Source organism: Ipomoea nil, unplaced genomic scaffold, assembly GCF_001879475.1.
Source record: "Ipomoea nil cultivar Tokyo-kokei standard unplaced genomic scaffold, Asagao_1.1 scaffold0176, whole genome shotgun sequence".
Taxonomy (NCBI): domain Eukaryota; kingdom Viridiplantae; phylum Streptophyta; class Magnoliopsida; order Solanales; family Convolvulaceae; genus Ipomoea; species Ipomoea nil.
In genome coordinates, this window is record NW_017616604.1 from 2,015,532 (window position 1) to 2,159,710 (window position 144,179).

At 39.2% G+C, this 144,179-nt stretch overlaps 5 protein-coding genes and 2 long non-coding RNA genes across 11 annotated transcripts; 1 reads left to right on the top strand and 6 right to left on the bottom strand.

Moving 5' to 3' along the window:
- Positions 1-7,563: 7,563 nt before the first annotated feature.
- On the bottom strand, positions 7,564-59,581 carry LOC109177100. Of its 3 annotated transcripts, none has more exons than XR_002053520.1 (3): positions 58,977-59,581; positions 58,609-58,722; positions 7,564-8,078 (listed from the first exon to the last, which is right to left on the bottom strand). It is a non-coding gene; the product is annotated as an uncharacterized LOC109177100 (long non-coding RNA). The 3 variants fall into 3 exon arrangements; XR_002053522.1 differs by lacking the exons at positions 58,609-58,722; positions 58,977-59,581 and adding exons at positions 55,304-55,306; positions 56,148-56,482; XR_002053521.1 differs by lacking the exons at positions 58,609-58,722; positions 58,977-59,581 and adding an exon at positions 8,637-8,780.
- Positions 17,784-18,910, bottom strand: LOC109177112. The gene is made up of 3 exons (XR_002053524.1): positions 18,846-18,910; positions 18,434-18,550; positions 17,784-18,041 (listed from the first exon to the last, which is right to left on the bottom strand). It is a non-coding gene; the product is annotated as an uncharacterized LOC109177112 (long non-coding RNA).
- A 6-nt stretch (positions 59,582-59,587) lies between the features above and the next one.
- LOC109178084 (putative disease resistance RPP13-like protein 3) lies at positions 59,588-62,468 on the bottom strand (the record flags this gene model as incomplete). The annotated part of the gene is made up of 2 exons (XM_019327607.1): positions 61,375-62,468; positions 59,588-61,338 (listed from the first exon to the last, which is right to left on the bottom strand). Coding segments are annotated over exons 1-2 (2,541 nt in total), but the record flags the coding sequence as incomplete, so codon positions are not given.
- Positions 62,469-66,675: 4,207 nt separating this feature from the next.
- On the bottom strand, positions 66,676-72,429 carry LOC109177048 (putative late blight resistance protein homolog R1A-4). Its single transcript, XM_019326388.1, has 5 exons — positions 70,878-72,429; positions 69,196-70,535; positions 68,466-68,571; positions 67,593-67,915; positions 66,676-67,230 (listed from the first exon to the last, which is right to left on the bottom strand). The coding sequence occupies exons 1-4, from the start codon at positions 72,310-72,312 to the stop codon at positions 67,680-67,682; spliced, it is 3,117 nt and encodes a 1,038-aa protein (XP_019181933.1). The 5' UTR covers positions 72,313-72,429; the 3' UTR covers positions 66,676-67,230; positions 67,593-67,679.
- Positions 72,430-89,706: 17,277 nt separating this feature from the next.
- On the bottom strand, positions 89,707-92,315 carry LOC109177059 (chitotriosidase-1-like). The gene is made up of 2 exons (XM_019326397.1): positions 91,192-92,315; positions 89,707-89,879 (listed from the first exon to the last, which is right to left on the bottom strand). Exons 1-2 carry the CDS (start codon positions 92,267-92,269, stop codon positions 89,857-89,859), a joined length of 1,101 nt encoding a protein of 366 aa, XP_019181942.1. The 5' UTR covers positions 92,270-92,315; the 3' UTR covers positions 89,707-89,856.
- A 6,938-nt stretch (positions 92,316-99,253) lies between these two features.
- On the top strand, positions 99,254-101,165 carry LOC109177070 (villin-3-like). 3 transcript variants are annotated; one of them, XM_019326405.1, is made up of 5 exons: positions 99,254-99,775; positions 99,911-99,989; positions 100,571-100,664; positions 100,758-100,886; positions 100,957-101,165. In XM_019326405.1, the coding sequence occupies exons 2-5, from the start codon at positions 99,967-99,969 to the stop codon at positions 100,966-100,968; spliced, it is 258 nt and encodes an 85-aa protein (XP_019181950.1). In that variant the 5' UTR covers positions 99,254-99,775; positions 99,911-99,966; the 3' UTR covers positions 100,969-101,165. The 3 variants fall into 3 exon arrangements, with proteins under 3 accessions (XP_019181950.1, XP_019181946.1, XP_019181947.1); XM_019326401.1 differs by having other exon boundaries at positions 101,005-101,165; XM_019326402.1 differs by having other exon boundaries at positions 99,915-99,989; positions 101,005-101,165.
- Positions 101,166-112,051: 10,886 nt separating this feature from the next.
- Positions 112,052-113,636, bottom strand: LOC109177055 (chitotriosidase-1-like). Its single transcript, XM_019326393.1, has 2 exons — positions 112,473-113,636; positions 112,052-112,208 (listed from the first exon to the last, which is right to left on the bottom strand). The coding sequence occupies exons 1-2, from the start codon at positions 113,557-113,559 to the stop codon at positions 112,186-112,188; spliced, it is 1,110 nt and encodes a 369-aa protein (XP_019181938.1). The 5' UTR covers positions 113,560-113,636; the 3' UTR covers positions 112,052-112,185.
- Positions 113,637-144,179: the final 30,543 nt, after the last annotated feature.

A 144,179-nucleotide genomic window follows, 5' to 3' on the forward strand; every position in this document is an offset into this window, starting at 1 on the left:
TGGGAAATGCGCCCTAAGAGATTGGCTTGGTTGACCCAACTCGGTCAAGACCTTGGGCGCATTAAAGAAGTAAGTGTTGAATCACCACGGGAAATTCCCTCAAGAAAGAAGAGAAGGATGAAACCTTAGCCTGGGAAGCAAGGTCTAACAAGGATCTTAAAGTCAAGCAAGCACCAACACCAAGGAAGGAGGATCATCAGCTCGTCGGCGCATCGTGATCAAAACATCTAACCAGATTATTCACTTGGGATCGAGAAACCTTAACCCATCCTAGCCGAATTCCTTTCCCTCCCTCGGAAAATCGGCCCCTTCCTTATTTCAAAACCCTTTCTACCCTTCAGACCCCATTCTCAATCCCATGTTTTAACGATTCCATACAAGTGGCAACCTCACAACCTAAGTTGCAACCTCGAAAACTTGATCCTAATTCCTGAGTTCACCGTGTCCTCAAGTTTGAAACCCACTCTCTTAGCCCTGTAAAACCAAATCGTTCCTAAAAACCCAACACACATAGGCGTGCAAGTATACAATTTCCCCGTGGAATACCTTCTCTATAGGACTACGGTTCTTCTCTTGACTCGTTAACCCTGCAATGATTTCTAAGCTTCGGGGACGAAGCTTCTCGTAAGGGGGGGAGAGTGTAACACCCCGTGTTACGGCCTTCAATCCCGGATTAATTATTAAATTAATCCCGTTAATAATAATTAAATATGATTTAATTCGGTTAGGTTTCCTTTAATTAATTAATAAAGGTCCACCATGAACCGTGGACCCTTGCCTAAATTAGAGTCCTAAGCCTATTAGGAATAAAGAAAGTAAACCCTTTACTATTCAGATTCTAATTAGGAATCCTACACCTAGTTATCTATTAGGAATAAAGGAAGTAGGCCTTTTACTATTCAGACTACGATTAGGATTCCCTTTAATTAATTAATATGGTCCACTATGGACCATGGACCCTTATCCCTAAAACCCAATCCTTAGTTCCAAAAGGAATAGAATTAGCAAGCCTATAATATTAGTTCCTAACCAGGACTCCTAAATATATAAATAGGGGACTTAAGAGGCACCTAGAACCCCCCACCACAATAAACGTTCCACCACCCCAAAGTGCTCCAAGAATCCCCTTAGAAGAAATCAAGAAAGCAAGAAAGCTTAAAGAAAGACCCTTCATAGCCAAGGAATTAATTAAGGCTAAGAGGTAACCCATGTCTCAACAAAACCTATTTTCATAGCTATGATTTCCCCTTAGGGTTTCCCCCATATTATTGTGAATGGCGAAATTACGGTAATTATTATTGATGTTGATTTGATGATTCCATGGGGAATCTTGATAATCTTGATATTGGGAGTTTCTTGATAATTATGATGTTCTTGATGATTAATTGGGATTTTTATGATTATGTGTTGTTCTTGATGATTATGATGTTCTTGATGATTAATTAGCATCCTCGATGTTTATGTGTTATTCTTACCGAATCTTGCGATTAGAAGATGAATCGCATTCTTGTTGATATAAAAATAATTAGAACCCTAGGTTATATCGTATGTTATTATTCTTGGGTTATCGGGTGGGGAAATCGCATGTTTGGGTGTTGATTATGATTAGAAAAGCATGATAGGTTATGTGCCGTTCGTTTATCGTATTTGATCCGTTAATTGTCTATGTGTTGTCGTTAATTACGTTGAAAAGTGTCTAAGCATGGTTTCGGGTTCCATAACGGTTCCCGGGACGAAAATTGGATGAAAGAGTCAGTGGGGGGTAGGTGGGGGGGTAGGGGACCCGCCACCTACCCACGGCCGAGAACACTGTTCCGGCAGCGGGCAGCAGGCGGGCGGGCAGCCGGCGGGTGGCCCACCACCCACCGGCTACCCGCTGGAAATTCCCCCCCTCGGGACCCCGGCTTCCCCGTTTGATGTTTCCCCGATCCCCGTGGTGTCCCAGCGGACCCCGTTTGTCGTGCCTATGTCTAGTTTGATATTTCGGGTACCGTTCGTAGGTTTATGAGTCTATTATGTTGCATGCTAGTTGAATTGGTATCCCGTTGGCCTAGGTGGAAGAAGTATGAACCCCTTAGGACTATTCTTAGTATGCGGTGGATCACGCATAGGTTTGTTATACGCTTTATCCCCCTTCCCAATGTGTAATGTGGGTTGCGTGTGCTTGCTATGTGTTATGTGTGCGTGTTGCCCCAATTCGGTTGCGATCGGATTGGTTATCCTGAGCTGCGGTTCAGAAGCCGGCTACAGTCAGATGGGAATTCCTGCTATAGCCGGATGACGGTATCCTGGGCTGCGGTCCAGAAGCTGGTTGTAGTCAGATGGGAATTCCTGGCTGCAATCAGGTGACATCTTTCCTGAGCTGCGGTTCAGAGGCTGGCTGTAGTCAGATGGGAATTCCTGGCTACAGTCAGATGACACACTCTCTTGGGCTGCGGTCCACTGTTTGGTTGCGATCAAACATTATGATGAGCTGCGGTTCATCGGTCGGTTGCGATCGACCTCCCCGTGTTGCGATACGGGGCATGGTGCTGTGGGGCCATGTCAGAGCTATATGCGCTGACCCGCATGTATGGGCATGCGAGTGGTCCTGTGGCACCAACAACGTGCGTTATGTGGTGATACGGACGAGTTGTGATTACGAGTGTCTTGGGGGATGTGACTTTGGGATTTATATTGGGGATTGTTCATGTTGGGTTATGATCATTGATTATGCTTTGCCTTATCTGCCTTATCTGTCGTGAACTGCATATGCTCGTTATAACTGTTGCTTGCGTCTGGCCTTATCTGTCGAGTCATTCCCGGTTTTTAAAGCTAGAGTTCGTAGGATATATTTTCATGCTCAAAATAGTTTTCGTATATCTATATATATCTCTATATGTATTGTATTTCAACGCGTTGGAGTGGGTTACCAGCATCTCTCGCTGAACAGATATATTTGGCTTTCAGGCACAGAAGATTAAGTCACTGGAGTGCGCTAGAACTTAGAAGTAGATAGTTTCCCTTTTGGCCTGCGTGCCACGTTTACGTATTTACGCTTTGAGGATATTAGTTAGTTAGCCTGTGCACTTGGGTTCTCTAGCCCAGGTGTGGCATAGCACCCCGAACGCTTGTATTTATATCTTGGGATTTAATAAGATTCTACCTTTATTATAAGTTTTAAATGTCTTGAAAATCTGGGGTGTTACAAGCTTAGTCGGCCAGAAGACAACCACTTAAAGAAATATAGTCAGATGGAGGAAAGTGGTCGACAAGTTGGCCATCCGCAAAGAAACGAACAGTAGAGGTTAGAAAATCACGAGCCGGCACAATTCTTCCAAATTGCTCCTACAATTACTATATTGGTGGCACGGAAAGGAGCCTACAGTATGTACGAGGCCATTGATGGGAAGGTGCTTGTGTCTCGTACGCGGCAAAGGGGAGAAGGTTTCATAAGAAAAGTATATAAAACCAAAGCCTTTGGATTATGGAAATTATCTATGTATCTACATGGAGAATTGGAGAGTTAAATTATGGAAGATTGGAGTGGCACGCATAACAAAAGGCAGCATGAATGATGGTAAGACGAATCAAGAGAAGTCAAGAGAAATGCATGACAATTTGTGTGGTAAGTAGAAAGTAAAAGTAAAATGGTAAAGACAAGCTATTGGCAGTTTTGTATGAGGCATAAAGGTTTGCATGTGGCCAACACTCGTCAGTAAATGTACTTAGAGCTATTGCGCAATGCAAAAACCATTTTGAGTATATTTTCGCAAGAGCAAAGATGCCAAATACAAGGTAAAGGGTGGAACATCTCCCCGAGGCCGGTGCGGTGGCTGATCCTGTGGTCGAGTCTTGCTCCCACGGTCGAAGGCAACGCGTGGATCCTGTGGTCGAGTCTTGCTCCCACGGTCGAGGGCAACGCGTGGCGAAGGATGGATATGCTGGACACGTGGTTCTGGATGGCTTCTAAACATTATTATAAAAGGTTATCTTCACAGGGATATTTAAGTCTTGATATGGGGTAAACTTACACCTGCCATTCCAGTGCATGTTTTTAGAATGGATATGCATGACACTAATGATGACGATCTCAAAGCCGGAGTTGTTTGATAAACAAGTCGACACATCTCCTGACTCTTAACGCTCAATCTTGACATACGTTGAATTCAATGCTATAGAGATTCAAAAATTCAATTGCGTAGGATTGGTAAAAGCCATGGAAGAAAATAAAGAGGCCAGGGCTCGACTCCTCTCGCCCCAACATTAATACTTTTTCTCATAAAAGCATGACTTTGAAATTCTTGCAGCTCGGTGGGCTATATTAAGGCGCTTCAAGGCACATGCACCGCACAACCCGAGGAAAACTTTTCCAAAATTTACTTGCTTATGGAATTTCTCATCTGCAATGGGCTATATAAAGGGAAGAGCTACAATCGAGAGTTACCTCGACAAAAGGACTCGAGTTAGCAAAGAAAAAAAAATAAAGGGTCCAAGCCCTTAGAAGTTTACTAGAAAAAGAAGAATCATAGCCAGGAGTCGCCTCGAGCAGGGACTCGGCGAGAGAAAAAGAAAAGAAACAAGGGCTATGACCCTTAGAAAAAGCCTACAGGGGTCGCCTCGACTGAGAGATCGACTCGGCAAGTATAGAGAGAAACGACGGGGCACTGACTCTAAACTGTTTCTGAGATAGAAAAAGCCTAATGGGTCGCCTCGATCGAGGGACTCGGCAAGAAAAGATAGGAAACAAGGGCACCGACCCTGAGACCCTCCTGCCCCAACATTAATACTTTTTCTCATAAAAGCATGACTTTGAAATTCTTGCAGCTCGGTGGGCTATATTAAGGCGCTTCAAGGCACATGCACCGCACAACCCGAGGAAAACTTTTCCAAAATTTACTTGCTTATGGAATTTCTCATCTACAAGGGGCTATATAAAGGGAAGAACTACAATCGAGAGTTACCTCGACAAAAGGACTCGAGTTAGCAAAGAAAAAAAATAAAGGGTCCAAGCCCTTAGAAGTTTACTAGAAAAAGAAGAATCATAGCCAGGAGTCGCCTCGAGCAGGGACTCGGCGAGAGAAAAAGAAAAGAAACAAGGGCTATGACCCTTAGAAAAAGCCTACAGGGGTCGCCTCGACTGAGAGATCGACTCGGCAAGTATAGAGAGAAACGACGGGGCACTGACCCTAAACTGTTTCTGAGATAGAAAAAGCCTAATGGGTCGCCTCGATCGAGGGACTCGGCAAGAAAAGATAGGAAACAAGGGCACCGACCCTTAGACGTTTCCGAGAAAAAGCCTACAGGGGTCGCTTCGACTGAGGGACTCGGCAAGAAAAGAGAGAAACGACGGGGCACTGACCCTAAACTGTTTCTGAGATAGAAAAAGCCTAATGGGTCACCTCAACCGAGGGACTCGGCAAGAAAAGATAGGAAACAATGGCCCAGACCCTTAGACGTTTCTGAGAAAAAGCCTACAAGGGTCGCCTCGACTGAGGGACTCGGCAAGAGAAGAGAAAGAAACAAAGGACACTATCCCTTAGACGTTTCTTAGAGAAAAAGAGAAAAGGAACAAGGGCCAGGACCTAAAAAACTGTACTTTTGTTTTAAGTTGTAAATTATGTTGCCAATGAACTCTGGTCTTCGGTGGAGGCGAACTATTGACTCTTTGTGCTTCATTAGATTAAGAAAGTTGATGGGGTCTGAACCCCGTGGGCTCGGGGCCCAAGGAAAAAATAGATAAAGCCCAGACGAAGAAGAGAAACCCAAGAAGAAAATGGAGCAAGCCCAAAAGAGATACGAGCCAAACCGAGAAGTCGGCTCGACCCGGAAGTCGGCGCGAGTAGGAGGTCGGTCTAAACTAGCCGTTAGCCCATTTACTACCCTATTTATCTACCCCACCATTCCTAACCTCCTAATTATTACCCAACTAAAAGCCATTAATCTCCATTTATTACTCATGAGAAACCCTTTAACACTCTTCCACACCATTCCATCACTCTTCCTTCTATTATTCTTGTTATATTATTAGAAACACAACACTTTGTATAGAGAATAGCCATACAACATGTACGATACACAATAAAATAGTGAAGCTTTACTAAAAGATGTATCCTCCAGCTAAAGGTTGTGTTGAACCTCCTTGGGCCCAAAGACCCTAAAACCATCAAAAGTAGTTATGAACAAATAGTGCATTATAACAAAATCAGTAATACTACAAAAAAACTATAATATAATTTATAATATAATTTATTAAAAGCATCTCCAAAAAAGATTTTTTTCTTGATTTTTTTTTTAAAAAAAAAATATGGAAGGGAGAGATAAAAAAAAATTAATTTGCAAGTAAGTGGATTTTTATGGGATCATCATGAGAGAAAAAAAATAAAAAAGAAAGATTGTTGTCATGCGTTACATAAAAAAGAAAGATAGTGGAATGAATTGATGAGAAAATGCATATTCCAACAAGCTAGTAAAGTGGAATTTCAAAAGATGATGTCATGTCTGCTTGGAATGGTTGACTGTTGGTCAATAAACTAAAGACAGAAAAAGCAGGGAAGGTAAAGACAAGTTTCAAGAGAAATTTGTTTGTAATCTGTAGCTACGGTATTACAATTTAGAAAGGCAATATTTATTTATTTTAAAGCAGAAAAAGAAGATAAAATTGGTAGGGATTGACCGATTGAGGCGAGAAAAGGCATGGAAAGTAAAGGGACATGTTTGGTTGGTTGAATGTCTTGGACAATATAATGGAAGAAGCTATCATTACAAAACTATTCTTTCCTCTTCTTCTTCTTTTTGTTTTGTTTTGTTTATATATATATATATATATATATATATATATATATATATATATATATATATATATAAAAGGGCTATATATAGGGTGAGGTATATAGGGTGGGGGTGGGGGGCAGCTACCCCCACGGTAGGTCTGCCTCTGAATATATTATAAATAATAATTTATTTATTTCAAATTAACATTAAATTTTATGCAATAAGTATTATATTTTTTTATTATAAGTAACAATCAACTATCATAGAATCGACTCCTCTCATGAATGTGAAATGATCATAGCTTTAATTTGATGCAGCAGCAAAAGCCTTTGGCAGTGATGTTATAGAAGAAGAGCTTATAGAAGTTAATGGATGGAGAGAATCAGAAAAAGAATTATATGGACCAATTGAAGGATTTATTGAACATATAAAAGAATTAGAGGAAGAAATTAAAGAAAATGAAAGACTAAGATATAGATTATTAACTTACTTATTTACATACAAAATGAATGACAATTACGAAGCTTCAACCAGTAAAATAAATAGGACAGAATGTAAGATGTTGATACTAGATTTGTGGTGTGCTGGTTGCATCTATCTGATATGATCTTCATGGATTAAGGGTAACCACGTCTTTAAGTGCAAGAATAATCTGAGAAAATTGAGGAGAGACACCTATTCCGCCAATACACGTTAGAATTCAAGATCTTTCAATCTAGAATTAGAGAAGGAATTCTCCTTTTGTAATGCCTCAATTGCAAACTCTTAAGCTCAAAAACACCAGATAAGCACAAATATCCAGCAAGGACATAGCACAAATAAAACAAAAGAGATAGAGAAAAACTTCTCTTAATGGAGAAATCAGAGTTGAGGTGTAAGAATCCACTCTAATCCAAGTATGTAAGCTGAGTAGATAAATTCTTTTGAAGAAAAATAATCTAATCTAAGCTAGAAAGCTATCTGAAAAATTAGGAAAAAGTTCTCTGCTCTCCCCTCCAAATTTAGATTTGAACAAAATAAACAACAGCTCAATACGCAAGATTGGGACCGTTAGCACGGGCGTGTGGGTGCCCGTGTGTACATACAGGCTATCTCACACCTGTGCAATGTATGTACCCAAGAACGGCCCCCTACACGGGAATGTCGATGCCCATGTGATGTCATCAAATAGAGACATCACTTAACTTGGCTCTTGAACACGATCCTGGCTTCTTCTTGATTATCTCATGATGCTCTCAATCATCTCAAAAAGAGCTCCTTAGTGCTGCACATCATCCAAAAATCTCCCTTTTCTTCACTTCCCTTGCCATTGAAGATAAAAACACCTAAAAGAAGAGAAATAATACTAATAAACCTTATGCAATGCAATAAATGGTGCAAGCTAAGCACAAACTTGGTTAAGGAATGGGGTAAAATGTGTACAAAAATACACATATCATTATGCATCATGAAAATAGTAGAAATTGATATTTATCAAACACCGGAGGAGCCCCACGCGCAACCCTCGCCCCATGGATGTGCTTGTCCCTCTTTGCTTCCTTAAACAGAAGTGAGAAACCCTCCACACTTACTATGAACAAATACGGTGACAATGGGTCTTCTCGTAGAAGTAACCTGCCCTGCCGCAACAACCTTTTAATTTGATTAATTTGAGAGTAGTTATTTCTGCAAAACCACTAGGAATTTCTTTCAAAGCTATCTGAGAAAGGACTAACTTTTCAAGGACTGGAAAATGATTACTAGTGGCTTCCCAATATTGTAGAGAACTCTGATATATCACCAAGAACTTTAATCGACGAAATCCTCCATCTTTGGGTTTCCATTTTCGATCCTAAACGGGGCTCGTCTATCGAATGAGAGGTACTCAAGCTTAGACAACTTACCAAAAACATCCATATCCTTCCATTTTAAATTTGTTTCACGTAAACTTAACTCCTTAAGATTTGGCCAAAAATTCTCTAGGCTTAGCATCCCCATAGAATAAATAGTTTTAAACTCCGGAAGTACGAATAGTTTTTCCACTTTATATAAATAGACAAGACTTTCAAACCAATAGGGAGGTAATCAAAGTCACTTTTTGTGTACAGCGCAAAACATGTTTGCCGTTTCTTTACATTAAATGAAATGACACTGTTTTAATGCCTGGACCACAATACATCATGGACTACAGTCCACGGTATAATTTGCCAAAATTTTCACTTTGGTCTTTCTTTCTTTTCCTGTGAAACAACACTGGACCCCTTCCTTTTTTTTTTTTTTTCTTTCTTTCTCCACCACCAACTCCACTTTCTTTCTCTTATTTCTTTCCTTTCGTTGTCTTTTTCTTTTTGCTTTTACTTTATTCTTTTCCTAATTATTTCTCCTTTTGCCACCAACTTCTTTCCATTTCCCATCTCGTGTTTATTTTCAGTCTTTAAAATCTTTAATTTTTAATTAGTATTTGTAGGTATAGTCGTTGGTGAGAAGATTTGATCAACCACACAAATTATAAACCATTTATGATCGAGCAGGTGCATCTTGCAAGGAGACCTTAGAATTGGAAGTGTTATAGAAGTTAACGTTAGGTCAGGATTTACAGCAACTACAAGCAAGGAAAGATTAGAGCTCCTAGATGATAATGAACATATCTTTAGCATGATGATTGTTGGTGGCGATCACAGGCTAAAGGTATGAATCCGTAAACATGGTGAGTGAAAATTTTGATTTGGACTTTTGATATTCAAATAGACTAGACCACATGACTGAATAAAAAAAAAAAAAAAAGTCAATAGAAATTACTTATTATAGGATGTCATTTGGGAACTTTGGGGCAATAGAAACATTTTGTTTTATAACTTTGGTGTTCATTACTTTGACTTGTATAATGCTGCCTATAATATCAACCTAATATGGCTCATAGTTTGAGTACATAATAATAAAAATTAATATTAATATAATAATAATAATAAGTAACTGTTTCAATAAAACGGTAAACATAATAATAATAATGATGATGATGTGATGTTTTTTTTTTTTTTTGAAAGTTACTGACTCTATTACATTGTAGTATCTGTTCATATACTTTCTCAACCTACTGAAACACAAAGAACCAATAACACCTCCACTGAGGCTCAAACTTATAATCTTCCAAATGGAAGTCCAACCCGGATACCATTGGACCACATAGTCCTGGTGATGTGATGTTATTCAATAACTATTTTAATTAAACAGTAAACAAGGGTGTAGGGGGCCCTTAGGGAATAAAATGGTAAACATATAAAGAATAAAAGGAAGGGGAAAAACAGGCATACACACTACTAGTAGTGGAAATCGATGACAAGACCTCAAGAATAAATTACACTATTTAAGCACATCACTCCATTTCTCCATTTAAAGACATTGATTTTGCCTTTCTCCAACATTTTTGAGAAAGGTGGAGAAATGAAATGAAAATACGATTTGAAGAAAGAAATTTAGTAAACAACTTTTCATTTTTCATTTTTCATTTTTCTACCGCTTCATTTTTCTACTTTTTGGAACATCTTCTATTTCTCCATTTTGGTAAACAACCACTCAGAATAACCGCATTTATTCCCCACCATGTGTTTAACCCCCCCACCCCCCACCCCCCCCCCACCAAAAAAAAAAAAAAAAAAAAAAATCTAAACGAAAGGCTAAATTTTATTTTTAAAATTTTCAATTTTAATAATTTTTGGTATATATAGTATTTAAAATTTATTTTCAAATTTTTTATGTGGTTATTTAAATTTATTTTTATTTAAAATCAAAATTATAAATATAAAATTGAAATTATTAATTATATAAAAATTAATAAAATAATAGATGATGTATAAGAGTTTGAATGAGTATGGCCCAAAAATGAAGAAATGGGGGAAAGATTGGAGAGAAAATATGAGAATAGATTATAAGGTGACGGGGGAGTTGGGGCCACAATTTGGGGAGAAAAGGGAATAACATTGTGATGTTGTACTTTCATTATTCAAATAATGTATTTTCTATGAATACAATGTACATTTTTAATATAATAAAAATACATTATTTGTGTACTAAATGTACATTATTTAATAATACACAAAATAATGTAATTTCCATTAATTTAAGGTAAATTCTTAATATACTAAAAGAACATTATTTGATAGTATACAAAATAATGTAATTTTAATAATCAAATGATATACTTTTTATTTGAAAAAATTAGCTGTTTAGATTAACATGTAAAATGACTTAAGGGTATACATATATTTAATAATAATAATAATAATTGTTTAATATATATATATATATATATATATATATATATATATATATATATATATATATATATATATATATATATATATAATTAAGTCAATCCAATCATATTAACTACTTGGGGGTTTATTCACAAAAAGAGTATTCAAATCACACAACAAATTGAAGTGGGAAACTACCTTGCATTGTTTAGCAATCAGCAGTTAGCTATTCAATATTAGTATATATTTAATATTTTATACCCTAATTTTTATTTGCTCTCCCTTATATCCCGTATTTGGTTTCAACCATACCTATAAAATTATTTTATTGACAATTATAATCAATCTTGACTATATTATCTTGCATTTGTAAACTTAGAATTACATATTTAAACACGCAAATTCAACATTCAATTATCTATGCATGAACAATTCTAATATAATCTTGCCATGATATACTTTAAAGTGTTTATTTTGAAAAAAAAAAACATTGGGCATTATACCAATCGCGCAATGCGCGTAAAAAACTAGTATGTGTGTGTGTGTGTGTGTGTGTGTGTGTGTGTGTGTGTGTGTGTGTGTGACTATTAAAAATGTGACTGTGTTTAGTGGATTGGACGCCTCGGTGATCGTCCCCCAGATGTAGATACACACTGTATCGAACTGGGTAAACATCATATGTGTTGATTTATTTTCTGCTTTAATCTTCCGCTTTAAACTAATCTGCTTTCCAACTGAATGAATGGTTAATTAAGTCTCTGAGTCAGTCAGTTCAGTATTCCAGTTGCTAGAAAACTAAATCGATATTCTTATACTGAGGATATGCAAAATTACATGTGGTATCAGAGCTTTTAAGCCTACATAGTGACTTGATCCTTACGGGAAGAATTTTTTTTTTTTTTTTTTTTTGCATTTTTCTCTATTTAAGAAGCTGTTTACTTGGTTGTCTGTTGGCTGTTAGACTGCTCTTTGCGTGTGTGTTCTGGCTGGTTGTCTGTTTTGATTCAGGATGGATGCAAGTATGAAACCACCAGAATTGGATGGTCACAACTATTCATTCTGGAAGGCTCGAATGGAGATTTATCTTCAAGCACGAGGCACCAGAGTTTATCGTACTGTCCTCACTAGATGGAGTCCTCCGACAGTTCAGAATGCTGATGGATCTGCTGAGGTCAAACCAATGGAGACATGGACTGAAGATGAGATGTCGTCCTCTGATCTGAATAATAAAGCATTGAATTCTATTGTAGGATCTCTACATGAATCAGTCTTTACCTTGGTTACAGGGATAAAAGAGGCAAAACGTGTATGGGAAATTCTTGAAACTAGATTTGAGGGTACCAGTGATGTCAAACAGTCAAAGCTTCAGATGGTTCTATCAGAGTTCGAAGCCCTCAGGATGAGTGAAGAAGAAACTATCTCTAACTTCCATTGTCTTGTTTAGAATTTGATGAAAAGAGCTTCAGTACTTAGTGAACCATTTACTGATGAAAGAGTTGTCAAGAAGATCCTTCGCTCTCTGCCCAAACGATTCCGAATGAAAGTGACTGCAATTCAAGAAAACACAGGCTGTGAGAAGAAGAGTGTGGGAGAGCTTATGGGTAATCTACATACTTATGAACTTCAAGTGCTGGCTGATGACGATCTTGCAGTAAGCAGAAAAAGCAAATCAGTGGCTTTTGTTGCTGAAGCTGATAGAGAATCTGACACAGATGACATAGATGATGAAGCCTTAGCTTTGTTAACAAAAAATTTCAAGAAAATACTGAAAGGTTTCAATCGAAGATGTCAATGACAACCTAACAAGACACAGTACAAAAGTAGAAACTCTTCACATCAGAAATCAGAACCGTCCTCCTTCACAAAGAATAGTCAGTCCCAGACTAGGCGAATAGGGCAATTCAGAAGTACACCTACTGACACAGTTAGAACTCTAAATCGGTTAGTGCAGTGTCGAGAGTGTGAAGGGTTTGGACATATACAATCTGAATGTGCAACATATCTCATAAGGAAGAAATCTATGTTAGTGTCTACCCTAAGTGATGATGAAGAGGAAACAATAGATGACCCGTCTGATGAAAATGTTGGAAACTTCGTAGCCTTCTTCATAGCTACAGAGGATCACTCAGAAGAAGATGAAACTGATGGAGAATCGTACATATCATCAGATGATTTTGAAGAGAGACATGTTCAGCTAGAGATGACATTTGCTAAACTGGTTGGCAGTTGCGAACAACTGGTGAAAATCAACAAGAATCTGAATGAAGATCTGAAACACAAAGATGAACTATTGAAGAAACTAAACACTTAATTAGTCACAAAAAAAAAGATCTAATTGCTCAGATAAGATCTCGAGAGGGAAAGCTGATAAAAGAACTGGAGGATCTGAAGAAAACCATCAATACGCTGGATACCACATCTACCTTAGACAAAATTCTGGATTCTGGTCGAAATCCTAATGATAAAAAGGGACTTGGATTTGAATGAGGACAGTCCTCAATGTCAGCTCCTGTGTTTATCAAAGAAGGTACATCTGGTGGTGGCTCAGTTCTCTGTCATAAACTAGGTCAATCATCAAGTTCAACTCAGTTCACTCAGAAATGAAGCATGCACACTCTGATTACTGAAGTTGAATCTAGCAGAGTCAAATTTCAGTCTCAGCACTCAAAGTTCAAGCCTAAGTTTGTTAAAGTTAGACAGTACGTACCCATCTGTCACTACTGTCTAACAAAAGGGCACACCAGACCTGAATGCTACTTCTTCTACATAGATCAGAGTAAGGAGAAATATCCGAATAAGCTAAGTCTATTACTCCTTTCACGAGGCAGGTTTGGGTCAGGAAATCAGAAGTAATCTGCTATCCCACAATTGTTCTTACCGCCTCTATGACTGAAGCAAGATGGTACTTCGACAATGGCTGCTCCAGACATATGACTGGGAATGTCAAGTATCTCATGACCGTTCAACCTAGCAGTGGATCAGTGACGTATGGGGACGGACAAAAGGGAACGATAGTTGGTAAATGTACCTTAAATGTTCCAGGATTGCCATATCTGGACGAAGTTCTCTTAGTCAGTGGCGTGAAAGCAAATCTTATTAGCATCAGTCAGCTGTGTGATCAGAATTGGAATGTGTGTTTCAACTGAGACTGCTGCAGAGTCCGTGATAAGGCAGATCAAGTGGTAATGGAAGGAACTCGCTCTTCTGACAATTGCTATGTTTTAACAAATGAAACTACCTGTCTAATATCAAAAGCAGATGAACCAAAACTGTGGCATCGGCGTTTGGGACACATAAATTTTAGAGATATGGACAAAGTGATCAAACTTGAAGCTGTTCGAGGGATACCAAAGCTCAAAATAGAACAGGAAGGAGTTTGTGGTGCATATGCTATTGGAAAACAAATCAGGGCCCCTCACAAAGTAGTAAAGATGATTACTATTGAGAGATATCTAGAACTGGTTCATATAGACCTTATGGGACCAACTCAGATTGAAAGCATTGGAGGAAAGAAATACATATTTGTGTGTGTGTACGATTTCTCCCGGTTCAGTTGGGTATATTTTCTAAGAGAAAAGTCCAAGGCGTTTAATGCCTTCAAAACTCTGTGCATCAGAATACAAAAAGAAAAGGACGAGCCCATTGTAAAAATCCAAAGGTTGAGAAGTGATCATGGAAAAGAGTTTGAGAACTCCTTATACTCAGAATTCTGTTCAGAAAATGGGATAGCTCATGAATTCTCCGCTCCACGAACAGCACAACTTTCAAAATCAGAGAAGTCACCCAACTTCTTGCATCCTCTTCTGTCCACGTGTCTGAAACCAGCAATTCTATATCTCCAAGTCCTACAAAGAGCTCCCCTGTCAGAGAAAGGCGAAAGTCCAAAAGAAAAGGAGTTCCAGAAAGAGTTGATGTGGTTGCCAGTGATGCACCTACCGAATCCACTCAACCTGAAAAGAGAAGAAGGTCGGACGATTCTAAGAAGGCTGAAAGTGACCCACTGGTCAGACAAGTGTTTAAGACTCTGAGGTCGTCTGTTAAAAATAAGGCTCCTACAGTTGTTCCTTCCACAACAACCAGAAAGATGAAAGTTACTACAAGGCGAAGGAGTGTTACTCCTGATGTACAGAATGTTTCTGACAGTCCTGATACCTCTATTTACAAGCCACAGTTTGTCTCTGCAACTGCTCAAGACAAGTGGTCTACAATGGTGAGACGAGAGCTAATAGTCCAGAGATCTGTTGATGAGGATCAATTGAATTCAGTCTATGATATTTTGCCTCTGTTGAGTGAGGGTGGCCTGCTGAAGACAGTAACATCCATTTGCCCTTTCTCAAAGTTGCTAACCTACGAGTTCTACTGCAACCTGAATGAGGAGATTGATAACCTTACTAGTACAAGGTGCCAACAAATTTTTATTAGGGGACAGTGGTATGTGTTCGGACCAGACATGATCAATGAGTACTATGGGTTGAAGACGGTTGAGGAAGAAGAAATTTCTGACTGGGATTTGGTTGCAAAGACACTCACTGGCGAACTGACTCCAGTTTGGCCAACAGATGATACTGATACCTTGTCAAGCTCAGAATTTACCTCCAAGTTTGTTATTTTGAACCGCATTGCTTTGCACAACTGATTTCCATCAGCACACTTTCATATTGTTGGAAAGCAACTAGCTGCTCTTCTGTTTAGAATCGACACCAAGATGACAGTTGATCTGGGGAGATGGATCTTCTATCATATTCTCACCATGATACATCCCAGGGAACAGAAGGTAAGACTTCCGTATCCTAATCTCATCTTTGGAATATTAACTTCACAAGGCCTGGTTCCAATGCAAAGTGAGATCATTACTCCGTCTCTGCTGTATACGATCGATGCAAATGACACTATTTACAAATATTTTACCTTGATTTTCTACGTAGTTTCCTTTTTTTCTCATCTCATTCCTAACTTATTTGTCGCTATAGATAAAGCTTTTTTAATTAATGAAACCAAGATATCTACTAGAACAGGTATTATCATTAGGCTGAATAAAGCTTAAAGCCTAAATTGGTCCACCATATAAACTAAACATCATTCTAAGGCATGATTTTATAATAATTCTAATAAGAGAATCAGCAAAAATATTACAAATGCAATTGGCCGGGGGTGGGATTTTTAGTCCCAATAAATATTCAAAATGACGTTTCAATACAGTGGACTTCTGGTCCTAAAAATAAATCCTTTTATGTTTAAATGGGTCATTTATCTTTCTCGATATATTGGACAGCAATTAATATACCAAAAGAACGAAGTATATATATATATATATATATATAAAAGGTATTTAGGACATTTTACATACCATCTCTAGTCATGTACATATTTTGTCATGTTTCAGGCATGTGATAATACATCTTTTAATTTTTTAGAAGGAAAATACTTAAATAATTATTGACTATAGAAGAAACATATTATTTTTACACTCTTCACGTTGCGATTTTTGCTTATAGCATTTCGAGAATTTAAATCCATCTAGGATTTTTTTAAAACAAGTATATATAGGCAACCCATATAAATATGTGGTGACTGTGTTATTAGCTACATATCTAATTATATTATTTGTTGCTAGTTTATTAAACAGCGCAACATAATATCATGGAAGGATATTATTTTATTATGATCATTATTGGGTCTCTATGTAAAACCCTATCAACTCGCTTTATGTTTCACCACATGTCTTTTCATGACATCTTTGGTGTATCTACTTCTTTTAGCAAGTTGAATTGTATGTCTTCATTACTTTTTCTTTTTCATCAAATAGTTTGCACGCTTCAGGCGTTATATTACTGTTGTAGCTTTTGGATCTAGATTTAAACAATATGAACAATTATAGATGCAAAATATGTTGTCAACAACTGTAATAGATTTATTTATAAATATCTTCCATGGCAATATCAACCAAATATATGTCATTTCCCAAAAAAAAATTATTTGAATTTGGTTGTTCCACTGCCCGAATATTATTTTGTGCACCTATAGTTTTATTGAGGGTTTTTGCCTTCGAGGCGAGAAAAAAAAATATTTAGGATAAAAATTTTATTTTTTAGGAGTGACGGAATTTCTATATTAGATATAGTTTTTGAAAATCCTTAAACTGATAAATTCCCTATGCTTATGGCATAAAGGAAAAACGGTAGAGATATTAGTCCTAGTTGAGATTTTAACTCTTAATATATATGAAATGGACTTTTAGTCACTCCTTGATGTTTTTAGCAGATTGTTTGTTATTTCTAAACTTCTAGTTTAGTATAAATTATTACATGGGTTTGAAGATCTTGAAATTTTCTCGGCATTCTATTAACACTACAAGAAAATTGATCATTAGTGAGAGGTAAAACCGTCACTAAAAAATCAAAAATCATCATAAAAGACTTTTAATGACAGAAAATTTACCGTCACCACCCGTCGTTATTTCTTCCGAGGTTAAAAACAAATAGTGACGGGATATGAGACCATCAATAATAAACATATAGTGATAGTGTATTTACCGTCACTAAAACGTTCTTTTTGTGATGGAAAATCCCGTCATTAATATTACTATTTATTCCTCATTATATTAGATTTTGCCCGTCACTAAAAATAATAATTTAGTGTCAAATATTATTTTTATAATATTGTATATATTGTTACTTTTAATTAAATATTAATTTTTGTAATACATTTTTTTCTCACTAATCGATATTATGTTATGTTGTAACTACAAATATTGTATTGGTAAAAATTATAATGCAATTAAAATAAACTCAATCAATATATTAAAAGACTTTATCATCACTACCAAAATGAAATGTTTCATACAAGTTTGTAAAGACTAATATAAAAACAAAGAAACTAATTATAACAAATAGTCATAGTAATGTATCTACGGGTTATTTTGCCTCAAGTCTTTTGCATTTGAACTAATTTTACCTCAAGTCTTGCAAGAACAGTGGTGCAGTCAAACAGTCAAACCCCTGCTTATCAATTATCGTATCACTTCCAGCTTCAAAATCACAAGCCTCTGTCTTTCAACTGCCAATAAAACCCCAATATGTTTTAGTATAATCTTAAGACATTGAACAGATTAAGTGGAAGGTAAAAATCTCTGGAAGACATTGAGCTTATTAAAGTCTCCAAATCCCTAGAAAAAGAAATAATGTGACATGTCACATGTTTAGAGACTGAGATATCCACTATGTTTTTTTTTTTCTTTTGAAATCCACTATGTTTAGTAGAACAAAAACAGTCATAATATTCTTCTATCTAACAAAGTATAAACAGTTCATGATATGATATGGCAAGTGTTTTTTTTATACATATTAATACTCAACATACTCAAGAACATTTCAAGAAAAGTGAGATAGAAAGAAAGAAATAGGCCAGGCAAGGCATCTAATACAAGTGAAATTTATCAGTAAACTCACCACTTCAGCAAGACTTGCACCTTCATGAAGTCCTATGCTCTTGATCTCATGCTGGGCCGCTTTAGCAAAAGGAAAAACAGCTGGATCAAGGTCCTGCCTCTCTTCTGTGATAAGACCCTGCATCAGCACCCATAGTCTCTCAAATAAACAGAAGAAAAAACAAATATCAAAAAAAAAAATGGGCAAGCATGACAAAAATGGCATACTGTCACATTCATTTTTTTATTTGCTGTCTTTGACTTTTTACTAATCTCTGATTACTTATATAATTATGTTTTACATTATGACAAAATGAAGAATATTACCTTTTGGAAGTTTAAGAAATTTCATATAGTATTCATAGTATGCAAAGAGCTCAAAGCATCAATACATTTACAGATATAGAACACATGCTATATAAGTAGATTATTACGTTCTTATCCAAAACAAAAAAGTGGGGATTCGCTGATGGCCCTGACATTCTCGAAACAGCCTGCACATGATTGCCATCACATGATCAATCGAAAAAGTCTGGTGTCTTTTAGGATTGCCATCACATGATCATTTCTGATATTCGTATGTTAGTGTCGCCTCGCATAATTTGTCATATTGACAGAAGAGGCCAAAAATCCTGCAGTAGGATTTCTAAAAAAAATATCGCATATGGACATACAAAAAATTATGGCAAAACTACAAGCTATAATAACCACTTACAGGCCGTTTGGTTGAAGGGAATTTAAATTCTCTTCCCACCTAATTTCAAAGGCTATAAAATTTCCTTGTTTGGTTGAAAGAAATTGCAATTCCATGAAATTACACTTCCCCCATTTTCATGGAATTAAAATCCCATGTCCCCCCCTCCCCGGGATTTTAATTCCTGGGATTTTAGGAAGAAAAAAAAATAGTGATGAGTCAAAATTACTCCTCTCTTTATTTAACTTAAAATTAATGTCTGCCAACAACAATGAACATTTTGGACTTTGTACTACTTATTCCCTTTCAATTCCCATGTATACCAAACATTGGAATTGAAATTCCCAGTAATTCTATTCCTGTAAACCAAACACTGAAATTTAAATTCTCACTTTATTCCCAGTAATTCATCTTCCATGGAATTGCAATTCATTTCCCACGTAATTCCTTCTCTCCAACCAAACGCCCTGTTAATGTTAAAGTACAATAGGGGAGATTAAAACATTTGCAAAAGTTGCATGTCCTTGATATATTACCATAATTTAGATAGCACATTATTACCATTAAAAAATAGTAAGTTTATGGTAATAATTATCTAAAAGTAACGGAAAATATGTATTAGGCAGTTAGTATCACCATCAAATGCAAGTTCAACAAATAGCAAATGTTCAAAATCATAATAATAAAATGAATACCTGCCAATGTGCCTTCGATATGTTGTGTTTGTAGCTCGTACCATTACCATGCAAATTAGTTGTGCTACCACAATGCAAGGCAATAGGTAAAGTCTCACGATTACCAACAACAAACGAATCATTAGCCAAGGCAACATTATTAGAATTACCACTTTTTGTAATTATCCATACCACTTCTTTGTTAATCATACACCCTTAGCCCACTACAAACTTAATAAAGACCTATTTGATCTTAGCTTGCATTCTTAGAGTTGAGCTAGTGGGAGTATGAAGGGCAAGCCTATTGGAAAAAATAGCATTAAAATGGCATAAAATGACATATTAAGTGGCTATTTTGTGGTACAATTATCAGTGGAGTCCACTTCCGATTTGGATCGGGTCAAAGTGGATTCGGGTTCTTCGTAGTGAGACGAAGAGATTGATATATTGTACGCTCAAAACGGATAATGGGTGAATGAGATATTGATTCTCAAAGTAGACCCATTGAGTTGGAAAAATGTAAGGGAAAAGTGAGCTTTGTCCCACATTGATTTGGAAAGAGGATTTCACCCCCCTTTTATACAAGAGCTTTTTTAGAGCTTGTAGAATTGTATAGCATAGAGGCTCTCTCGCGCGGGGGGGGGGGGGGGGGGGGGTTGGGGGGTGCAAATCAAATTCCAACTAGACGAGATTGAAAAAGGCTTGATTCAAGCCCGAGCTCGTGTGCGCCGGCACCTGGTGGCACGAATGTCGTCCGGAAATTGGCTGATCTCTCGTGCGCTGTCATGAGGTTACACGAGAGTTCAGTCTCGTGTGCACTGAAGCACGAACTTTCGTGCATCCCGAAAGTAACTGAGCTGAAACAGCGCAGACCATTTGTTGGTTCTGGACTGTTACAGGATTAATCTTGTATTAATTCCACCTTTTCAACTCCTATATAAGAAGAGTGTAGGAGCAGCAGGTTTACACAGAGAGATATAAGAAGAGTGTAGGAGCAGCAGGTTTACACAGAGAGAGAACAACACACACAACACAGAAAATTCTGTTTTTCCCAGCTCCAAAACTCTGCTCCTACTCCTTTCTTGCTACTGTGTTTTGCCCGTGCTCTAGTTCGCCGGGTTCGTTCGTTTGGGTGCTCAAACGTCGAACCGTTGTACGTTTTATCTTGGGAAACCTAGGCCACAACGCTCCTAGCACTTTTGGGAGGTGGCAAATAAGGTTTTAAGGAAAGAAAGGCACTCGCCTAACTCGTACATTTCTCTCTTCCTTCTTCTTCTTTCTTGTTTTGGATTATGCTTTTAAGCAAAAATCCGTTCTCCCTCTTTTGATATATTAGTTGGATTGGACTTATAATCCGAGGATTATTAGTTTCAATTTTGGTTAATATATATTGGTATATATTTTCCGTAGATATACATGTATATATAACCTTTGGATCCGTTTATATATATTTGTGTGTATATATATATATATTTCGGATAAATATCCAATAATATTTTATATACTAGTGTGTGTATATATAAATATTATTTTTGGGATATTAAATCGATTGTTGTTCATTATCTCCAACAAAGCCTATGGGATCTCATTCATGAGCCGTGTTTTGCATAATCTCAACATAGAATTTGTGCATACTTGACCCTCACGTACTTTAATAATTTTTTGTGCTTGGTTATTGACTTGAGAATGGGTCTTATGTGCCAAACTGAGATGACTTTTGAAGTTTGATGTTTTGTTGCATGTTGGTTGGTGGTATGAAAGGTTGTGCAAGAGAGAGTAGGAATAATTTGTATGCTTGACTTGTGATTTATTCCTTGGTTTTACTTGAGGACAAGCAAAAGTTTAAGTGTGGGGGAGTTTGATGTGAGCTTAATTGTACATATTTATAGTGTTGGTTTGAATATATTTGTTGGGTTTAAGTTCATTTAATTGTTACTTTCATTGCATATTCCCTTGTTTTCTCATTAGGATATGATTTTATACTTGATTTGAATGTTTTACGGTATTTGTTAGTGTTTTGGAACCATTGTAGATCAATTGCAAAAGCAAGGAAAGTTTTAGGATGAGTTTGGAGCCAAAACAAAGTCAATGTGAAGCTAAGGAGGTGGCTAAAATGCTTCAAACAGAGCCAAAGAGTGGTACTTTCAATGGATTTGATCACAAGAACAACACAAGGAAAAAGTGGAGCAAAAGACCAAAGAGTTGTAATTCCCATTGAATTTGACGACACTTGAGTATTTTGATCATCTCACTCTAAGAATGTCCGATTTAGGTGATTATTGAACCATTGGAAATAAGACTCAAAGGGCTACAACCTATGACTCAGAGAAAGACTCAACACATCGAAAATTTTCAGTGAAGTTTCATCACTTTTCAAAAGAGCAAGATTCTCGCATAGATTCACGACCGTTTGATTTTTGGACCATATATCATCTTAGGAATATCCAAATGAAGTGATTATTGAGCCATTGGAAAGAATACTCGAAGGGATATAACTCTTATAAAGACATAAAAGTCTATATCAAAAGGAAAAAGGGTCAAAATAAGCCTTCTAATCGGACCTACGTCACTGGGCAAGATTTTGGAAAGTTGTGTGGAAGTTTCCAAATCTATTCCTATTGAGCTTCAACTATAAAAAACTCATCTTTATTCAACCCTAGGGCATTATGCTCAGTTTGGAGGCAAGAAAGAAGAGAATCAAGAGCCACAAATTTTCTTGGGAAGCAAGAAGAAAGCTAGGGAGATTTGGGAGAATCGTTTGGTTTAATTCTTGTACTCTCTTGATTATTTGTAAACTCTTAATTATTACTTTGTATTGCATATTAGCTATGTGTGGCTAATTTACTTTAGAGATTCTCGGGTGAAAAGTATTTATAAACCTTTGTGCCTAGTTCTTTAATGCTTTAATATATTACTAGTATTTGTCCCGTGCAATGTACAGAAAATATGTTATAAAAATATACACTATATGAGGTTTATTCATATATAACAATTTTGTTATTTAATAATTATTATGTGTGAATTCCTATGATAAAATTATGAACATAAATATATTTACAATTAAAATAATATTTAAGGTGGGTGATTACTACAAATCTTAAACTATATTAAAAATTTAGTACATAGTATTTAATATTATAAATTTTTAAGAACTTAGTAAACTACAATAGTAATTGAATTACAATTTTAGAGTCACCAAGGATCAAAATTTTTAGACCTTTGAGATTTCTAACTCTAGATGTAGCAACATACAATTGACCTTTAAAGACCAAAATCACAATCTTAGTTACAACATTGATATTTTTTTTCTTCCAAATACTATCGAATTAAGTGTGTAATCAATAAAAGATGAGAACTAATAATTCGAGAATATAATCTTAATGTTACTAAGCCTACTTCACGTCAATTAAGTTGGAGAGTGTTGTTGGATATTATCCGATTAATCCACGAATAACGCATCTTTGTCTCCGTAGTCATCAATATGCACATCAACAATCTTAAATATTAAGCCACATAGCTATGCTATATATTAATTTCAAACTTATGGACTTTGGGGTTGCATGCATGCTTCTTAAAGCCATATGCCTTTAAGATGTGAAAATTAAATGTTGCATTTAATTTTCACAAGACTTTCACATCTTAAAGCAATATGGTCTTGTGAAAATTAAATGCAACATTCAATTTTCACAAGACCATATAGCTTTATTATATATAGGATTATTTGGGTTTTAACTTGTGTTGCAATTGTGTTTTATATTGTTGTTGCTAGTAGTTAATGGCCGTAAGTACTTGTTTCATAGCTTTCTTTGTCTCACAACGGGAGTTGGGCATAATTTAGGACACAGACAATTGCACTTAACTATTGCACCTTGGGAGAGAGCAAATATGTTATGGTGTTTAATTCTTGACTGTTGCACATCGGGAGATGGTAGTAATTAAGATTTAATTATGAATGTTTGTTCTTATATTGTTGGATGTTTATATCACGGGAGTGAATATTCACATAGGATAGAGATTACGGGAGTAACTCTTTCTACCAGTTGCATTCTCACACTTGTTAAACTCAAATTTTAATATTGTTCTTAAGATTGGCACTATGTGATTAAATACTTAAATCCATAAATCTCATTCTTTCCTTATTGTTTTCTAAAACTTGCATACTTTTTTTTATTTAGTTTTTGTCATTGCTCAATCATGTCTTTCGTTAGGATTAGCTTCATAAGAATAATTTAGTAGCTAGTGCTTAATACGCCCACTTCCCTGTGGATCGATAACCAGATACTCCATATATTATTTGTTTGAGAAATTATACTGCATTCATCGACCCTCGTTCATTTTGTAAGATTTTGTACATTTTTAAAATATTCTTTTAATTTTTGAATTTTTATGAGTTGAAAATAATTTTTTAATATATTTAGAATTATTTGTTTATATATTTTGAATTTTAAGAGTTATTATGTATTTTAGAAATTATTGTTAATATATTTCAAATTTTAGGAATTATTGTGTATTTTGGGCATTATAGATTAATATGTTTGAATTTTTGGAACTATTGTGTATTTTAGGAATTATTATTATATTTCAAATTATTGTTAATTTATTTCGAATTTTAGGAATTAATGTTAATATAGTTTGAACTTTAGAAATTATTGTGTATTTTAGACATTATAGGTTAATATATTTTGAGCCTCAGTAGGGGCGGTGTTGACTCTTTGTGCTTCAACAGATTGAGAAAGTATAGATGAACAGATACTACAATGTCATAGAGTCAGTAGCTTTAAAAAAAAGGTTAATATATTTTGATTATTGTGTGTGGTGTGTGTGTGTGTAATATATATATATATATATATATATATATATATATATATATATATATATATATATATATATATATATATATATATATATATATATATATCAAATTTTGGAAATTATTTTAAATATATTATTATAATTAGATTTGATTATTATAATTGAATGTATGATTATTTTAAATATCATTGTTGAATTTAGGATGTTTTAGTATTTTATTGATTTGTAAATTATTTTGAGATTGTTTGAAATAGTATTGCTATGAATTAATATCCATTTAGTATATTAATTTACAAATAAAATTTGTTTGATTTGGGGCTGGTTTATCAACGTCGACAACTCTTTGGTGAGGTAAGATCTTTTTCTATTTATTTTCATTCAAACTTTCAGTTTTCCCATGTGCATCCGATGATTGGCCACATCCTTTATGTTTGTTTATGTTTTCGGCTTTCCCTTGTGCATCCTGTGATTAACCACACCGTGGTCTATGTTTAAATTATTTTTGTTTATTATTATTATAGAAATTTCTTGAATTAGTGATCAATTGTGTGATTATGATTCACATGTATAGAATGTTGATGTGAATTTATAAAAATAAAAAATAAAAATAAATTATACAAACGACGTCGGTTTAAAAAAAAAAAACCACGTCGTTTGTAATTTAAAAAAATAATAATTATACATTTGACGTCGGTTTTGGGTTAAAAACCAATGTCGTATGTATAATTTAATTTGTTTAATTACAAACCGGCGTTGTTTGTTTACTTTTTAAAAAAAAAAAAATACAAATGACCTTAGTTTTTGCTAAAAATCAACATCGTTTTGTATTTTTAATTTTTTTTAAATATACGATGTTGGTTTTTAGGTAAAAACCAACATCGTATGTATTATTTAAAAATGTTAAAAAAATATACGATGTCAGTTTTTTATAACCGACGTCGTATCATTTATTTATAACGTATGCCAAAATGACATCTAAAATAACGTCTTTTGTCTCTAAAAACTAACGTTAAAAGTGTTATTTGTAGTTGATAAGAATCTAAATGTTGATAATTTCACCTTGCATTTAAGCTTATTTTCCTTGTTATTTGTTATAATTTTGTCCAAAGTGTCCTTCATTTGATCCATTTGTGTGTTTATGTGTAATTCTTGATGGTTTAGATGAATTGAATGATTTTTGGGGCGTTTCGGATGCATGTAGAGTCAATGAGAGTTAATGAGAAGGTATGAAGATGGAGGTAACACATCTTAGAGAGCCAAATTATAGTGTGTTTAGTGGTCTTGGTCATTTGGATAAACAAAGGCAAAAATGGACCAAAAGAGCAAGGTGTTGAAATTCCCGCACAAATCGTCCACTGCTCAGTATTTTGGCCACTGCATAGAAATTTCCAAATCAAGTGATTTTTATATCATTGAAAAGCTAACTTGATGGGCTACAACTTTGATGAAGACCACAAATACTAATTCAAAGATTTTGGGGTGAAAAATAGCTTAGAAGGCGAAGCAAGTGCACAGAGTTTCTGACGGCAACCAGGCTGTGAACACTGCCTGGTGGCCACTGGGGAGTGTGCCCTGCGTTTCTAGCCACGGGATCGGCCATACCCATGTCCATGCCCGTGGCTAGCCTTCTTTGCTTGTATTTAATTCCGTTTTTAGTCATTTCAACATGCTTCTCTCTTTCATTTTCTTTGATATTTTTTTTAGGTTAGATTAGACTTATATTTAGGTTCTTAAACATTTTGGAAGCTTGGATTGATGAATTTAATCTTGGATTTCAAAGATTTTATATCCATTTTCTATAGATAAGTTCTACCTCTTTTATATCTATTTTCACTTTTATATTTACTTTCTTGCTTTATTGCTTTGATCTTTATCTTGTGTTTGTTTTGGAATTCCTTGTTGATTATGAATCTTGTGTTATTTTCATTATGGTTGTGTGATTAGTTCTCCTGGGAGGGAGGTAGGGAAGTAGGTTAGGTGTTTGATGGATGATTTTGAATTGGTTAAGGAAAGTTGAGACTTGACCTTGATGTTATTGATTGTCATGATTATTTAAGTCTGGATTAGGGAGTGACAACCTAGTCTAATCAGAGCCAAATTATAGAGTGTTACTCTCTCTGGTTCGATCGAGTTTCTAGTGGGCTTTGTTCCCGGCGTTGTTTGTTATTCGTGGCCTTAGTTTTTTGCTCTGTTAACTCCTTTTCTGGTGACCGAGTGTCATTTGGATGTGTTTCTAGAGTTGGGAGCTTTTTTTGGCGAAAGGGATGCGTCCGACGTGAGTAGTTTCATCTTGTTTGACACCTGTTCGTGGTTGTTTCTTATCTGAAATGGCGCCTGGAGTTTGGATTGAGTTGGAGATGGATTTGGGTGATCCCATTCGTCTGTCCGACGAGTCTTGGTTTTTCTAGTCCTTTTGGGTGGTTTCTGGCCGTGGTATGGATGAGATGATATGATTCAAAATTCAATCAATCAGAATGGATTACAAAGAGAGAGAGAGTCTATGAGTGTTAACACATGACTCTTTTATTCTATAGGCTAGAGTTATTTGACTAAAGCATAACCACTTATACAAACTATATAATATAAACTAATAACATTTATTAATACTAACACACCCCCTCAAGCACAAGGTTGGAGGTGGCAACATTGAGCTTGTTGCGAAGTGCTTGAAAACGTGAGTAACAAGTGGGGTCTGTAGTTGTATTAAGAGCATAGAACTGCTCGCCTGTGCCCCGAGTCTTGCGTCGAGTGCGCATTATGTGCCCTCTTCTTGAGTCTGACCCGTGGTAACACGAGTTTCGGCTGGTGCTGGGGGAGCCTCTAGAGCCATAGGGCCCGACTCCTGTGCCAAAGGTAACTCCATGTTCATTGGTGTAGACTGAGTGTTGACTACTACTGGCCCGAATCCCCAAGGTGTAGTAGTAGTACTTGTTGGAAAAATAGCATTAAAATGGCATAAAATGACATGTTAAGTGGCTATTTTGTGGTACAATTATTAGTGGGGTCCACTTCCAATTTCGGTCGGGTAAAAGTGGATTCGGATTCTTCGTACTGAGACGAAGAGATTGATATATTGTACGCACAAAACGGATAACGGGTGAATGAGATATTGATTCTCAAAGTAGACCCATTTGAGTTGGGAAATGAAGGGAAAAAGTGAGCTTTTGTCCCACATTGGTTTGGAAATAGGATTTGACCCCCCTTTTCATATAAGAGCTCTTTTGGAGCTTGTAGAATTGTATAGCATAGACGCTCTCTCGCGCGGGGGGGGGGGGGGGGGGGTGCAAATCAAATTCCAACTAGAAACGAGATCGAACAGGCTTGATTCAAGCCCGAGCTCGTGTGCGCCGGCACCTGCGGGCACGAGAGGTTGTGGTGCACCGAGAGCACAACTCTCGGTGACCACGAGACGTGCACTCTCGGGTTGCACCACAACACGAGAGCTGTACTCTCGTGAGCAGCAGCGCGAGGTCGAACGTTTCCGGCTAGCCAACAGTCCATTAACTGCAGTTTTAAATTTTGAATTTAATTTAACTCTGTTAATGGGGTTGCTGTTTCAGATGTTACACAACTGGCCCGTTTGGTTCACAGATTCAATTTGGAGGGAATAGGAATGCTATTCCATAAGGAATGGAATAGGTAAGGAATAGAATAGAAATTGTATTCTGCTGTTTGGTTCAACTCTGTTAATGGGGTTGCTATTTCAGATGTTTCACAACTGGCCCGTTTGGTTCACAGATTCAATTTGGAGGGAATAGGAATGCTATTCCATAAGGAATGGAATAGGTAAGGAATAGAATAGAAATTGTATTCTGCTGTTTGGTTCGCTGAAGGAATAGACATTCGGAACTGTATTCCAATGTTTGGTTGGTTAAGGAATAGGAATAGAATATATGTATAAAAGACATAAATGCCCTTGTACAAAAAAAATAAATAATAATAATAATAATAATAACAATAAAAATAATAAATATATTCCACATCACTTTTGAAGTAACCTAATTAGTTTGTTTAATTAATTTATGATGCATTAGGCATTTAGGCGTGACTAGGTGAGTTTTGAGCTCATTAGGTCTGAAAGAGCAACTAAATTTAAAGGTTTCTTGGAGTTTTGTTCAAGATAAGAGATTATCCTTGATTCAAGGAGTCTTTCTATAACAACTTGTCAGATAATTATTTTTATCCAAGTATTATTTGTTCAACATATTTACAGACTCAATTATTATATTCATATTCATTAACAACAAGCATATATATCTTCAGCATACATCTCATCACTACAAACTACTCAAAATTTTCCTCTCTCGATGCCCAAGCAGAATCCTATAGGTTGAATGGTGAAAAATCTATTCAAATCGTTCAAACTGTCCCAAATCAAAAGCCAGCAAACCAGTACATGACTTCAATTCCGTAATCTTGATGGGGCTGGTCATTAAACACCAATGCATCAAATTGGTACATGACAGCTGTTGGTGATAATGAACCACAATCGATTTAATATCCGTAAAATAATATTTATATATATACACACGAAATATATATAAAATATTATTGGATATATATCCGAAATATATATATACACACAAATATATATAAAACGGACCCAACAGTTATATATACATGTATATCTACGAAAAAGATATACCAATATATATCAACCAAAAAGAAAATATAATCCTTAGATTATAATTCCAAAACAACAAGAAAGAACGGATTTTTGCTTAGAGCATAATCCAAAACAAGAAAGAAGGAGAAGGAAGAAAGATTCGTACGAGTTAGGCAAAGTGCCTGTCTTTCTTTAAAACCTTATTTGCCACCTCCCAAAAGTGCTAGGAGCGTTGTGGCCTAGGTTTCCTAGGATAAAACGTACAAAGGTTCGACGTTTGAGCACCCAAACGAACGATCCCGACGAACTAGAGCACGGGCAAAACACTGTAGCAAGAAAGAAGAAGTAGGAGCAAAGGTTTTGAGAAGGAAAATTGCTTATCTTTGTGTGTTGTGTACTCTCGTGTTCTTCCCACACTTGTTGTAAATCACTTGCTCCTACTACCTCTTCTTATATAGAAATTGGAGTACTAAATAGCATTTAGTAGGCATTCATGGCACGTTGGTAACATCTGAAACAGCTGGTCATTAGTGCAGGCTTAATTCAAAATTCAAAATGAATTAATACAGAGATTAATTCATAGCTCTGGTAGACCGAAGTGCTGTTCAGCCGCAGCGCACGAGAGCACCTCTCGTGCTGCTTGTTCTCTGTTCGACCAGCGTACGAGAGAGCAACACGCAACTCTCGTGTTGCTCTCTATTCGGCGGATAAGCCAGCCAATTTCCGAACGACATTCGTGCCCGTAGGTGCCGGCGCATACGAGCTCGGGCTTGAATCAAGCCTCTCTAGTTGGAATTTGATTTGCACCCCCCCCCCCCCCCCCCCCCCCGCGCGCGAGAGAGAGCCTCTATGCTATACAATTCTACAAGCTCTAAAAAAGCTCTTGTATAAAAGGGGGGTGAAATCCTCTTTCCAAATCAATGTGGGACAAAGCTCACTTTTACCTTACATTTTCCAACTCAATGGGTCTACTTTGAGAATCAATATCTCATTCACCCATTATCCGTTTTGAGCGTACAATATATCAATCTCTTCGTCTCACTACGAAGAATCCAAATCCACTTTGACCCGATCCAAATCGGAAGTGGACTCCACTGATAATTGTACCACAAAATAGCCACTTAACATGTCAATTTATGCCATTTTAATGCTATTTTTCCAACAATCCCCCACATGAATGAAAATTGATTTTCAGGGTATTTTGAAATCAGAAACAACTGTGTTTAACGGTCGATCCCTGCATAGGATAGGTAGGGATCACTATACCCTTTTAACCTTCCCTTGTGAAGACATGTTTACTCTACTGGCTGTACGGTAGAACGCGATGTCTTTGAACCGACTGCCGTTTGTGTAGACGATGACATATCTCACACAGGAACCTCCCAACCATGCTCTGTTCTCATGAGTGTGCCCATTTTGGTCGTGGGTCACCGTCCTGGTTCTGCAAGAGTTTGTGAAGAATTGTGCCCATCAATTCTCCTTTGAAGCGACCCTCACTTCTCTCTCACATAGGTGATTCTTTTCCGAGTATCCCGCATACTCACACATGTCAACCGACATTCGAATCATTAAAGCATCAACATGCTAACCTTGCGCGGGAGTCACTGTTTCTAACGAGGAGTGGTAGGGAGTCCGAGACCCCCACAGTGACACGCTCCGTTCCATAATTTAGTTGTCCCATTGAACCTAGGTGCCAGCTAAGTTGGGTATCCACTATAGAACTTTTAGTCCAAGGGCTTTAGACCCATTCCTCGTTCCAATTTCTCCACAACCATTTGCTTACCCTCGGGTTAGCTAGTTAGCGGCCGCTACGTTATCATTTGACATCACGTAGTCAATAGAGATAACCCCCGTTGTGAAAAATTGTTTAATGGTATTATATCTACGACTTATAAGTCTAGACTTACCATTCCACATTTAACTCTGTACTTTAACCAATTTTGGCTTGACTATCGCAATGCACACAAATTGGAGGTACGAGTTCACCACTAGGAACATTCTCGAAATAATGGAATAGCCATTTGGCCTACTCGCTCGCGACACGAGTGTAAGGCTCTCAGCTTTGATCCCGTCGGATCTTAGCTATCACAAATTCATTTCGAGAATTTCCGTCCAACCGACTGCACTGGCCTACGTAAAGACGTAGCCTTTAATGGACTTAGCGTCCTTTGATATCCGTGCTATACTTTCCAAGTACGGCTAGATATCCCACGTAGTGTAGTCCAAAGTCACGAGCATACCTTAAGTATCTCACAACTCTCACTATTGCCTTCTAGTGCGCAACACTAGGGTTACTCGTATGTCTACCGAGTTCGTTAACCACAAAGGCAGTATCCGGCCTAGTACAACCCATTAGATACAATTAAACTACCAATAATCTGAATGTACTTTCCACGAGAAGTACAATCTCTGTGATTATTAGCTAATTGTACGTTAGTATCTAACGTGTCCAAGCCACTTGATTATCATACTTTACAAGGATTCAATCAAACTTAATGAGATTGGCTTACCACGATACCATATGGTCTCTTCACGATTTTAATCTCGAAGATTAAATCTGCCAAACTCACACCTGTCATGTCAAATCTCAATTTTAACATGTTTCTGGTAGAATTGATCATTTGATCGTTACTACTCACGATGAGTTTATCGTGTACAAACAAACAGTGATATTACCGTCTATCGTACGCAATACGTAGACCCACTAGTCACTTTTATTTATACTAAACTCGTTGGTCATCATTGCATGATCAAAACCTCACATGCCAAACACTACGGCAATTGTTCCGAATCATACCATGACCTTACCAATTACACACTTTCTTTTCACATCGTGGAACCACAGGCCCTCAGGTCGTTCCATGTATACTAAGAAAGCGACACATCCATTTCGATGAACTTCCAAGACTCGCTAAACGACTTTGGCAAATATCACTCTAATGGATTCCATTCTCATCACAAGAGAATATATATCGAAGTAACTGTGGCATTCGCGTTGCATGTAATCTACAATTACAAGCCCGGCCATTTTACTTCGATATAGCCAACCGGTTTTATCTTCCGACTAGTGATCCATTTAGGATCCCGAGGTTTTACAACCTGGAGGAAGAACAACTAGTTCCAAGTATGATTCTCTAAGATAGAATCTACTTCACTCTCGATAGCCTCTTTCGGGTTGGTCCACCTGTAGAGGTAATGTTTCTACGTTCGTTCGAGGCTCGTTTTCTAACAACCATGTCAGAAAATCCAATTTCTTTTCTAGTAAACAAGTTAGATTGTGCGCATCACACTCTAACATGTACGTCAGAAAATATGGACCAAAGGATTTTTCAATCCTAGCTCTTTTGCTACGTCTAGCTTTGAGCTCGGGTTCTATTTCACACCCTTCAACCATAGCTACGCCGAAAGTTCCTTTCAACGTGCTAGGTCCTTTATTGATCCTTCACAAAAATACATCTTCCAAGAACGATGAATTTCTTGAATCAATCTTTCGTGTTCTTATGTACATCCAAACTCTTGGACTCGTGTACTAAGAACCAATACACACCTTTGGCAAGACACCCCCACATTTCGGGCATTAGAAGGAAACTTCCTACGTACCCACAATTCGTAAGAATTCCATGTGGGTAACCTTATTTAAAAGGTATTTACTTGTCCAAAGTATTGTCTCACCCTCATACTTTGAGGTAGACCCGAACTTATCAACGTCTTGATATTTTATGTTCGGCAACAACGCTCGATTGAGGTGAATACCGTGTCGTACGCTCGAGTACGATACCAATGCTTGCGCCGAAATCACCAATAGGTGTTTCTTTTTCACCACATCGATTGTTCGTAACCGCATTAATCCACGATTAATTTGGTTTTACTCTTTTTATTCTTTAAAGAATAAACATGTGTTAGACGCTAACACATCTCGTAGGTGTTAACAGATTAGCCCTCACGAATCCATTCGGTTTTGACCGAAAGGCCACAAACCCGAATCAGTGCTTCCGAAGTTAAAGCATGAATCAGTGCTTAGTAGTGAAGCACGAAACATGCTACACAAAGCACGAATCATTGCTGCCAAACTAACGCACCGATTCCAAAGCAATCCCTTTTGCTTTAAATTATAAACTCATAGCAACCTTCGGTTGCTTAATTTATAATTTCAGTGCTACTTAGCACTAGGATTTTCAATTAATTCCACAATTAACCAAACTTCCTTTCGTGCTAATCACATAACACTTTTTGCAATGCTAAATTTAATTAGCCACATACGAAAGGTTTAAGCCAAGTAAATTAGCATTAGAACCAATCATAATCTAGCACCTTTATTGCTTTTACCAAAGCACCAAATGCTTAAGTTTTCAACACCTAAAGGTGCAGCCACCAAGTGGCCGAAAGTGCCTAATTAAGCACTCTACCTAGTGCTTAATAGCACTGTTACAGTGTTTTAATTTACACTTCAAAGTGCCAAATTAAATTGCACTTTCCATTAGTGCTACAAAAGCACTATTCACAAAAACACAATTTGTCTCAAATTAAATATACTAGTATAATTTGGAATTTTTGATCAAGTTAATTATAACACAATTAACGAGAACAAATCAACCAAATTTTCTAACTAGTTGAATCAAACTTATATAATCGTTCTCAGAATATTAATTGAAATATTCAACACTTGAGCGGGACGCTCACGATTATATAGTTATTCCAATTTTTGACAAATTGATCCTTGAAATCCGTATCGTTCTACATGAACTAGAACCGAAGTTCGTTACGGGATTTCAACATGTAACACGCTTGTTACATTTCGTTCCGGCCGTTAAGCCGTTTTAGCATTTTCCACATAATGCTCCGTGATGCACCACGCACCCATATTGAATTATTTCATACATTTGACATTATTCTAACAAATAATTTGTATGTACCAAAATTCAACTCAATGGAACAATTATATTTTTATTCGAATAAAATATTACAAGGATACTACAGTATTTATTAAAAATAAATAAATAGGAAAAATTACATTGGAAATAAATTCCTTATTCCTATCTCGTAGTAGTACTTCAACCCGTGTGCCTTGTTCCATTTTCCAACCGTCCACTCCACGAAGGGTGGTCCATAGCCACATCGGGGGTACCTCGGTTGTGACCTCACTCGTCCAACCATCCACATGTCTTAAACATAGCGAAGTTGTCCTCAACCTTTTCACCAGGATGACGGTTCGCTCCATAGTGGCATTTTTCCTTCTTCTCGTAATCTTCTTGAAAGCTAAGCTTCCGCTTGAGTTTCTTTCGATTACGGTTGAAGTCATTGGTAACACTACCATAGTCCTCAGACCATGTAGTGATCACACCATCATAGGATCCTTCGTGGCTTTTAGCCGATCCGTTAGGTAACACAATAGGTACCAATTGTGTGCCATTTGCCACAGGTCTACCGGATCGTGAACCAAAGTTCTCCGGAGCACCATCGTGTGTTTTTGCAACTCTCATGGAAATATTATTTCCAAAGTTGCCGCCATCAACTGGCATCTCAGAATGTGCAACACAGTTGCCGTTCCTACCATTAGAATGTGCACCTCCGGCAACATTCACGGATCCAATACTCTTGGAATCCAACGATTTGTTCATTATCAAATGAAATAAGGTTTTAAGATTGTTGGTCATAATGAACCACAATCGATTTAATATCCGTAAAATAATATTTATATATATACACACGAAATATATATAAAATATTATTGGATATATATCCGAAATATATATATACACACAAATATATATAAAACGGACCCAACGGTTATATATACATGTATATCTATGAAAAAGATATACCAATATATATCAACCAAAAAGAAAATATAATCCTTAGATTATAATTCCAAAACAACAAGAAAGAACGGATTTTTGCTTAGAGCATAATCCAAAACAAGAAAGAAGGAGAAGGAAGAAAGATTCGTACGAGTTAGGCAAAGTGTCTGTCTTTCCTTAAAACCTTATTTGCCACCTCCCAACAGTGCTAGGAGCGTTGTGGCCTAGGTTTCACAGGATAAAACGTACAACGGTTCGACGTAGGAGCACCCAAACGAACGAACCCGGCGAACTAGAGCACGGGCAAAACACAGTAGCAAGAAAGAAGAAGTAGGAGCAAAGGTTTTGAGAAGGAAAATTGCTTATCTTTGTGTGTTGTGTACTCTCGTGTTCTTCCCACACTTGTTGTAAATCACTTGCTCCTACTACCTCTTCTTATATAGGAATTGGAGTACTAAATAGCATTTAGTAGGCATTCATGGCACGTTGGTAACATCTGAAACAGCTGGTCATTAGTGCAGGTTTAATTCAAAATTCAAAATGAATTAATACAGAGATTAATTCCTGTAACGGATGAATTAAATCTCCACTGTCCAGAAACAGCTCTGGTAGACCGAAGTGCTGTTCAGCCGCAGCGCACGAGAGCAACTCTTGTGCTGCATGCTTTCGGCCAGGCCGCAGCGCACGAGAGCAACTATTCAAAATGAATTAATACAGAGATTAATTCCTGTAACGGATGAATTAAATTTCCACTGTCGAGAAACAGCTCTGGTAGACCGAAGTGCTGTTCAGCCGCAGCGCACGAGAGCAACTCTCGTGCTGTATGCTTTCGGCCAGGCCGCAGCGCACGAGAGCAACTCTCGTGTTGCTTGGTCTCGGCTAGCGCACACGAGAGCACCTCTCGTGCTGCTTGTTCTCTGTTCGACCAGCGCACACGAGAGCACCTCTCGTGCTGCTTGTTCTCTGTTCGACCAGCGCACGAGAGAGCAACTCTCGTGTTGCTCTCTGCTTGTTCTCTGTTCGACCAGCGCACGAGAGAGCAACTCTCGTGTTGCTCTCTGTCTCACGAGAGCAACTCTCGTGTTTCTTGGTCTCGGCCAGCGCACACGAGAGCACCTCTCGTGCTGCTTGTTCTCTGTTCGACCAGCGCACGAGAGAGCAACTCTCGTGTTGCTCTCTGCTTGTTCTCTGTTCGACCAGCGCACGAGAGAGCAACTCTCGTGTTGCTCGGTCTCGGCCAGCGCACACGAGAGACCTCTCGTGCTGCTTGTTCTATGTTCGACCAGCGCACGAGAGAGCAAGTTGCTCTCTGTCCGGCGGCTAAGCCAGCCAATTTCCAGACGACATTCGTGCCCGTAGGTGCCGGCGCACACGAGCTCAGGCTTGAATCAAGCCTCTCCGAAGTCATCTCTAGTTGGAATTTGATTTGCACCCCCCCCCCCCCCCCCCGCACGCGAGAGAGCCTCTATGCTATACAATTCTACAAGCTCTAAAAAAGCTCTTGTATAAAAGGGGGGTGAAATCCTCTTTCCAAATCAATGTGGGACAAAGCTCACTTTTACCTTACATTTTCCAACTCAATGGGTCTACTTTGAGAATCAATATCTCATTCACCCATTATCCGTTTTGAGCGTACAATATATCAATCTCTTTGTCTCACTACGAAGAATCCGAATCCACTTTGACCCGATCCAAATCGGAAGTGGACCCCACTGATAATTGTACCACAAAATAGCCACTTAACATGTCATTTTATGCCATTTTAATGCTATTTTTCCAACAACAGCATCTTCTGCACTAAAATTTAGTCTCGGTCCAAAAGGTATTTTTTGACGTGATTCAAGCCAATCAGCTGAGAGGAAGTTAGGGACATCCGCAGAAGCACTGAAACTAGGGACGGACCTGAATGCCTTGGAGAAGAGGGACGGAGGCTGTGGGTTCGAGGAGGGCAGTAACGAGCAAGACAAGATCGTATGCTCTGACCAGAAAAGTGAAGACGGCACGATTTAACAATTTATGAGTATTATTTATTGTTGATCAATTTATTGTATCATAATTCTTTGAAAAATGATATTGTGTGAACCGATTGCTACAAATTTCTTTGATGCATTGCTAATTTAATTTGCCCAGGAACATGGATTTCTTGATTCAACAATGATGTTGTGTGTACAATTGATTGAGAGTGTTGTAATCTAAACATATTTTAAGTTTAATTAAGGGTAAAGTAGTATATTTTAAGTTTAATTAAGGGTAAAATAGTAAATAAGAAAATTAGTCTATTCCTGAGAACTCATGAATAGGTTAATACCAGGGGGGCCCCTGGTAATAGCTATTCCCCTTGCAAGGGTAATAGCTCATTCCCAGGAACATTGTTCCTGGGAATAAAAAGCATTACCAAACAAAGGAATAGGCCTATTCCCAGGAATACTATTCCATTACAGGCCTATTCCGTGAACCAAACATGCGGTAACGTGTAATTAATGCCAACTAAATGCTATTTAGTACTCCAATTCCTATATAAGAAGGGGTAGTAGGAGCAAGTGATTCACGACAACAACGAGAGGGGAAGAACACGAGAGTACATAACACACAAAGATAAGCACTTTTTCTTCTCAAAAACTCTGCTCCTACTCCTTTCTTGCTACTGTGTTTTGCCCGTGCTCTAGTTTGCCGGGTTCGCTCGTTTGGGTGCTCAAACGTCGAACCGTTGTACGTTTTATCCTGGGAAACCTAGGCCACAACGCTCCTAGCACTTTTGGGAGGTGGCAAATAAGGTTTTAAGGAAAGAAAGGCATCTCGCCTAACTCGTACATTCTTCTTTCTTCCTTCTCCTTCTTTCTTGTTTTTGGATTATGCTCTAAGCAAAAATCCGTTCTTTCTTGTTGACTTGGAGTTATAATCTGAGGATTATAAGTTCCTTTTTTGTTGATATATATTGGTATATCTTTTTCGTAGATATATACGTATATATAACCTTTGGATTCGCTCTATATATATTTGTGTGTGTGTATATATATATATATATATATATATATATATATATATATATATATATATATATATATATATTTCGGATATATATATCCAATAATATTTTTTATATATTTCGTGTGTATATATATAAATATTATTTTAAGGGATATTAAATCGATTTTGGTTCATTATCACCAACAGTACTTGAGTCAACCTGTAGAGAAGACTACATAGAAAAAGGGAAAGTAGACTCATCAAACTGGACATGACGGCAGATAAGGATCTTTCCCGTGGTTAGGTCTATGCAACGGTATCCCCTAAATGAAACGGGGTAACCTAGGAAGGCACAGGGTGCCGATCAATATTCTATCTTGTGTTGATTGTATGGCCGAAGATAAGGATAACATCGGCACCCGAACACACGAAAGAAGGTGTATGTGGGTTGTGTTTTATGTAGACGATAGTGTGGGCTTTCAAAGTGTATAGCAGAAGACGGTAGGCAATTGATTAAGTGGGTGGCTATTTCAAAGGCATAGTCACAATATTTTAGCGGGGTTGAGCTTTCAGCAATTAGTGCTAAGCCGGTTTCAACAATATGTCTATTCTGGCGCTCAACGCGCCCATTTTGTTCGTGTGTATATGCGCACGATTGTCTGTGAGTGATGCCAAGATATTAAAAAACCTTATGAAGACGGCGGTATTCACCCCCTAAATCAGATTGGATGGCTTTGATAGAACGCGAAAATCGCCGTTCTACCATTGGCCGAAACAAATCAAAGATTTTATATATATCTGATTTTAACCTTAATGGGTAAAACCAACAGTAATTGGAGTAGTCGTCTACAAATAAAACAAAGTAACGAAAACCAGAAGCACTAATAACAGGAGACGGACTCTAGATGTCCGTATATAACAAATCTAAGACATTATTGCTAGTGTTTGAAACCCTATCTAGAGGAAAACGCGCTGATTTTCCAAGTTGGCACGCGGTACACATTTGTGATGAACTAGCTTTATTTGTAACGACGAGACATCGATTGATCCTGTTGTATCCAAGCAGCATGTGCGGGGTTCGGTGCGGTGGTGGTCGCCGCGGTGGTGGAGTCGCCGGACTGCGGAGGTACAGAGACCGTAGCCGGTGGACATGGAAGCTCGCCAGTGATGTAGCCTAGTAGTCCCTGACCGCGGGGGAACGGGACTAGTTGGGTGCGCCAGAAGAGGTAGCTCCTCATTATGAGCTTCATGGAGACGAAATGGTGTGCCGCCGTGAGATTGTTGGTGGTGGCCGGAGCGGGAATGGTGGTGGTGGTCACCGTACGCTCAGAAGAATTTGTCAACATCGGTATTTTCGGGGAGAGATTAAACAAAGCAGACATATCGCTAACTAATACCATATGAGATGATAGGATTCAAAATTCAATCAATCAGAATGGATTATAGAGAGAGAGTCCTATATGAGAGTTAACACAAGACTCTCCTATTCGGCTAGCGTTATTTGACTAAAGCACAACCACTTATACAAACTATATAATATAAACTAATAACATTTATTAATACTAACAGTATGGGTGTCTGCAATTGTGGAGAACTCGGTCTCTGGTTTGGCTCGGCGTTCATGGCGTTTTTCCGGTGATGTTCTGATTGTTGAATGCTTGTGGCTGTCTCTGATCAGTTTTCCGGCGTTGACTGGGTCGCCGGCGGTTTGTTCTGATCCAGGGCCGTATTTTAAAATACAATAAACACACATTCTTACCATATCTTCATGAAACCCTTTAAATTCAATTGAAAAAATTTAATTTTTATTTCTAAACTAGCTAGGTAAAAATTAAATATTGGACCTCTAAAATTTGGGGCCCCTCTAAAATTGGGGGCCCTGTGCGGTAGCCCAGCTTGCACAGCCTAAAATCCGGCCCTGTTCTGATCATCGCCGGCATGATTACGTGGTCTCGGGAAGGAAGCTCATTAATTAGAATCATAAACACAATTAGTGATGGAAAAAATGGATACGAAAATGTCGTGCATGGGTTTTGGATACAAGAGGAAAAACGACTTCCTATTTTTTTTTCTTACAAAAAGAAATGAATAATTGTGGATTGAACAATAAGTCCGAATAATTGTTTTACGAAAAGAAATGAATAATTGTGAAATGAACACTGAAGTGTGACTTATGAAGTGCAATGTGAAATAAAATACTCCAGAGCGAAATAATAGACAAAAATATACTCCAATACGAATTATTTTGTTCCCGTGCGAAATAATATAAAAAACCACTAAAACGAAATAAAATAATTTAGCTAGCGGTTATCTCTTCTACCAGGCCAATACGATTTAACATAAAAAAAAATAAAAATAAAAAAAAAGTATTCTTACCTCGTTAAAATGTATTGAATATGAAGATTTGTAAAGATCTAATTCTTCTCTTCTCTTCCCAGATGAACCCTCTCTTCTCTTCACAGATTTTGTATATGGTCTAGGTGTGAGAGGCGGTGCTCAACCAAAACCCTTTTTACTTCAAAAATAAAGAAACCAAGCCAACCACCCATATACACTCGCACAAATAACGGGGCATTATTTGGTTGGAAGGATTGAAGGAATTAGGGGGAAATGAATTGTAATTCGGTGGAAAAAAAGAATAAGGTGGGAATAAAGTATGGATTCAAATTACGTTGTTTGGTAGGGAGAAATAGAATTATTGGAGTTGAGAAGAAAATAAGTGATATAAGACTAAAATACCCTTGTGTAATAATTTTAGTAATAACAACCAAGAGTAGCAGTGTCATTTCATATGTTTTCCCTTTTCAAATTCATTGAATTGCAATTTATGGGGTACCCATGAATTGCAATTCAACAAAAAAAAAAGAATTGCAATTCCCTCCAACCAAACAATTAATTGAGGCATCCATTGAATTGTAATTTAACTACAGCTAAATTACAATAAACTAAGTGCCTTGTAAATGTTGATAGATGGGGAAGGTTGTGTAATAAAGTAGAGTATTAAAAAAAGTTTCAAAAAAAAATATAAAAAGGAGTTTAATAAATTTTGATAGTCGGTCTTGGGGAGTGCGACCCGGCAAAAGTTACATACCCGGCAAAATCACCCCATTAATTACCTATTTGGGCGGTCGCCGTATTTGGTTTCTTCAGATATTGCGGTGACTGGTGATTAACTTTCCATTTAATTATTGCAATAGGTTATTTGAATTTCAAATCTTTACTCTTGCTGATAATTGAAGACGAAAATACGTGGTCTGCATGGAGGATTGACAAAATGGGTTACTGACTTGGACCGGGTTGACCCGATTACATGTGGGCTGACCCGTGACATGGCTCCATGGTTTATTGTTTTTCAGTCACGTTGTTTTTTTAAGTGGTCCCTGTGTTTGGTCAGGCCGAGAATATGGCAAATTATGTTGTGCATCTGTATGCACCATGCATGGTGTATATGGATGCAAAAACGACGTCGTTTTATTAAAAACGCGCGTTTCCCCTTTTAAAAAAATTCAAGTTCGATTCCCAGCAACAACATATGAACTAAAATATCAGAATCGATGAACTAAAATACCAGAATCGATGAACTAAAATACCATAATCGATGAACTAAAATTCCAGAATACTAAAAATTCCAGAATCTAATCTATGAACTAAAAATTCCAGAATGAATGAACTAAAATTCCAGAATCTATGAACTAAAATTTCAGAATCGATGAACTACAATTCCAGAATCGATGAACTATAATTCCAGAATCAATGAACTAAAATTTCATAATCTATGAACTAAAATTCCAGAATGAATGAACAACATATTGCTGTTGCTGGGAATCAAATCTGATTTTTTTTTAAGGGGAGATGCGCGTTTTTAATAAAACGACGTCGTTTTTGCATCCGTATGCACCATGCATGGTGCATACAGATGCACAGCATAACTATCCGGGGCTGGATGGCTTTTGTCCTGGGTTCAACCCTCAACATTGCTGGGGAGTTAAATTTATTCTGTGCTTCTAGGTCTTTGCTTATGACGTTGGTAGGATGGATTAACCATGGATGCAAATTATATCATGCACATAATCGATTATGCATCGCGCATCAAAACGACGTCGTTTTGTTAAATGAAAAGAAATGACAGCATTTGTTTTTCGCCATTCCGCAAAAAGTAACCCTGTTATTCAATTTCATTTTATATACACTGCGGTTTCAGTTCAACTCAAGTACAATTTCATTTCGATATAACTATAGTTTCATTCGATATTTATAGACTCAAATATGTGAAAATGTTATTTAATTTTATTTTATATACACTATAGTTTTATTAAAACACAACTATATGATCATTTTGATATAATTACAGCTTCATTGTACAATATATACTCAAATATGTGAAATGTGAAAATTAGGGGTGGTACAGTTTCAAAGATTCTTGATACTGAGAGAACCTGGCAAACTCATCAGCAGATACAGTGATCATCTTGGAAGATGCCTCAGGTGTGGATGCAACATTAGCAGTCGGGTTTCCCCGTTCCCTCAACCATTTCCTCAATCACTCTTTATGTGTCCAGGTTTATGGCAATAATGACACACAATACCGCCAGAAGTGGGCCCCTGGGAATTTCTTCCATTCCCACTGCGAGGATGACGACCAATGAGAGCACTGCTCGGTGGGATGGTAGCTTCAGGCATACTTGGTTGCGATTGCACCGATCGACTCAGACGTGGGAAAACATCGGCAAGAGAAGGGATTGCACAGCTAATAAGAATTGTTGACCTAGCCGTGTCAAACTCTGAAGGGAGACCTGCCAAAAAACTCAGAACAACCAATTGTTCACGTTGGCTTTGCTACTCTTTAATGTGAATGACATAAGCTGATTAAGTGCCTCATAAGTCTTCTTAAATTCCATAAAGTAAGCAGGTAGAGACACGGGAAAAAGACTTGCAAACATCATAAATACGAGTGATATTCCCCTTCCCAGAGTATAAGTATTCCAAATATTTCATTAACTCCTTAACGGAGGCACAATGACTAATGAACCCAATAATACCCTCATCAATGGAATTACGGATTTGTAGAAACAAACGGACATCATCCCGTACCCAAGTACCATCTTGGTCAGCCAAAGATTTGGATAGGTGGTCACTTTTATCCAAACTAGTGAGATAAAGTTTAATGACATGAATCTATTCCAAGTAATTAGAGTCATTAAGCTTACAATCCGTGATTTTAGAATTCACCGGAAAGATATCAGTTACAACCACAGACTTACTCAGCCATACTCACCAATATTTGACCCCAAACAAATCACAAATCACGCAAAAAATGGAGCTTGAAGTGTTACGAAACAACTTGACCTTAGACCCGGAGATACCGACGCGGAACTGGTCCAAACTGAGTCCAGAACTGGGACCTCTGAACTCAGGCGACCCTGGGACGACCGACCGGAAAACATTCCGGTCGCCGAAGACGCCGCACGCGCCGGCGTGTGACGGAGGTGGCGGCGGTGGCGCATGAGACCCACGCACAGGGCAGATCGGCGGCGAATTTTCCAGACGCGGTCGCCGGACGACGACAAGCAGTTCTGCACCTGCGGTGACAACAGGAGACGCCGAAAAAAAAAAAAAAAAAAAAAAAACCTATTGCCTTGGCCCTGTTACCATGTTAAACTGAGAGAATATACCTTGAAGAACTCTCTTTGTCTCACCCCCTTAAGGTTAGTCCTCCACACTTTAAATATAAGCTAGGGAGAAACTGATATGGTAATCAGTTTCCATAAACTAGAAACCTCAATCTTTAGTTTCCTAATGTGTAGGATACTTAATCTCACAGAATATTCTATAACAATACTGATAGTGTTAATTCCACGTAATGCGGTAATAATAAGAAGTCCGGTCAAGTTAAAGCAATTAAATCTTTTATTAACCGAGTGAAGGACCTAATACAATCTAAATGGCTATTCCGAGGACCAACTGACTGCAGTCGGGTAGCTCTGTAAACAGCCTATCGATCGTGTTCCAAAAGTCCCCCACAATGTAGCCACCGCGGGTATTTATAGCCGCTGGGCCGGAGACACAAGTCCGGCCGTCCGGCATGTCGCCCACGTCGCCACCACGTGTCTTCGCCCCGGGAGCCTTGCTTGGCAGCGTGTAGTGCTGCCACGTGCTTCTATCCAGCCTCCTCGCCTAAGGGTTGTCGATCGGGTAAGAGAGATGTCGGCCGGGCGTCCTACCAGTCGGGTCCGACCGGGTTCTAGTGTAGATATACGGCCTGTAGACCTGCAAAAACAACAAAAACACACGTGGCATGCCGATCGGTGTATTCCCTACCAAGAGCCCCCCCCCCCCCCCCCCCCCCAGCCCGGGTCTTTTTTTTACCGTCCGAGAAAAAGAACGGGACGGGATGGATAAGCCTCGTCAGCCGCCGCCAACCCGACCGGACAGGTGTCATTCCCTTGCCACGTGTCAGCTTCTGCCAGCGCCAGGGAGTGCAACGGTCGCCTCGGAGTCTGGAACGGTCACGTCGCGCAAGTGGGCCGTTTCCCGCCCAAATGCTCCCCTATAAATAGGCCTCCATGCGCTCCATTTGAACTTTTCCCAACCTACTCAAGCGGTCGGCATACTCAGAGCATCCCGAGCAAATTGTTCAGAACAGCAGTCGAGCAAGAAATCATCTACCAGCTCTTCTCCAAGTACTACCACTCGGTAAGCTCTTCGTTCCTTCACTCTTTCATCTTTATTTTATTTACTTTACCGCATACCGGCCGTCCACTGGCCTTAGCTAACCACGAGTGACCTGTCCCCTTAATCGGTTTAACCCTGACCTAACTCTAACTCCCGACCACACATTTAGGTCACAGAAGATGTCTAACTCCAACAATCAGAACATCTCGGGCGCGGACTACGACGACGCGGTCGAGCAGATAAGCAGCGACGAGGTCGACGTTGTCACCTTGTCACCGGAGGTCATCCGACGGCCCCCGAAGGTGCCCGAGCGACAAAGGTCGTCAAGCTCATCAAGGTCGTCCAGATCTAGTGGGTCGAGCAACTCAGACGAGTCGGGTAGCGACGACGAGGAGGTCGGCACCAGTGGTCGTTACTCCCCGGAAGGTGCTGCCCAAGGAACGAAGGCCCGCACCGCACAGGCATCAACACAAAGCGTCCGTGATACGCCCACCTGGACCATCGGGGAATATCCCCAGGCCGACGTACCGGCCGTCGATCAGGAAGCCGGATCGGGCGACAACGAGGAAGACCCGACTGAGCCAGCTAAGGAGGGCTTCGTCTTCCTCAACCGGGAGAGCGTCGAGTAGCAGGAGTGCCTGCTCACGAAGGGGGAAATAACAAGAATCGCCGCAAGGCTGAGCGACCGGGTGCAGTTCGATACGAGCCGCGCCCTAGGAAACATCATCGAGCGACATGAGGGGAAGTGGATCGGGATGCACTACGACTCGCTCCAAGCCCCAATCACCTTCCCCTTCTCGGCTCTCTTGACGGCCTTCCTCGGGTACTACCAAGTGGTGCCCGCTCAGATCTGTCCGAACGCTCATCGCATCTTGGCATGCTTCCCCCAAATCTGCGCTCGGCACGGGGTCGCATGCACTATGGAGCTGATCAACTTCATCTACCAGGTGAAGACCCTCCCGGCCAGATACGGAGCGGGGTACCTGATGATACAGTCCCGGGCAGGCATGTGCTCGATCGACAATCTGCCCGGGAACAACAGAGGGTGGAAGAACCGGATCTTCTCGGTCAAGTACGACCCGTGGATCCTCCCGGTCGAGCGGACGTGGAGTACCCACTACCGGGCACAAGTTACTCCACCCGAGACACAGATGTTCTGGGACGCCGTCTCCAAGATCTCGAGCGAAGTCCACGAATATAAGATCTTCCGCTCGAGGGAAGAGTACGAAGCGGCCCGACTGCCAGCACCGAAGTACGATGACGAGGAGAAGTACAAGCCCGAGCCGATGGGCGTAACCATCGCCCAAAGGGCGTCCGCTCGGGTCGGGCCATCCGACGATAGTCTAAACACTGACCAACCCCGACCCCTTACTTCCCCGATTGTTTTCTCCAATTATTAATTGCTTGTTTGTTTTTGCAGAAATGGCGCCAGTCGGTTTTGAAGAGGACGAAGCCCCCGAGGTCCCGATTGTCAAGATCCAGCTGGGCAAGAAGAAGTCCAGCACCGGGGGGTCGTCTGTCCAGACCCAGATCCCGGTCGCGAGGCCACTCGGGACCTCCACGACCGTCACGACCGAGGAGGGATTCTTGGTCGACACCACGGAAGCCCCGGTGTCGCAGGTGGCCGCCCGGAAGGGCAAGGAGAAAGCCCCCGAACGGGGAGTTGAGGAGGCCGGCGCTTTGAAGCGCCGGAGGAGGCAGGGCAGCCCGAGCCCCACGGTCGGGACCTTCACGGGTGACACCTCGGTCCTCCAACGGATCGGCAATCTGAAGCCGATCTAGGAGGACGTGTCGAAACTGACCCCCGCCCAGATGGCCGAAAAGATCGGCCACGAGCTGATCGTGGTAAGACCTCACTCTTTTTAGTTTCATTTTTATATGTCTTGTCGCTCGGGATTAACCCGGTCTATCTTGCAGATGTCCCGGACGGCGCTGGCTCTTCAGCAACGGGCGTCCTTGGCCAATGAGGCCGAGGCCCTAAAGAAGCTGGCCGATCAGCGAACGGCGGAAAACGCCGACCTCCAAGCCGAGCTGAAAAAGGCGAAGGAGGACTTGGACTCGGCACTGAAGGCCGCCCGGTCGGCCAAAGGGGCCCAAGAAGTAGCCGAGGCAGCGGCGAAGAAGATCCTCGGGGAAAACTCAACGCTCAAGACCCGACTGGGCGACGTCCATGAATTGATGCAACATCTTTGCAAGGACACCCAGTCAGGGACCGACCTCTTCCGGGAGATACGGAGGACCAAGGTCGGGGAAGAGCTGCTGTGGGAATTTGGGCGCTGGGCGTTCAAATCCGGGCAGCGAAGGATGCGGGAGCTAGTGCAGCGAAACATGGAGGCGGCGCTCGAGGGTGACGACCTCCAGTTAATTTTGGCTGCCCTGCCCAAGGAGATCCCCGACCCTGGGATAGCCCCGTTCAAGGACACGGCCGAGCCAAGCGCCCCGGCGAAGAAGTAGGTCCGGTCGAGTAGTTACCGACCGTTTATTTTATTTAAGGTGTAAACTTAGTCGGGAGCTCGGTCCCGAATTGTACCGAGCACATTTTTTTACTTTAATAAATTTAACTTTTTATCAAGTCTTTGTGTTCGTTCAATTTCTGCGCCTTAATTTCTTTATCTATACGTCGATCGTCCACTGCCCGACCCCCTGACCTTATAGCCCAGCCGTGCATATTCCAACATAGAGACGTAGATAATTAGTTGCCAAGGCTTTTCACTCGAGATTTTGCCCGAGCTGTTGGCCTCACTCCTTTCCCCTAGCCCCCACACTGTTGTGCGCACAAGGCACGAGTGAGTGCGATAGTGGAAGAAGTTGGACAGATCGGGTATTTCGTGTGAGCTCTGCGTACTCCGATCAGTGGCGTGACCTCAATGTCCGCCGAAGATGAGCGCGATAGCCGGTCGTTAGTAACCGCCCGGCCACATGTAGATGGCTATTAGAACCAGTTAGTTGTTAAGGCTATTAGAGCCACTTGATGGGGCACCCCTATCGGTCGGGACCGAGGGAGAGGTGTAATATGGGGTGAAACGCCCCTCCTGGTTGTTGACCCTGAACCTCGATCGGGCAAGCCACGAGCGAGCACAGTTGGCGCTGTAGATTTAGGTTAATCTATCTACCAAAAGGCATATAAAAAACCGACCGGGCCGCCGTGTGTAAACGGTCAAGCAATCACCGATCGTATATACATTAGGATTTCCAATTCGCAGACGGTTAAAATTCACAAGAATTTACAAATAACAAACGATGGACGGGTCCACTCGCAGGCGAAGCCCCCACTACATCTATTATTACAAAACATAGGCTAATGCCTAAACAAGACGAGGTTCTCTGAGTTCCAGGTACCCTCGATCTGCCTCCCGGTCGTTGTCTCCAACCGGTAAGTTCCCGGGCGTACGACGACTGCAATGATATAGGGACCTTCCAATTCTGAGCTAGCTTGCCCCCCCTCTAACGGCTGGCTCGCCTCTCGTCGTCGCAGCACGTAGTCCCCGACCTGAAAATAGCGTGGGTTGACGTAGACATCCTTCGTGCTCTTCACCAGATTCTGGTACTCGGCCTTCCGCCGAGCGGCTAACTCCCTTTTCTCCTCAACCCCATCAAGATCCACGGCCATAGAGTGTTCATTTTCCTCAGCATTGTAAGAACGCTCTCTATCGATCGGGATCCATGCCTTGATCGGGAGTTGAGCTTTAGCCCCGTAAAGTAAGGAAAATGGCGTCTCCAAAGTTGCCTCTCTCGGGGTCGTCCGATAAGTCCAGAGCACATATAGGAGCTCATCGGCACAGCTACGACCGGCGGAGTGCAACTTCTTCCTTAGTCCCTCCAAGATCGTCCGGTTGGCGTTCTTGACCTGTCCATTTCCCTGGGGAAAGGCCACCGACGATCGGATATGAGTTGTCCCGATCGTCGCAAGAAAGTTCTGGAAGTATTGGCTCACAAACTGGCGGTCGTTGTCGCTAACGAGGTGAACAGGCACACCAAACCGGGAAATGACATTTCACCATAGGAACCGGGCACATTGTTGGGAAGTGATCGTGGTTAATGGCTCGGCCTCGATCCACTTCGAGAAATAATCAATGGCGACAATAACAAACCGCCTTCGTCCGGACAGCTGAGGAAAGGGTCCCAAAATATCCACCCCCCACCTAGCGAACGGTATCACGATCGTGACCGGTTGATAAAATGTCGCCGGTCGACCGGGCATCCGTGCGTACAACTGGCAGGTCTCACACTCTCTCGCCAACTTCTCACAATCCAGCTGGAGAGATGGCCAATAATATCCGATCAGCATGATGCGCCGAGCTAGCGATCGGCCTCCTTGGTGGGACGAGCAGATGCCCGAGTGCATCTCCTTCATGACCAGATCGGCTTCAAATGCGGTCAAACATCTCATGAGCGGCCCTCCATACGACCGTATATAAAGACGACCATCTTGCACCTGGAATCTCGGGGCTCTGAGCTTGGCTTTCCGAGCACGAGCGGGGTCATCAGGCAACCGACCGTGCTGGATGTATTCCATCAGATCTGTGATCTAGTGATCTTCCGCCAGCGGCACGGGCATGACTGATGTTATCACATCTATGCTTGTTTTTATGGTTATTTTGAATCATCACAGTAATTAAGCTCTCTAATTTTGTTTATTTAATACATGTTTTCCTTGCTATTATCATTTAAGTATGGTTCGCACTTGTTTTGAATATTTTACGGTGTTTGTTAGTGTTTTTGAATCATTTTAGGTCAAAGATATGAGCAAGGGGAGTTCAAGGATGAGTTTGGAGCGATTTTGGACAAGTTCGGGGCCCAGAGGATTCGACGCGTCGAGCCTTTGGCTCGACGCGTCGAAAATTTCCAGTAGCATCAGAAAATTGAGCCAAAGAGGCTCGACGCGTCGAGAAAGTCGCGCAAGCAAATTGAAACGCTACAATTACAAAAGAAGTTTGAGTGGTGATTAAGTCATTATTCTCCAAATCATAAGGGACAACACTAAATTTCATATTGACTGGCACTGAATTCCAAGCAAAATTAAAGAGATTTGTTTCCTAACAATTAAAGGCGGCAATTTCTTTTAATTAATTATAGGAATTATAATTTGAGTCCAATTTTGTACAAGATTCCTATTTCAATTCAACTTTGTACCCACTATAAAATCCCTCCTTCCTCAACCCTAATAACGGGACCGAAAGATTTTTAGAGTTCTTTGTAGACAAGAGAGAGAGAAATCAAGAGGCTCAAGTCGTCTTTGGAAGCAAGGAGGAAGCCAGGGAGATTTGGGAGAATCGCTTGGTTAATTCTTGTACTCTTCTGATGATTTGTAATCCTTTATTCATATTTTCTATGTATAATTTAGCCATGCTCGGCTAAATTCCTTAGGGATTTTTGGGTGAATTTGTTTATGAACCTATGTGCCTAGTTCGTTAATTTCTTAATATATTTATGTTTGGTTTTATGATTTGTGTTGCAATCTTGTTTTAATCTGTTGTTGTTGGTAGTTAAAGGCCTAAATTACTAGCTTCACAGTCATGTTTGTGTCACCAATGGGAGTTGGGGCATAAATTAGGGCACACACGATTGCACCTAATGGTTGGTCCTTGGGAAAGGGGAACTTATTAGGGGAAGTTTATTCTAGATTATTGCTCATCGGGAGATGGTAGTAATTAGGAATAATTGAATGCTGATCTTTGATCTTATTGGGTGCTTAAGCCATGGGAGTGGAAATTCACTAGGAATAGAGATTACGGGAGTAATTCGATTCCACTTTGCATTCCCATACAAATCTTAATTCCAAACCAAATATTACAAACGTTAATTGGCACTAGGCGATTAAACATTGTGATCCCAAGAATCCTATTTTGCTCTATTGTCTACAAAACCTTGCTACTTATTTTATTCTGCTTGTTATTTTATATAATCAATCAACCTTCAAGTTTTGTTCGGACTAGTTTCATATGAGTAACCTAGTAGCTAGTGATTAGTACACCACCTCTCTGTGGTTCGACAACCCGAATACTCCGGGTATCATTTGTTTGCCCCAAATTACAGCAATCAATGACCGGCGCTCGGTGGATACTGTACTTCGGGATCACCAAGATCCGAGCGATTTTAGACATGTGTTCCGGGGCGTCTTGGGCCAACTTGGACAAGATATCAGCATCTGCATTGTCCAGTCGGGGAACATGTCGAACTGTATACCCCCGGAACAGGGCGAGCTTCTCCATGGCAAGGTGTCGGTAAGCCTGCAGTCGCTCACCATTCACTTCGTAATCCCCCAGGACTTGCTCGACCACAAGTGCGGAGTCGGTTTGAGCCCGGATGTAATCAGCCCCCAAATCCCGAGCACATTGCAGACCATTAACGAAGGCCTAGTACTCGGCTTCATTGTTGGTCAGATGGAACTGATACATCAGCGCGAAGTACACTTTGAAACCCTCCGGGCTCGTTACCACGACCCCTCCTCCTGCACCTTTTTTGCTGCTAGACCCATCGGTAGCCAGCGACCACCACTCCGCCTCGGGGTCCTCGACCTCCGGAAGTCGGGTGTCTCGAGCGGTGCACTCGACCAAGAAATCCGCTAAAGCTTGTCCCTTTATTGCTGGTCTCGATCGGTACTCGATCGCATATTGGGTCAGCATCAACGCCCACTTGACTAGGTAGCCAGATAAAGATGCGGTGCGGAGGATTGGCCCGATCGGCTGATCGGTCAGCACGCGAATAGCTCGACCTTGGAAGTAGGGAGCCAGTTTCTTCGCGTGATATACAAGGCATAGACGACCTTTTCTAGCCGGGAGTACCGGAGCTCGGGACCATGGAGCGCGTGTCTCACATAGTACACCGGTCGCTGGACCCTTTCCGGATCAGTTCGACACAAAACTGCGCTTACTACTCGATCGGATACGGCGAGGTACACGTCTAGCTCTTCCCCGAGCTCTGGCTTCGACAGCACAATTGGTGACATGAGGTACTCCTTCAGCTCGTCGAAAGCCGCTCGGCACTCTTCGTCCCAGATGAATCTGTTAACCTTGCGCAATACCTTGAAGAATGGTAGAGCGCCCTCGGCTAGCTTAGAGAGAAACCGGCTCAACGCTGCCAACCGGCCGGTCGACTGTTGCACCTCCCGAACAGTGGTGGGCGGTTGCATGTCCAGAATAGCCTTGACCTTGGCCGGATTGGGCTCGATCCCTCGCTTTGTCATCATATAGCCGAGGAACTTCCCCGTTTAAACCGCGAATGTGCACTTGGTCGGGTTCAATCTCAACTGATACCTCCGCATAATCTGAAAGCATTCCCGGAGGTCCCGAGTGTGGTCGGCTCGATCCCGACTCTTGACCAGCATATCATCAATATATGCTTCCATCGTTCGGCCTAGGAGATTCGCAAACAACATGTTGACCATCCTCTGGTAAGTAGCGCCGGCATTGCGGAGGCCGAACGACATCACTCGGTAGCAATACAGCCCGTCCGGGGTAACGAAGGCTGTTTTGCTCTCGTCTTCATGGTGCATCATGATCTGATGATAACCCTTGAAAGCATCCATGAAGCTCATCAGCTCGGCCCCTGCCGTCTCATCGACCATCTGGTGTATGCTAGGAAGCGGGTACGGGTCGAGCGGGCAGGCCTTGTTGAGGTCAGTGAAATCAATGCACATCCTCCATGCTGGAGGCTTGGGAACAAGAACAATATTGGCCACCCATTCAGGATAGATGACTGGTCGGATGTGCTCGATCGCGGCCATTTTCTTGACCTCCTCTCTGACAAACTCTCTTCGGTCGGAAGATAAATGGCGGGTCTTCTGAACGACCGGCTTGGCCGCAGGATCGACTGCTAACTTGTGGCAGATGACGGTCCGGTCGATCCCGGGCATATCTTCGGGCCCCCACGCGAAGATATCAGTGAACTCCCGTAGAATCGCCAACACTTCCGCTCGTAGCTCGGGGGTAAGAGCCTGGCCAATCTTAATCTTCCTGTCCGGTCGGTCCTCGGACAAGGGAACTTTCTCAATCTCCTTGAAAGGCTCGGGTTGCTCCTTCCGTTCGGCGGTAGCTTCCTTTACGATCGTGTTCACCCGGGAAGACGTGCCAGTGTCACGCTTATTCACCGCTCGGGTGTAACAGTTCCTCGCCGACTGTACATCTCCACTCACGACTCCGACCCCGTTCGGAGTGGGGAACTTCATGCACAGGTGGGGCATAGAGATGATTCCGCTGACCTGCATGATGGCCGGTCGGCCCAAGATAATGTTGTGGACGCAATGCAAATTGACCACAACAAACTCCATCTCGGTCTTCACAAACTTGGGCGAAGTGCCAATCTCGACCGGGAGTTTAATTTTTCCCTCGGGGCGGATAGTAGCTCCTGTGAATCCGGACAAAGGGACGCCAACCGAGATCAGCTCACGCTTGTCCAGCCCTAACTTCTCAAACACGTCCAAATAAAGGACATTTAACACTGCTGCCGGTGTCCACCATGACTCTGCGGACATCAGTGCCCTTAATGTCGATCGTGACCACGAGGGCCTCCATCCCGTGGTCACAACTGCTCGGCTGATCCTCGAGCGAGAAAGTTATAGGCTCCATCTTCTGCCGCTTCCCGGATTCACGGGACTTAACGACCACCACCGGGCTACTTTCCCGGGGCTAGGATGCGTCATCCAAACTGCCAAAGATGACATGGATGGTCGGTTTGGAGGTCGGTCGGCTGCTGGATGGAGGGTCGGGATCTTTGCGGTAGTCCTTGTCGTCTTTTCCCCACCGATCTGAACGATCGGAGCGATAAGAACGGCGATGGGAGCGCCTGTGATCTCTCCGGTCGGAGGCTCTCTTGGGCTCTTCTCTTTGCCCCACGCACTTGTCCAGCTTTCCCAGACCCAACAGGTCTTCCAATAGCTGGCGAAGCTGCGTGCACTCCTCCGTATCATGCCCGGCACACCGATGGAAGGCACAGTGTTTGGACTTGTCCGGTCCGTCCTGTCCGGGATGGGGAAGTTTGATGAGGTTGCAGGACTGAGCGTACTGCATGGCTTCCGCCGCTGATCGGTTCAGAGCTGTGAACTCACCAGGCCGGGAGCGAGGGCGGGATTGATCATCGCCCGACCGATGCTCCGCTCGGCCGACGGGCTTCCGGGATGAAGTCCCGACCTCCTGCGACCTCTTGACGGCATTCGCCTCACCGGCATTGGCGTAATCCGTCACCCATCGAAGGGCTTCTTCATATGTACTTGGGGGTGGAGGATGAAATCTTGGTAGAGATAGTCGGCGCGGAGGGAAATGTGGAGCATATGGATGGCGGTAAAATCGTCCATCGGTTCAACCTTCCCGACCGCGGCCTTCCACTTGACCAAGAATTCGGACAAGCTTTCCCCCTCCATCTGCTTGGCCTTCTCCAAGTACATGAAGGGCTTCCTCACAACCTTGGAAGTGACGAACTTCTAGTTAAACTTCATCGCCAGGGTAGCAAAATCGGCGATCGAGCCCGGCTGAAGGGACCTGAACCATTCCGCCGCCCGGTCGGTGAGCGTGGAATAGAAAGCCCTGCACATCACGGCATCAGATACGCCCATCATTAACAGGTTGCCGTAGTAGGTGTTGACGTGGACCTCGGGGTCTGACTGCCCATCATATCCCTTGTTGCCCGGGACCTGCAGGTCGAGCGGGTAGGGCTGAGCCATTATTTCCGCCATGAATGGTGTTCTTAGCAGGGAGGCCGATTGATCGACGAGGGCCTCACTGCGTGCTCGTTTCGGAACCGAGCAAATTTCGCCTGGAGCTCGTTGAGCATCCCCCGGGTCTCAATGAGCTCGGCCGTCTGGGCCTGGGTCGGCTCCCGGGCGCGTCGTCGGCGGTGCGACTTCGACCCACTGTGGCCAGACGATCCCTCCTGGCTCGTTTCCCGCATCGGGGCATCTGCCGAGCGCCGGCTTTGGTCTTGTGGTCCCAATCGCTGGCGCATGGCTGGACGGAGACGCTCGAACGCCGCTTCCCGATTGGCTATAACTTCGGGATTCTCGACCGGGATTTGTGCTTCCGACTGTGCCGCTGGGCCTACCGTGGTACCTTCATGGCCTCAGCACCCTGCGACCCCAACCTCGAACGAGCCGAGCGCAGGCCCTGGGACGTGGGCTGGTGCTGCGGCTCGACCGGGACAGTCGGGTATATCGGAGGAGCGGAGGCTGGAGCCGTGTGCACAGGCATGTAAGGGGGGTAGCCGGTCGGTGGTGGATAGTACGCCTGCGTACCGGGCCAATACCCGTATGGTGGATGAGGGACCGGGTACGGATACTGGCCGGGGTAAGGAAACTGCTGACCGGGAGGTGGATATCCCGGCTGAATATACTGAATTGGCTGCTGGGCGGCCGGATTGTGTACCGGTGGTTGGGGCTGTGAGAGATTCAGATCCACCGTTTGAACCTGATATTGGGTCGGTAAATGATCGGATGAGCTCGCGGCATCTGCTTGCTCGTCGTCATTGAGGTTGTACATGTAGGGATACATGGTGATAAGTAGAACCGGTGCTCGTCAATGATAGCTTTCGTGCACGGGTCCCCATGGACGGCGCCAAAATGATAGTGTTAATTCCACGTAATGCGGTAATAATAAGAAGTTCGGTCAAGTTAAAGCAATTAAATCTTTTATTAACCGAGTGAAGGACCTAATACAATCTAAATGGCTATTCCGAGGACCAACTGGCTGCAGTCGGGCAGCTCTGTAAACAGCCTATCGATCGTGTTCCAAAAGTCCCCCACACTGTAGCCACCGCGGGTATTTATAGCCGTTGAGCCGGAGACACAAGTCCGGCCGTCCGGCAAGTCGCTCACGTCTCCACCATGTGTCTTCACCCCGGGAGCCTTGCTTGGCAGCGCGTAGCACTGCCACGTGCTTCTGTCCAGCCTCCTCGCCTAAGGGCAGTCGATCGGGCAAGAGAGATGTCGGCCGGGCGTCCTACCGGTTGGGTCCGACCGGGTTCTAGTGTAGATATACGGCCTGTAGACCTGCAAAAACAACAAAAACACACGTGGCATGCCGGTCGGGGTATTCCCTACCAATTACCATTTGAATATGATTTAGAAATTAACGTCTGAAATTGATATAAATTTGGATTAAAATGATGAAAAATAAGGATTTAAAAATAGAATCTTAATTTCATTTTTTTTTTGAAGAGCGAAGGTAGATATGGAAATTTGACCTATAAGTATGAAGTATCAACAACAAATGTTTCATTTTCATACTCTTGCTTCTCATTTTGAATAAGCTTAGTAGATGATATAAGTGTGTGAACAACCAGGTAATTGATTGATTTGAGAGTAGTTATTTATGCAAAACCACTAAAAATTTCTTTCAAAGCTATGTGACCAAGGACTAGATTTTCAAAGACGGGAATATGATTACTAGTATCTTCCCAATATTGTAGAGGACTCTTATATATCTTCAAGAACTTTAATTGACAAAATCCTCCATCTTTGGGTTTCCGCTTTCAATCCTTAACTGTACATCTATCGAATGTGAGGTTCTCAAGCTTAGACTTACCAACATCCATATCCTTCCATTTTAAATTTGTTTCAGAGAATCTTAAATACTTAAGATTTGGCAAAAAATTCTCTAGGTTTAGCATCCCCATTGAATAAAGAGTTATATACTCTGAAAGTACGACATCATCAATCACTAGTGTTTCCACTTTATATAAATAGACAAGACTTTCAAACCAATTAGGAGCTTTGCATTTAATTTTATGATGAGTAGCAACTTCCAATGTCCTTAGATTTGGGATCCTCAGGAACAACTCCTTTGTACAACTCCTATAATCCAAACTTCTAATGCTCTTCAAATTATGATGAACCGATCTTGGAGGAACTAGTGTAACGATTCTATTAACATAGAGATTTCTTAATTGAGGTAATCCCCAAATACCAAGGGGTGCACATGGTGAATAATACGTAGTAATAAACATGTAGCTCCTGTAGATTCCGCGACATGAACAAAGGCAGATACTGAATATTTAAACCACAAGGAATAGATAAGTATCTCAGATACACTAGACTCACAATCTCCAAAAAACATATTATGGACATTTATCTCCATACGGATATATTTTTTTAGTTATTATGTTATATTCCATTTATACTTAAAAGTAAAAATAGAAAATTTAAATTTATTCCATTTAAATCAAACATATGTAAAAATATTTTAAATATAAGATCTAAAAATCATTCGAAATTAAACTTATGTTGATGTTGATTTTATAATGTTAATCTAAAAAAATAAATTTGAAAAAATAAGTGTGAAAGAAAAACAAAGAATTAAAACTGAAAAATTAGAAAATAGGGAACAGTTTTCTGTTAGTAAACGTCCTACTTAATTTTCCTCAAATTCAAGGAAAACATTTTTCTAAGAAAACATTTTCCAGTGAACCAAACATGTCGTGAAAGGACAGTTTCGGAGCAACACAAATAAAAACTTACTAATAGCAAACAGAATCTGAAGAACCACTGGGAAGTAATAATCCTCAACTAAGTCTCAAACGTTTATGAATGATACTCAAATGCATCCATCCACAAAAACCTATCACCATTTTCTAATCTCTTGCAATTATTCATACAACACTTATCATGTACTTAATCATGAATAGCATTTGACCTGAAACAATAACATTTTGCTTGCCCTGAAACATCATTATACTATCACTCCAGAAATTCAGAAGATGGTGTTGAACAAAACAAAAGCAAACAAAATTCACAACCTTAAGGATTCCTAAACATCTTGAATGGAAGATAAGGTAAGCTCCAAGATACCACACCACAAGTATCCTTTTCCTATGCTCAACTAAATACTTGTTAAGAAGGCACACTCTCATGAATTCGACTTAACCTGAAACACTAAAATTTACTTGCCCTCTACAAAGACCACCGAGAAGTAGCATTTATCCCTGAAACAATATTTTTTTACAATCACTCCTACAAATACTACTACTCAAACCTAGAGTAGTGTTACGATACTTCACACTATAAAACATTTGTAACCCACATCAAGCATAAAGATGGTGTTGAAAGGAACAGAATCAAACAAAACAGAACTGCAAATTCCTAACCTTAAAAGATTATTAAAATCTTGAATGGCAGATGAGGCAGCTCCATGATAACACAACACAAGTATCATTTTCCTAAGCTTAACAATTAAACACTTGTTTAACAAAGAAAAAAAAACAAGAGCCTTACCCTCCAAGCATTAGATCTAATACATGATAATTTCCTAAAACAGAGTTTGAACTTACATGAGATCGATCGAACCCAAATTGGAGATTAGATGAGAGCTTTAGTTTGATGCAGCAGCAAAAGCCTTTGGTAGTGATGTTGTAGAATAAGAGCTAATTTTGCAGATCAGAAAACATATTGTGAAGTCAACGCTTTATTACTGAGATTTTAGCAACTGATCGGAAGTGGCTATTTCGCCAGCTTGGCGTGGCTCAAAAGGTGCATGGTATGTTTATATAGGATTTTGGTAATGGTCATCAAATAGAGACATCACTTATCTTGGCTCTTGAACGCGACCCTTCTTCTTGATTATCCAATGATGCTCTCAATCATCTAAAAAAGGACTCCTTAATTAGTGCTGCAAATCATCTAAAAATCTCCATTTTCTTCACTTCCCTTGCCATTGAAGATAATATCACCTAAAAGGAGAGAAATAATACTAATAAGCCTTACGCAATGCAATAAATGGTGCAAATTAAGCACAAAATTGGTTAAAGAATGGGGTAAAATGTGTACAAAAATGCACATATCATTATGCATCATTAAAATAGTACAAATTGACACTTATCAAACACTAGAGGAGTCCCACGTGCAACCCTCACATGTCCCTCTTCGCTTCCTTAAACAGAAGTGAGAGACTCTCCAAACATAATATGAACAAATACAGTGACAATGGGTCCCCATTAAACTGCCATAACACCATTTACTAACACATTATATTTCATTGTTGAGATACATACCGTAATCAACATCAAACAATCCTCCTCAAACCCTAGCTTCCAAAGCATGCACTCCAAGAAGCCACCCGGCTGCCCAGTGCCCACCCTACTCTCACCTTTAAATAACTAGTGGGCCTGAAGAAAAATGAAAAAGAAAAGAAAGTGAAAACTTAGTCATTATGAAAGTATAAAGGGAACACCTTAAGAATCATAGTTTGATGTGTTGGTAAAACCTTTGGGCAACATACCATTTGAATATGGTTTAGAAATTAATGGTTGAAATTGATATAAATTTGGATTAAAATGATGAAAAATAAGGATTCAAAAATAGAATCTTAATTTCAATTTTATTTTTTTTTGAAAAACAAAGGTAGATATAGAAATCTGACCTTTCAACAACTAATCTGTGATTTTCATACCGCTGCTGCTCTTTTTGAATACGCTCAGCAGATGATACAAGTGACTCCCAACAAAAATTTAAATCGATTGATTTGAGAGTAGTTATTTCTGCAAAACCATTAGGAATTTCTTTCAAAGCTATGTGACCAAGGACTAAATTTTCAAGGACTGGAAAATGATTACTGGTGACTTTCCAATATTGTAGAGGACTCCAATATATCATCAAGAACTTTAATCGACGAAATCCTCCATCTTTGGGTTTCCATTTTCGACCCTTAACAGAATTATCCAATGTGAGGTCCTCAAGCTTAGACAACTTACCAATAACATTCATATCCTTCCATTTTAAATTTGAATCAGAGAATCTTAACTTCTTAAGATTTGGCCAAAAATTCTCTAGGCTTAGCATCCCCATAGAATAGACAAGACTTTCAAACCAATTGGGAGCTTTGCATTCAATTTTATGATTACCAGTAACTCTCAATGTCCTTAGATTTGGGATCCTCAAGAACAACTCCTTTGTACAACTCCTATAATCCAAACTTTCAATACTCTCCAAATTATGATGAACCGATCTTGGAGGAACTAGTGTAACGGTTCTATCAACATAGAGATTCCTTAATTGAGGTAATCCCCAAATATCAAGGGGTTCACACTGTGAATAATCATAAACTTGTAGGTCCTGTAAATTCCGCAACATGAACAAAGGCAGATACTGAATATTTAACCCACAAGGAATAGATAAGTATCTCAGATGCACTAGACCCACAATCTCCAAAAAAATATTATGGACATTTATCTCCGCATTGACTACTTGTAATGCCCTTAAAAACTTAAAATGTGCAAGCACCCCCACCCGTCTTGAAGGCCTGTCAAAACAAATTCTATCAATCAGTGAAGAAGTGTTGGTAGTAGGAGTTATACTGTTGTAACTGCAAATTCTTGATTGGATGCTCCATGGTTGAGATATATGGGAAGAGTTTATTGATTCATTTCTCTTCCACCTCAAACTTGTACCATAACCCTTCTCGAAACATAAAAGATTTTCTTTTTGGGCTTCTCTCAAAGCCAATTCACGCAAGACATCATGCATCTTATAGGATCTATCATTTGTCTCTCCACAAATTAGAACAAGATTTCTATCCACAAGATCTTGTAAATTTTTCCTTGCCACATCTTTCAAGCTCTCAGACCTCAAAACCTTTAGAAATCCCTCTGAAATCCAAAAATTAACGATCTTACTTCTATAAATCTCATCGTCTTCTGGAAAACACCCAAATGACAAAAAACAAAGTTTAAGATGATGAGGCAAGAAGGTGTAACTCAAATCAATGATGTTCTCACCCTGCTGATTAGAATGATCTAAACTCAAAGCAGGGACACATTTTGCAATATGCTCACATTCATGAATAGTTTGGTTGGAGTTTGAGAGGAGTCCAGCAACCACAACAATTGCAAGAGGTAATCCTTTGCACTTCTCTACTATCTCTCTACCAATTTTTTCAAATTCAGGGGACAATAGAGTTATTGATCTCTTACACAGCTTGCTCTGAAAAAGATTCCAACTTTCATTTGAATCCAAAAAACGCAAGGTTTGGCAAAAATTATTACCTGAATCAGCATACTCAGCTACATTTTTTTGCCGAGTGGTCAACAATATTCGACTTCCAGTATTGTCATCCTGAAAACATCTCATTAAATCATCCAAGACAACTGTATTCCAAATATCATCTACTACAATCAAATACCTTTGATGTTTTAGAAGCTTGTATACTTTCTCAGCCAATTCGTACTTGCTAGCTCCATTGTTGTCACTGGCCCCTGGGTCAAGACAACGAAGCAGGCATTGGAACACTTGTGTTGGATTATAGTCCTGTGAGATAGTAACCCAAGCTCGACAATCAAACCAAGAAATGAATGAAGCATCTTCATAAATCTTTCTAGCTAAGGTGGTTTTACCGATGCCACCCATTCCCACAATTGAAACAATTTCTCGTTTTGAGGATTGATGGCTCAGGTTGTCCATTATGGTGTTGAACTCATCATCGCAGCCCACCATTTTGATTGCAGACTTTGAATCACTAACCGTAATGTTGCCGCGTTCTGGCCTTGTAGGAGGAACAGGATAATTGTTGATTTGTGAGTTGTTGGATTGGTGGTATGCATTATTCTTAACCTTGAACATCTCTTTGTTGATGTAAGATGTGAGGCTAATTCCTTGGATGAAGAGTTGACGAATCCTTTGTGTAGCCTGTATCCGTTGTTTCATGTATTTGTTGAGATAAGAGGCTCTCAGTTCTTGTCTGATTACACTTTCTGCTTCATACAACATATTCCTCCTTCTCTCTGCCTCTTGCTCATCATCATCATCATCATCATCATCATCATCATCGCTTTTCCTTTCCCGTCTGAAACAAGATTTCACCTTTTTCTCTATTTGAGACGACACGCGCCCGGCGAGGATTAAGATGTTGATCAGGAGCCGGCATTCCACGTCATCATCATCATCAATGTGTTGTTCATTCTTGCTCTCTTGTTCATCATCAATCTGTTGTTCATTCTTGCTCTCTTGTTCATCATCAATCTGTTGTTCATTCTTGCTCTCTTGTTCATCATCAATCTGTTGTTCATTCTTGCTCTCTTGTTCATCATCATCACTATCTTGCTTATCAACCTCTCTCTCTTTTTCATAATGGTAAGATTGTTTTCCATAGAGAAAGAGTTGATGCTGCCAGCAAAAAGATTTGACCATTTTGTTTATATGAGGCGGCATGCCTGATACTGGCAGCGTGAAGTGCTTCCCTAGGATCTCCATCACAGAATTGAAATCCATAGTTTCTAAGCCGCCTTTAATTGCTTGATTCAATATGGGGAGAAGCTTTTGAGCAGAGTGAAGCCTAAGCTTCATGGATTTCCCCAGGTAAAACAATCTCAATTGGTGTTCTATTTGGAACCTTAGTTCAACCGAGACATCTCTCACTTGTGCTTCCAAAGCTTTGATAGCTTCATCACACTCCCCCACTTTGAAATCTTGTTCAAGAGAGGCTTGCAAAGAAGAAAGATTTTTATAAAGTAATCTGACCTTTGTTTTGTTGCGAAGAGGGAAAATGGGTGTGGGTTGGAGGAAGTGTTGATGGAGTGTGTCCATTAAAATGGTAACAGCACCAAAAGCCGCCATAGCCAGTGATGTTGCAGATCGAAGAGGTAATTAAGATGGATTTTGCAGAGAGGATAGAAAGTTGAAATTGTGGAGATGAGAAGAAATGAGGGAGCTAGGAATTTTTGCAGACCAGAGTATAGGATAAACACAAGAAATGAGGGAGCTAGGAATTATTGCATCTGAGTTGAAGCAACTAATCAAACAAGCAGCCAACAAGTCAAAATTAAGAAGCGGATTAAACAATTGTTTGGCTGTCCCTTAATCACCCAAAACTATGAAACAAATTCTTTGGCTGCCCCTTATATTATTCTTCTGCCGAAATCAAAAGACAACACACCATTTTGCAGCAGCTTAATTTTATGGTTTCATCTCTTTTAGCATGTGAAAACGTTTCCACATTTTTCATCAACTTTTTCAGACCTTGATAGTGATTAGAAGATAATATAATTCCCATTAAGAGTTCTCCCTATTCCCTTCCCCATTGGGATAGATAATCGAGTTTTCCCTTGAGTCCAAAGGTAATGAATGGTCATCTCTACACATTTGTCTTAATAACTCTTAATAATTCAGATTTTCTAGTATAGTACGTATTCTTGAATAGTAAATAAGTTGAGTCAAGTTTTATTAATAGAATTTGAGTGACACATCAAATAAAACGGAAAGAGTATATAACAAAGAAAAAAAACCTACAAAAGCAATTATGCCCAACAAATAATAATGTGCATTTTGTACCACATAAAATGAGACGGAAAGAAGTACATCTCTATTATTTACCTAATTATGGTATCACATAAAATTTTAAATGACTCTACCGATGTTATATAAATACTATACACCATCAATGAATCACAATAATGTCACATGCATCATTAAAGGAAAAAGCCAATTTTGATCAAAATACTTTATATATAAATTTACATAATAACTTTTTAAAAATTATTAAAATTATTTAATTAAAAATAAAATTTATTTTTCCAATAACACTACTAAATTAAATAAGTGAATAATAATGCAAGTGGATGAACAAGAAACGTGTCTTCCTTTCACATGGCCCATTGGTGCATGTTTCTTGACTTCTTGTTCATCCACTTGCACTGCTAGTTGTTTTGTTTTGTTTTGTTTTTTTTTTTTTTTTTTTTTGGTGAAAAAAGCTAAATTATCCCCTTAAATTATTTGAAGAAGGGAGAAAAAAAAAAAAAAAAAAAAAAAAAAGCAAGTGCTCCTAAAAAAGACTTCATAAAAACACTCAAATTTAATTTTTTTTTTTAAATCAATGGACCCTTATTCTAATAAATTATTTGTTATAGTGGGTTATTGTTTTATATAGTATAGATTGAAGTGGTATTTTAGTAATAGAATTAAGTTACAATTACCGTAAAAAACTAAAAATTAGTGAATCAAAGAACAATCGGAAGAATGCATGATTTTTTTCATCTCAAATGGCATTTCGAATTTTAATTGCCTTGTAATATGGTTAGTGGCTTAGTTTATTTTATTAATATATTTTTTTTTTGAAAACAGTTTATTTTATTATAATAAAGCTATTAATGTGATGTTCCCCGCCCAGGTTTGTATCCAAAGTTGATTAAATTATAACAAATGGTCCCTTAAAAAAAGAATTTATAACAAATGGAATACGTTATACGTGTTAAATAGGTCACAGAATTATACACAAAATTGTAATTGGGTCATTGAACTATAAAAAAAGCAATTGAATCCCTAAACAATGCAAAATCATGCAATTGAATCAAAAGTAACATGCCTACCTATTAGTTGTTGATGTGGTGGTTACCAAATTAAAAAATATTATTTTAATAATTTTAAAAGAATTATTAAAAAATAAACTTGCTTAGCTCCGTTGGAGAAAGCTTCTTCGTTTTCGGCAGGAGACGAAGAACTTTTCATCTCTGTCAAGGAGACGAAGAGACTTCTTCGTCTCCATGCTAGAGATGAAGAAGGTTTATTCTTCTCTAGGTTGTCGTAGATGAAGATTGGTTCTTAATATTTACAAATAGTGTATTTTTTTTTCATTTATTCTGATTCTCACATATAAGTATATATGACCTCGATTTGATTTTGATTTTGAACCGCCGATTCACGGTTTCGAATCCAATTTGAATTGCCGGTTCAAACTTTATTTTAAAATTTTATTTGTTATTTTTAAAATAGTCTAAATTCATTAATAAATGTAACTTTTTTTTCAATTCGAAATATAAACCAACCATTCCGATTCACGATTTTAATAAACGCTAAATATCGAATTTCGATTCGAAATTGTTATCGGAGTATTTTGGTTTGATTGCTATAGTATCGGTTCGGTTTGAAGATGCAATTTTCCCTATGGCAAATGAAGATACCAGTGGCATGGCAAGCAATGTGGTGGAGCTTAATTGTGAAATCATACCAGTTGAGTACTTTTAGCATGTGAAACGGTTTCCACATTTTTCTTTCTTTTCCTGTGAAACAACACTGGAGCCGTGCCCTTTTTTTCTTTCTCCACCACCAACTCCATTTTCTTTCTTTTCTTTCGTTGTCTTTTTCTTTTTGTTTTTACTTTATTCTTTTCCTAATTATTTCTCCTTTTGCCACCAACTTCTTTCCATTTCCCATCTCGTGTTTACTTTTACAATCTTTAATTTTTACTTATTTTTGTAGGTATAGTCATGAGTGAGGATATTTGATCAATCACAAAGGTATAAACCATTTATGAGCATGTGCATTTTGCAAGGAGACTTTGGAATTCGAAGTACGTGTTACAGAAGTTAACATTAGGTCAGGATTTTCGGCAACCACAAGCATGAGGATAATGAACATATCTTTAGCATGAGGATTGTTGGTTGTCATCACAAGCTAAAGGCCGGTATGAATACGTATGTATGGAGAGTGAAAATTTTGATTTGGACTTTTGATATTCACTTGACGACTTGGGATAAAAAAAAAAAAAAGTCAATAGAAATTGCTTATTATAGGATGCTATTTGGGAACTTTGGGGCAGTAGAAACACTTTGTTTCATTACTTTAATTTGGTGTTCATTACTTTGACTTGTATAATGCTGCCTATAATATCAACCTAATATGGCTCATATGAGTTTGTTTGAAGTGGTGGCAGGGTGGGTGTGTTAAAGAACCATGGGGTGATAAAATCTAAATTTATAATTTGTTTCATGTTGTTATTTAAATAACTAGTAAAGTACCCATGCGAAGCACGAGATAAATATTGTTAAACTTATTGTCCAATTGTGTGAAATAATGAAGATTTATTTAATATTTCAAAGAACATAAAATAAAAAGGCAGTTTTATTTAATTTATTAAAATGTCACATGCATCATTAAAGGAAAAAACCAATTTTGATCAAACTTTTTTTAATTACATAATAATTTTTAAAAATTTATTAAAATTATTTAATTAAAAAAACTGGGTTATCGAACTATTAAAAAAAAACTGTAATTAGATCCCTAAACAATACAAAATCATGCAATTGAATCAAAAGTGACATGCCTACCTATTAGTTGCTGATGTGGTGGTTACCAAATTTAAAAAAAAAAATTATTTTTAATAATTTAACATAAAAAAAAAAAAATTAATTTTACTCTCTTTTTTTATTTTTTTCAAGAATACATTAATTTTTTAAATTAATTGAAAAGTTTACTCAGTAATAACGAGCACCTTTCAAATAAAGGATGTGAGCTTTTCTGTAAATGGAAAAATACATTACTTTTTTTTTCTCACAAGATGACATTCTTATACATTGATAAGAAGTAGAAAAGTTTGTCAAAAGTGAGACAATATTTTCATGATAGAAACAGCAAATTGGCTTTTCTAAACACTGAAAATGTGAAGAGGTTTCATTCAACCTTCCACTATTATATTGAAGTAGCAGTTTTGCAAAATCAATTTCTATCTACAAATTACTTCCACTACTTCATACCTTCTTCACTTTACACCCAAAAAAATATAATAATAAAAAACAAGAAACCTAACAGAAGAAAGAACAAGCCCAAACTGCAAAAAAAAAAAAGTCAGCAGCAAGAGCAACACGCAAAGGAAACATCAATGAGCCAAGTTGTCCTCAAAGAACATGCAATCAATAGTCAGTTGGGCTGGTTCGAATTCCAGTCTGCATTATCGCCATCATCATTGTCACCAATCCCATTGAAGAACGGGTCCTGGAGAAGATCAACAGCCGAAGCTCTTGACCTGGGCTGTCCGAGACACCTCTCAATTAAAGCTTTAACCTCGGGGACTTTAATCTTTTCCATGGCCTGAGGTCTCACTCTGGAAGTAACCTTCTTATATATCTTAACCACATTCTCACATTCGTTGTAGGGTAGTTCCTTGGTCACTATTTCGAGCACCCACATTCCAATGAGTAGATATCAACCAGTCCATTATAACTTTCATCGTATAGCTCTGGTGCCATGAACTCTGGAGTACCAAGCACAGAATGTGCAGAATAACTCTTCCCAACAATAGTTGCAAAACCCAAATCACCAATTTTTACCTATTTTGGCCAAAGCAAAGAGATGAAAAGTGAAAACCATATATCATTTAAGAATTCAGTTTACAGAATACACATCCCAAAAGTAGGAAATAGATGTTGCGGTCAAATCATTTACAGCCCATACACTCTTGTTCTTATTCTAAATCTACTATAATTTATACCTATGGAGTACCTTTGAACCACAAAATTTACTGCCATGACAATTATAATTGGCATTCCAAACAATGACAGAACAACTATTTTCTGTAAAAGGGATGATCAACCAACCAACCTTTTCATAATAAGATACAATATTTACCAACCCTAGTTCAAAGAAGAGATATTTACCATTACCAAGATATTTCATTTTCAGACTCGTCCCTCATTTCCAGAATGGGAAAATAGGCAAATATGATAAGCCCATTCAATGCAGATATCAGATACTTCTCAAGAATTTCATTAGAAACCGTTTACTAAATACCTTTACATAGAAACATAAAAGCCAATCAGTACACATCAAAACTTAATGTTGCTTCGTTTACGAAACTTCAGCTCCCATGATTATAGTTAGTCGTGCATCCCATTCTAATTAATCAGACCTCCCTGCAAATCAAAAGATAACTTTTGCAGACAGAGACAATGAATCATAGTCACAGCATAACTTTTTATGTTTCAAAAAAATTTCTGCTGCTCATTCAACTTCTCTAACTGTAATTAGTGAAACTCTTTTTGAGGTCCATTGTAAATATAAAATATTAATATAAGTTTGAACTTTCCCCAACCATTTAAATGAATAATCATACTCTCACTCTTCCAGGAAAAGAATTTATGAAGGTTATTTTGGTCCAAGGGTGATTTATATATATAATAATTAATATACAGAGTTAAGCAAGTTACGGAGTTATAATTATAATATATACAGACAATTTAAGGACCAAAAAGTATATGCAGAGAAAGTAGCATACCATGCAGAGCTTCATCTAGGCTACCTCCTGGTAAGAAATCATATATTAACAGCTTTGAAGTTGGAGAATTGCAATATCCTCGCAGATTTACCAGGTGTCTATGCTTAATGCTTCCAAGAATTTCAAGTTCCCTTTCAAAAAACCTTCATTAATTTTTGCAATTCTTTTCAAAGCAAATACATTCCCATCATCCATTTCAAGCTTGTATATAGTCGCAAATCCCCCAGAACCAATTATATGTTCTTCATTCGAGGATTCCAACTTCCTGATAATATCCTTTGAAGAGTATGGCAAATCTCCATGGAACATTACAATTGAGGCACCTGAAAGGATAAAATTTTGTGACGATTTTCACTGTCACTGAAGGTAGAGTCTGGAGAGAAAACAAGAGCCACACCTAATGGAGAACTATTATGCACAAATACTGGACCATATATGCCTGCCCCAACAAATTGGGTAAAAACAAAAAGATTGAGAGAGATAGGAAAAAGAAAATAGATTCGGGGAACTGTATGACTTAGCATGCTAAACATAATAGCAAAACATGCCCTGAAATTGACATTCAAAAATTTTATTTGTAGGAAGAGAATATCTACTCAATATGTTTCTTATTTTACTTTATTATACAAGGCTATTAGAAAACCAGGTATATGAAAATGTCCCAGCATCATATGTAACTTAAGTATAAAGCATTACACCAAGTACTGGGAATACATTTCTAATAATATGGGGCTCAGGTGATTCCAGAGTGTTTTAACTTAGAAAAGACAGAAAAAGAAGCATCTGGCTTGTCAAATATTCAGATGCAAGACAAGATCTTTTATATGCATTACACAAATAAAAGGAAAAGTTGATACAAGTCCTATAACTTACATTTGCTCCTTACACATGCAAAGCAACTCATTGTAAACCTCTGCAATAACATTGACCAATTTGGTGTGTCCTCTTTGTAGCATCTCTCTTCAAGACACTTTGCAATCTGATAAATGTTCCAAAAACTAACAATATGAACAAAAAAGACACAGTGCGTAATTACAAGTAACCATCAACTTCTAAATTTCCTTTAATAGAGACAAGTTAACAGCGTGTGGGTATTTAAGGGAATATAATCATAGAATGAAGTGATAAATTTGGAAATCTCATGAAAAAATTAAAATCTGAACAATCTGAACCATTCATTTTATTTTATTATTTGACGGACATTTTTTAGTACCCATTATAGGCCTAACTTTATTGGCTCTTATTAGTATATATATATAATAGGTAGATAGATAGATAGTAGATAGAAGATAACAACATCAACAACACTACCAACTGTTTTTACCAATTTAGTAAGCTAATAATACATTTAAAAACAAAGCTTACCTGTTATGAAAGTATAAAGGCAGCACGACATCCACCACAAAACTCATTTTTATTCGATTCTTCTTAAATACCTCCTATTGGCCTCCCCTTGGATGAGAAGCAAAACATCATGATCTATAGATTAGAAATTAATCATTGAATTTGAAATAAATTTGGATTATTACAATTAAGGATTAAAATATTAGAATCTTATTTCAACGTTTTTTATAGATAAAGATAGCTAGAAATCTTAACTTACAATATGCACAACTAATGTGTCATTTCCGTACTCTCGCTGTTCTTCTTGAATACGCTTGGCAGACGACATAAACTGGTCTGAACATCCAATTAAATTGATTGACTTGAGAGTAGCTATATCTGCAAAATCAGTAGGAATCTCTTTTACACCGTTGTAACCCATGTACATGAAGGCTAGATACTCGAGGACAGGAAAATGACCACTAGTGGCTTCCCAACATTGTAGATGACAACTAGTCATGGCCAAGAACTTTAATCCATGAAACCCTCCATCTCTAGGTTCCCATTTTCGGCCATGAACAGACCAAGCTCCGAATTTGAGTTCCTCGAGCTTAGATAGTGTACCAATAAGATCCACATCCTTCCATCTTAAATTCGTATCGAAGAGTTGCAACTTCTTAAGATTTGGCAAAAAATTATCTAGGCTCAGTAACCCCACAGAATGAAGAGTTCTAAACTCCGGTTGAAGATCAATGCCACAAAACAACAGTTCTTCCAATTTATATAAATAGGCAAGGCTTTCAAACCAATTGTGAGCTTTGCATTCTGAATGATGAGTGCTAGTAACTCCCAATGTCTTTAGATTGGGGATTCTCACAAACAGCTCCTTAGTACAACTCCTATAATCCAAAAATCTAATCCTCTCCAAATTATGATGAATTGATCTTGGAGGAACTAATGCAATGCCTTCCCTAATAAAGAGATGCCTTAGTTGAGGTAATCCACAGATATCAAGGGAATCACAGGATGAATAACTATGAAGTTCTAGCTTCTGTAGATTCCTTAACATGAACAAAGGTAGAGAATAGATATTCAAGTCACAAGCAATTTTTAACCATCTCAAATGAACTAGACCTGCAATCTCCAGTAAAATATCAAGGAATCCATGTAGCACCAATGCCCTTAAGAACTTAGAATGCATATGCAACAGCCTAGTATAGCCGTATATATCAATGAATGAAGAGGTGTTGCTAGAACGAGTTAAACACTTGTAACTACAAATTCTTGATTGAGTATTCCATGGTTGAGATATACGAGAAGAGTTTACTGGCGGAATACTCTTATACCTCAAACCCATGCCATTACCCTGCTTAGAATATAACAGATTCTCCTTCTGTGCTTCTCTCAAGGCTAATTCACGTAAGACATCATGCATTTTATATGCTTTTGATAATCCACCTATTATATTTCTCTGTTCACAAATTAGAACAAGATTTCTATCTACAAGATCTTGTAAAGACTTCCTTGCCACATCTTCTAACCTCTCAAACCTCAAAACCTTTAGAAATCCTTCTGAAACCCAAAAGTTAACAATCACATCTTCATAAGCCTCATAGTCTTCTGGAAAACACCCAAATGACAGAAAACAAAGCTTAAGATGATGAGGTAAGAAGGTGTAACTCAAATGAATGATGTTCTCAGACAGCTGATTAGAATGATCTAAACTTAATGTAGGAATATTTTTTGCAATATGCTTCCATTCATTAATTGTTTTTTTGGAGCTTGAGAGGAGGCCAGCAGCCACAGTAATTGCAAGAGGTAATCCTTTGCACTTCTTTACTATCTCTCTAGCAATTATGTCAAATTTAGGGGACAAAATTATTCTCTCAGACAACACCTTGCAAAAAAGATCCCAACTTTCATATGATCCCAAAAAACACTTGTTATGACAAAAGTTACTACCTGGAGAAACGTATGCAGCTACATTTTTTAGTCGAGTGGTCAATAAGACTCGACTTCCATTGTTGTCATCCGGGAAGCATTTCTGTAAATCACCCCAAACATCTATACTCCATATGTCATCTATAACAATCAAATACCTTCGATGTTTTAGACATCTGTAGACTAGCTCAGCCAATTCTGTGTTGCTAGTTTCATCGTTTTTACAGACCCCTGGGCCAAGAGAATGAAGAAGGCCTTGGAACACTTGTCTCGAATTATACTCCAGTGAGATAGTAGCCCAGGCTTGACAATCAAAGTGAGAAATGATTGAAGCATCACCATAAATTTTTCTAGCTAAGGTGGTTTTACCGATGCCTCCCATCCCCACAATTGAGACAATTTCTCGTTTTGAGGATTGCTGCTTCAGCTTGTCCATTATCATGTTGAACTCATCATGGCAGCCCAACATTTTGATTGCAGACTTGGTAGTTTGCTGCAATGAATCACCAACTGTAATATTGTCGCGTTGTGGCCTTGTAGGAGAAGCAGCAGCATTGTTGTTTTGTGAGCTTTTGGATTGGTCTTTTGCATTCTTGAGCTTCAACATCTCTTTCTTGATGTAAGATGTGAGCTTAATTCCTAGCGTGACGATTTCACGAATCCTTTGCCTAGCCTCAATCCGTTGCTTCATGTATTTATTGAGATAAGATTCTCTCAATTCTTGTCTGATTATACTTTCTGCTTCATACAACATACACCTCCTTTGTTCATCCTTACTCTTTTGTAAACCCTTTTTCTCTTGCTCATCCTTGATCTCTTGTTCATCTTCACCCTCCTCTTCATCCTCGATCTCTTCTTCATCTTTGCTCTCTTGAGTCTCTTCTGCATCCTTGCTCTCTTCTTCATCTTTGCTCTCTTCTTCATCCTTGCTCTCTTCTTCAGCATCACTCTCTTCTTTTTTATATAAATTTTTGTAATAGATGTTATGACGATAAAAGATAGTATGATGCTGTGTGCAAAAGGATTTGACCCTTTTCTTTATATGAGCCGGCATGCCTGATACCGGCAGCATGAAGTGCTTGGGTAGGATACGCAACATAGAATTGAAATCCATAGTTTTCATGTCTTTAATTGCTCGATTCAAGATTGGGAGAAGCTTCTGAGCAGAGTGAAGTCTAACCTTCATGGATTTCCCTAGATAAAACAATGTCAAATAGTGTTCAATTTGGAACCTTAGTTCAACGCAGGCATCTCTCAGTTGTGCTTCCAAACCTTTGATTAATGCTTCATCGTACTCGCCCACCTTGAAATCTTGTTCGAGAGAGGCCTGCAAAGAAGAAAGATTTGTGTGAAGAGAAGTGAGCTTTGTTTTGTTGCGAAGAGGGAATGGAGGTGTGGGTTGGAGGAAGTGTTGGTGGAGAGTGTCCATTAAAATGGTGACAGCAGCAAAAGCCATTGCAGGTGGTGCTGTAGAAGAGCTAATTTTGCAGAGAGTGGAGAAAGTTGAAATTGTGGAGATAAAGAAGAAATGAGAGAGGTACAGGAAGCCAGGGCAATATTTGCAAGAAAAAAAATAAAAATAAAAATAAAAATAATAATAATAATAATAAAAATAAAAAAAAATAAAAAATCGGTCCCTCAAGTTTTTGACATAATGAGACAGCTGAATCAAAATATCTTTTATTTATCCGTATTATAATAATTTTATCAATACATACAATATTCTTGACATTGACATATATTTAGCCCATAAAAAAATCTTATCTTTATACCACGATTGAAAAATTGTTAGGCGTTAATCTTATCTAATCGGTGCCTAGACAACCTAGACTGCACTTAGGAGGTTTAGGCGATCAGTGCCTAAACGGCCTACCCGACCAACCACTTAAACCACCAAAGGATCACCTACCCGATCAGCCACTTAAACCACCAAAAAATGTTGGCACCTAGGTATCGATTAATCAATATTTAGGCAGGATTTCTACCATACTAATTTATATGTATTGATGGATATATTACGAGCGGAGCATACCGACCCGTGGAGGTGGAGCAAGACCCGGAGCCCCGACCCGTGGGGCCTCGGCCCACTGGACCTCGCCCGAAGCTGGTGCCAACCTGGAGGGGTCAGCCATCGACGGCCCGACCTGGAACCGATCAAGAGGACGCAGTCAACACGGATTCAACCACCCCCCGCTTTATGGGGTGGCGATTAGGGGTGGGGTTTGTATAAAAACCCTCACCTTGTCTCTTTAAGACATCTAATCATTATCCTACATGTTTTATATTAAACAAATCATTGTAATAGCCTATTTACGGCACTTAATACATACGGTCCCTGCGATCTTTACGACACCGTTTCGTGTTATCTATTTATTTATTATTCATATTCTTATCCGAATTTAATGATTCGGGTCCACCCCGGATAATTAAATCCATCATGTATTATAACGGATACACACAATATTCTTGTAATTGACATATACTTAGCCTATAAAAATTAGTGTCATTCGTACTTTTTCATTTTTAAAATTAAAAAAATGTCTTTAGAACATTTTAGCCTATTTAGAGAGTATAACTAGTTGATAATATTAGTTAATTGTATAAACGTATTTAGTAAATTAGTTGTTAGTTAATAGTTATTTCATATAATTTTTTTTCTCAAAAAGTTAATTGAAAAAAGTTGTTTTGAGTAACTTTTTGAATTTTAACATTTTAGAATACAAAAAACTAATTAACCAAACATTTATATTGATTTTTTAAACCAAATCAAACAATTAATAGTGATCAAATAAGCTAAAATTAACTTATATGCTAACTATTTTACCAAACAAGTCCTTTATAAAACAACCAAAACGTGAAAATGCTAACATTGAAAGTTTCGTAGCCTAACTGACTAATAGCAAACAGAATCTCAAGATCCGGGATGTAATAATCCTCATTCCTCAACTAAATCTCAAATGTTTATGAATCATACTCAAATATGTGCCTTCATCCACAAAAACCTATCACCATTTTCTAATCCCTTGCAATTATTCATACAACACTTCTCATCTACTTAATCATTAATTGCATTTGACCTGAAACTATAAAATTAAAATTTTACTTGCCCTGATACATCATTTTACTATCACTCTACAAATACAGGAGATGGTGTTGAAAGATACAAAATAGACCTGCAAATTCATCACCTTAAGGACTACTAAAAATCTTGAATGGTAGATAAGTTAGCTCCGGATACCACACCAGAAGTTTCCTTCTAAATACTTGTTAGAATTGGAATTAACCTGAAACAGTAAAATCTACCAAGACCACCGAGAAGTAGCATTCAGAAGATGGTGTTGAAAGGAACAGAAGCAAACAAAACAGAACTGCAAATTCCTAACCTTGTATCCTTTTCCTAAAGCTTAAAAATTAAACACTTGTTCAACAAAGAAAAAACACAAGAGCTTTACCCTTCAAATGAATTAGCCAAGACTGTAGAAACACATTCCACTTCCAATCAATTAATAAATCAAAGATATCCTAATTACCTACCAACTTAAAACAAAGTAATTGCAAATTGCAAAATCATTTAACATAACATCATAATTTGAAAATTCCATCACTGTAACTTGAAAAAATCCAAAAACTTTAGATCCAATACATGATAATTTCCTAAAACATCAATAAAAATACCAATTCATTTCCCCACCAGTAAACTAATCCATAAAAGGAGCATTTTTTTCCATTATGGAAGTCTAGGAATACAACATCCACATCCACCTTAAAACCCTAGTTTGGTGCGACGCCAATGCCTGCGCTTAGCATTGTACCTGAACAACAAACACCATGATCTAGGGTTTAGAAATTAATCACAAAATTGAAATAAATTTGAATTAAAATTAAGTACAAGAAAAATTAAGATTTGGAGGAATATAGACTGAGGATTAACCTGATGGTGTTGTCGGTCCTCATTCGGATCCAATACGGAATGGGTCGGTTCTGCCTCTGCTTCTTCGCCAGCTTCTTCTTGATCATGAAGGTCTTGTGGGACGGCTAATACAGATAAATGAAGACAGAAACATGATTAGCTACAAATCCTTTAAAAATTTGTATAGAAAAAACGGATAAATCACAGTAGTGTGTTATAGAAAGTCACCATTTTCACGGTCGGTGAAGATCGGAACGGTGAGCTGCTGCCTGCTAGCTGAATTCGAAACCCTAGATTACAAAACTTCAGTTTGGGATTTTATTATAGGCTTAGATAAATGGGCCGTTTGAGGTATGTGGCCTAAGAATGTTTTAGCTTAGATAGGCCAAGAGATGCAAATAGTTATGTTGTGGAATCGTGTCCACCTTTCAAGGTGGTTACGATTCTATATTCATAATTATAAAGTTATATATTCATAATTTTGAATTTTATATTATCATTATTGAATTTTTATATTCATCATTACAGAACTCTATGTTTATAATTATAGAATTACACATTCATAATTTTTGAACTCTATATTTATAATTATGAACAATTTTGGAATCATATCTATCTTGCAAGGTGGACACGATTCTACAACATAATTTGCCAAGAGATCCAGAATGGGCTTCAATCCCCAAGATGAATAGGCCGTTCATTTTAACTTTTTTTTGGTTAGGAATCATATCTATCTTGCAAGGTGGACACGATTCTACAACATAATTTGCCAAGAGATCCAGAATGGGCTTCAATCCCCAAGATGAATAGGCCGTTCATTTTAACTTTTTTTTGGTTAGGCAAAGAAGTCAAGTTTAGCAGCAATTATATCGTGGACCATAGTCCAAAAACAGCGTCGTTTCTTTAAGTAAAGAAATAATTACCGTTAACTTTTAATGGAGTGCGTATTTTTTATGTGGTAATTATAAAAATGAAACTACATTGTATTTAAAATGAAACTATCTCACATATTGTTTTTACATTATCAAATAAAAATATAATTGAATTGAAAAGTACTAATTCCCGGTTATACTTATAGTATGTATATGAACAAAGTATGAATAAAAAAACTGAATGTATATATGAAAATTGTATGCAAATATATGAACAAGAAGAAGGGATGTAAACAAATAAACCCTCTTTATTCATATGAATGTTGTTCTCATTCTTGTAGAGGGAAGGGGGAGTAGTATAGCTTAGAAAGAGGGAGTAGGAAAAGTGGAGAGTCAATCCCCTTACTTAGAGGGCTTTTAGTCCTTTTATATGCATGGTGGCGGGTTTGACCCGTCACCTCTGACTTTGACCTGTGGATCGAGTCCTGCATCGTTAGACCCGACTCAATTATAAACGAGCTCATAGACGTACAGGTGGTCGGTACCGGGGGATATATCTTATCATAAATGAAACTGTAGTTGTGTCGAAATGAAACTGCTGTGTATATAAAATGAAACTGAATAATAGTTTCACATATTTGAGTGTTGATTGTGGTAAAAATGAGTGATGGTGAGTGTGCGGGTGTGTAATGTCGTCCTCATAGGATTGGGATTTATGGCACGTAATACGCAATCACAAGCAACTAGGCACTAGCATAAGGAAATCAACAAGAAGCTAAGGAAATAACAAGTTTCAATGTTACGATAACTAAACAAAGTAACACAAACACATATTAACAAGATATAAATACGAAACAAATAAATAGGACTCAAGCTAGGGAGCATTATCATCTAGATGCTTTACACAACCTAAGGGATTAGGGAGAACAAGTAACAAAGGAATCAAGCGGGAATGCACATAGGTATCCTAGTCTACGAACCATTTTCGTGATTAATAAACAAGGATTAGAACAAAGAATTGCCCCACTTCCGTGACGCATCAATTCCAAGTCCATCAAGCACACAAAGCATCTAAAGTCCCCAATTTCCCCTATTTTCGTATGAAGAAATCGGGTTTATGCAAGGGGTGACTTGGATTCATCACCCAACTCTCTCGAGGCAATGAATCCTCCAAAAATGTGTCAATGGATGTGTACATCAAACATTAACAAGATATAAACACAACACCTTCATAAACACATGAACCCTAGGTAGTGTTCTTCCCATTATGCAATAATCACAAATCAAGCATCAAGATATATAATACAACCTTAACTCAAGTCCATAAACTAACTACTCATGATTAAATAGCATAACGAACACAAAACATAAGTGTAAAGCATAAACATTGCAAAGGAAAAGAGATAAGGGGAAGAAATCTTTACTAAAGAAATAGATGGTAAATCTTGCAATCCAAGTGTTGAGTCCTTGAATACAAGCTTGAAATATGATAAAGAACCTAAATCTACACCTAATCTAACACTAAAATATGAAAGGAAAGAGTAGAAAATAATTAGGGTTCGAATGGGGTTCAAAACCATCAAAAAATGAGTCAAAGCTCAGTTAAAATAGAGCAGAGATGGGGTTCGACGCGCTGAGCATTTACATAATGCTAATCGCGACCTCACTGCCAATTCTCGACGCGTTGAGTGGCACTCTGCAACAGAATATCCGTTTGTATGCTGCTTTTGACCCTTTTGCCTTCCGAATTAGGTTTTGAGGTCTTCATGAACGTTGTAGCCCATCAAGTATTCTTTTCAATTACGCAAAAATCACTGCATTTGGACATTCATAGATTGAGATACGGTCCAAAAACTAAGATATCGACGTGCAGGTCAAGAATCACAATGCATTGATATTTTTCTTCTATTTTCTTTGGTTTGCCCAAATGACCAAGACAATTGAATACACCACTCTTAGGCTCCAATGGAAGTTATTTTCTCATCCTCTTAGCTTGTCATTGGCTCCCATGGACTCTAAATGTATCGATAATGTTCCACTTGACTCCAATGTTCACCAAAATGCCTGAAAATACTCATTTTGTTTCCAAAGCTTTTCAAACCAAATTCCTTGCAAAAAAACACAAATTAGTCCTAATCTAATGAAATTTGGAATAATCTATGAGCAAAATGGCTTAGTGAAAGGAGGAAAAATATTGATTATGAGTTGTATTGGTTTAGGAAATGTGGTGTTGCTTGTTCTGTCATGTTTTCATTTTGTAGGTCTTTCCTTTGCTTCTGAGGTGTTGCTGGTCTTAATCTTGTTTGGTTTTGCCCGTGTGGATTTCTTTAAATAGACCACGCCTCAACGTTGGTGCAAGCGGTAAGAAATTGCATCCTAGCCCGGCTGAACGGTGACTGGGTAAGGGTTTATCAAATCCGTTGGCGGTTTGTCCAGACTTGCTGCTAGCCCATAGTAGCTAATCACGTTAGGGTTTTGGTTACTACGATATTGGTGCTGCTTGGGTGGACTGATGATATTGGCTGGCTTATATGTGGCCTATGTGCTTTCTTTGGTAGTCTGCGTGCCATTTTCCTTTGCATTCTTAGAGGTTTTGGTCAACCAATAGATTTAGTTTGACGAGACATGGGTGTGAAGCGTTGCGGCCGTGTTGGCACTATTGCATCGTTGCATTGTGGTGCAGAGTCGCGAAATTGCAACTTTGTGGTGGTGCGACATGGTGGCGCACTAGTACATGGTGGCATGTAGGTGCAACTATTCTCCTGGAAATAGTTGGTATGCTGCTGGTTTTTGCGAAAATTGGCGCGACGCCTATAGGGGGATTCTACGCCTCCATTTCAACACCCCTATTATTTATTTATTTTTCTTCATTTATTATTCCTTTGATCTGGCTTATTAGTTGGGCTTGGGTCCATTATTTTATTCTTTCATTCTTTAAGCATGGCCTGTTAGGGCTTGAGTCCATCCTTTATTTTAGTTTCTTTATATTAGTATATGCCCAATCTCTAGGGCTGAGTATGTGTTAGGGTCACTTTTGGACCATCAGTTGTAAGACATTTTAATTCCTTTGCTTAATAAAGTTTTGTTTAAAAAAAAAAAAAGGAAGAAGAAGGTATTTTAGAGGTGAAAAAAAAAAGGAGGAAAAATATAGACAAATAAGCATTTATCAAGTGTATATTGTCTAATGAAATTGTAGTTATATCAAAATGATACTGATACCGCGAATACATGGTAGTGGTTGTGATACGGTATCGAACACAAGATACGATCGCTCGAGATCCAATGATAATGGGTCAGGGGTTTCAGAGTAAATAATATGGAGTTCAGTTGGTGGGCCAAAAAAATCACTCTCTTAGTAATAAATGCGTTATTTATAGGGGAGAAAAGGGGACAAGGTTCAGGCTCCCGACATGGCTGGCACGTGGCGTGCATGCATCGATCGGGTTTAGGGTCGAAGGAAGGTATAACGCGTGGAGCCATCCTTTTGACAAGGGGTCATAGCATGCTGTAGGGGCCAGCGTTCGGGCCCGACCTGGTAGGGTCGAGCCATTTGTAGAGCTCAGGTAAGCCATAAGGGGCAACTAGTATGGATACTCGGGAAGGTGAAGGTGGTCGGGAAGCTTAAGTTTTTGGCTTGGTATCGATCGGGAAGTAGTTACTGTGGCTGCGAGTTCAGTTTCCGATAATACGGTCGGTGGTCAGGTGAGACAGCCTGGCAAAATCCCTATCATATACTGTAGTTGTGTTGTAATGGAACTATAATATATACATATACAATGAAACTGAATAACAATTTCACATATTTGAGTGTATAATGTCGAATGAAACTGTAGTTATATCGAAATGAAACTGCAATTGTGTTGAAATGAAACTGCATAACAGTTTCACATATTTTAGTGTATATTGTCAAGTAAAACTGTAGTTATATCGAAATGATAATGCAGTTGTGTTGTAATGAAACTATAGTATATATAAAATGAAACTGAATAACAGTTTTACATATTTGAGTGTATAATGTTGAATGAAAATGTAGTTATATCGAAATGAAACTGTTGTTGTGTTCAAATGAAACTACATTGTATATAAAATGAAATTAAATATGTTATAGAAACATATGCTACTTTATGCAGAACGACGCAAATCAGGTACCATTTCTTTTCATTAAAAGAAACCGCACCGTTTTGAAGCCTAGACCACAATGCATTGTGAATCGCGGTCCACAGTATAATTTGCCCAAGTTTAGCATGTGGTTTTTTTAGTGCAATGTACTTCTCTTTACACACCCTCTCTTCTCCCAGGGTTGAATCTCCAACCCCAAGGGCCCCCCAACACTCCGACCCTACAGAGCATTGTGGGAAGATGTAAATCACGGTGAATCAATAGTTAAGCAAACAGAGCCAACTACCAGTGCGCATAAGGAATCTACCCACTTTAGACATAATTCCCACACCCTCTCACTTGATCTGTTTCCTGACTTTCCTCAATCATTTGAAGTAATAATCATCATTTCATCAATTTCAAATATATCATTGAGTAGCGTTGTCCTTAATCAAAATTATATATATATATATATATATATATATATATATATATATATATATATATATATATATATAATTGCACTCAGGTGCGAATGAAGCTCCGAGGAAGAAATATGCGAACCAATCAGCACGCGACATGTGTCCAGATCTAATGGATTAAAAAAACGCGGTGGTATTTTCGTAAATAATTAAACATCGAAGTGCAAGTAAAATGTATTATAGGTGCAAGTAAAATTTACACTGAGCATAAATACGAAGTGCACCTATAGTTATAAGTAGTTGCATTTATAGTTATAAGTAGTTGCACCTGTAGGTATAAGTAGTTGCACCTATAGTTATAAGTAGGTGCACCTAGGTGAATGAATGGTTGCAGGAAGTGAATGTTAACAAGACAAAATTACATGCACTTATAGGTGAAAGTAGGTGCACGTTATACGTAGTTGCACATATAGTTATAAGTAGGTGCACCCAGGTGAATGAATGGGTGCGGGAAGTGATTGTTAACAAAACAAAATTACATGCACTTATAGGTGAAAGTAGGTGCACCTATAGTTATAAGCAGTTGCACCTATAGTTATAAGTAGGTGCACCTAGGTGAATGAATGGTTGCGGGAAGTGAATGTTAACAAGGCAAAATTACATGCACTTATAGGTGAAAGTAGGTGCACATATAGTTATAAGCAGTTGCACCTATAGTTATAAGTAGGTGCACCTAGGTGAATGAATGGTTGCGGGAAGTGAATGTTAACAAGGCAAAATTACATGCACTTATAGGTGAAAGTAGGTACACTTGTTACGAAAATGCCACCGTGTTTTTTATAATCTATTAGATCTGGACACGTGTTGCGCGCTGATTCGTTCGCATTTTCCTCCTGGACACTTATTCGCACCTGAGTGCTTATATATATATATATATATATATATATATATATATATATATATATATATATATATATATATATATATATATATATAATCTTTATATCTTTATCTTTATATATAATAAATCAGAATCTAGCCACAAAATTTTCTATTATATCTTTATATCTTTATAGTTTGTGCATCGCACGGGACAATTACTAGTATGGGAAAAAAACAAATGAGAATTCTATTATGGCCCGTTTGGTTCACGGAATCGAATTGGAGGGAATATGAATGCTATTCCATAAGGAATGAAATAAGTAAGGAATAGAATATGAATTGTATTCTTTTGTTTGGTTCGCTGAAGGAATAGACAACGAGAATTGTATTCCAATGTTTGGTTGGTTAAGGAATAGGAATAGAATATATGTTTAAAAGACATAAATGCCCTTATACAAGAATTATTATTATTATTATTATTATTATTATTATTATTATTATTATTATTGTTGTTGTTGTTGTTGTTGTTGTTGTTGTTGTTGTTGTTGTTATTATTATTATTATTAGCCGCAGTAGTAGTAGTAATTAATATATCATCATCATCCTATCAAGTCAACTTCCTAGTAATCAACATATCACCATTATTACTTATCAATAATATTAAAATAATGATATGTAAATTATGAAACAAAATAGTCATATAAACTCTTCCAAAATAATAATTTTCTATTATATATATATATATATATATATATATATATATATATATATATATATATATATATATATATATATATATATACACACACACATATATATATATATATATATATGTGTGTGTGTGTGTGTGTGTGTGTGTGTGTGTGTGAGAGAGAGAGAGAGAGAGAGACAGACAGACAACAGCAACAACAATAATTCCAAGGAATGCTATTTCATTCCTGACATATTCCATGAACCAAACATGCCATTAAAGGATTAACATTTGACAATCAAAATTATTATTATTTTTTTGTTTGGTGAATACTGTAGCTCAATTCATAGGATTGTTGAGACTTATACAAACAATCAAGCTACAATCAATTTTCTTCTTGAGAAAATTAAAAACCTCCAATAGAAATTTTGTATTTCAAAGTATATCAAGCACCCTGCACATAAAAAAGAATTGATTCATGAATTTTCATAATGTATGAATCATTCAAATATTTTGTCTAATCTAAATGGATGGATTTGCACTTTCACTAAAATAATAATAACGTCAAATTTAACATTGAAATCTTACACGGTGTGAGTTTGTCCTCCCATTTGCTGCCCTGAGTTCATCTACAGTGATACTATCAGAAAACTCAAGACCCTTGTCAATAAAAACTAAACTTTCCACGTAAGGAGTTGCATAGGATGGAGAACACAATTGACGAATTGACAATACATGTTGTCCGAATAGGTTGAATGGTTGTGTTATGGGGTTGAAAATACACAAATCCTCATTCGTCATTGTATTTAAAATCCCACCATTCGTCGTAAATCCATAATAAAGCCCCCTGACCACAAAAGAAGAAGTGCAAATTTGTCTGTTCCAAGTCTCCACATTACCATATTCTGTCATTGTCCATATAGAAAAGTTCACAGCGTCATTCAAAACAATAGCTAGTGATCCCATGTATATCGCAACCTTGATATTATGAGGATGTGTAGCTAAAATTTCAGGCAACTCCATCTGATAGAAGCTCTCCTCGTGCACATCAAATAACACAATTCTTGCAATAATATTGTGAATAGTCAAAAACTTTCCAATCCAATGAAGTGACCCATTTAGATATACTTGCCCATCAGTCAATAAATAAAAATGTCCATGTGCTCTGTCACTTATGTTCTCCCATGTGCGTGTGCTTAGCTTTAAAATCTCAACCACATTCTCATTATTCCCCCGACATATAATACTAACCACTTTATAGTCCTTCTCAATTGAATCATAACCGAACCCAAACTGATGAGCATGATACTCGCGTGAATAGCAAGTAATGTTTGGCCGTGGAAAGTATATAGATTTTCTCACGAGTGGATTCCAAACAATCACATTATCATAACATTTGTGATAATCATCACAAAGGCATAATAGACCATTGCAAGTACCAACAATTTGAAAACAATTGTTTCTAAGTCTGAATGGGGAGTATACCACAGCAAGTATATCCATAGGGTGACTATTCTCTTTATAAAATGTGAATATTGCTTGCCTACTATGCACAAGAAGGCATGAATTATAAGCTTCACTCTCAAGTTTAAAATGGAGGTGTTTGGAGATGAATTCTTGATTTTTAATCAAATCTTTCCATGACCGGCAGACACATGTGCAACTGAGGATGGACTTGATTGGAAGTTTGACAAAGATTTTCATCCATAAGTGGTTGGGCAAATAGTCTGACATATTTACTGCTTGTTGCATTAAAAAAAAAAAAAAACCTTTAATCAAGATCATGTTATTTGTTTCTTCTAAAAGATAAATAATTAGATAATTATAATTGACAATTTTGTGCATAAAATTTGATGTATGCAAATGTGTGACTGTGCCAAGTGATTTCACGAGTTAACGTCCTCGATGAATAATAGTTTATAGATATATAATATGTTGTATGTTTGTTAATCACTAGATATGCAAATTCTCTAAGAAGCTAGTGATGGTTGAAGTAAATAAGTAATAAACAAGCAAATAAGCCGACAAATAAGTAAATAACAAGTAATTCAATAGTAAATTAAAGTTATGATCTAGACTCAGTCAATCTTTGTTATGATGCTAAAAGGTGCTTGAGATTGGACAACATGAACTCAACTTGAATTATCAGAGATGCATCAAATCATCCAAAAATTACTTTGATCAATTAATTGGATTCGGATCACATAATGATGCTAATTCAAGTACTATTGAGCACAGTCAAGAACATTGCATGTAAACATTTTTTTATATGTTTCTACTTTCTAATCTCATAGCAAGAATAAGAGTATGTGTGGCCTTTCAAAAAAAAAAAAAAAAAAAAAAAGGAGTATGTGTGGTGTTGCTTGTCCCATATTTTTATACCAACTTAATACAATTTCAAATAATATAATCAACCAAGACTATGTGGTCTAATGATACCTGGGTTGGATTTCCATTTGGAAGGTTGTGAGTTTGAGCCTCAGTGGAAGCATTATTGGTTCTTTGTGTTTCAGTAGTATTATAATAGAGCCAATAGCATTCAAAAAATAATATAATCACCTAATGAGTACTCACATTGCTTCCTTAAAGAAATTCAATATATTCAAGCATTGATAACAAGTATTAAACCAAATCCAAAATTCAATTAGCTACACAAAATTACAAGTAAAAAGTTGTGTAAAGACACAATATGCAATTAATATAATGGAAGAAACCATAACAAACAATAAGCAATTGAAAATGTCAATATATATATATGAACTACAAGGTTGAACCGAATCCTATTGAATTCTAATTCACTACCCCAATAAGTCCACCAATTCACTCTCGCAACCATCTCTCAAATCATATGTCTTTATAATCTCTCCTTAAATTCTACAAATTTTAGAGTTTTCAATCGGTGTAAAAACTACAATAAAGAAAAATGAAGAAAAATACCTTGAATATGCGAGAGAACTGCAAGACAAACAACGCTAGTTCAAAGAATGGAAGAAGATCGAGTAAGAACAAGCCAAACAAGAAAGCACTGCACGCATGAAAAGAGATAGCAACCCCGATAATACGTACAATATTCACTACTATTTATTATTTTTTGAGTACACGTTATTGATTACTATTAATAAAGAAAAATCATAATAATATATCTATATTTGTATATCTATTAAAACAAAATTGATTTTTTCCCAATAGGCCAATATTTCGATTTTGAAATTTAAAATCTATCCCCTTTTACAATTTATTCTAGATGATAATATAAATTTATTATGTAAATTTCATAAACAGTCATATATATATATATATATATATATATATATATATATATATATATATATATATATATATATATATATATATATATATAGATTTTGGATCCGGTGCACACCCCTTGGCAGATGAGCTCGTGAGATCAAAGCTAGTTCGTTTATTTTTAAATTTCAACGCTTCAGATTGCTTTACATTTTTAATGCGTGTGAGCTGAGTTTGTAAATAGACAAGGGTGTTCTAGTCTTTTGACATTATATTTATTATGTTACCTTATTTATTTCCTACTTTTTATTGGAAGGTGCAAAGTTTTTTTGATTCTCAAATCTCTATTCTCTGGTTGCGTCCACATCTCTCACTCCTCCGATGAGAGCCTTTGTCCTCTGATTTTTTATTCTCGAATCCATGTTCTCCGATCGCGTCTATGTCTCTCACTCCTCCGATGAGAGCCTTCGTCCTCTGATGGGGTGCAAGGTAATTTTTTGTTATCAAATTCTTTTTGGTGTGGCAGGATTTTCCGGCGAGGGTGTTGTTTGGTTTTGGCACGGGGGTTAGCTGCTTTTGTGGGCGAGGGGGGGGGGGAGGGGGGTGATTTTTCAATTTTATTTTGTTAGGGGTTATGATTTACTTATTTATTTTTCGGGTTATGGGTGTGGGGTTGTCTGGGTTTGTCAGGTATGTGTACTGATGTTGGGTGGGGGTGGGAATTTAGGTTTGTGTTGTTTACTGTGTGTGGTGTGAGATTTGTAGTGATGATCACCTTTGTGTCTTCTGCTTTAGTGTGTGCTTTTGTGGTTTGGAGTCTGTGTGTGTATGGAGGCATTGATGTAAAGATGTGTTGTAGTGTCCATAATGTAGTGGCTGGATGGCTTTGAATTCTTCATTCATAATCATGTGCTTAAAGTGATATACAGAAAGCAAAATACAACCACCATGGTAATGTAGCTTGCTATTTTTTTTTTAATTTTTTTTTTACAAGTATGCTAGGTGCGTATGGGGTAGGAGGTTAATGCATTATAGTATTTGTAATGTACTGGAAATATTGTTTGGGTATTTGTTGGTATTACTGTGTATATATATTTTTTTTTCCAATTTCGCTATGTGCATAGGGGGTTAGAGGTGAATGCAGTATAGTATACCCTTGTTGTAGCTTTATTTACTATGGGTTTGTGTGTACATAGTCTGTGATTAGTGTATTTTTTTTTTGTGGGGGGTAGGGGGTTGGTGGTCATGCTAATGGTGTTGTAACTAGTCTGTGTGTGTTTTGTTTCGTATTGGGATTTTTTTATTATGCTGAGGTTAGATTTTTGCCGGTAAAATAGTTCAAGTTGTTTTTTCAAGTATGCTATGTGCGTAGGGGTTAGACGATGAATGCAGTACAGTGTAAATATGGTGTAACTTTAATTAGTATGAGTTTGTGCGTAATGGGGTTCAGTTTGTGTTTGTTTGTGATGGGGTTTTTTTTTCGCAATGAGGTTGGATTCTTGCTGGTAATGTAGCTTGCTGTTTTTTGTTTTTTTTTTTGTTTTTTTTTTTGTTTTTTTTTTACAAGTATGCTATGTGCGTATGTGGTAGGAGGTTAATGCATTATAGTATAAACAAGGGGATGTAAAGGGGTGTATGCATTGTAATATGAACACAATTTTTTAATGTTGCAGACTGTGGCTGCGATATATGCTGGGAAGTCCGATGCGTTAGCTGGAGCTTTGGAGGACATGGCCCACTTTATGGAGCTCCATGATGACCTCCTGGGCCTGACTTTGGAGTCCGATGCGTTAGCTGGGGTTTCTGACCTTGGTTCCCCTTTCCAAGTAGTTGGTGTTAGTTTTTGAATTTCGACCTTAACATTTTCGTAATAAAGACGTGTCCTCCAGTTCCATTTAATATTATCATGTGTTTGAAAATCCCAGCACCTACGCACATGCGTACGCTACTATCATGCACACGCCTTTTTTTTTGCACAGGCCTATTTCTTCATATGCTTTTGTTTTTTGTACAGGCGATATGCACAGGCCTATTTCTTCATATGCTTTTGTTTTTTGTATTTGGTGTGTGCATTGGAGTGTTATGACGTGTACAATAGACCACATGATGCAAAGTTTCATTGCCAAAAATTGGCACACGCCATACCATAAAAATGCACACACCAGTGTAAATAACAAAACTAAAAAAAAATGACACGGACCACATGATGCAAAGTTCCATTGCCAAAAATGCACAAAGTTCCAAAGCAAATGTCTGTATCTAGAACTAAATTAATTTACACACGGATCCAGTTCTCAATCAATTTTTAGGTCATCTAATTTTAATTAAACCTTCTTGCTCAAGAATCGCTTGGTTCACGCACCAACCAAACAACACACACGCATCAACCTAACAACAGAAACGCAAATAAACTAAATGAGAAAGACAGGAAAATATAAATAATATTGCCAATTAGCAACTAAACCACACCCTATTTTGCACACGGTAAGACACTGCTACGCACAAACAACCACACCAAACAAGGCAACCCCCAAAAAACGCATCAACACGAAAACAGTGGTGCACCCGTCTAAAAAAAAAGAAAAAATAGTTTGTTCACCAACTGAACACGCACACGCTACGCACATAACAGATATTCTAGTTCGTCCACCAACCCCCACCTCCCTCCCACCATCCCAGCAGAAAAAACCCCAATATTCAGCGTATGCACAGACGATGGCACGTAAATGCACTTACCCGTTCGTTTTCTCCTCAAGCCTTGTTCATGCCAAGTTCACCTCATCAGCCTTTGTAGTAATTCAAAGTATTAATTTCCATCCACAAACTCCGTAATTTAATGCTACAGATTCCAATAAAATTGTGTCCATAAATAAATTAGAATTACAATTACTAATATATCCTTTACATTGGAAAATGTCCTTAATTACTACCCTAATCTCTTATAATCTCAACCATTGATGAAAATTGAATCAATGGATATTAGGAGGCCTCATGGCCTCATCAATTAGAGGGGTGCACCGGATTCGAAGCATATATATATATATATATATATATATATATATATATATATATATATATATATATATATATATATATATATATATATATATATATATCCTTTTACAAATTATAACAGTTGTGTAGATCACGGTCCAAAAACGATGTCGTTTACGTAAAAAAATAAAATCGGCGCGGTCCACTGCAACATACAGTTTTATAACTCATAATGTACATTATTTAAAACATAATGTACATTATATTACTTTAAAATTTTCACTCTAGCATGTAATATACATTATTATAACATTAGTCAACTTATAGCAGTCATACCATGGACCTGGGTCCAATACGAAGGAGTTGAGGTCTCTAGGTAAAACATGTGAATTAATCATAGTCATTAATTTTGCCAAAATCAATCGTCCAGAATGAACATTTTTTTAAAAAATGCATGCGTTGACATTATGGTAATTTTGTTGAAAGTTTAAGGTGCGTTAGTTCTACACTTGAAAACTTAAGGTGCGTAAATTGTAATTTTAAAGTTTAAGGTGTGTATTTTCAAAACTTAAGGTACATTATTTTAACACTTAAGATGCGTCATTATAACACTTGAAGTGGGCCATTTTTAACACTTACAGGGCGTTTGGTTGGAGGGGGGAATTTTGTGGGAAAGGAATTGTAATTCCATGGGAGTTGAATTACTGGGAATAAAGTGGGAATTTAAATTCCAGTGTTTGGTTGACAGGAATAGAATTATTGGGAATTTCAATTCCAATGTTTGGTATACATGGGAATTGAAAGGGAATAAGTAGTATAAAGTCAAAAATGTCCATTATTGTTGTTAGACATTAATTTTAAGTTAAAAAAGGGAGGGGTAATTTTGACTCATCACTATCTTTTTTTCCCAGGAATTAAAATACTAGGGGGGACATGAGATTTTAATTCCATGAAAATGGGAGAATTGCAATTCCCTCCAACCAAACTACGGAATTTAATGGCCTTTGGAATTAGATGGGAATTAAATGGGAAGAGAATTTAAAATCCCTCCAACCAAACGCCCTGTTAGCTTTTGTATTTGCAGGAAGCAGTTTTTTTTTTTTTCATTTATTTGAACCGTTGAAAATAAATTTGATCAACGACTCATATGGCACCACATGTTTCACCTGGGAGACTCTTCGCACATGAGTGTGTGTGCGTGCGCGCGTACGCTCATGTGTGTGGATGGGTGGCGGGGTTGGCTCCATCTGATAACACCACAACCATATCCATTTGAGTTCAAACTTGACCTTTTTGTTACAATAATGGTCCAAATATGAAACTTTTTTATGAAGGTGGCAAGCAGTCATTCACTAATTACGAGTCACCTAAGACTCAAAAGTCGTAATCAGGATAAACTAAATCTTCTTTAGGATAGTCATGATTATACTGGTGTTGGACAAAGATAGTCATGACCATCGCTGTTTGAAAACTTTTACTCTGTAATTATTTTACAAGATTGTCTAATTTACCAGTCAAATTGTTACCGTATTTGAAAGATGCATACGTAAAAGTTTAGTCTCTGTCAAATCAATGATAATTTATACCAGTGCTAACTAGTACCATTCTATTGTTTAGTAAAATTAACTATACTCCTCATCTAAAGCAGAAGATAATAATTTTATCAATTAAATACTATACATACATGCAATGCTACCATATGTAACTTTTAAAATATCACAGAAGTTATTGTAAATTAAAGAAAATGAAAAACTCCTTGACTTATTATTAAGGTGTTTATTTATTAATCAACCAATTTATTATGTTTATTGGATGTACAAGCATATAAACTTGGATTTATTATATTGTATATAATAATAAGAGTAGAGGACTGGAGATTTGTGTCTCATGCTCCCCATGTTTGTTTAGCTGCATTAAACAACAAAAAGTACTAAATATTAATATCATAATGAATGTATATGCATAAAATACCAAAGAATATGTATCATGTAAAAGCTAAGTGGTTCCACTGTAAACCTAATTTTTGGTGAACTTTTATGGACGACTTGTAAGTTAAGGTTTAAGTCATCCTAACCCGCTTCAAGTGGGTTGGTGAACCCCGTAAATTGGGCAAATATGCTCAATATTTTTATTTTTAAAAAAATATTTAATTAACAATTAAAATTATTATTTATAAATAAACTGTTGGGTAGGTTGAGAAATCCGAAAATAATAATCCTACGAAAAGATTATTATTCTATGGGAAAACAGAAAAAATCTGGAAAGGAAAATAGGTGGAAAAACTGAGTAAGGGCAGGAAGGGAATGAGAGGAGTGCACTCTCTCAGCAAAGGCTCTTCTAGTCTAATTGGAATTTGATTTGCATCCCCCCTCCACACGCGAGAGAGCCTCTAGTTGGATTTTGAATTTTGATTTGGCATTTTAAGGCTCTTCTAGTTGGAATTTGATTTGCATCCCCCCTCCACACGCGAGAGAGCGTCTATGAGAGGGGTGCACTCTCTCTTTAAGGCTCTTCTAGTTGGAATTTGATTTGCATCCCCCCCTCCCCACCATCGCGCAACCGCACGAGAGAGGCTCTATGCTATATAATTCTACAAGCTTCAAAAAAGCTCTTGTATATAAGGGGGAGAAATCTTATTTCCAAACCAATGTGGGACAAAGTCCACTATTTCCCAACTCAAATCGGTCTACTTTGAGAATCAATATCTCATTCACCCATGATCTGTTTTGAGCGTACAGTATATCAATCTCTTCGTCTCACTACGAAGAACCCGAATCCACTTTGACCCGACCCAAATCGGTAATGAACCGCACTGATAATTGTACCACAAAATAGCCACTTAATATGTCATTTTAAACTATTTTTCCAACATAAACATTATAAAAATTACAATAATAAAAAAATAAAAATAAATACATTACAAGATTAAAAAGTAATAACTTATAATTATTTTTGTATATAAAGGGCATGGCTCACAAATTGCTCTACAGCCCGGATTACGAGCCATGCCCGTTATGTCCGTATTTCTATGGTCCATTATTATATATAGGCTGGATACAATATAAATTCACCCCTAATTTTCAGTTCACTTTGAGACATTTAATCTTGTGTGAAATTATTTACACGACTAACACAAAACTTATTCAATACCAAAAATTTTATATTTTGATAGATGCTATAATTAAAACACATAAAGATAAGATCAGGATAGCTTAATTACCTCGTTTAGAAAGAGCCCAATTGAGATCCTGTGCAGCTTGCCATTCAAAGTACCCAAGCAAACCTTTGTTCTTAGCATATGAAACCTTGGCAGAAATGGATTCAACATCATCGTACCCTATAAACGTTGTTCCCGCATAACAATAGTTCGACACATACGTAGAATTGTACCCTTGCTTCGCACCATTATCGCTGATAAATTTCTTAATATCCTTGTACGATATGTCGCCGTACTGGTTGTTGGGTATGGCGGAGCCGCTGGTCGGAACCAAGAACCCCGGCTTGCTGGCGTCCACCAACCGCCATGCTTTCCCGTATAACGGCATGCCAAGAACCAATTGCTTCGCCGGAAGCCCCGCCGCTATCCATGCCTGAATCCCATAGCTTCCGGTGAACGGGCCGGCGGGATCGTAGAGGGCAGAATGGGGCCGGGTTACTTTTGAATAGCTTGGGTCGTAGAAATCGTACGCCATGGCGTTTACCCAATCCATGTTTTTCTGGATAGCCTGGACGGGATAGCTCAATTCGTTGATTTTTGGTGCGTAGTAATACGCCGCCGTTATGAGCAGCGTTGGCCGGCCGGAGCGGGCGGCCTCGGCAGCCACGGCGGCGCGCCATTCTTTCAGGAGAGACCCCAGATCAGCCATTTGATTCGTCGTTCTTGGGTACTCCCAGTCCAGGTCCAGCCCAGAAAACCCGTTAGCTCTAGCTACGGAAATGGAGGAATCGATGAACGATTTCCGGGAACTGGGTTGGCTCGCCATGGCCGGAAAAGCGTTGGGATCGGCGATATTTCCGCCGCCGATGGATAGCAGGGTCTTGACGGAAGGGTTTTTGCGGCGGACTGTGGCTGTGAACTGGGAAAATGATGCAGAGGGAAGGGTGACCTTGTTGGTTTGAGGATCAAGGTTTGCAAATGCACAGAAAAGGTGAGTGAACAAAGTGGAATCTATGTCGGAGGCTGGAACTCCGGCGTCTGCCAACCAATATGCTCCGTTCACGGCGCCTTGCCCATAGGACGTCTGAAACTCAACGGCAAGGACAAGAAGAAAGAGGTAAAACACAATTTTGGGAGCCATTATATTTGAAGTGTTTTAGGCAACCTTATCTAGCTATCACAATATATATATAGGTGACAAACTCACAACATAAATATTTTTTTCCCCTTACCTTAATCTACTCAGTTTCCTCAAACGTGTAACAGTAGTGGGTGGAATAGTCATCGTCTTTTATTTGTTTAACCAAAGAAACTCACAATCATCACTATCTAATTAAGCATATATGAAATAAATTTAATTTGTTCCTGTGTACAAGTTAAACCTTATGTCATAAGCTTGACAAGATACAAAATCATATTTTATTGACTCATCACCTCTTTGGAGGCTCTTGGCCTATGTCTTGGTTTATAGGATTATGACTATCATTATCATTATCAAGTAATGGAAATTAAAAGCCAAGAAAATTCAACTCCATGCCAGTTGTTTTACAATACTTGTACAATTTTACATAATATCTAGTATCTACAAACCTAGAGCCAATAAAATTAGGCCCGAGATCAGAACTAAAAAACATATTGGTGTAATTGTTTGTTGAAATGAATGATTCATATTATTTTACCCATGTATTTCGTTAGTGTAAATTTTAGTAACGAAATATTTTGTTAACTTACTTATTCATTTTTATAATGAAGGTCTTAGGTTCTAACCACATCCCAATCAAAATTGACATAATGGTTAAACATATACTATGAATATATTATAGTGTTTAAAAAAATACAAAATAAAATTTAACATAAACTTTAGTCAATTAATTAGAATCACAACAGTAAACCTAATTTACAATATATATTCAACATAGATGAGAAACTATGCATATTATCATTGGTTGTGTTTTTGAAGGTGCACAGTGCCAATGCACTAAAATTGAAATGAAACACATCAAGGGATTAGATCAAATCAATAATCCATTTATGGCGGAAGTGGCAACAAGAGGAAGCATGCATGGATCATGCCAATTAATAGGGTTTTGTGTTGCAAAACCTATGCTTGGGTACTATCCATTGAGAGTGCTTCCGTAAAACTGCTATTGCACCAGTTAATCCAACATTCCTGCTACAGGTCATAGTTATACATTCTTGAAATATTTACTTTTATGAAAATTTTGATAATCTTGCATTGATATACACCATAATATACCGAATAATACTTTGATAAATTCCGAAACACTAATTTAAAAATATACATTGGACATTAGACTATTCGCGCAATGCGTGTGTGATGACTAGTATAAACTATAATAAGAGTGTGATTATATTGAAACTACTAGAGTGATACTCACTTTGTTCCATATATTTTATCTGTCTTACTTACTATTCATTGGTCAAATCAACTATTTCTTCTTTGTTTATTTTCTTTAGTAGTTTTTACTTATTTTTAAATTTGATTTTTTGTGTTTAATAGTAATTTTAGTGTAGTTTCTAAATATATAAATTTTGTATACTAATACTAAATTTAATATTATGAAAAATTGAAAATAAATTCAATCAAGCCTTATTAATCGAACCAGACACATAAAATGGAGTAATATAATAGCATACTAACACGGTAAGATTAGAACAATTAGGAAGCGTTATGCTCAGATGGCATATAGTAACCTATTCCATGTGAGAGGTCATGAGATTAAGCCTCAGTGGAGGCATTGTTGACTCTTTGTGCTTCATTAGGTTGAGAAAGTATGTACTGAGGCATTGTTGACTCTTTGTGCTTCATTAGGTTGAGAAAGTATCATTGTTGACTCTTTGTGCTTCATTAGGTTGAGAAAGTATGTACTGAGGCATTGTTGACTCTTTGTGCTTCATTAGGTTGAGAAAGTATGTTTGAACAGATACTACAATATAATAGAGTTAGTGGTATTAAAAAAAAAGGAAGCGTTATGCTGTGGAACTGTGTCCACCTTGCAAGGTGGACACGGTTCTATGTTAATAATTACTGAACTATATGTTCATAATTATAAAGCTATATATTCATAATTTTTGAACTTTATATTCATAATTATTGAACTCTATATTCACAATTACAGAACTCTATGTTCATAATTACTGAACTATATGTTCATAATTATAAAGCAAAATATTCATAATTTTTGAACTTCATATTCACAATTATTGAATCTCAATATTCATAATTACAAAACTATATGTTCATAATTATTTTCACAACTCTATGTTCATAATTATATAACTACATATTCATAATTTTTGAACTATATATTCATAATTATGAACAATTTTGAAACAGTGTCCATATTGAAAGGTGAACACGGTTCCACAGCATAATTTGCCAACAATTAGGGCAAATTATACCGTGCGCCCTGGCCCAAAACGATGTCGTTTTGTTCCTTTTTTTGGTGTGTCTGCTATTAACCTAAAAAAAAATCATGTTTCGAATGTATAGAATTGCATAATAGAAAACACGGAATTTTATACCTGAAAACACAGAATTTTTATAACTGAAATCCCCATGTTTCGAATGTACAGAATTATATAATAGAAAACACAGAATTTTATATCTGAAAACGCAGAATTTTATATCTGAAAACACAGAATTTTATAACTGAAAATTCTCATGTTTCGAATGTACAGAATTATATAATAGAAAACATAGAATTTTATACCTGAAAACACATAATCTTTTTTAAAATGATAAAATTTTCCTATTTCGAATGTACAGAATTTTATATTTGAAAACACAAAATTTTATAACATAATACAAAATTACGTCATTTTGGAAGGCACGGGCTGTACATTGCTATGTGCATCCTGGTGCACGGTATAACTATTGAACAATTAGACCACCCCATTTATCTCAAAATTAAATTGTGGACAACTTCCGTGTTCAAGTATTTCTTTTATTCCTCCAAAAAAAAAAAAAAATTAATTATCCCATTATTATACACACTCCCGATGAAACTTCTTTAACTACCATATAATTCGGTGGAAAATTCAAAGAGTTTAGATATTTATTCAAAGTCAATACTATTTTTTAGTCGTGCCTTACATTTATTAGTAATTATTATTACTCCGTCTACTAATAAATTAATTGGGCTATCAATTGTCTCCTTTCTTGAAAATTATACTCCCCTATTCATTGACAACGATATCTATCATCTATGCCCTCTAGTATACGTAACAAAAATAAATTATTCTTCTCCCATCCTGGGTAGGAATAATACCCATTCAAAAATTTTCTCATTTTAATCTTCTCTTTTGACATAGTACTTTTTTCATTAGACAATTTGATTTTTAATCTATGTTGCAAAATACGTTAGGCGCCCCCTAGGCGTCCGGTTAATTTTTTTTTTTTTTTTAATTTTGAAAAGAAAAAAATTTAACTAAAAATTGTAAAAATTCACTAATAAAACATAAGGTTCCATATATAATTTTTTCTTACAAACTATTTATTTAAGTGGCTACAAAATTGTTCAAAATATTGTTGAAACCATCTAAATACATAAAAAAAAAAAATTAAAAAAATTAAAAAAAAAAAAACTAAAATTAAGAGCAAAAGAAGCATTTTTTTGAAAATTGGTGGGGCAAACCGCCTACAGCGATTTAAAAAAAATTGTCCAAAACGAATAACCGAGTCAAAAGTTATGCCTTGTCAAAGTTTTTACACTTTTTAACAACCCTAAAAAAATTAAAAGAATTTAAAACAAAAAAAATGGCCGGTTCAACCGGCTAGGCGGCCGCCCGGCCGCAGAGGAGGCCGATTCCGGCCTACCACGCCGCGGCCGGGCGGCGCCTAGGCGCCGATGCGATTTTTGCAACACTGTTTTTGATAATAAGTTAGTGGGCACAATAACAAAAAAAAAAAAACAAAAAAAGTTAGTGGGCTCAATTAATTAATGACACATTATATTTATAAGTCAATTTATAAAAATTTTAAAATGAAAAAAATGAAAAAAAAAAAAAAAGAAGAAGAAGAAGAAGAAGAAGGTAATGTGATTATATTTATAAGTCAAGTCTTCTATTTGGCAGTTGACATCATCTCAACCCGTGATGTTCTATTGACAAAGAATGTTCATTCCTTTTTGGTTTGTCATATATATGGTGCATGGAGGAGGATGAGAGTGCATGTCATATGTTCACCAAGTGTCCTGAGGTGATGAAAGCATGGAATATTTAAGGTATTCCGGTCCCAATTGCTTAGGGTAATGATGTTACTGACTGGTTATTTAATTGCTTAAATGTGGTAAGTGATGACATGATTCAAAAATTTGTAATGACATGCAGGGGTGTGTGGTGCAGTAGGAATGAGACCGTCTGATTTGAATGCTACACTGCGTCGTGCTATGTTGTTTTTGGAAAATTGTTCTGCTGCCAACCTAGTCAGTATTGATATGCAGTCTACAAATACAGTCCAACGTTGGGTGAAGCCACCACTACAAGAAAAATGCACATAGACAATACTAGAAAGACAACAGTTTTTAAGAAAAGTATTGTCTTTTGTATAAAAGACAACAGTTTTGTCTAAAATCGTTGTCTTTGATGCAACACTTTTGTCAAAGACAACAGTTTTTACTTAACCGTTGTTATAAGTGTGTTGTCTTTGTGCATTTTGTGAAAAGACAACACCACAACGACAACGGTTTTTTAAAACCGTTGTCTATGTGCATTTTTTTTTAAGAAGACAACGGTTTTTTTAACTGTTGTCGTTGGTGTGTTGTCTTTAAGCGCACTGGAATACACAACACTAAAAAGACAACGGTTGTTTAAAACCGTTGTCTTTGTGCGCTTTTTTTTTTTTTAAAGACAACGGTTTTATTTAACCGTTGTCGTTGGTGTGTTGTCGTTAAGCGCACTCGAATATACAACACTAAAACGACAACGGTTTTATATAACCGTTGTCGTTGCGCGTTCTTTATTTGTTTAAGACAACAGTTTTATTTAACCGTTGTCTTTGGTATGTTGTCTTTAAGCGTATTTGAATATACAACACTACAAAGACAACGGTTTTAAAAAACCGTTGTCTTTGCGCATCATTATTTAACAGGTATATAAAATAAAAACAAAGATGTTAACAATAAGAGTCGAACCTATAACCTCAAACTTAACAAATAAGTAGTCTAACCAACTAAGCAACATAAACTCTTATTTCTAAAGGTGCAAAATCTTGTATATAACTAAGTTGCTTCTGTGTTGTTTGTGAAAATCAAGACAACAATTTTAGAAAATAGTTAAAGAATGCCCCCCCAAGAAGAATAGAACCTAAGACTTCTAACATAATAAACTAAGCTAAACCCACAAAGCTACACCAACTCTTGTTTACTCAAATGCAACATCTAGTATATTACCAATTTGCTTATGTGTTGTCTTTGAGAACCAAGACAATGATTGTATAAAATAAGTTAAGAATGCCACCACGAAAGATAGAACCCAAGACCTTTAACATAACAAACAAAGCTAAATCCACCAAACCACACCAACTATTATATACTTAAATTTTACACCTTATCTTTTACCTATAATTTAACAAATAAATAATACAATTCAAAAGTTAATTTAATAGTTCTATTTTCGTTCATATTTAAATATAAAATTTTTCACCAAAATTTCAAAGTAAATTCATTGACCCTTCCGGCTAGCGCATGACTGACAAGGTTAGCTATATGTTGGTAATCGATCCTTCCAGCTAGCGCATGACTAACAAGGTTAGTTATGTTGGTAATCGACCCTTTCGGCTAGCGCATGACTAACAAGGTTAGCTATATGTTGGTAATCGACCTTTCCGGCATGCCTGGGACACGTTGAGAATGGATATGAAAGAGTAGTTGATTGATGCCGTACAGTTAGCTATATCCCATTTCTTTTGCCGCGATCTTAATTAGCTCTATGTTCATAATTACCAAACTATATATTCATAATTTTTGAATTGAAATGCATAATCATAATGATTGAATAACTCTTATCTATATTCACAATTACAGAACTTTATGTTTATAATTTGCGATGTTCATATTCCCAAGTGTTGATAACTATACAGTTTAGAAATTATGAATCAACAATACTGAAATTATGAATCTGCAGTATAGAAATTATGAATTTACTGTATAGAAATTATTAATCTATACAACTGTATTTAAATTAGAAATATACTGTATAGAAATTATGAATCTACATTATAGAAATCTATGAATCTCGTGTTCTGTACCTATATACCCAGTACTATTTTAATTGACCGGATGTAGCGATCCGGGTAATTAAACTAATATTTTGGAATTGTATGTCTTGTGCATGGCCATTAGACTGTATGTCTTGTGCATGACCGAATATAGTTGTGTGCTACAGTTTGTATGTCGCGTGCATACATTTGTTAATTAATAGAGCTTGGTTTCGAACCTGATGTTTACATGAATTCTTGTGTGCCATTATGTATTAAATTGTGTGTCTGATATTAATTTGTTGTGTGCCTATTATTTGTCTGCACAATCCTCTATATATTTTTGTCCTCATTTGAACTCAACCATAAATAAATAAATAAATAAATAAATATATATATATATATATATATATATATATATATATATATATATATATATATAATTTTATTTTTTAATTTTATATGATATACTACCTTGATTAAATAAAATTGAAATATGATTTATTATATAACATCGTTTTATTATTAGAATTGATCTTATAACTTCAAATATAGAAATTATGAATTAACAAATACAAAAATTATGAATCTGCAAGATAGAAATTATGAAACTAATGTATAGAAATTATGAATCTATACTATTGTATTTAAATTAGAAATATACTGTATAGAAATTATGAATCTACATTATAAAAACTTATGAATCTCGCATTTTGTATCTATATACCCAGTACTATTTTAATTGTGTCTATCGACCCAAATAATAAAACTAATATTTTCTTACAAAATTTCCCTCTAGGACAAAATTTCCCTCTAAAACAAAATTGGAAAAGAAATTTCCCTCTAAGACAAAATTTCACTCTACTACAAAATTGCGAACGAAATTGGATCAAAATTTCCCTCGCTCGCCGACTACCATTGTCCTCAGACATCTTCGCAGTCAGAGTGCTCTCCACCAACCGCCATTGTCCTCACTAGCCATCTCCGCAGTAAAAACGTTTTAGTTTAGAAATCATTACAGAGCTCCAAGTGAAAGAAGATATACTAGGGTTTAACCATTCCTCCTCTAATTTCTCTCTTCATATCTGGAATCTCAGAAAATTATCGATTTCTGCAGACTCAACTTTCATAGCTTTCAATTGAGATCTCCGAAGCTCCTCCTCGGTCGTCGCCTCCGCAGCAGGTACGTACAAAATGTTTTTGTAATTATTTAATTTTTCTATTTTATTTTAGCAGAAGCAGCTACTAGCCAAGGGGTCGCTGATTGAGGACCTGAGGTGTTCACAGACGAAGAAGGCTTCACGGGAACGTGGTTTGGGGCCGTCATTCTTGACCCTAATCCTCCTCCTCCATCTTCTTCTCCTTCTTCCACTACATGATCCGGTTCCAAAAAGAAGAACGCCTTTGGAACGCCAAGGTCTACATCGAGTATGTAAACCTTCTCAAAAATAAAAATTTTAATTTATTGGACAAAGTAGATGCATATTATGATTTTGGCTGGTGGAGAGGAGTGGTAAACAAAGTACTTGTTGATAATAGTTATAGTGTTTTCTTTAAACATAGGAAGAAGGAGAGGCTGCTCAATCACTCAGAATTAAGACCTCACATGGATTGGAAGGATGGAAAATGGTATACTTCTCAGGTATGCTCCTGACAATAGCTCATAATCATTTTTGTTTGTCATACTTGGTAGAAATTGAGTCTATGAGCCAGTATCATAACAAATTAACAACTTGTGTGGGTGAATCATTGTTTTATTACCAATCACAAATTTTGTGTTGAATGCTGTATTCATACTGGAAATTATTATCCGGATTACTTATTAATCACCATCTACTTCAGAGATGAAAGATTCTTGTGGGGGGAAGGCATAGTGTTATTTTATATATTTAATTTTTCTGTTTATTGATGTTAAATATATTATAGATTTATCTTTAGTGTATAAGTTTTTGCATAAAAGAACTTATTCTCTAATTTTCACATCAAAAAAGCCAGCTGATTAGTTATTCTCAAACTGCATAGAACTTATTTCTTTTTCTATTGTGGAGTATCTTCCTATTTCTTAATTACTTGTTCACAAAAGTATGCCTGATGTTTATTTGCATTGATAGTGGAGTCATTTCACTCGCTTGAAAAAAATACTCTCGGTTAACTAGAGGGTGCTGTGTCACTTGGTAATCTTTGAATTTTTTTTATTATTAAAATGATTTTACATTTCAACAGATGCTATTTATTAGATTGTGGTGAAAAGGTATTTTTTTGGGTTGGCCGTGTAACACAAGTGAATGAGAGGAAACCTGTTATTCAAGCTGCAGAGGTAGAAAATCTGTTTTATGCCCTTAGTTAATTTTATGTGTGTTATTTAATGTGATAGAGATTCTCATACCTTTATACTAAATGATATCCTCAGGAGTTCATAGCCTCTCAAAATAGACCCAAATTGATGTGTATTACTCGGCTTATTCAAGGTTATGAGACACATTCATTCAAGTTCATTCATTCGCCCTTCGCCCATTGCCGCAAGCTCGGTCGCCGCAAGGTACGTGCTTTAACTTTTTTTAGTGCCTCTTAATCTCAAGGTAAGCATTTTCGTTCTAAACATTCAATAGGATTTTTGCTGAATATGCATATTCTCAATTCTCTGTTGGACTGAGGAGAATTTCATGCAAAATGACTTCAAAAGACAGCAGAGGTGAATCAGGTGATATTTTGATTTTCGACCTTAAAAGCAAAAGATTAAAAAGTTTCAAAATGGGAGTAGTCAGTTTAAGTTAGAAGTCTGTCATTGTATTTGTTCAAAATGGGAGTAGTCAGTTTAAGTTAGGGTTTTCCTTAAATACAGAAGAATAAATATTTTTGAACTTAATGTAAAGATTTGTCAGTATAAAATAATATATGTAGGAAGTTTTATAGCCTAAATGATGTAGAATGCTGACAAATTATTACCATCAAATAAAAAAACATAGATTTTTTAGCTTAGAAATGAACATGCAAATGAAAGAACACATAGTATAGTTATGTTGGCTATATACTGATATCTTCCAACTAATTGATTTAAGTTTATCATTTCATAAGCATATAAATGATGAATAGAAGAAACAATGATCAGGTAATATTAAGCTTTCAAAATTGATTAAGATTATTGTACCTTTGTTGTCAATTCCTTTTGCTGGTCTATAATTGTAGAACTAATTATTTGCCTCATACTTTGATTTGACCGCCTTTTAGTTTTGAATTTATGTAAATAGATTGAGTTGATGAAATTTCAATCTGTCATTTTTTGTTGTATTTATTTGTAAAGCATTAAGTATTCAATTCATAAAGCTTTTGATTACAATTAAAAGTATGACTATTCTTTTTTTTTTTTGGTAATGAACAATGTCTGCTACTTTTTTCTCATTAAATCTTCTTGTTCCCCCTCTTATTGACATTAAATAATTATGATTGAGATTTCTTAAAAGTAACTAACTTTTTTTTTTTTCAAGTTGATGGCAAATGATGAAAAGACAATTCTGATGCCCTAATTTTCTTTAGAATTCTTAAAATTGAAAGCAGATGATGGACCTAATGTTCTGATGCATTAGATTTTTATTGGCAGCAATAAACTGTGAAGTTGCATTATTAGTTTTAATGCTATCAATTCTATATAGCATGTTGCTTCAAGTTTATAAGTTGATGGCAGATAGTGAGAATAGCATCATTCTGATACCTTAGGTTTATCTTCTATTGTTCTAATTGATAAAAGAGTTCTCAGAATTAAATTATTTGAGAATCTTTACATTTCAATTTATGGCAGAGCAATAGAACATTCATCTGATGCACTATAGTTGTTTTTTATGACAGAGCAATAGAAAACTAAATCGAACAGTGAAGTTTGTTTGTTTGTTTGTTTTTTTGTTTTTTGTTTTTGGATTTTTAAATACAGCTAAAGGGCCGGGGCAGATACAAATTAGTGTTTTTCAACCACTGTTTGATTGTTGATCATGTATGAATGATTTTAACACTCTTTTGTTTGAAATTTGAACTCTTCATATGAAATATCTGACCTGCTGACTGCAAAAAATAAAATTAGGCAAAAAAACAACCTAGACAAAACTTAATTCATTTGCAGATAAGTTTTTGGTCTAAAAAATAGTAACTAATTTTTTTTTATCTAGATTATTTTAGGCAAATTTGCAATATTGATGTTCTTGTTTCACCCAACAATATCATATCACCATTCAAAGGTGATATTGATTGAGTCTCCAAATCCCAACAATAAGTTAAATTTTTCTTGTTTAATGGTTGCCAACTTCGACTTTTTAAGCCCTTTGGATGAAGAAAACTAATCCAACATGCATCTTTTCACAGCACCAGATTCTTGAGTCTCAACATCATTCTTTTTTAAGTGATCTGCAGTGATTGGACTGTTGAACTCATCAACTTTAGATGCTTTCTGAATTGGACTGTTGGCAGTATAATTTTGAGTACTCAATTTATTGTTGAAGTCTATTGAATGAATGCTTTTTAGTTTTTAATTTGATACTTTTATTCACAAAGTTTAAAGTGGAGAGATCAGAGAAAAGACAAAAGATCTTGCCTTTAGAACTGCTAAAAACTCTATTACCATATAGTGGTTCTTGCAAATTACTCCTAACTTATTTCGAATTTCATAGCAAATTTATTATATCTATACTAATTTATTTACTCACTTTTTACATGTAGTTTCAACAGTTGATTATGACAAAGCGGTTATTGATCTGGTGCGTTCAGAATGTGCCGATATTCTATCAAATTATATAGAGTAGGTATGATTTGACGTTGTAATCATTTAGACTTGGTTCGTAGAATTGTTTTTTTTAGTATTATGACTTGGATGATGATTCGATTAGAATTGGTAATGGAAGTATTTTGACTTGTTATTTTGAACCTTACTTAGCTTCTTCAAAATTATGTAACTACACTTGGCCATGCATGGTGAATGGATAAATTGATTTTTTTTATATGATTAAAATTTAAACAGGTTAAAAATGGGTTGAGACAATGGTTAAAAACCGTTGTCTATTTTACAATAAACAACAGTTTGAAACTGTTGTCTTTTCTACAAAAGACAGCAGTTTATGGGCGTCACTTTTAACAACAGCGATTTCAACAACACACAATAGACAACAGTTTATAACTGTGGTCTTTTAAAGAAAAGACAACAGTTAAAAATCGTTGTCTATGTGCATCACTTTTAACAACACCGGTTTCAACAACATTGAATAGACAACGGGTCAAAAACTGTTGTCTTTTCTAGAAAAGACAACGGTTAAAAACCGTTGTCTATGTTCGTAACTTTTAACGGTTAAAAACCGTTGTCTATGTTCGTAACTTTTAACAACACCGGTTTCAACAACACTTGATAGATAACGGTTAAAACACCGTTGTCGTTTATAGAAAAGACAACGGTTAAAAACTGTCGTCTATGTGCGTGACTTTTAACAACACCGGTTTCAACAACACTTAATAGACAACGGTTCGTTTCTAGAAAAGACAACGGTTATTAACCGTTGTCTATGTGCGTGACTTTTAACAACACCGGTTTCAATAATACTTAATAGACAACAGTTAAAAAACTGTTGTCGTTTCTAGAAAAGACAACGGTTATTAACCGTTGTCTATGTGCGTGACTTACAACACCAGCTTCAACAACATTTAATAGACAACGGTTAAAAAACCGTTGTTGTTTCTAGAAAAGACAACGGTTATTAACCGTTGTCTATGTGCATGACTTACAACAACACCGACTTCAACAACACTTAATAGACAACGGTTAAAAAATCGTTGTTGTTTCTAGAAAAGACAACGGTTAAAAACCCGTTGTCTATGCGCGGGACTTACAACAACACCGGCTTCAACAACAGAAATTATACCCCTACGATAACGGTTATTGACCGTTGTCTATGTGCATTTTTCTTGTAGTGCACATTGGGGAAGGCTGAAGATGAATACTAATGTGGCAGTTGATCGAATCAATAATGTTGTGGCTTTCGGCTGGGTTCTTAGAGACGACTCGGGAGTTTTCCTTGCAGCTAAAAGTGTACGTATGTGTGGCTATTATGGCGTGAAGGAGGCGGAGGCCATGAGTATGAGGGAAGCATTGAGTTGGTTTAAAAATACTGGCATGGGTAAAGTGGACGTGGAGACACACTCCTAATTGGTTTTTAATGTTATTTCGATCTAGTTCTTCTTTTATTCCCGCTTTTGGATTAATAATTGATAATATTAAAGAACTAGCACCTATGATTAATGATGTTGAGTTCAGGTTTGTTAAATGATCTCCGAATCGTGCCACCCATACGGTTGCTAGAGAGGCCGTTTCTGTGTCAGGTTGTGGGAAGTGACTAATACTCTTCCCCTTTTTCTAGTAAATTGTCTTGTTGATGATTTAAGGAATTAATTATTTGTTCTAAAATAAAATAAAATTTATAAGTCATTTTATAAGAGATTTTATAAGTCATTCTATTTGGTTCAAGTTATGAGATTACATGGTAATGTTATATTAATTACCTCAAAGCTGATGAGGCGGTAAGGTTTCAAGGTAATGTGATTACCCCTATTTTCTTAGGTAATCTTAGATTAAGATTACCTTGAATTATTCCAACGTTGTCATTGTTAACTAATCCTGATGATGATGATAATAATAATAATAATAATAATAATAATAATAATAATAATAATAATAATAATAATAATAATAATAAATATATGTTTATATAATCAAATATACATGTGTATATTTATATATTCATTTTTTTAATATTTAAGTTTTTTTTTTTTACCAGGACTATGTGGTCCAATGGTATCCGGGTTGAAATTCCATTTGGAAGGTTGTGAGTTTGAGCCTCAGTGGAGGCGTTATTAGCTCTTTGTGTTTTAGTAGGTGGAGGCGTTATTAGCTCTTTGTGTTTCAATAGGGTTGAGAAAGTATACGAACAGATATTACATTGTAATAGAGCTAGTAGCATTCAAATTTTTTTTTTTTTTTGAAAATAAAGAAACTAATTCATTAATCATAGGCTGAAACATTTACAATAAAGATCGATGGAATGGTTAAACATTCCTTAAAGTCAGACATAGAAACAACTTCCGTAGTAATGCTAAAGAAAACTTGATTCGCAGACTATTTCACAAATTTAAAGCTGGATTCTTTGGAGGAACTTAAAGCTTCTTTAATTATTCAGACAAACGTACCCAAGACTGACAGTGGTTGAATAGTCTTGCACACCACCTGAGTATCTATTTCCATTCTTCTATCCATTGACAATATCTTCATCGGGCTGAACTGCATATCATAGTCCAGAGTAGTCTCTTTTTCATTGTCATGTTTGTCACCCAGGATGATATTCACATACGCCATGACCAGTTATATCGTTTCACGCTTTATGAAAAAAGAACTCGTCAAGTAAACGAGAGGAAGTAACTCATCAAAACAACGAGAGAAAAAACACAGAAATGGCAAACAAAATTATACTAGTAAAACAAATTAAAGGGAAATAATCGTGCGAAGGAGGAGAATGAAAGAAAAAATGGTGAAGGCAGAGAAGACAATGAAGGCGGATGCTGTCTGCGGTGGAGATGATGGCAGGGGAAAGACGATTGGACACTGCCTCCGATCCGCTTGCTTCACAGAGGCGGCATCCGTGTAGAAAGTTTAGTAGTTGAAAAGGAGAGAATTAGGGTTGCCTAAAACTTTTTTATATTTAAGCATTTATTCTCACACACACACACACACACACACACACACACACACACACACACATATATATATATATATATATATATATATATATATATATATATATATTATTAAGGATATTATATTAAATTGATCCATATAACCTACAATATAACCCTTAACCAAACAAGGTAATATTATGTTCAACAATCCAAATCAATCACATAAGGTAATCTTATATATATTACCAAAATCTAGCATTACCTTCTTGGAGGTAATTTACCTGGGGTAATCCAAGATTCCGTGAACCAAACGCCCCCTAATTATTATTACTCGATATACTGATGAATTAATGGAGCCATTATTTTTTCGAGAGTTACCCTTAACTATTGACATTTACTAATTTTTATGCTTTGACTTTCAATTGGACCATAAATGGTCTCTTGAGTATTGATCTTTACCAAATTTTGTCATCAACTTTCAATATGACTATAAATGGTTCATTAACTATTGAATTTGTTCCAAATTTGGTCATTCAGTTAAATATCCATTTAATAAACATTAAATATAAAAAGAGTTAATGTCACATGGGATCCTCCGAATATAATGGTTTTGTCATGTTTAGTCATAAACTTTCAAATTGACCATCTGTATCCTTTGACTTTTAAATTAAACAATTCGCGGTCCAAGTTAACCACTCATGGTCCTTCAACTTTCGAAATTTAACCAATTATGGTCCACTTGAAAGGACCATGGCTGGTCAAAATATAATAGTTAAATGACCATGGGTGATTAACTTGGACCACGGATGGTAACAATTTGAAAGTCAAAGGACCACGGGTAGTCAATTTGAAAGTTTAGGACTAAACGTAACACAACCACTATATTCGGAGGACCTCATATGGTATTAACTCATATAAGAATAATAATGTAAAAATTAGCTTGTTGTTGAGATGGACAAATTGAGTTCATAAATTTAAAACATTGAGTTCATCATTGTGAAGAACTAAAATTTTTACATTATTACCCATAAAATTAATGTTAATTAAAATGATATTTAACTAGAGAATCAAATTTGAAAAAAAAAAAAAATCAATAGTTAAGGGACCATTTATGGTTAAATTGGAAGTCAAGGGCGAAGGTAAAGATCAATAGTCAATAGATTATTTATGGTCTTATTAAAAACTGAATGATAAAAATTAATAAATGACAATACTCAAGGGATCATTCTTGAAAAGAACTCTTTTTTCCCTTTTTTTTTTTCTTTCTCCATTCTTGTCAATTACTCCGCTTTATTTGACTTTGTTGTCTATATCAACTACTATACATGATAGAAAGGAATTCTATTCAATATTTCATGTCATTTTCTTCAATTGATGAATACTTTTGTAATTCGATAGCACCGTCGTGTTTAATTGTTCTGAGGTGCTGATGGGTCATGATTTGGATAGGACAATGGCAATGACCATGACAGTGGTGGAGACGATGAGTAAACTTAAGTTTAATTGTAAATAAGTTTCATCAAGACTTACACTCCAAGTAATTACCATGTACCATATATGTAATTGGATATCTTTCTCATTATCCTAATTAATATTTCTATGCAGAGATTATTTTTTTTGGGTGGGGTTCTATGCAGAGATTAATTGTAAAGAAGTTTCATCAAGACTTACACTCCAAGTTACGGAAATTTATATCGTGCACCACGTCGCACATAGCAATGTGCGCCCAGGCACAAAACGTGTGTGTTTCATGCTGACATCATGCTGATGTCACTCCGTCCATCCGAACAAACCAAACCTCATTATGTGTATTCAGTTAAAATTTTATGTGTATTGTGTTATGAGTTTATCTGTATTCAGTTAAGAGTTTATGTATATTATGTTAACCAAACCCATTATGTGTATTCAGTTAAAAGTTATGTGTATTGTGTTATGAGTTTGTGTATTATGTATTATGTTAGATTATGTGTATTCTGTTATGAGTTTATGTGCATTCGACACAGAGGATTTTTTTTAACAACTTAACAAAACGACGTCGTTTTGAGAGGCACGGGGTGCACAGTGTTATGTGCGCCTCGTGCACGGTATAACGATTGCCAAGTTACCATGTATATAATTGGATATCTTTCTCATTATCCTAATTAATATTTCCATACAGAGATTAATTGTAAAGAAGTTTCATCAAGATTTACACTCCAAGTTACCATGTATGTAATTGGATATAGGGAAAATTGAAAAAGATGCCCCTTTATAATATGCCAATTATCAATGTCACCCCTGAATTATGAGTGGTATAAATGTTGCCTATCAATTATCAAAATGGTGCACATATAGCCCCTCCCGTAACGGACCTGTGGTTCCCCACCGCCGTCCATCGCTGGTAATTCGAATCAAGGGAGGGAAAAAACAACTAAATTACATATTTACTCCGACTTAACGGTGTCGTACACTAACGGAGAACCACATGTCCGTTACGGGAGGGGCTATATATGCACCGTTTTGATAATTGAGGGGCAACATTTACACCAGTCATAATTCAAGAGTGACATTGATAATTGACATATTTTATAGGGACAGTTTTTACAATTTTCCCTTGGATATATTTCTCATTATCCTAATTAATATTTCTATGGAGAGATTACTTGTAAAGAAGTTTCATCAAGACTTACACTCTAAGTTACCATGCATGTAATTGGATACCTTTCTCATTATCCTAATTAATATTTGAGTTAATGTCATATGAAGTCATCCGAGTATAATGGTTTTGTCGCATTTAGTCCTAAAATTTTAAATTAACCACTTGTAGTCCGTCAACTTTTAAATTGTTACCATATGTGGTCCAAGTTAACCACACATGGTCCTTCAACTTTCAAAATTTAACCAGTCGTGGTCCTCTTGGAAGGACCATGGGTGGTTAAAATTTGATAGTTGAAGGACCATGAGTGGTTAACTTGGACCACGGATGGTAACAATTTGAAAGTCGAAGGACCATAGGTGATCAATTTAAAAATTTAAGACTAAACGTGACAAAATCACTATACTCAGAGGACCCTGCTAGATGGTATTAACTCTTAATATTTCTATGATTCTCTATTGGTGTAACATCCTTTATATATGTATATATATATATATATATATATATATATATATATATATATATATATATATATATATATATATATATATATATATATATATATATATATATATATATATATATATATATATATATATATATATATGCTTCGAATCTGGTGCAACCCTTATACTAGATGAGATCATGAGATCTCATGATATCCATTGATTCATTTTCCATAAATGGTTGAGATTATAAGAGATTGTGAAAGTAATTAAGGATATATTTAAATCAAAATGATTAAATAGTAATTGTAGATATATGTTTAATTATGGATATAATTCACTTCGAATCTGGTGCAACCCTTATACTAGATGAGATCATGAGATCTCATGATATCCATTGATTCATTTTCCATAAATGGTTGAGATTATAAGAGATTGTGAAAGTAATTAAGGATATATTTAAATCAAAATGATTAAATAGTAATTGTAGATATATGTTTAATTATGGATATAATTCAATTGGAATCTTAAGCATTATATTAGGGAGATTATGAATGGAATTGATATTTTAAATTATTAGGGACCTATCAATTGTAATAATTAATTATATTTTGTACATCTGAAATTTTAAATTATGGAAAATTTTACGGCGGTGTGTGCGTGGGTGTGGAATGATGTGTGTGTTTTATAGTTTGCCATGGTGTACACCTCTTGTTATAGAAAACCACACACGTCATTCCACACCCGCGCACACACCATCGTAAAATTCTCCACAATTTAAAAAAAAAAAAAAACACACACACACACACACAACATGCCCAATACTATATCTACGTTTCGCACATGCCCAAAACTAGTAAAACACAAACCAAAATGTACATGTCTGTATCACGAAACGCACATACCAAAACGCATAATTTTATGAAAAAAAAACCAGCACGCCATGGTGTACGAGCCCTGTTACAGTAAAACGCACACACCATTCCACACCCACGCACACACCGTCGTAAAATTCCAAAGAAAATTACTAAGAGAGAGAGAGAGAGAGAGAGAGAGAGAGAAATATTGATTAAGGAGAGCTGAAATAACGCTCCAAATCTTTATAAACATGGAAATAAATGAAATGGAAAGTAATAAATATAGTGCTTAAGGACAAAAAGACCCATGCTTCATCTAAAATCAGTATAACATGGGATCCAAGTGGTAATCAATCTGAATCGTCAAAAAATTAAAATCAACGATCAGGGAGTGTGCTCACGGGCTCGGCCGACTAGGGGGTGTGCACCGGATTCAATATATATATATATATATATATATATATATATATATATATATATATATATATATATATATATATATATATTAGTTTTTCACGGTAATGCCTAATGTTTATTTTTAAATAAGAAATAAGTACTTCAAAGTATACCAATACAAGATTATATAGGAGATGTTCATGCATATGTAATTGAATGTTGAATTTGTTTATTTAAATCGGTAATTCAAAGTATATGAATGCAAGATAATATATGAGAAATTGATTATAATTATCACTAAAATAAATATTTTCAATTTTGTAAAAACGCTAGATTGAATACTTAGTCTAAAAATGAATAAATGATAGACTAAACAAATACTACATTTTGTTTGAATTTCTCCAAGTCTTTTTAATTCTCTTTCAGGTAGCATTGTCATTATCTTCATCTTCAGTGTTTTTTTTTTAATAGGGAAAATGACATTTCTTCCCCCTGTGTTATATACTTATAGCACTACTTTTTCCCCCTGAATTATTTAAGTGACATTCCCCCCCCCCCCCCCCCCCCCCCCCCCCCGATATGTTAAATTGACATAGCACCACTGTGGTTGCCTTCTCCGGGAGGGGTCTCCGTGACCGGCAACCGGTCGCTGATCACTTTTTTGCCTGAAAATATGTCGGAATGTCGCTGGATTTGCAATGACCTGGGATAGCAGGTCATTTACCTGATTTGGGCTTCATTGCATCAAAATACATTGCTCATGGGTGTAATTGCTTCTCAAAAATTTTGGAGGGCCTAATTGACTTTTGAGCAATAGTTTGAGGGTCTATTTGACCATTTTCCCTTTTAATTATAAGTATTAAAATATTTATGATTAGTAATGATAAATGCTTTATTATTGTAAATATTTTCACCCATTGGTTTAACCCATTTTGCTTGTGAATTGCTCCAAACCTTGTGTGAAATGAGACTTATTTGTATGATTTTTGTTCCTAGACACATCTACTCACAATAAGTGAGAAATCATGGAGTTTGGAGCATTTCTAATCAAAGTTTGATCTAACGTACTTGTTGGAGAAGACTAAATGCATTCTGGAGTACAGTAACTTGGAAGGAGATTGCATGGACGAGCTCTCGTGCGCAAAGGAGTGTTGGAATCCTGACATAGTCACACGTGCGGCGACATGCGTTTGCCCATCTCTAGACACGAGCGACACCACGCACATGTTCGTGCCATCATTATAGATTATGTAACAGAAATCGTTACATCTGTTTCAAATCACAACAGAATGCCCATAAATAACCTATTAACTTGCATTACTTAATAGTGACATTAATGAAAAATGTTACAACTCTTTGGTAAAAAATTAATTTTCGAACTTGGCCCCGCAGAATAGGAGGAGTTCTCCAACTGTGATATCAATTTATTGGGTGCTCTTGTTTATTAATTTTATTTCATATCGGTCTCCAAAATTTGATATCTGTCCTAAGCTGCTCAGTTACGAGGTTATCAGTTTCTACATTATAAACTTTCAATATTGAAAACATATCCCAATCTTATAAATAAAAACTATAAAATTGCATAGTCAAATTCTTGGTGCTCCTTTTCTAGGGGATAGGAATGCATATCTACAAAACATGTATATACAATGGAGTTAATTCTTCGATATTGTAATAGTAATAATAGTCTCTTATTATTAACCGTATTAAATTATTGAACGTACAAGCATATAAGAACTTGGATTTATTGTTGTATAATCATAAGAGTATAAGACGCGACTTTTGCGAATTTGGCCACGCTTTTCATGCTTCCCATGATTCTTTAGCTGCATCAAACAACAAAAATGACTAAATATCATAACCAATATGTATATGCATGCAGCATTCAATCCAATAAGCTAGTAAGATCAGAATATTAGTTGTTAATCCACACAGCTGTGTGAACCACAAATAAAAAGTATATCATTTGATTATTAAAATTACATTATTTTGTTTTTGACCGATTGTGTTGACCCAACGGTGAAAAAAAAAAAAAGAATGAATACACATATATGACTGTACATATGTATTATAACAAGAGAAAAGCATACCTTGTTGAGAAAGTGCCCAATTGAGATCCTGCGAAACTTGCCATGCAAAGTACCCAAGCAACCTATTGTCCTTAGCATACAAAACCTTGGCAGAAATAGATTGAACATCATCGTACCCGATCCACGTTGTCCCAGAATAGCAATAATTCGACACAATCGTAGAATTGTACCCCTGCGTCGCTCCGTTTTGTGCGATGAATTCCTTTACATCCTTGTACGCTATGTTGCCGTCGCCGATTGCCGCCCCGTCCGCCGGGACCAAGAACCCCGGATTACCGGCGTCAACCAACCGCCACGCTTTCCCGTAAAACGGCACGCCTAGGACCAATTTCTCCGCCGGAACCCCCGCCGTTATCCACGCCTGTATCCCGTGACTCCCACTGAACGGGCCGCCGGAGGGATCGTAGAGCGCAGAATGTGCTTGCGTCAGTTTATACCAGCTGGGGTCGTAGAAGTCGTACGCCATGGCATTTACCCAATCCAAGCTTCTCGCTATTGCTTCGACCGGGTAGTCAATGGAGTCGTCCGACGCGTTAACAATGGTGGGTGCGTAGTAAAACGCCGCCGTTAAGAGCAGCGACGGCTTGCCGGAGCTGGCGGCCTCGGCGTCCACCGCCGCACGCCATTCATCTAGGAGCGAGCCCAGATCCGCCATTTGACCCGGCGTTCTTGGGTACTCCCAGTCCAAATCCAGCCCGGAAAACCCGTTAGACCTCGCCACCGCGATGGAGGAATCGATGAACGATTTCCGGGAACTGGGTTGGCTCGCCATGGCCGGAAAAGTGTTGGGGTCGGCGATATTTCCGCCGCCGATGGATAGCAAGGTCTTGACAGACGGGTTTTTGGTCTGAACTGTGGCTGTGAATTGCGAAAAGGAATCAGAGGGAAGGGTGACCGCATAGGATTGAGAATCAACGTTGGCAAATGCACAGAAAAGGTGAGTGAACAAAGTGGAATCTATGTCGGAGGCTGCGATTCCACCATCTGCCGACCAATATGCTCCGTTCACTGAATCTTGCCCAAAGGACGTCTGGAACTCAACAACAAGGAAAAGAAGAAAGAAGCTAAACATAGTTTTGGGAGCCATTATTATTATCTATCACAACATAGGTGATAAACTAACTTAAATATTGTTTTCCGTCCTAGTAAGTAACTTAAGCTGATCAGTTTCCTGGTTGAACAAACCAGACGCCAAATTAGAAAACATTGCACGTACGAGAGCAATAGTCAGGAGAACCGAGAACGTCATGGTCAAGGTATTGGCCCGGGTTTATAGGATTATCATTATCACTTAGTGCGTGTTTGAAAATTAGAAAAATAGCTACTGAAAAATAAGTTATATATATTAATTTCAAAATTATGCACCTCAAATTTTAAAGTTGTGTGTTCTAAGTTTTAAAGTTTCCTTAGAGTTAAAAGTTGTACACCTACAATTTAAAGTTATGCACTTAAAGGTTCAAAGTTATGTATTTTAAGTTTTAAAGTTATACATGTACCTGAACGTTCAAATTTATGCACCTTGTGATACAAAGTTATGCACTTTAAGTTTTGAAGTTATTTACTGAATGTTCAAAGTTATGCACCTGAAGATTCAAAGTCATACATCTGTAGGTTTAAAGTGATACACCTTAATGTGAAATGTTATGCACCGGTTCAAAGTTATGCTATCCAAAATGCAAATTTATGCACCCTAAAGTCTAAAATTGTGCACCTTACTCTGAAAAGTTATGTACCTCAAGGTTCAAAGTTATACAATTTAAAATCAGATTTAGAGAATACAAATTAGAAAATAATCCCCAATTGATATGCGGTGGAGATAGAAAATGGTTTTGCAATTTTTTTTTTTTTTTTTTTCAAGAAGAGGGTGGTAAACCCGTGAAAAAAAGCTAGCAGCAAGGATTGCTGAGCGCTCAACTGCACTGGGCAATACAACCCGTTCTAGCTCCGACTTTGTCCTCCCAGATCACGTCTTCTAGACACTGAGGTGCATCCCACAGCTCCCTTGTCCCCAGGTCGTGCGAAAGAGCTGTCGCGGTTAAACGGTCGGCAGCTTGGTTCTGGGTACGAGGCACATGCTTAACAACCAAAGCTTGGAAATGTTAGCGTTCCTCTGCACATAAACTCAGAATATTGCAGCCGCTCGCAATCCCTTTGTCAAGTCCGGTAAAATGTTGGACTGTGCTCAAAGAGTCGCTCTTGATGACCAGCTTACGGACTCCCCAACCTGCTGCCATCCGCATTCCCATCAAAAGGGCCCATCGTTCTGCGTGTTCCACAGAGCAAGAGCCGATGTTCGACGTAAAGCCCCGCACCCAATCCCCGAGGTGGTCGCGAAGGATGCCTCCACAGCCCGCTCTTGTTCCCGCCCCTTTGCAACAGCCGTCGATGTTGAGCTTCAACCACCGAGCCTCCGGTTTCGTCCAAGGCATAACGGCTTCATTGTTCTTTCGCTGCGAACTCTTCGGGCTCCATCTCCGCTGGAACGCCATTGTAATCTCATTCCTTTGGGCGAGCACCCAAGCCACTTTTTGGTCATTTGTCGTGCTGCGGTCACTGAAGACACGATCGTTCCTCCATCGCCAGCACCACCAAAGGCTTACCCCAAAGAGCACCGGCCAATCCTCCACCTCGCGTAAGCCGTGGGTGGCCCTCAAGTTTGCTTCCAACCATTCACCCAAAGTCTTTGCTCTCAGCTCCGCGACAGCCTGCCTTGGCATGATCCATTCCCAAAATCCCTTGACCTCCGTGCACCATCTAAAGATGTGCTCCAGCGTTTCCGGTTTCCCTGCACATAAAGAACACATTTTATCAGTTGTAAATCCACGTTTGAAACGCTCCGAATTGGACATTAACCGTCCGTGTTTAGCCAGCCACAGAAAATGGCTAATCTTATTTGGCAGCCTAAGCTTCGAGATGATGTCCCAATCCCCATCCTTGTAAGCTTCGTCTTCTGTATGCATGGAGTCGTACGCCGATCTTATGGAAAATTTCCCGTTCGGCTCACCCTCCCAGCCCCAATCGTCTTCCATAGCATCATTGTCGATCAGGATGATAGCAGGGATCTTCGCTAGCCACTCGGTGTCTAACACGCCTGTAATCAACTCCCATTTCCATCCTTTCCCTCTCTCCCAGTAGTCAGCCACGGTAGCGTATAGTTCCGGGAGGCTCGCAGGTCTCCGCATATGGTCATATAGCCTCTGGCCTTGCACCCAAGCGTCCATCCAGAATTGCGTACTTCTACCATTCCTTACCACCCTTACTAAACCTTTTTCCAGAACGGTTGTCGCCCCTTGGATTCCACACCAAGCATTCGAAGATCCTCTGCTGGACTGTGCCGTAGAGTACTTTCCACGCAATACCCGAACCCAAAGATGGTCTTGTTCCTTCCTCATCCGCCACCCCAACTTTGCCATGAAAGCCGTGTTGATGCCTTGGCATCGCCTAAAGACTAGGCCACCTGCTTGTTTCCCCCTTGAGACCGTGTCCCAATTTACCAAGCTAGGCTTCCGCGAATCACTATCTCCTCCCCAGATGAACCGCCGCGTCAGAGCCTCTATCTTTTGGCACATTCCTCTTGGGATTAGCATCGTTTGCATGGTATAGGTAGGGATAACGCACAACACGGACTTTGCAAGAGTGACCCTACCCGCAAAGTTTAGAGTTTTTCCCCGCCACCCATCTAGCCTCGATTGCAATCGCTCGATGAGCCCCGAAAACGTGGCCTGCGTAACCCTCCCATGCAAGGACTGAACGCCTAGGTACTTCCCTAGGTTATTCGTTCGGGACTTCGGGGTATGCCCAACTCGTTAGAAATAGCTTCTGCCAGCTCCGGACTAGTATTTCGAGAAAAAAACACTTGGGATTTTCCTAAGCTTAGCCGTTGACCCGAAGCTGTGCAGAAATGTTCCAGGCACCGCTGCATAACAGCCACTTGGTCCAAAGAAGCTTCAGAGAAGAGAACCATATCATCCGCAAAGCATAGGTGCGAAAGCGTGGGCCCTGTAGCAGACAGCCTGATCCCCTTCCAATTCTCATTTGCTACTTCTATGGCAATGTCCTGGCTGAGCCTCTCCATACAGAGCACGAAAAGCGCGGGAGACATAGCATCCCCCTGGCGAATGCCTCTCCCCGGTTTGAATGGAGGTAAACGCGCTCCATTCCATACAATTTGCATGTCAGTCGTCCGTACACATTCCATAATAATACGCGCTCACGCCTCATTGAAACCTGCATCAAAAAGAGTATCGTTAATAAAACTCCAAGAGAGGCGGTCATACGCCTTTTCCAGGTCAATTTTAATGGCCATGATTCCTTTTTTCCCTCTCTTCGTCCGCATTGAGTGCATCACTTCCTGGTAAACGATAACGTTGTCTGAAATTTGCCTCCCTGGGATGAAGGAGCTCTGAAAAGGCCCAATGAGTTTGGGGAGGATAAACTTGAGCCTGTTCGTAATGGTCTTAGTCACTACATTATACAGAACGTTGCACAAGCTAATGGGCCTAAACTGCTTGATAGTCTCGGGCACGGCGGTCTTCGGGATTAGGACCAGCAGGGTGGCATTAATGCCTTCCGATAAAGTACCCGTCTCAAAGGCCGTTTTTACCAGATTGTAGACACTTTCTGCTACAGTAGCCCACTCATGTTGGTAGAATGCCGCGTGGAGACCATCTGGGCCTGGCGCCTTCATGGGACTCATATCGAAAAGAGCATTTCGGACCTCGTCCAAAGTCACGGCCCTGTCAAAAATACGCCAGTCCATTTGACTGATACTTGGGAACATGCCCCGAGGTCCTGCCGTGGCTGTGCTGGATCCATCCGCCCTAAACAGGCTCATATAAAAGTCTTGAACATGTAGCTTCAGCATTTCAGTCTCTTCAATCCAGTCTCCAGAATCGTCTTTCAGGCTCAAAACTTTGTTACGCGATTTCTTCACCATGGTCGCCGTGTGGTAATACTTGGTGTTTCTGTCCCCTGACACTATCCACTCTTCTTTAGATCGTTGGAACCACATTAATTCCTCCTGGTACAACACGTCCTCTAGTTCTTTTCGCAGCTTGAATTCCAGTTTCCAAAGGCCTCGATGAAATGATTGTGCCATCCGTTTCTGAATCCCTCCAATGCGTGCCAAGAGAATTTTCTTTTTCACTTCAGTGCTGCCAAAAACCTCCCGCTTCCACACTGTAAGGTCATCCTGGACTTTCTTGATGTTTTCTTGAAGCCCATCGCCAGACTTCCAAGCTTGCCTGACCACGTCACTAAAACTTTCATTAGTAAGCCACGCAGCTTGGAATTTAAACCAGAAGGTTACCTGGCCCCCGCCATCGGCGGAGGGTTGGAGAAGTAACGGTGCATGGTCCGAGCCCACTCTCGGTAGGTGGCGCACCGTGGCTTCGCTGAACCGTTGGCGCCACTCCACGCTACACAAGGCCCTATCCAACCGCGCCCCTTTTGCATTTATCCCGTCTAGGCATCTCATCCAGGTGAGCCGGGCCCAGAAAACCCCAAGTCCACCAAGCCTTCATTGTGTATCCAGTTAACGAAATCTTCGTTCCGTTGGGTGGGCAGGGATGTGTAGTTCGAAGTTTCCTCCTTTGAAGTGACGACATTGAAGTCCCCCACCGCTACCCACTCTCGTAGAATGCCTCGTTTCTGTGCTCGGAGCTCGTTCCATAGTCTTTTTCTAAGATGGTGAGTTGGACTTCCATACACCACTGCAAGACCCCACGGGTCTTCTCCGTTCTCGTGGACCTGCATTAAAATGAATTGCGGGTGAGTGTACTCAACTGTAATCTCCACCGGCTTATTCCATAAAACCCAAATCCCTCCGCTGAAACCCACGGCTTCGACTCTGACCCAGTCTGAATACCCCAACTTTGCGCAAATAGCGTCGGCCTGCGTGCCTGAGATTTTCGGTTCTACTAGCCCTAGCAGCTTGGGCTTGTATGTATGGATAAGATTTTTTAGGACGCGGTGAAAACTCCTTCCTCCGGCGCCCTGGCAATTCCATATCATACTAATCATAAAGAAAAACAAAACAGCTAAATGAAGCACCACATTAAATCAAAACAGACAGAGAAACAAAAAGATAACACTTAAGAGGCCTGAAGGATCGCCTCTTCATCATCAACTTCCTGCGCCTTGCCTAACTCCATGACAATATCTCCCTCCGCATCGAAACATCGAGGAGGGTCATTGTGATGTTCCTTGGTGGTCTGCCAAACAGGTGAAGGGATATCCTCCGCCCCGTTCACAGACATCACTCTCGTTGAACTAATGACCAATCCTCCTTGCTTGCCTCGAACAACCACATGCTCGTCCTCTTCTGCTGCGCGCTTTGATGGCTCCCCCTTTTTCTCTCCTTGACCCTCCGGTATTCTCCCCCTATAGAGTCAGCCTCTGAACTCTTGTGTGCGACCTCACTCTGGGCGTACTGGATTGTGCGTTGGGTATTGGTCCCCTTGCCGCTCGAGGTTCGTTGACGATTTGTTGCTCTCTTGCTATGATGTTTGGTCTGCGTGCCCTACCTCCCCCGGATGCCGGTAGTGTGTCGCCCACTGCCTCACTTTGACCCTCAGCATGTGTCTCGCCCTCTGCCTCCGGTTGTACCACCCTCTCCTGATCTGCGTCGGCTTCCAGTTCATCTTCCACTAGAGGCGCGAATTTTGACGCCTGGACCATCGTGACACTGCTACCTCCCCCTTGGCCGACCGTCTTCGGTTGCGGGCGAACCGTAGTTCGCGCCCCTCCTCTTCCTCTCCTCGTAAGCGCAAGCATCCATGTGCCAAACGGTACTTTGGGATCTATAGCCTTTGCCGGTACATTGGGGTTATGTTTCGTAGCTTTGCGGCAACCATCCACTTTCTCGTCCCCTTCCAGCGGCGCTGCTGCCGCCATCGCCTCCTCTGACGGTCGTAGATCCGGGCACGTTTCCTTAGTATGGCCGTATAGTTCGCATGCGAAACACACCAGGTGCATACCCTCGTAGGCCACGTGTCTAACTTTCCCTTCGTACATAAACTTTGAGATCAGTGGCTTTCTCATGTCCAGCTCCACGCAGAATCTTGCAAACATTCCACGGGACACCAGGCTTGTTGCGTGATCCACCCGTATTATCCGACCAATGCGATTTCCCAATTTCCTGAAAAAGATGAAATCAAAATATTCAGCAGGTAAGTCAGGAACACGTACCCATACTAGTACCTTCTCCGTGATGTCGTTGTAGGGGTCGAAGTCCGGTTCCCATGGTTTCACAATCAAATAGTGGTCCAGCACCATCCATGGCCCTTCGTACATTTGCGAATTCCAGATCGTCGACTGATCGAAACGCATCAGGAAATAGTCATTCGCTATGGCTATCAATTCCATGTTGCTCTTTGGCTTCCACATCGTCGTCAACCTGCGCTGGAGGTATGCGTAGCCCACTCGGCGTCCCATCACCTTGATGATCAAAGCGTTTTTCCACGGGGCACAGATCGCCATTATCTCGTTTTTGGAGAGACGGATCGTGGGGCACAATGGGTCATCGCCCTCCTCTGGTTCCGTAGCATCGCTATCGTAATCCGAATCCGACGACTCTGTCGCGCCTCATGGGCAGACTGGATGCGGCCAGTCACTGTTTCTGCGTACGATCTCCGTGCCACGCTTGTCCCGGTGGCTGTTGCCACTAGATTTTCCGGCTGCGGTGTGGTGCCTTCCCCGCTGCATGGTGTGGTGCCTTCCCCGCTTCATGGTGTCGGCGAATTCTCAAGATCCATCGCCATCGCCATCAGCGCATCAACAGGTGTTTCGCATACCACCTCTACGCTCGCTGTTCTCTGGTCCCCTGGAACGCCGTCAGCATTCCGGGAAGCGCTCATATCGTCGCCCCGCTTGGCCTTCTTCGTACTTCTGACCAACAGATCGTGATCTTCAGCAGATCGCTGAGAGAGAGAGTTTTCTCGATCTTCTCCATCCTTACCCACCATAGATTAGAATATGGTTTTGCAATCTCTTTAGATATAGATAAAGAAGAATAGAGTTTTGAAAAAGAAACATGCGAAGAGTAGAATACGGTTAACAAAGAGGTTTATGGATATTAAGAAAAAGACAAAAAAGTCCTTATTAGCATTTTAAAAGAACAAAATACATGTCTTTTTGTCCATCTGATCAAGATTAATCTATGACTAACATCTCATCTCATTTTCTACCCGAGAGTCCCTTCGCGCTCCTTCGCGCGTGAATCTTCCCCTATATATATATATATATATATATATATATATATATATATATATATATATATATATATATGTTTATTCCTTTTCAAGTCATTGATCTGATTTGTCTAGATCATATCGATCAACGGTTCAAATCTTACTCCGTTTTTTATTTGAACCGTTGATCGATATGATCTAGACAAATCAGATCAATGACTTGAAAAGGAATAAACATATATATATATATATATATATATATATATATATATATATATATATATATATATATATATATATACACACACACACACACATATATTTCAAATCAAGTGAAAAAAGACGTCCAAATAAAAAACGGAGTAAGATTTGAACCGTTGATTGATATGATCTAGACAAATCAGATCAATGACTTGAAAAGGAATAAACATTTTCAAACTTTGTAGTATATATAAATTTATTCACTTGTAATATAAAACTTTAACACTTTATAGTGTAAATTTTTGCACTTTAACACTTTATAGTGTAAATTTTTGCACTTTATAGTATATATACTTATGCGCTTTCAAATATTAATTTAGGAAAAATGCGGTGACATTTTTATAAATATCTCAAACTAGTATAAAATTTATGTACTTGTATTATAAAACTTTTGCAATTTGTAATCTTTGCACTTCAAAATTAGAGAAAATTACCAAAATGTTATCACGTTTTTTTTTTTAAAATTTATATTACTCTTTGCACTACTATGCTTTGTTTGGCATACGATACATAACTAGAGCCGTCAAAATGGGTTTAGCCCGCCGGGCTTTCCCGCCCCGCCCGCCAAAAGGGCGGGGTGGGCTCATGTTTTTGAAGCCTGTTTTAAAAACGGGCTTTTTTGCCCGCCCCGTCTAACCCGCGGGTTTGGCGGGGTGGGCTGGCGGGCTACCCGCCAGCCCGCCTTTTTTTTTTTTTAGTTTTATATTATATTATATTATATATATATATATATATATATATATATATATATATATATATATATATATATATATATATAAAATTAAAATTAATATATATAATATAATAATATAAATTATAGTGTCGGTTATTCGGTGATCGCGGTTATTACAGCTTCGTAATTGATAAATAACCGAATAGCCGAATAATCAATTTTTTTTGCTTATAACCGTTAACCGAAATTATCGGTCGGTTGGTTATCGATTATCGGTTTTTCGATAATTATACTTATCCCTATTGGTGTTATTGTTGTCATGTTGTGATGAACGAATTTATGTTATTTTCTTATGAATAAGTGTTTTAAGTAGATAGCAATTAAGTTATTAACATAATCACATTAGAGTTTAGATTTTAGGGACATCACACATGATTACAAAAAAAAAAAAAAAAAAAAAAAAAAAAAAAAAAAAAAAAAACAGGCGGGCTTTGGCGGGGCCCGCGGGCCTAAGGGGGGCAGGGCGGGCTGCCCCTACCTAGGCCCGTATTCTTAGCGGGCTTTTTATCCCGCCCCGCCAGCCCGCATTGACAGCTATATACATAACTTATAAGCTAACTTAAAGGCTGAACAACTTAAAATCAACTAGTTATTATAACTTATTTTGAAACGTTACATATATCGAGTAACATTATTTCAAAATAAGATATTCTGTATTATTTAAAATTTTACATATTTTATCAAACAGAGTTTATTTATAATTTAGAATAAGTTATAAACTCTAAAATAAGCTTTATTAACCATAATCTATCGTATAAACTTATGTACTTGGAATATAAAATTTTTACACTTTGTGTGTGTTTATTTCATCAAAGTCAATACTATTTGTTTGTTGTGTCTTACATTTATTATTATTATAATAAATGAATTGGACCATTATATTTCTCCTTTCTTATATATTATTACTCTACGTTTCATTGACTTTGTTGCAAGATTTTTTTCAGTAAAATAATTAAAATTTAAAATTATTGCTACTAGTTTCTAGAGTTCTAATCTTTGTCAACTATCAATTACGTGACAAAAAGGAATTCCAATCTAGGGAGAGACATGAGCGAGGAATTTGTTGGGTATAGTCGCTATCCACGCTCTCAAATCCCTTCCCCATCCCTACATCTATCATTATTGTGTGGACCATATTATCAAACTAGTTCTTTTACACATTTTACGCGAATGAAATAATGCCTAATAATTATTTTTAAATAACTATTTCAGATGTTCATGCATAGGTAAATAAATATTGAATTTGTTTATTTAAATCGGTAATTTAAAGTATATAAATGCAATATAATATGTGAGATATTGATTTTATTGTCACTAAAATAAATGTTTACAACTTTGTAATAATACTAGTGATAGGATAATAGGGCTGACACCCGACACGGATCATAAGTGGGCATTTGACCAGGCATCACATGGGAACCCAACGGGCAAAACTCCAACGGACAGAATTCCAACAGGTGCCATCTTTACGGCCATTGAAGCCACCATTGATGAGAGTGAATTAAAGGCTTAGGCTCCCCGTTTATGTCCCATGTTGTTACCGTTAGGACTTTGGTATAAATAGGGCTCTCCTCAGCTAGCAGAGGACACACTGTACTTTCTATACTGAAACACTCAACAATACAACAATCCATTATTCAAATAATATATCTCCAGTAACATATTTACAGTCATTTGGTGCTTTCATTAAGAGCCTGAGTCCAATACCCCAAGCAGGCAACTACACACACAACTCATTCCTCTTTCAACAGCAAGCTTGAAAGAATGGTGTCTCGCAGCTCCCACGGTTCCTGCAACGTGAACAGTGGCAATGCCTCAGGTGACCTCCGGGACGAACTCACCAACAATCGCGGAGGGGACCTCCGAGAACAGCTCAACAACGGAAGGCCCGGGGACCTTCGAGACCAACTCAACAATGGAGGGGACCTTCGAGACCAACTCAACAATGGAGGGGGCCCTCGAGACCAACTCAACAATGGAGGGGCGAACCAAGCCGTGAACCTCCAGGCGACCATTCAACAAGCAGTGACGGCAGCGCTAAATCAGGTGGCGGTGGGACTGCAAGGCTAAGTGGCCCCGCCACGACCTCGGGAAATAGAGGTAGAATCCCCGCGAATGGTAGATGCCCAGGACGCAACCCGTGCAGTGAGGGACGCAGGGCGTCGTACCAGGACAGGGGGTCCAGGGGAGGGCACCCAAAAAAGTGGACCAGCCAGATGGCAACCTGGACCATCCCGCTCTGCCCTGGAACGGTTGGGACACGGGGCGCCAGCTCGGCAAAAGCCAGAGTCACTGGCCAAGGGGTCCTCCGCTAGAGGCCCTCGCCGGCACGAAAAAAGAGAAGCAGAAAGGACGGCACGTCGACACCAGGTACCAAGAGAGCAGAACGCCGACGCCGACATGCTCTCAAAACTAAGTACCGGAGTCCCCAGCCACATCAGGAAGATCGCTCGGCTAGAAGACCTCGAGACTTCAAGTATCGATGTTTCGTGGGTCTTCCATGTGCAGACTAGGGAGCCATGTTTGATTGACCATATCAAGCGATACAAGGCGGATGGCTCCTTACCACTAGACGAGGCAAACGCAAAGGTAACAAATTTATGGGCACCCAGCTATGTTGTCTCGGGCGATAAGCTATACAAACGCTCCTACAACGGCAAGTTACTGAGGTGTCTATACCCAGATGAAGCCAAGTTGGTGATGAAAGAAGTCCACGAGGGTGTATGCTCCGTGCACCAAGGGGCGTACACCATTGCACGGCGCATCATGTTACAAGGGTATTTTTGGCCCAAAATACTGAGGGACTACACCGAGTATACAAAGCGATGTCCCAAATGCCAGGAATTCCAGGCACTACCAGGACGGCCTGCGACAAACTATACCCCGGTAAACACCGCGATTCCTTTTTCAAGATGGGGAATTGACTTGGTAGGGGCCCTTCCCACGGGGACTGGAAGCAGGAAGTACATCATTGTGGCCATTGTATTTCACGAAGTGGGTTGAGGCCGAACCCCTGGCGAGCATTACCGCAGCAAGGTGCAAAAGGTTTGTCGAGAAAAACATTCTGTATCGTTTTGGTATCCCTCTCCAGGTAATCACAAACAATGGTCGTCAATTCGAGGCACGAGAATTTTCAGAATTCCTAGTAGGAGGGGCATTAAGCATAGCCGAGTGGCGGTATCTTATCCTCAGGCGAACGGACAAGTGGAAAATGCGAACAGAACCATCCTCGACAGCCTCAAGAAAAAGCTAGAAGTAGCAGGCGGAGCTTGGGTGGAAGAACTCGACGGCATCTGGGTCTACCACACGACACCAAGAAGGGCCACCGGAGAAACCCCGTTCACACTCGCTTATGGATTCGAAGCTCGGGTCCCGGTGGAAGTGATCATACCTAGTAGAAGGGTGGAGGAGTTCGAGTCAGAACAGAATGAACTCCACCAAAGGGTTGATCTGATCTTTTTAGATGAAAAGAGAGAAGCAGCATTCTGCAAAATGGATAACTATAGTCGCCAGCTAAAGTCCTACCACGACGCAAAAGTCAGACCCCGATATTTCAAAGTTGGCGACCTCGTGTTGCGAAAAAGGGAAGCTAGCCAACCCCTGGAAGGAGAAAAATTCGCAAAGAAATGGGAAGGGCCTTACGTCGTGGAAGAGGTCGTTCGCCCAGGAACATACAAGTTAAAAACGACAGGGGGAAGGATGATCGATCGGGTATGGAACTCGGAACATTTGATCAAGTATTTCCCTTAAATATCCTATAGTGGTAATCACCTGGAACTAGTACTTGGTAATCGCGGTCCGTCTGTTCTACATGCTAAAACTTTTTGAAATAATATCTTATTTTCATGGTCCGCCCATGTTATTTATTAAAGCGAGTTCGTTATCATCCTTTTCGAAGCTTCCTGAAATAATATCTTGTTCTCATGGTCCGCCCATGTTGTTTATTGAAAAAAAAAAAAGGACCGAGGCGCACGCCTCGGCCACGGGTTGGCCGAGACACGACTCGGATGGCCGAGGCACGCACCTTGGCCAAAGATTGGCCGGGGCGCACGCCTCAGCCAACGCCGAAGTCCGTCTCGGCCCCCCCAAAAAAAATCAAAGTAACAAGTTTATTCCGAAGTAACTGGTTTATTCAGAATATTCTGAAAGTAACAAGTTTTATTTCGAACATAGAAAAGCAAATTATTCAAAGATATAGCTGGGAAGCAAGGAAAAAAATCCCAAAGTACGACTACAGAATTACTCGTTGTTCGTGAGGTCCTCAATCACAATCTGATCAAGTGGAACATTGGGGACGTTGCTGGTGTCGATGCCATGAAACTCGTCCACCAAAGAATCCTCACGAGCATCAGTAACATCATCGGTGGATTCATTCTGGACATCAGGGTCAGGATTCTTCTCTATGACAGGCAAGCCAAGTACCACGGGGTCAAAATTCGGAACCTTCTCCCTCAGCACTGGAAAAATCTGTTGTTGCTTCGTGTACATCCCAATGTTAAAAGCAACTTGCACCTCGGCCTCGACCGCCTCTTGGCCAGCTCCAGTTTTAAGGAATTCCCGGACAGCTTCAGGAGTGCGCATATAATTCATCGCGTCCTCTTTAAACTTGCCTGAACTCTTGTAGGCCTCCACAGCCCAGCCAAGGGCATCAACATGGTCAGCACGGGTCCTCTCATGGTCCTCCCGCTTCTTCCCTAGGGCAAGTGTAAGTGCTCCGTGCTCTTTCCTTAGCGCCTCAAGCTCACCTTCCATTTTGCTCAGAGCCCCCTCCCGGTCAATAGTGCTTTGTGCTCCTTGCTTAGCGCCCCAAGCTCGCCTTCCATTTTGCTCAGAGCCCCCTCCCGGATCGACACCAGGTCCTTCAGGCTCTTGTTGTCCACATCCCTACTTTTAACATCCTCAATGAGCGAGTCCGTCACCCGCCGCCGTTGGACATGAATGATCTGTCCCTCTAGCAGGGCCTGAAAGTAACAGACAGTGTAAGATACGCCAGGGCAGGGAAAGAACATAACATAAGTATGAGAAAACTGACCTCAAAAATGTGTCGAAGGTAACGCTCTTGCAGCATGTTGACATCTATGGCGACGAGGTGTTCCAAGTCCGCAGGAAGAGCAATACGAGCAGCATACTCAACCGCATCGAGACTTTTATTTATTATCGACGCTCCCGGTGGTACGTCCGCTCCTAGTCGGATCAAGTTGGTCCGAACATGCAAGCCAGGCTCAATGGAAGTGTCTCCCTGCACCTCGGGGGGTTGAGGGGAAAAGGTAACGGCCATGGGTGTGCGAGTTGAGGGGGGCTACGCCACCCCCTCGGCAACCTTGGATGGAGTAGGCGTGCGTGCCGGCGAGGGCGGCATCACCTCCTCGGTCGCAGCTTGGCTCTTTTTACCTTTCTCTACCTTGCTCTTCGTAGAGGGGGAATCTTGCGATCGCGACAAGTATCGACTGGATCTCGAAGACGAAGACATGGTACCTACAACTAAAAAAAAAAAAACAAGTTAGAGTTAGTGGTTGATGAATAAAGACTAGGTGGTAACTGAAGAATACCCGTGGCTGCAAGAGCAGAAGGTTGAGTCCTCACGAAGCCTAAGCCCGCGAGTTTCCACTCGGTGGTGTAATCAACGATCGATAAAAGGCCATCCATCATTAGGTCATCTACATCTCGGCGGAGAGAAGGACTCATGTCGAGGGAAGGAGGGCAATGTAGATGGGATCCCCACTTGACACGAAAGGGAGACGGAGAGGCCACAAGTGTGACAAAAACGAATTTGGGTTTCCAGTCCTTGTTAAAGGTAGGGCGGTCCTCAAAGAGTTTGTAACGCGGCCTACTCGAAACCATGACAAATCCCTTACCCTCAGGAGAGGCCCTACCAACTATGAAAAGAGTCTGGAAAAGATCTAGCGTGGGTTCTATCCTTTTGTCCTGACATATAGCAAGAAAGCCCCCAATCACCTGGTGACCATTGGGAACAAGCTGGCCGGGGGCTAACTCGTAGAAGTTCATAAAGTCTATCACAAACCTATGAAGGGGAAACCGCAACCCAACCTGTAGCGACAGAAGATGGACCCCAAAGTACTTATTGAGAGGTGGTTCGGAGATATTACCCTCAGGCTTAGGAGGGAAAGTCAGAACGCCAGGACCAAGGAGACCTTTAATATCTTCCCGATCCTGTGATCCTAGTTGAGGCCGTATGGACAAGACAAGGGAGTTATCAAGAGGAGAGTATGAGGCCTTGCGTTTTTACTTCTTTTTCGGTGGGGGCTAAGGTGTTGACGAGTCAACGACAAACGGAAGAGGGTGAAAGTTTCCAAAAAGAGGGGAATCATGCTCGAGAAGGTACTCATCATCATCACCATCAAAATCAAGTTCTCCAACATCAATCAAGGGTGTGATATCCATTACAAATAGAAAGACACTAACCTCACTTGGTTACAAATAAGCTTGCAAGACTTGGGTACAAAATTGTCTGCCAAAAAAGGACGACCACAGACATACTGTCAAAAAAAAACAAAAAAAAAACAAAAAAAAAAAACAAACCCAAGGCCGAGGCGCATGCCATGGCCATGGGCTGAGGCGCACACCTCGGCCATGGGTCGAGGCACACGCCTCGGCCCAACGCTAGCACGGCCGACGGCTGAGGCGACGCCTCAGCCCGGCAGCCAAAAAAAAAAAAAGGCCTGAGGTGCAAACCTCGGCCACTGGCCGAGGCACGTGTCTCGGCCAGCGCCCACGGCTGAGGCGACGCCTCGTACAAATCCGGCTGAGGCGGCGGAAAAAAACAAAAAAAAAAAACAAAACACACACACACACACACACACACACACACACACACACACACACACACACACACACACACACACACACACACATATATATATATATATATATATATATATATATATACATATGTGCGCATATATAAAGTAAATAGTAATAACAGCGGAGACTTACAGAGTGGTGGCAGAAGCTGATGAATAGGTGCTCTCAAACTACTCTGAGGACAGAGTTTATATTGGAGATGAGCCTATGATAAAAAAGTTAAGTAAATATCATTAGAAGCAGGAAAGGATTTGGAAAGCACAAATCATGGGGGATTTGGAAAATAAAATCATATATCCTAAATCAATCAGGATTCTGCACAATATCAAGATATATTCAGCCTTACTCCCAAGTCAACTCAAACACATTCGTTGACTCAGGAATATGGAGACTGGTGACAGGATAATAGGGCTGGCACCCGACCTGGATCATAAGTGGGCATCTGACCCGGCATCACATGGGAACCCAACAGGCAAAACCACAACGGGCAAAACTCCAACGGACAGAATTCCAACAAGTGCCATCTTTACTGCCATTGAAGCTACCATTAAAGTCACCATTGATGAGAGTGAATTAAAGGCTTAGGCTCTCCGTTTATGTCCCATGTTGTTACCGTTAGGACTTTGGTATAAATAGGGCTCTCCTCAGCTAGCAGAGGACACACTGTACTTTCTATACTGAAACACTCAGCAATACAACAATTCGTTATTGTAGTAATATATCTCCGGTAACATATTTACCGTCAACTAGTCAAAATACTTAGTCTAAAAACGATAGTCTAAATAAATACTACTTTTGGTTTAAATTTCTCTAATTCTTCTTAATTCTCTTTTGGGTAACATTGTCATTGTCTTCATCTTCAGTACATGTCCTCTTTTTTTTATTTTTTTTTATTTTTTATTTTTTATTGGTAGTGTGTCATGTGCAATTGGGTTACAGGTGGTAGCATAGATGGATTTATCGTGCAATAAGATTATGGTGTAGGAAGCTTTAGATTTGCCTTGTTGTGTATATTATGGGATCTTAGTTGTACTATTAACTCTTTATCTTACAAGCACCTATTGATATTTGGTAGTGATCATTTTTTCCCTACATGTTTCATGCGTTATGAGATGTGTACCGTAGATTATCATGTGAAAGTATTGAACAAAATATTAATATTTATTATATTTGTATAAAGTACTTTGTATATATATATATATATATATATATATATATATATATATATATATGTGTGTGTGTGTGTGTGTGTGTGTGTGTGTGTGTGTGTGTGTGTGTGTGTGTATATTTATATATGTATGTGTATATATACGTATCTGTATATACGTATGTGTATATATACGTGTATGTATATATACGTGTATATATATATATATATATATATATATATATATATATATATATATGTATATATATATATATATGGATGCACTCAGGTGCGAATAAGTGTCCAGGAAGGAATATGTGAATGAATCGGCGCGCGATACGTGTCCAGATCTAATAGCTTAAAAAACGTGGTGGCATTTTCGTAAATAATTGAACATTGAAGTGCAAGTAAAATCACTTACAAGTGCACCTATTTTCACCTATAAGTGCATGTAATTTTGCCTTGTTAGCATTCACTTCTCGCAAACATTCACGCACCTGGGTGTGCTTATAACTATAGGTGCAACTATTTATAACTATCGGTGCAACTACTTATAACTATAGGTGCACCTACGTTCACCTATAAGTGCATGTAATTTTGCCTTGTTAACATTCATTGATCTGAGTTCAGCGGGTAGTAATACCCCTGAAAACAACCCGCAAACATTCATGCACCTAGGTGCAACTACTTATAACTATATGTGCACTTAGTATTGATGCTCAGTGTAAATTTTTACTTGCACCTATAATACATTTTACATGCACTTGTAATACATTTTACTTGCACTTCGATGTTCAATTATTTACGAAAATGCCACCGTGCTTTTTAAAAAAATCAGTGTTTCTCATCCATTAGATCTGGACACATGGACAGACAGAATCCATTCCTATTTCGCTCCTGGGCGAAGCATTCGCATCTGAGTGCGATTCTATATATATATATATATATATATATATATATATATATATATATATATATAAAACATATTTTGTATTATAACTTTGATATTTAATTATAAGATAATGTAAAAAAGAAGACAATGGACAATGTAGTGAATATAATAAATTAATAAATTTGAAGGTAATGAACCTTTGAATTGTAGAAAATAACGATAATATAACTAATGAAATTATATCTATTTTTAAATTTTTTATAATGAATATTTTTTTTTTAAATAAAGGAATTATAGACATCTAATTCTAAATTAATTAAATGCATATTATTATGTTTTTTGTTTGTAGCTACTACTTTATTTAATTTAATAAGTGTAATAAAGTGACGTTAATACTTTTCATCAACAATAATGAAATCATTGATTTTTATTTTTTTTTAAATTTACATTCGTTGTTGAGATAATTTGTTTTGAGAGTTTGTCAATGACAATTGTTATAATTCCTGTCAATAGAGGACGATAATAAATAATTCAAAATATATAGTTACAATAGATATTGTTATAATGATATAGTAAAAATCAACTTACAAATTTCTTTAGAAGTTTTCATGCATTGATAAAATTCTGATGTGTAAACTTGTTCAATTGGAGCCAGTGGGATGTCAACATTGTCAATTAGTTAGAAAATGATCCTACCGTTTTAGTGTCCAGGTGTAATTGTATTTATGATCAATAACTTTGTAGTTAGGTCGCGCAGGCCTGACAATAATGTAAGAACAATTTTGTCCGATAAAAAAATAAATATTTGTAAAATAATGTACAATTGTACTATTATAAAATACATATAAAAAATATTAATACCATAACGACCTAAATCATACCATTACTGTAAAGTATAATTGAAATATTAAGTTTTGTTATGATCTAAATAATCATAAGAAGATTAATTAAATGAAAAAAAAATTTAACCTAAATTTATTTTTTTTTCAAATACATAAAAATCAAATGATTTTTAAAGTTATTGATATATATATATATATATAATCTTTGATGCTTAACTTTGAATGTTTTGTATTTAGCCGGACTAATTATTTGAACAATGTTTATGTTAAATTTTATATTATATATTTTTTAAAATATATTTTAACATATTCGTTATATGTTTACCAATTATGCCAACTCTAATTGGAATGAGGTTCGAACCTAAGACCTTTCTTATAGAAAGTAATGAGTAAGTTAAAAATAATAAATGGTTAACGGAATATTCCGTTACTAAAGTTTATACAAACGGAATTTAGGTTATTTAAGTGAAGAAAATAATATAATAGAGGGTAAATAAGAAAAATCATTAAAAAATAATAAAATCAAAATAATATGAACCATTCATTTTAAGAAACAATATTACCAACATTTTTTTTGTTCCAATTAAGGGTCTAGCATTATTCGCTCTTATTTAAATTGTAGATAGATAGATAATGTACATTTAGTACACAAATATTGTAATTTTAGTATATTAAAAATATACATTATATTTTTTTTTTTTAAAAAAAGCACATTATTTAAGTAGTGAAAGTACATTATTTTGTATAATATACATTCAATACACAAATAATATACTTTTTGATGGATATATTATACCCTCGACCCGACCCGGGGTAGCAACATGGACCCGGAGCACCTTGGTGGAGTCCAAGAGCAACACGGACCCGGGGCACCATGGAGGTGTCCGAGAGCAACGCGGACCCGAGGCACCACGGAGGTGCCCAAGAGCAACACAGACCCGGGGCACCATGGAGGTGCCCGAGAGCAACGCGGACCCGGGGCACCACGGAGGTGCCCAAGAGCAACACGGACCCGGGGCACCATGGAGGTGCCCGAGAGCAACGCGGACCCAGAGCACCATGGAGGTGCCCAAGACCAACATGGACCCGGAGCACCATGGAGGTGCCCCGACCCAAGCCGACCTACGCGGAGCTCGGGTCGGGGAGCTCGGTCTTACCCGAGCTCGGCACCACCCGAGCTCGGGACCCGACCCGACCCGGTCCGCCCGGGCCCGGTTAAAGTGAGATCTAACCACCCCCCGATTTAGGGGGAGGCGGTTGGGGGGTTAGCTTGTATAAAAATCCCCCTCCTTGTCCTAACAAAGGGCGATTCATTACATATTCTACACTTATTACACACTTTGTCCTACCGGATCTTTGTAATAGCCAAATACTACGGCAATTAATATAATATACGGTCCCCTGCGACCTTTACGGCATCGTTCTATATTATTCGCTTATTATTCTTATTATATTACGTTCTTATCCGGATTTATTGATTCTGGCACACCCCCGGGCTAATTAAATCCATCATTGGTGCTCTTGTTGAGAGCTGCTGTACAAGCTTAAGCGTTCCCCCCACTATTGTTCATCCACAGCGATGGCACGATCGAGATCCAGCTCTCGTCATACCAATGGTTCCCGCGGCACCCAGCTCGTCGCGAACGGGAACGGTCCCAACGGGACCCCCGCCCCCAGCATCCAACCGGCCGCTGCCACCAGGTCGGGGGGAGATCTGAGGGCCCAACTCACTAACCACGTAGCAGTGGTGCACCGCCACCACCCCCTGTCGCCCCCGCTCCGACTCGCGCACTCATCCAGGAAGGGGTGGCGGTCTTTGAACAGGCCTCCACGGCGCTGGCGCGCGTCGCGGCGGGCCTCCGAACGAGGAACAGGCCGCCCTGGGCGTCACCAGAGGGGCGCCGGCGTCGCCTCCGCCTCCTCCCACCCGGGGGCGCAGCGGTCCAAGCACCCGGCCACCCCAGGCACTCATCACCCAGGGGGAGGTCAACTCTCCTCGGCCCTCGGAGAGGCGGGGAGGAGGGGGCTCCCGCCAAGACCGCCAGCGTGACGACGATGGAAGGGCACCAACCCAAATCAGGCCCGCCCTGGAGAGGTTGGGCGATCGCGTGACAGCCCGGGATAGGTTGGGTCCGAGGCCAGCCAACGGGCCACCGGCGGCGGAGTCATGCTCCCGCCGGCCGCCGCGACAGGGATCGGTCACTCGGAGGTCGCCGTGTCGTGGGCCCCGCGCCCAGCCGCGACACGAGACAGCCTCGCGCGGGTCAGCAGGTCGGGTCCCCTGACCCCACCCGCAACGTGAGCAGGTCTCCCGGGTCGAACGATCAGGTGAAACGAAGAGTAGAGCTCCGAGCTCCCATCGGGCAAAGGTTGAGCGGCTGCAGAGGAGGATGGACGAGCTCCAGAAGAAGATCGATGAGAGGGACGGGTCTCCGGAGCCCCAGGACGTATTGGCCTCCCCATTCGCAGACACCATCATGGCGGAGCCCCTACCTCGAGATTTTTGCTTTCCCACCGTTAAAGCATACTCAGGGACCACGGACCCGCGGGCACACCTCACTAGGTACAGAGCCGCCATGATGATCACCGAGGCGATGGGCGCCATCCTATACAGGGGGTTCTTCGCCACCCTAGACGGGCAGGCGCATGACTGGTTCGGATCCCTCCCGGCGGGGTCCATCTCCACCTTTGCGGACCTCACCCGACAGTTCCTGTCCCATTTCGCCACCAACATACAGCGGAAGAAGCAAATTGCCGACCTGTGTGACTTGAAGCAGGGGAGCTCGGAATCACTAGCCGAGTACCTCAACAAGTGGAAGAAAGAGGCCATGGGGGTCGCCGACTTTGATGGGAAGTCGGCCATAGTGATTTTTCGAAACAACTTGAGGTCAGGCGCCTTTCACCAGGACCTCATCAGGTACCCCCCCAGGACCTATACCGACCTGATGGACAAGGCAGCAAGGTACGCTGACGCTGAGGCTGCCGAGAAGAGGAAGAAGGAGCATGAGGAAGGAAGAGGTCGGAAAGACAAGGCACCCCAGGAGGAGCGCAAGGCGCCCCGACCACACCGACGTGAGTACGCTGAGGGGCCCAGGATGAACCCCACACGCTATCTCACCGCGCTGACACAACCTGTGGGTACTATCTTGGCGCACGCGGAGGACCAAGGAATCTTGGTATTCCCGAAGGAGGAGTGCATGAAGATATCGGCGAGGGGGGACCCCAACAAGCACTGCAGGTTCCACCGGCAGAAGGGACACGATACAGGCGAATGCATCCTCCTAAAGAGACAAATCGAGCAGCTCATCCAAATGGGCTACCTCGGCCAGTTCATTAAGAAGCCCGGCCAGGCACAGGAACAGGCCCAGGGCCAGAAGCAGGGCAATGTATGGCGGAAGGGGGGTGGCCAGGCGCCATCCACCTCGGCTCCTCCCCGCAACAGGGATCACCACGACCACAGCTCCGTGGAGGAGGAGAAGACGACGGAGGACTCCCAGCCCCCGAAGAAACGGGTCATCTACGTCATCTTTGGAGGGCCCGAGGGAGGGGACTCGCCAGCCGAGCGGAAGAGGTGGGCGAGGAACTTGTACGTGGGGGAGGTCACACGCACCCCCCACGAGAAGAAACCAAAGAGGGAGCCCATCATGTTCACCGACGCCGACCTGCCATATGGGCCCCTCCCCAACCGAGACACCCTGGTGGTCAAGCTGGACATCAACAACGTGGTGGTGCACCGGGTACTCGTAGACACGGGTAGCTCGGTGAACGTCATGTACTACGACACGTTCACCCAGCTGGGACTTTCAAGAGGACAGCTGGAGCAGGTACGGACCCCCCTTGTCCGGGTTCACGGGGGACTCAATTGAAACGGAGGGGTCGATCAATTTGGAGGTGGAGATAGGCACCCCACCTCACACCAGGAGGTGGGAAGTCAAGTTCGTAGTCGTGAAAATCAGTTGCGCCCACAACATCATACTCGGTCGGGGTCGCCCGGGGGGACCAAAAGGTAAGCCGCAACTGCTACTTGAAGGCGTGCCGCCAGATTGGTCAAAAGGACCTCCAGGTACATACCATCGCCAAGAAGGCATTTCGGGAGGAGATATGTCGACCTCGGGCCGAGCCCGTGGTCGAGACAAAGGAGGTCATCCTCGACCTCAGCCGACCCGACCGAGTTGTGAAGGTAGGGGTCGGCCTCCCGGCCGAGCTCCGGGCACGGATAATCAACACCATCAGGAGCTCTAAGGAGGTCTTTGCATTGGGTCCCGAGGATATGCCGGGCCTCAGCCGAGACGTGATCACACACAAGTTGGTCGTCGACTCCACGGTCAGGCCAATCCAGCAGCGCAAAAGGTACCTCTCCGCCGAGAGGAGGGAGTTTGTCAAAAATGAGGTCGACACACTGCTGGAGATTGGTCATGTTAGGGAGTTCATATACCCCACCTGGCTGGCCAGCGTAGTCCTCGCCCTAAAGCCGCCCACCTGGAGGATGTGGGTGGACTACACCGACCTCAACAAGGCCTGCCCTATGGATCCCTTTCCCCTCCCCAACATCGATCAGCTGGTGGACGAGACTGCAGGGTGTGCCCTAATGAGCTTCCTAGATGCGTTCAGGGGGTACCACCAAATTTTTATGGAGGAAGCCAACGAGGAGAAGACGGCCTTCACCACGCCAGAGGGGGTCTATTGCTACAAGGTCATGGCTTTCGGGCTGAAAAATTCGGGTGCCTCCTACACCCGGATGGTGGCCAAGGTGTTCAAGCAGGTCCTCGGCCGCAACCTCCAGGCCTACGTCGACGACATGATCGTCAAGAGCACCGACGCCGACCTCCACACAGATGACCTTACCGAGGTATTTTCAATTATGCAATGCTTCAATTTACGGTTGAACCCCAAAAAGTGTACCTTCGGGGTGCATGGGGGGGGGAATTTTTGGGGTACATGGTCTCGAAGAGGGGCATTGAGCCCAACCCCGACAAGGTCAAAGCTATCCTGGACATGGAACCTCCGAGGTCCTTCCGGGAGGTCCAGCGCCTCAACGGGCGGTTGGCAGCCCTGGCCGTTTCCTTTCGAGGTCGGCCGCGAAGTCCTTGCCGTTCTTTGGAGTCCTCAAAAAGACTAAGGGCTTTGAGTGGTCCGAAGAGTGCCAGAAGGCGTTCGAAGACCTCAAGACGTACCTGATGTCGCTCCCCCCTGGCCAAACCCATTAAGGGGGAGGTCCTATATCTATACCTGGGCATCTCGCAGGCCGTGGTCAGCTCCGTGCTGGTCTGGGACGACGAGGGGGTCCAGCGGCCCGTATATTACACGAGCCGAGCTCTACGGGGAGCGGAAATCAGGTACACACCCGTGGAAAAAGCCATTTTTGCGGTAGATGTGACGGCAAAGAAGCTGAACCACTACTTCCAGGCCCACCCCGTGCAGGTCCTCACCAACCAGCCGCTAGACGCAGTACTGAGGGCCTCGGGGTTGGCCAGCAGGTTGGTCAGGTAGGCTATGCGGCTGAGCCAGTTCGACATCCAGTTCAAGCCCCGACCCGCCATCAAGGGGCAGGCGCTGGCTGACTTTATAGTCGAGTGCACTGCCCGGGAAGCAACGGAGCGGGTCTGGGATGAAGACGAGGAGTGGTGGACCCTCTCAACGGACGGGTCCTCCAGCACCAAAAGCTGCGGGGGTTGAGTCGTCCTCATAACACCTGAGGGGTTTCGGGCCTACTACGCCCTCCGCTTCGCGTTCAAATTATCCAACGAGGCCGAGTATGAGGCACTCTTGGGGGGGGGGGGGGGCTCCGCCTCGCACTAAATATGAGGGTGGAGAAGCTCAAAATCCGATGTGACTCTAGACTCATGGTGGGACAGGTCACAGGTGAATTTGAAGCAAGTGATGAAAGAATGAGGAGGTACCGGGACGTGGTGCTCCAGCTACTGGGGCAGCTGATCAATTACGAGGTCCTATAGGTACCTCGAGACCAGAACACAGATGTTGACATATTATCCAAGCTCGCCCAAGGGGCCCCGGAACATATCTCAAAAATAGCCCGAATTGAAGATTTCAAGAGGTCGAGCCTCGACGCCTACCCGGTCCTACCTGTGCAGATCCGACCTCCCTGCTGGTTGGACCACCTCAAGGAGTACAAGAAGACAAGCACGCTACCTCCCGACGAGGTCGACGCCAAGCTGGTGAAACGGCGAGCCCCCACGTACGTGGTCATGGGGTACATACTTTACAAGAGGTCCTATAACGGCGCCTTGCTGCACTGCCTGTACCCAGACGAAGCCAGGTCGGTCATGGAAGAAATCCATGAAGGGACCTATTCAGCCCACCAGGGGGCCTTCGCCATGTCTAGGAGGGCCATCTTACAGGGGTACTTTTGGCCCAAAATGGCCAAGGAGTGCGCCGACTACGCCCGGAGTTGCGAGACTTGCCAGCACTTCCAAGTCGCCCCCGGCCGACCAGCCACGAGCTACACCCCCATCAGCTCGGTCATCCCCTTCTCCAGGTGGGGAGTGGACCTAGTGGGAGCTCTGCCCATGGGGTCGGGAAAAAGGAAGTACCTCATAGTAGCGGTGGACTACTTCACCAAGTGGGTAGAGGCGGAACCGCTGGCAACCATAACAAGTGCCCGTTGCAAGCACTTTGTGTACAAAAACATTTTGTGCCGTTTTGGGGTCCCAATGCAACTCATCACCGACAACGGACGCCAGTTCGAGGGGCAAGAGTTCGAGGGGTTCTGTGCAGAATGGCACATTACTCACAGCCGGGTGGCGGTGTGCTACCCTCAAGCAAATGGCCAGGTGGAAAATTCCAACCGCACCATTGTGGGCGGCCTGAAAAAGAAACTGGAATCCGCGGGGGGAGCGTGGTTGGAGGAGCTCGACGCCATTCTTTGGGCCTACCGCACCACCCCCCGGAGGGCTACTAGGGAGACACCTTTTTCCTTAGCCTACGGTTTCGAAGCCCGAGCTCCAACAGAGGTAGTCATACCTTCCCGGCGGGAGGAGGACTACGACCCTGACACGAACGAGGAGCACCATAGAATTGACCTCCACCTGATTGATGACAAGCGCGAAGTTGCTGCGATCCGAGCTGAAAACTACCAGAGGCAGACCAAGACATACAACGATAAGCGGGTCCGACCCCGCTATTTTCAAGTAGGTGACTATGTGCTCAGGAGAAGGGAGGCGAGCCAGCCCCAAGCCGGAGGAAAGTTTGCCGCTAATTGGGAGGGCCCGTACATTATAGCAGCCGTGGTCCGCCCGGGCAGCTACAAGCTCAAAACTCCCAAAGGAAAGATGATTGCCAGGGTCTGGAACTCAGAGCACCTGCTGAAATTCTACCAGTAAACCTACCACGTGAGAGGTAGGTCTTGGCGTTGCTATTCTAAGAGGAGGACCATTCCCCTCCCCCAATAATGTCTTAGTGAGTAGTCGGAATAAAATCGCATGTTACGAAATACATTGTGCGCAAGACCTTTTGTTACAAAGTGGTTCTCATGCATTTTCTATTCCTTAAAAAAGAAAAAATAAAAAAAAAATAAATAAAAAAAAAAAAAGAGGAAAAAATCATGAAACAGGGGGGAACGAGTGCTCACTCATGTCTTCCCCCCCGCGGACCCTAAGGGGGCACGAGGTCCGACCTCGCGTACTAACCCCGACGGAGGACGCACCCTAAGGGGGCACGAGGGCCTACCTCGCGTACCAACCCCGACGGAAGAGCCCGGTGGCACAGTCCTGTCGGACTGTGCCCGAGCAGCTAACGCGCACCCTAAGGGGGCACGAGGTCTAACCTCGCGTACAAACCCCGACGGAGGAGCCCGGTGGTTTGGTCCGACAGGACTGGGCCCAAGCAGTTTGGCACACCCTAAGGGGGCACGAGGTCCGACCTCGCATACAAACCCCGACGGAAGAGCCCGGTGGCGTAGTCCGGAAGGACTTAGCCCGAGAAGCTAACGTACCCTAAGGGGGCACGAGGTCCGGCCTCGCGTACTAACCCCGACGGAAGAGCCCGATGACATAGTCTCATAGGACTTTGTTGAAGAGGCTAACACATGGCCAAAAAAAAAAAAAAATAGGCCTAAGCTCCCAGCTCGGCATGCTGCCGAGGTCCACCACGGCTGGTGCCGGGGTGGCAAAAAAAAAAAAAAAACACAAGTATTTCAAAGAAGGGTGATAGCAGGTAGAAGGTGGCAACCATTACGTCGCTAAAGCAAAGGGGCAATAGTCATAACATCCAAGTATGGCTCATGGCAAAACAGGGAAACAAGTTTGTGCTAACTAAGCAGTCGAAATAACAACTCTAGTACATCACCAAGGGAGAACAAGGTCGGTTACTTGGAGCTCGGGCCACGTGCGTGAGGAAGGCGCGGAGCAAGGAGGTAGAGCGGTCCAAGACGTCTCACTTCGACCCAAGGCACCTCGGCTCAGGACACCTCGGCCCAAGACACCTCAGCACAAGGCACCTCGGCCCTCGGCCCAAGACGCCTTGCCATAAGGCACCTCGGCTAAAATTTGGAGCTCAGAATTTTCTACCCAGGGGGCTCGGGTCGGCGCATGGATACTCTCATTCGTTGACTTCCACTCGCAATGAAGAGAGTGGGGGACTCATGATGGATATATTATACCCTCGACCCGACCCGGGGTAGCAACACGGACCCGGAGCACCTTGGTGGAGCCCAAGAACAACACGGACCTGGGGCACCATGGAGGTGCCCGAGAGCAACGCGGACCCGGGGCACCACGGAGGTGCCCAAGAGCAACACAGACCCGGGGCACCATGGAGGTGCCCGAGAGCAACGCGGACCCGGGGTACCACGGAGGTGCCCAAGAGCAACACGGACCCGGGGCACCATGGAGGTGCCCGAGAGCAACGCGGACGCGGAGCACCATGGAGGTGCCCAAGACCAACACGGACCCGGAGCACCATGGAGGTGCCCCGACCCGAGCCGACCTACGCGGAGCTCGGGACCCGACCCGACCCGGTCCGCCCGGGCCCGGTCAAAGTGAGATCTAACCACCCCCCGATTTAGGGGGAGGCGGTTGGGGGGTTAGCTTGTATAAAAAACCCCCTCCTTGTCCTAACAAAGGGCGATTCATTACATATTCTACACTTATTACACACTTTGTCTTATCGGATCTTTGTAATAGCCAAATACTACGGCAATTAATATAATATACGGTCCCCAGCGACCTTTACGGCATCGTTCTATATTATTCGCTTATTATTCTTATTATATTACGTTCTTATCCGGATTTATTGATTCGGGCACACCCCCGGGTTAATTAAATCCATCACTTTTGTTATATTAAAAATGTATTTTTGTTATGTACATTCAGTACATTAATAATAATAATTAACCTATAGAATACAAAATATATTGAATAAGATCATAAAAACATACAATAAAACCCTATTACACAACTAAAATTGTATATTACACATGCTGGCTAGGGTCACAATGTGATATTTATCCAATTTACACCTAAACATCCACCTTCAAGTGGTGGTTGTATATTTTCCTCGTCATCAAAAAAATTTATATTATACATAATTTGATAATCCATTAAAAAAATCTAATCTAAATTAAGCTAGTGGGTGTGTGTTTATGTGTAATAACTTGCAAATATTTTATACAATGATTTCCATCAAGAAGGTGTTTATAAGAATTAAACTTGTAATTTTCAGATATGAAATCATACTCTACTTATTTGACTACATCTTTCGAGACAAAAAATATGAAAAAATTAGTATATTACTTTGCTTCTTAGTTTAAGTTAGTCTTCCAAATTTTCACAATGGGCCATTGAAAAATGGCATTTTTCTTCATTGTTTCTAAGATAGATCTCTTGGGCAGACCTTATCCAATATTTTAGTAGCCATTAGATGATCAGAGCTTAGCCCATAAGCCCAAGAAGTACAAATATATGACTGATCTATCATTTCTTTATATCCATACCATCATTATTGAGTTAATATCCAAAATTGTCCTCGACTATAGTGATTTTTCTCAATTTTGTCCTAAATGACTTTGGTGTCCTAAACTAGTCTCAGACTTTTGTGTTATTACTCAATATCCTCTAATATAAAAAAGCCACAAGCAGTAGTAAATGTATTTTTAGCAAAATTTCCCGCCCAACAAAAAACGACAACGTTTGGTAATATAATTGCAGTCGAAATGGTTCATATGGCCATAATAAATGATAGGCGATTAAATAGGGTGATATTTACTAATTAGCTAATTGGTATTTCCAATATGACGATTGGTTTTACAAGCTCATCGTAAATTTACATCTGGACTATTGGTATACAAGCACTTCGTAAATCTACTTATAAATAGATCTCTTTGTTTGGAAGACAAAGACTTCAACTATAATATTTCTTCTGGAAAACACAGAAAAATCACCAGAATACACACTACACGCGGTGATATCTCTCCATTGGGCGTACATATGAAATCCTGGAACAAAGAGGTAGTGAAGCCATCAAAGGTAAAGAAGTATTCTTCCATGATAAAGAGGTATGTATTTTTTTTAATGTTTGTCGATACAAGTTCTTTTGAATATAGATTATAGAATACAGAACATCTTTTTCTTCATGCTCATACATCCAAAGAGCATGTTGTTAATTACCTCACAAAGTATGAAGAACGCAGAGTTTATGGTGTCAATTTTTTTTCAAACTTTCTCAGACATGTATTTTCTCTAATCTTTTGCATCTTTGAAAGATAAAGAAGAATTTTATACGGCCGGACAGCACAAGGAGGAACATCGCGTCACCGCCGGTGGAAGTTCTGGGGTGGCAATCATCGTTAGATATGCCGAATGTCAAAGAAACTACGCGGCAACCACCGGCGGCCAGGTTTTGGACCGCTGTGGTGAGTTCATGGCCAGCGGAGAAGATGACATCCCCGCCGCTCTCACCTGCGCTGACGGTTGCTCCCACCAGGTTTGAGGTTTTTTTATGATGTCAGAGTGTATGGTGTCAATTTTTTTTTTGGTTATTAATAAAGTTTGAGAATTTTTTTTGCAAACTTCCTTAGACATGTATTGTCTGAAATCGTTTGCTTTTTGAAAGCTAAAGAAGAATTTATCAGGATTTTATTTTTTTTTAAGAACAAAGACTTTTAATAGTATTCATTTTTCTATTGTTTTCTTTTTAGGACTTTGTGGGTAGTGATGATGGTGAGAGTTTTATTGGAATTGTGGCCATTAACAATTGTGTTAGTGGGAGTGATAGTGCAGCTTTGAAAAGGTGTCCTCTGGACAAGTTTTCATCAACCCAAAACTCAATGAAGAACAAGGAAGGTGAGGAAGGTTCAATCAAAGCATGACGTTATTCAAAAAAAGTATGATATTATTAGTCTCACAGTAATTTTATTGTAATAAAGCTTATTGAGCAAGGTTTAGCATGTGTAGCACCTCAAATATTGAGTAATATATACCTGTGCTTTTCCTCCCATCTGTACTCTAAAATAAATTTGAAAACAGACATCACTTTCTTAATTTAACACTACCTAAATTTGAGAATAAGGATATATTACATTATTCACAAGTTTTTGTTGTCACATTACAGTAAGCTATGAGAAAATGTTTAGCATATAAAATACAGTTCCAAAGTCCTGATCTTGATTTAACATTACAGGAAATAGCAACTTCTTCTGAAAATTCTGCATATTGAAATGAACATCAAGCATAAGTTCACCTTTCAGTCTTCCAACAACAAAAAAATGACTGCAGACAATAGTATATAATTACCAATGTTGTGTACGCATGGAATTATTTAATAATTTGTAATTTTCTAGCAATGATTATTAATTTTTGTCACTTATTTTTTGGCTTGTGAACTTGTGTGACATTCGTCTAAAACAACTTAGGCATATATAGCAACTTTAGAAATTATTAGCTATGTTTATATTCAAATATATTTAATTAACTGGTATAAGCTTAAGTTTCATCCGTGCATCGCACGGGACAATTACTAGTTGTCCTCTGTTATATAATCTGTCAAATGGGTGTTAAGTATAGGGTAAATATGTAATTTCAATTTTGATCTTCTCTCTCACTCAGTTTCCTTTACTCCACAGATTGCGACTGCAAATTAAACTCCATATTTATTTGATGACCTGACTGAAGAAAGAACGAGGCAACGAGATTTGAACTGAAAGGAAGGAAGCAACAAGGAATGCTTACTCCACAGATTGCGACTTCAAACTCCATAAGCATTACTGCTATTACTGCAAAACACAAATTACTAATTCACTATGTCCCCTTTGACAGTTAAAACACAATACATACATATGCATACTACTTTATGCTTTGATAGTACATACATATCTATATATATAAGCTCACACAAACCAAAATGCATACAATATTTCGGAGTGCCTCCGCCCCTTTTACGTCGCCTTGAATCCATTGTAATGTAGGGAAGAAATTTGCTTTGCTTCCTTAGGGTTTTCGTTGGGCGAATTTATCTGGTGAAATTCATAAACCCATGAACACAGATTGGTGAAATTGGTAAAACATGAACACAGATTGACGAATTTGGTAAGCAGAGATTGTCAAATTTACTTGGCGAATTTCTGGGGAACAAAGATTGCTTGAGCAGATCGACCACAGTCGCAGCCCCTGGGTCAAAATATTTTTGTCGAATAAACAGAGATTGTCGAATTATTGCTTGGTGAATTCTCGGTCAAAATATTTTTGACCCTTTTGGCGCGGTGAAATAAGATCCCTAGAAGACCAAAATTGAAATTACATATTTAACCTTATATTTAACACCCATTTGACAGATTATATAATGGAAGACAATATTGAGTAATAACACAA

Excerpts from the sequence above, each read along its gene's own strand:
- LOC109177070 (XM_019326401.1), top strand. The coding sequence starts at position 99,967 with ATGGAAAATGGTATACTTCTCAG. Across the intron at positions 100,665-100,757 it reads CTGTTATTCAAGCTGCAGAG|GAGTTCATAGCCTCTCAAAA; the intron begins GTAGAAAATCTG and ends TGATATCCTCAG. Across the intron at positions 100,887-101,004 it reads GCAAGCTCGGTCGCCGCAAG|AATTTCATGCAAAATGACTT; the intron begins GTACGTGCTTTA and ends TGGACTGAGGAG.
- LOC109177055 (XM_019326393.1), bottom strand. The coding sequence starts at position 113,559 with ATGGCTCCCAAAACTATGTTTAGCTTCTTTCTTCTTTTCCTTGTTGTT. Across the intron at positions 112,209-112,472 it reads TTGGGCACTTTCTCAACAAG|CTAAAGAATCATGGGAAGCA; the intron begins GTATGCTTTTCT and ends TGTTTGATGCAG.
- LOC109177059 (XM_019326397.1), bottom strand. The coding sequence starts at position 92,269 with ATGGCTCCCAAAATTGTGTTTTACCTCTTTCTTCTTGTCCTTGCCGTT. Across the intron at positions 89,880-91,191 it reads TTGGGCTCTTTCTAAACGAG|CTAAACAAACATGGGGAGCA; the intron begins GTAATTAAGCTA and ends TGTTTAATGCAG.
- LOC109177048 (XM_019326388.1), bottom strand. The coding sequence starts at position 72,312 with ATGGCTTTTGCTGCTGTCACCATTTTAATGGACACTCTCCACCAACAC. Across the intron at positions 70,536-70,877 it reads AGCTGCATACGTTTCTCCAG|AAGACTATGAGGCTTATGAA; the intron begins GTAGTAACTTTT and ends GGTGTTTTCCAG. Across the intron at positions 67,916-68,465 it reads TGCATGTGTAAGGAGCAAAT|GTGCCTCAATTGTAATGTTC; the intron begins GTAAGTTATAGG and ends TTATCCTTTCAG.